The sequence below is a fragment of the Phyllobates terribilis genome, unplaced genomic scaffold, assembly GCF_046119375.1.
Source record: "Phyllobates terribilis strain yellow unplaced genomic scaffold, ASM4611937v1 Scaffold_2__4_contigs__length_985480577, whole genome shotgun sequence".
Classification (NCBI taxonomy): domain Eukaryota; kingdom Metazoa; phylum Chordata; class Amphibia; order Anura; family Dendrobatidae; genus Phyllobates; species Phyllobates terribilis.
The window spans coordinates 944,709,606-944,853,784 of NW_027362762.1; the positions used below are offsets into that span (position 1 = coordinate 944,709,606).

The 144,179-nt window shown below is 45.4% G+C and overlaps 1 protein-coding gene across 1 annotated transcript; it reads left to right on the forward strand.

The window, feature by feature from the left end:
• The first annotated feature begins 39,026 nt into the window (after positions 1 to 39,026).
• On the forward strand, positions 39,027 to 102,938 carry LOC141238891 (uncharacterized). The gene is made up of 16 exons (XM_073668488.1): positions 39,027 to 39,226; positions 43,687 to 59,268; positions 59,787 to 60,041; positions 63,067 to 63,179; positions 72,200 to 72,419; positions 76,378 to 76,518; positions 76,641 to 76,784; positions 77,220 to 77,360; positions 78,857 to 78,997; positions 87,820 to 87,960; positions 88,313 to 88,453; positions 92,979 to 93,119; positions 96,943 to 97,023; positions 98,642 to 98,754; positions 98,937 to 99,138; positions 101,959 to 102,938. Exons 1-16 carry the CDS (start codon positions 39,181 to 39,183, stop codon positions 102,156 to 102,158), a joined length of 17,802 nt encoding a protein of 5,933 aa, XP_073524589.1. The 5' UTR covers positions 39,027 to 39,180; the 3' UTR covers positions 102,159 to 102,938.
• The last annotated feature ends 41,241 nt before the right edge of the window (positions 102,939 to 144,179 follow it).

A 144,179-nucleotide genomic window follows, 5' to 3' on the forward strand; every position in this document is an offset into this window, starting at 1 on the left:
ATGCCCCCACAGCACCCCCAAGGTGCCCCAGCACAAAGTTTAATGCCTCACATTATGATACCTAGGATATATACATACATCTTATGATGGACCCACGGTGTATTCCTTCATGTCATATGAGTGTCTCCTGCCTTACACAGTATGATGCCACTACAGTGCCTCCCAAAAACAGTCTGATGCCCCTTACATTACATACACAACAAATAGTATGATGGCCACAAACTGCATCCTATACACAGTGCATCCCCCCACACGGTGTCATACCCCCAGTGCATTACTCCTCACAGTATAATGCCTCCAAACTGCCCCTTGCACATTGAGATGCCCCACACACATATTGCTCCACAGTGTCTCCCACACGTAGTATGATGCCTCCCACACAGTATGATGCCCCCACAGTATGATGTCTTCAGGTGACCCCTGTATAGTATGATGCTCCCAATGGATCCCCCCACACAGTATGATGTCTTCAGGTGACTCCTGTATAGTATGATGCTCCCAATGGATCCCCCCACACAGTATGATGTCTTCAGGTGACTCCTGTATAGTATGATGCTCCCAATGGATCCCCCCACACAGTATGATGCCCCTGAAGTGACCCCATTATGATTACTCACAGCTCCCCACACCCATAATATTCCACAGTGCCCCCCACATACACAGTCTGATGCCTCAGAGTGCCCCCACAATATGATGACCAAGGTGTCCCCTACACAGAAGGTATACTACCCCCACAGTATGATGCCCTATAGTGCCCCACTACACATGGCATGATGCCCTAATGTGCCTCCCACTCACAATATGATGCCCCACCTGAAATTACACGATAGCTGTCGTAAGTCCTCCACTTTCTAATGAGAATGAAAGGACTCTTATCAATCCGTCCCAGTATATGCAAAAAAGCTGATAAGTGAGCTATAGACAACAGTGGCTAATGAGAAGACTGCAAAACTTCAAAATGTTTTTAAGTGAATAGTCACAGGAGAAAAGACCACCGAAGACCCCGATTTTAATAATAAAAACTTTTAGATCTTGCGTTTCCTTCAGTCGGCTGTACAGTCTCCATAAACATCACATCACCCTCGAACATCGTTAATATTTTACTGGCTGCGTACACAAAAACTCTTTGTATCACGCACAATGAACATGTGCGACCCATTGTCACGTCACGGCTTCATCTGCCTTCCTCGCACTATGTCGGCATCTTTTCTCGGTCAATCTGCGTGGTGGCATTGTGAGCTTGACGTCTTCAATGTATTTATGTTTTGATGTTGGGAAATTCCAGTTTGGGGTCAGTGGCGACAAAAGGGAAAGAAATTGACATTCGTTTCTAAAGCAAACAGGTGTGGGCCCGAAAGAATTTGTAACATACTTTTCTTAGCCCGCTCCTATGTGATGTAAAGTTATTGTCTCAAGCAGGGGTTCGCTATCTTATGAGAAGCGATGACAGCTGGAGGAGGTTCCCCCCTATCTACTGCGCCTGAGAGGAGCGTAACCAAGAAAATCTAAATTCCAAACAATGTAAAAAAGAATTCAAGAATGCAACACAGCGACAACTAAATGTCGAAATGTAGACCATGACAGCGCTATCTCTATACCATCAACTGTAAACCTCGACTTACAGAATAGTACTGACAGATTTATAGCCTAGAACAACAATGATCACCAGCTAGAGATACATTTTCTCGACTTTGACCATCTTGATGTTTTTGGCTTCTTTTAAGCCTCATTCAGACATCAGGCTGAAACATGGTCCATGTCTAGAGATAAGCAAACCGGACACCTAGTGTTTGGTGCTGAACTCTGTCCTGGAGAGAGTTCGGGTCCCCATTGCCTTCAATTGGGTTTGGGTTCTGGTTAAAGTTCAGGTAGAGTTCTGGTACCCGAACCAAACTTTGGCATAAACTTCCACAGGTCCGCTCATCCCTATCTATGTCCATGAAGCTGTCAAGTTCTGGTCAGGAGACCCGCAACCAGTCTGTACTGTCTCACAGACATCTGATTGAGGCTTTAGTCCCAAATCAGTAGAAAATGTTTTCATACAGTCAGTAAAGGTCCAATATAGAGTCCAGATAATACCAGCAATGCCCAGATAAATAGTGTATACAGTCATCAGACAAACAAAGCTTCAAGAAAAATAATGATGTCCATTGTCCTTACGATTCAACTTGAGGTTTTTGCAAGTGAAATTGCTATGTTCCTAGAAATTCAGTGTTTGGTTTTGTGCAGATATAATTTTTAGGAATAGATCTTCTCTAAAAAAAAAATGCCATAAAAGTTGCCTAAAAATGCTTGAAAAGAGCCCTCCTGTTCATTTCAGTGTTTGAAAAAAATGTTTCCACTTTAGGTTTGGAAAAAAACGCATGTCAGAAAAAAAAAAAAGATGTCACCTCTTTGAAAAGGTTCCCGATAGAATACTCTCCAAATTAATCATTGTACAATCAGAACGCTCCAGAAAAGAAAAAAAAAAAAAACTTTTCCCAAACTACTTTCAGAAATGCTCCACAGGAATAATAATAGTAATCTGTATTTTTATATAGTGCTAACATATTCTGCAGCACTTTACATACATTATTGTTGCTGTCCCCATCGGGGCTCACAATCTAGATTCCCTATCAGTATGTCTTTGGAGTGTGGGAGGAAACAGGAGGAAACACACACGCAAACATGGGGGGGAACATACAAACTCCTTGCAGATGTTGTCCTTGGTGGGATTTGGACCCAGGACCCCAGTGCTGCAAGGCTGCAGTGCTAACCACTGAGCCACTGTGTGCTAACCGCTGCGCCACTGTGCCAACTCCTCCCATAAAGCATTGTTAATTTGAAGCCATTGGCCACTGTTCACAAAATGAGTTTGCGTTTTATTTTATTTTTTTTGGAGTTGCAGAAAGAAACTCAACATTTTTGCAACGATTTTTCAAAATACATATTAAACCCATTGTGTGAACACACCTATAGATCTCTCAGCTGATATCAGAGTATCTAAGGCTTCATTCTTTTACCTGTCCTCTCCGTGCTTTTCACAGATAGACCACGTACACATTATAGTCTAGGGGACTGTTCACATGTCCGTTTTTTTATAACTAGTTTCCCTGCAAAGATAAACAGAGACATGTCAGTTTTTGATCCAATTTGCATATCAAAGTCGCCCATTAAAGTGAACGGTTCCGTCAATAAAACAAATATCACTCAGCTGCCATCCGAGTGCTGTTCATTTTTCTACAGTTTTTTTATGGATGGACAAAGCTTGGATTTTAGAATTTTTTTTTTGCACATGAGAAAAAAACGGATGCCAAACTGATGGTCAAATAGGACGCAAGGAATAGAGAAATCAAAACCGGCTCACTGTTGAAAAATAATGCTTTTATAGATGAAAAAAAAACAGACTTCTGAATGATTCCTTAGAGATTAAGAAAAAGTTTATGACGTTTTGCAATCATAAAGAATAATAATTTTATTTATCTAGTGTCAATAGACTCCGCAGCACTTTATGATCCTGTAGTCAGCTGGTTACAAATACAGAACTAAATAATTGCATTATTTCCTAAAACTAAAAATCATGATTAAAATTTCTCAAGTGTAACAAAACAAATAAAGTTGAACAAAGTTGAAAATAAAACACAGGCTCATAAAAATAAATACCATACAATTTTTTTTTTCCAGAAAATCAACATTAATTGATTAAAATTAAGCAAACCTAAAAACTAGTAGAATACATCATAGAAGTTATTAATATTGCATAATAATAAATAGATGAATTGCTTTTTTTTTTTTGCATTAGTCCCCCAAAAGTTTAATGCCAAAATATATGTGCCTAAGGGCTCACTCACACTAGCGTATAACACAGCCATACTATGTTCTATTGGATAGCACTCGGGCCAATTTTATACTATGGGGCAGGGCTGATAAGAGTTTTTTTTTCTCACGCCGATTTGGCATGAGAAGAAGTGGGATGCCACGCATCGATTCAAGTATATGGGTGTGTGGAAATCATCAGACTGCACTTGGATGACATCCGAGTGCAGTCCGATTTTCGTGGACTCACAGTATGAAGAAGATGGAGAAATGTTTGAGGAGTGTCATTAGCATAATTGACCCGATTCTTTCGGATGAGAAGACATTTGAAGATACAAGACTGATACTTACAGGAGACGTCAGACTGGGCACAAAATAAGGCATTTTACTTCTATACAGGGCAGAACGAGCACTGACCTATGTGTCTGTACTGTGTGTAAAGTGTGTTACAGGTGCTTTTTTTATTTGTGTATTTTGTTTGCTTTTTTATCACCCAACCATAAATGCTAAAGAAAAGTGGAGCAAACACTTGATGGAAGAATGTGAAAAGTCAATACACTTTACTTACCTATTAACATCTCCCAAATGTCTACCCTCTAGCAATATTAATAATGTCATCCTCCTCTTGGTGAAATTCATGCCATGGTATTAGAGTTGAGCAAACCCTTGCAGGGCCCTGGTTCAGCGGCTACGTCAGTCATCCGCGACAGCCAGAGAAGAGCACTGCGAGCTTCTAACAACCTGGTTGCCTTTTCTGAATAGTAAGATCCCCAAATACATGACGTTGTGACTGCTTTGTACAGTGGAATTGGGACTATGTGCAATGGTGAATATGGTGAATTAACGTGACCACTGATAGCCTGTAACCTTATAGCTTCTAGCCGCGAGGGGTTGGTCTACAGCATGGATGTCAAACTCAAACACACAGAGGGCCAAAGTGAAAATCTTGGACAAAGTCGCAGGCCAACCAGTATACAGTATAATCGGCCCCACATAGTGCTCCATACAGAATAATGGGCCTCATATAGTCCTCCATACAGAATAATAGGCCTCACATAGTTCTCCATACAGAATAATGGGCCCCACATAGTCCTCTATACAGTATAATGGCCCCCACAATGTCCTCCAAACAGAATAATGGGCCCCACATAGTCCTCCATACAGAATAATGAGCCCCACATAGTCCTCCAAACAGAATAATGGGCCCCACATAGTCCTCCATACAGAAAACGGGCCTCACATAGTCCTCCATACAGAATAATGGGCCTCACATAGTCCTCCATACAGTATAATGGGCCTCACATAGTCCTCCATACAGTATAATGGGCACCACATAGTCCCCCATACAGTATAATGGACCCCACATAGTCTTCCATGCAGAATAATGGACCCCACATAGTCCTCCATACAGAATAATGGACCCCACATAGTACTCCATACAGAATAACGAGCCTCACATAGTCCTCCATACAGAATGGGCCCCACATAGTCCTCCATACAGAATAATGGGCCTCACACAGTCCTCCATACAGTATAATGGGCCCCGCATAGTGCTCCATACAGAATAATGGACTTCACATAGTCCTCCATACAGTATAATGGGATTCACATAGTCCTCTATACAGTATAATGGGCCCCACATACTCCTCCATACAGTATAATGGGCCCCACATAGTCTTCCATGCAGAATAATGGACTTCACATAGTCCTCCATACAGTATAATGTGATTCACATAGTTCTCCATACAGTATAATGGGCCCCATATAGTCCTCCATACAGTATAATGGGCCCCACATAGTCTTCCATGCAGAATAATGGACTTCACATAGTCCTCCATACAGTATAATGTGATTCACATAGTTCTCCATACAGTATAATGTGATTCACATAGTCCTCCATACAGTATAATGTGATTCACATAGGCTTCCATACAGTATTATGGGCCCCACATAGTCCTCCATACAGTATAATGGGCCCCACATAGTCTTCCATGCAGAATAATGGGCCCCACATAGGGGTGGCAGTTCTGGTGTCGCAGGCCAAATATAACCACCCTTCAGGCCAGATTTTTTTTGGCCCACGGACCAGAGTTTGACATGTGTGGTCTACAGATATACTATTTGGACTACTGCTGAATGAGATCAGCTTTAGTGGTTAGTTCTGGAGTGTCCAGTGGTGGTGTGAAAAGTAGTCAAAATGGTGAGGGAACATATGGTGGGTTGAGCATGTTGGATCAGACCTTGATGACTGATCTGAGAATGAAACCTGTGGGCTGGTGGATAACAACAGTGAAATCTAGTTGCCCTTTAGGTGTAGGTCCAATCCAAAGATATCTACACTTGCAGTGAGGCGCCACCTGGGCCGTGGGGTACTTGGTGCCGGTCATTGCTAGGGGAGATGTCACAGTGGCGGTGACCCAGTCCGTGACCCAGGGCGGTCAGTAAAAAGGGGAATTTTGTAGTTTTTATGTATAAAGTTTGTGACACCACCTGTGGTATGCGGCTATAGGAGCCGCCGCTGCGGAGCAGGTCCTCTGATGCTGGTGTTTAATGCAGCCGAGTTGGTTTGGCTCTCCACAGGTAGAGCTTAGCTCCAGGGCAGCGTAGAGATGTTGTAAATGTTATAGGTGATGCTGAGCGTTGTAGTGCAGGGGTGATGGTGCGGCAGCAATAACGGACAGAGGCAGTGGGGTGCAGTCTTCAGGGTTTTTACTCACGGTTGTTGCAATCCAAGTTACAGGTACCAGTGTAACTTCCCTCTTCGTGCTGCTTTTACTCAGGGAGGGGTTCAGCCAACCCTCAGATATCACCGGAGTACTTAGCGGGACCCCCTTCTGTGTGTTCTCTCTCTCTGGCCGTCTTCCTACACCTCACACCTAGTGTCCCAATCCGTTACCCGCGGGCCTTGTCGGGCGACGTCTGTCCCGTCCCCTGGGTCTTCTATCGCTGTCTTCTTGGTGAGACTGATATGGACTGTTGGCTGCAGGACTTAAAATACTGCAGTCTCCGGTTTCTAGTTGAGTCATAAAGTACTCCGCTAGTTGAGGGTACGGTTCCCTTTGTGCGGCCTGACCCCTCCACCTCCTGGTAGATTCAGGCATACGGGTGGCCTTCAGCACTGCCCGCACCCCTGGGGTCCCTTCCTCATTTCTCCTGGAGCCTTTCTCCTGCTCCTCTCTCTCTCTCCAGTTCTGGGCCTCTCACCAGACCCTCCTCCTGAGCAGAGCTCCTGCAGAGCTCCTGCTCCCTTCAACTCCACTGACGGACTGAACTGAACAAACTTCCCAAGATGGTTCCCTCTTTTATATCACTTCCTTTCCTGTGCTCCCCTGAACTACGTCATCCACCCACACCCACTACATAGTTCCTCCCTTCAGCTAGGGACCAGGGACTGTGCTCTCCCTTAGGAGCAATCTCGCCGTAACCCCACTACGGGTATGTGTTGGATGCAGGTGTTAGGGTCCCGGGCTGTACTCCTTCCTTACCTGAGAGTGAGATACCACACCTCTGGGTGAGATGCAGTACCTCTGTGGCGACCGAACCCTCAGGGGCGCCACAGCAGCATTCAAAGTCAAGAGCTTGCTGGAAATACTTGCCTGAGTTACTTTACTTTTTTTTTTTTCGATCTTAGCTTTGCTTTTTGACTCCTGCGTTTAGCCCTTAAGTCTATGTTCACACATTGCGTTTTTTCAGCGTTTTTTGATGCATTTTTTATACAAATTTTAAGTTGAGTTTTACAGTACCAGCAAAGTTTATGAGATTCCATAAATCTCATGTACATAGCTTGGTTTTTATTTGAACAGTATTTTGTGATTTGCATGTTTTTTTGCAAAATAGAGCATGTCACTTCTTTCAGCGTTTTTTCACCCATTGGAAGCAATGGGTGATGAAGAAAATGCTGAAAATACGCACCAAAAACATAGGTGTCAGGTTATTCAGTGTTTTTTCAGCATTTTTTGTGCCAAAACCAGAATGAGATTTTTCTCCCCACTGAACTCTATGTACATGCATAAAGAGACAAAAGGACAGTGAAAAAAAAGCACCAAAAACAAACAAAAAAGCAAGAAAAAACTAAACAAACCTCCTGGCAAGGGATCAGGTTTTGCTGCAGAAAAAAAACGCTGAAAAAACACAATGTGTGAACATGGCCTAAAAGGGTTGCCAGGCTTGGGGTTCAAGTCTGCAGTCACCCTAAGTGACTATAGACTTGTGAATACTCACAGCATGCAGGATTTTACAGTGCCGAAGCTGGGAGCATTCGGACCGTAAGTATGTGATTTGCATACATGTGGTCACATAAAAACTAGACATGTACAAGGGAATTGAGTGAGGCTGGGCACGTCTAGTCAGACTGTGGCCGGAAGTATGCAAATCGCATACTTGTGGTTATATGAACACCCGGTCCTGGTGCCAGCACCAGTCACATAGAGTGAGTACAGACTTGAGCCCCAAGCTTGAACAACCCCTTTAAGGCCTTCATACAAAAATCATCCAAACCCACCAATATAAGCGGGATCAACCGATGTGTATGGGGTAGAGTTAATGCAAATCAATTCTCAGGACACTGGCCAGCGGCCGGGTCAGTAATCTGTGGCCGTCGGATGGCAGCCCTGTGAAACACCTTCTATCTTCCAGCATCAGTGACTTTTTTTTTGATCAGATGATCTGACACAACGTCACATGAGCGTAATGCCGCAATGATTACATTGTGCCAGGCTGGCTAGTAAAAAGAAGAGCCACGGATGCTGGGAGATAAGAGGCAGTTCTCAGGGCTCCTGTCTGATGGCCACAGATTACAGACATGGCTGTTGGTCCGGGTATTGTTCACACCAACTCTCATGTATGGACCACCCATGACAGATGATGTCAGGGAAGAGTAGGATGGGCACATTGGTATTCCAATAGTCAAACATTTTGTTCTCCAGCAGATAAGCCTTTACCAGAACAGTGTAGAGAACACAGGAGCGTCGGCCAAGCCAAGAGTTTCTGATTATGGAGGAGTCGGGGGAGATCATTTGGCTGGCGGCTGTCTAGTGTGTATGTGGGGCTTTAGCCAATCTTCAGCTTATCTTTTGGCTTTTCTCATCCGGGGGGTGTTTGGGTAATGCTCCTGACCTCATTCATATGTTCTCCCCAGCTATTGCTCTAGACATTTCTAGAATGTTACGTGCCACCGATTTGTGACTAAATTGGGGACCACAAACTGGTAATGGAGCTTGGGAAGTCCATTCCTCATGGCTTATGGATGAAGACTGAATAGATTTCTTAAACTTCAGTTTATCCATGACCAACCTAATCTACCATCTGTATTTGACTGAGCACATAAATATGTTGGGAAATTTTTGAATGTCAATTAGGGTAGGTAATACCAATTTGGAATATCCATAGATTTAGACCCAAATATTAGGCCCCTTCCTTTTGCTGGTAATGGATATTATTACTGTTATGTTGTTTTGGAATGGACATGCTGAAAATGATATCACTTATATTTTTTTTGGCATTTCAAAAATGTACTACATATTTCATACCAGAATTACATTCTTTTTTTAAGAACTCTTTTAAGGAAAAGCCAGAGGGGAGTACACAATAAAAAATATACAACATGGAGCCATACTAGTTTGCATATAACCTTGGACTTTTCTGAGAATGAAGATAAACCTGTAAACAGGATGAACCCATGATTATAATTATGTAAGATCCGCTCTGGGGCATAGCTTAGTTTAGATAAGTATTTACCTGAAACTCTAAAAAAAAAAAAAAAGGGCCTTTAAGGACCAAATTACTAAGATTGCCTAAGATTTATTCAAGCTGACATTAGTTATTACAACTATTAATAACCTTGTCAAAGACAATAGGGTCAGGTCCTGGATACTTTGATAGGATGTTGATAGTCCTGGTGATTCCTCAAAATACTCCTTTGCTCTATCTGTCCAACACGAGAAGTTTGGAGCCAAAAGCAGTGACTGAAGCTCCCATAGGTGTGGTGAAAAGGGGAAACCTAGGTCCATCATATCACTGATGATGACTTATGTAATTGTGGCGCCCCTGAGGGTTCAGTCGCCACAGAGGTACTGCACCTCACCCAGAGGTGTGGTATCCCACTCTCAGTTAAGGATAGAGTGCTGCCCGAGACCCTAACACCTGCATCCAACACTACACTGCTCCAGGCCAGCAGGAGGGGAAAGACGCAATGTATGTTTTCTGCTGAGCCCTGACCCTTGGCTGGGGTGGGGGGAACCCAAAGGTAGGAGGAACCAGTAGTGGGTGTGGGTGGAGGAAGTAGTTAGGGGGAGCACTTTGGTAGGAGTATAAAATAGGGAAGCCATCTTAGGGTGGCAGATAGATCAGTGAGAGGACAGTTCAGAAGAACAGTCTGGGAGCAGAGTCTCAGTAGGAGCTCTGCTCCACAAGTAGGGGCCTAGTCTTAGAGGCCCAGGAGGGGAGCAGAGGAGTAGGCTCCATTCTAAGAAGGGATCCTAGGGGGTACGGCGAGTGCAGGAAGGCACCCGTACGCTCCACATCTGTCAGAACACAGAGGGATCGTAGGCCGCAAGAAGGGGACCGGCCCCTGGCCCAGTCGTGTACTTCAAGTCCCAGCCGGAAAAACCGGAGGCTTCTGGCTTATATAGTCGGTTGCCAAAGCCGCATTCTAATCCCCAGGAGGGTCAAGCAGGACCGGGATCCGACGCACAGGAGGGACTTCAGAGCACCCGAGCGGGATTGAGAGTGGGCAGCGCAGGGCAGGAGGGAGTAATACCCAGCGTGAAGTCGGTCTAGCTAGTAACACGTGAAAGTGGGATTCTGCCAGGTACCCCTGATCTACCTGAGGAAGTGCTGAACCCCTACCTGGTGAACGCAGCGCAACGTGGGAGGCTGACACCTGTACAGTGCACCAGTGGAACCCTCATAAGAACTGTGAGTAAAAACTCGGATGACTGCACTGCACTGCCTCCGTCCATTCTTTGATCTGCGCCATCGTTCCCTCCCTGCACTACAACACCCAGCGCAACCCACACCACCTTACACTGCCCTGGAGCTTGCTTTACCTGTGGAGAGCCACACCATCCCTGCTGCCGCAACACCAGCTCCAGAGGACTGCTCCGCAGCGGCGGCTCCCTCTAGAAGCAATCCACAGGTGACGTCACGAAAAATCCCAAAAACCCCATATACAAATAACCCCCCTTTTACTGACCGCCCTGGGTCACGGACCGGGCCAGCCACTGTGATAACCCCCGGCAACCAGAGGCCCGGCTGCCGAGTACCCCACGGCCCTGGGGGCGCGTCATCATGTTCTCACTCTTAATATGATCGCTGATCCTGAGAATGAAGTACCACTGACCTAAAGATTGGCAGTCTACCGAAGCACATAGTCAATAGCTTACAGCTTATCGACAGGTCTGTTCAGCTAAAACTTACTTATATGACTAGCTTTGTAGATCCTTATATATAGAGCAACCATTTTTGCTGTGCCAGCCTGATGCCCCTCAATTTTGGCCTTCAGGTAGCTACATGAGTAGTTGAAATTAACTTCTACTCTTAGAAGACTTGATGTCAATTTTTCAAGTTTTGCAGATTTTGAGAATTTTGAGACCTTTAAAATAACTATACAGAAAACATGTTGACTAAGTCCACACTGTGTGGGATTTATTGTAAAAAACTTCCCAGCAAATGTTTTTACCAAGTATGAGAATCTGGACTTGGTTGAGGTTGGAGTGGATTGAATGGAGTAGTAACAAACACCACCTGTAGTAAGTCTACTACTACACAGGTGTCACCTTGAGAAAATTGTCTGCCCATTGTACCCTAAGTGCGTAGACTAGACACCACTGTCATAAATCTCATCTGCATGAGTGTTTCCTGAAGATGAAAAGACCAAAGTTATATGTGAAAAAAAACATGTTATTCTTGCCTATTATCACTCTAAGAGACAAATGGAACAATAACGGGGTGGGTTTAGAGGTCTCATGATTGTCATGTGGAATATGAAAAATGCATGTAATTCATCACAGGTGCTTTCATGTCTCCATACACAGGATACATTGCAGTTGTTATTTGTGGTGGTAGTTTACAGGTACAGTATGTCAAAGTTTAGAAAGACAAAAAAATAATCAAGTGTTTAGTGCTCCTATTGAAGTGATGATATCCAATCTATGGTCTAATCTTTCAGGACATACTCTGACCTTCAGCCCTTTCTGACTCCACTCTGGTCTGGTCCTCCACGATCTCATCCACAGACCAATCTTACCACACTTCAGTTCAGTAATCCTAACTCTGACCTGTGGCCCAATGTGACCATGTTCTAGTTAGATCCTCCTGACTTTGACTCTTGGCCCCACCTGACCTTAATCCAGTCCAGTTCACCTGGCTCTGACCATCCAGCTCAGTCTGGCTATGTACCAGTCCCATCCTCTTGGCTTTGACCCATGATCTTTTCTGGCCATGCTCCAGGTCTGTCCTTCTGGCTCTGACCCACAGTTATGTCTGATCTCTCTCCAGTTTGGTCCTCTATATTATAACCCACTACTTTGCTTACCCATTCTACAGTCATCCTGGCTTTGACCCATTGCTATTTATGACCTTCAAGCCTGATCCTTGGCTCCTTGCCTATCTACCCTCCAGTTACTTTAATGTCTGCTACATCTGGTTGCCAACTTGGGACTATCCTGGGCACCACAACCTAGGGATCAACCTTCTATAAAAAGTATACCTCTTTGTGGAGGTTAAGGGCAAAGACCAATGGATCCCTTAGTATCTACGCCTCAATTTAATATGTGCCAAACAAGTTGCAGCCTTGATCATAAACTTTCTTGCACAGAGATGTAACAGGGCGGTCTACCGGTGCACTAAGGCAATTGATATTGGTCAATCTGATGACTGAAAACATATTCCTATGCCCAGGAAACTCCATATACACATAAAACAACTACTTTTGCTGAGCTAGCTGGGTGACTGCTATACAGATATATTTTGAGGCAATTGTCAAGTTGTGCCGGTTTTAAGAATTTTGAAACCTCAGAAGGGTTGTACAGAAAGACTGTTAAAATGTCAAAAGTATTTGGGATTTATTTTAAAAAAATTCCCACCAAATGTTTCTCCCGAGCATAAGAATCTGGACTTCGTTGAAGTTGCTGTGACCTGAATGGAGTAGTAACAATCACCACTTGTAGTAAGTCTACTCATGCACAGGTGGGACATTGAGAAAATTGTATGGCCATTGTACCCTATGTACGTAGACTAGACACCACTGTCATAAATCTCATCTGCATGAGTGTTTCCTGAAGATGAAAAGACCAAAGTTTTATGTGAAAAAAACATGTTATTCTTGCCTATTATCACTCAAAGTGACAAGCGGAACAATAATGGGGAGGTGGTAGAGGTCTCATGATTGTCACCTGGAATATGAAAAATGCATGTAATTCATCACAGGTGCTTTCACTTCTCCATATGCATGATAAATTACTGTTGTTATTTGTAATGTTAGTTTACATGTATGTCAAAGTTTAGAAAGACTAGACAATTTAGTAGGACTCATCCTGTTCAGTGGTGCTATTGAAGTGATATCCAATCTATAGTCTAAACTTTCAGGACATATTAGGATCTCTGACCCTCAGCCCCGTCTGACCTCACTCCGGTCTGGTCCTGAGCTCTCATCCACAGCCCAATTTCACCAGTTTAGTCCTCCTTGCTGTGACATGTGGCCTAATCTGACCATGCTCTAGTCAGATATTCTTGACTTTGACCCTTGGCCTCATCTGACGTTACGCCAGTGTAGCTGACCTAGCTTACTCCCAGCTCAGTATGCCTATGTACCGGTCCAGTCTTCTTGGCTTTGACCCATGGTCTTTTCTTGCCATAGTCCTGTTCTGTCCTTCTGGCTCTGACCCACATTTCTGTCTGACCACACTTCAATCTGATAATCTAGATTAGAACTCATTGCTCTGTTTAACCATTCTCCAGTCCTCCTGGCTTTGAGCTATTGCTCTTCCAGCTTGATTCTTGGTTCCTTCCGTGTCTATTCTCCAGTTCCTCTCATGGCTGCCACATGTGGTTGCCAACCTGGGACTATTCTGGGCACCAAATTTTAAGGGATCAACTTGCAACGAAAAAAAAAAACACCTTATGGGAGTTAAGGGTAAAAATCAAGGGATCCCTTAATATCCGTACCCCTAATTAGCACGTGCCAAACAAGTAACATGGTGGTCTACTGGTGCACTTAAGAAATGGATTATTGGGCAATCTGTAGACTGAAAACATATTCCTATGTCCAAGTAAGTAAATATACCTATAACACAACCCCCTTGGCTGTGCTAGCCAGGTGACTCCTACACAGATATTTTTTGAGCTTAGTATGACCTCACTTGTCAAGCTGTGCCGATTTTGAGAATTTTCGAGACCTTTGAAAGACTGTTGACTAAGTCCTCTGTGTCCAATATAATGACTCACCTGTAGACTTTTCCCCACATGACATAGACATTTTTAGCATGAGGAATTTCTTTCTACGAGTTGAACTCTGGCCAAACTATTGGGGACTTATTTGCATTTTATGCATGTTCCTTTTCAACCACCATCACTGGTTGAATATTTAGTTCCATCATACCCATGCCAACTGATAAAAAGTATGTTATCACGGTAGACAGTCAATGCCAAATAACCTTTGCCTATACATCATGTACTGAAACAGAATCACGTTGACATCTGGTATCTCAATCTTGCGGACATAACCAACATCGCTTAAGGCAATATCTACTGACTGCCTAACATAATTTGAACAATGTGATGGGCCTTTGCATTATTACAAACTAATGATACTGGATTTAGCTTCCTCATCCCAAGATAACGAATGCAAATAAAACAGGGGGAGGGGATAGAAGAACATATGCTGCTCTATTCTTTTAGGCTGAGGTGGGACTCCAAAACGAGGTCATAAGCATCTTAGAAAAGTAATGTTTGTAGGGTAAGTTGTTAAGGTGGTGGGTTGAACAGTGATGGATGGCATGAGGAAGGGGATGTGTATGTGAATGTGAGGAGGTGATAAGTGTGATAGAAAGATATCATGACTATGAGAGTGTATAGGATGGAGGTCAATAACATGCTGAGAAAAATCCTTGAGGTGAAGGAAGTAATAAAGTGGTGGAGCAAAGCCCTAGCTATGAGAGGAGGTGATTAGGATGGTAGAGAGAAGTTTTGGCTATGAGAATATATAGGAAATGATTAGAGTGATAAGGAGAAATCCTTGGGATAAAACTATGGAAGATGTGAATAGAGTCATGAGAAGTTCTGGCTATAAGAGTTTGAGAAAGTGATGATTATAGTGGAGAGATGTCCTGGTGGGTATGAGAATGTGAGAAGGTGATGAGAGTGCTGAAGAGAAGTCTTCGGCAAAGGGTATAGAGGAGCTAGTTAGAGTAGCAGGGAGAAGTCCTGGGTATGAGACAAAGGAGGAGTTGATTAGAGTTGTGAGAAGAAGTTCTGGCCATGAAAGAGTGAGAAGGTGATGAAAATGGTGGAGAGATGTCCTGGGTATGAGAATGTGAGGTGATGAGAGTGATGAAGAAACGTCCTGGGACAGCACAGAGCAGCTGGTTAGACTGGTGGGGAGTCGTGAGAAGAAGTTCTGGCCATGAGAGAGTGAGAATGTGATGAAAATGGTGGACAGATGTCCTAGGTATAAGAATATGAAGTGATGAAGATAAGTCCTGAGGGAGCATAGAGCAGCTAGTTAGAGTGGTGGGGAAAAGTCCTGGGTATGAAACAATGGAGGAGGTTATTAGAGTTGTGAGAAGACGTTCTGACCATGAGGGAGTGAGAAGGTGATGAAGATGGTGGAGAGGTGTCCTGGGTATGAGAAAGTGAAAAGGTGATGTGAGTGGTGGGGAGAAGTCCTGAGTATGAGACTATGGAGGAAGTGATTATAGTCTTGGGAAGAAGTCGTGGCTAGGAGAACATGAGAATATAAGTAGAGTAGTGTAGATATGTCCTGATTATAAATCCAGCACTGCCTGCTACTAATTTAGGATATAGTCAATTTGTTCATATGCCAGCACCAGTGATAATGACAGCCCCATTTTCAGTCATTCAATAATCCTCAAATTATGGGCTTTGTCACAAGCAGGAATGTAAAGCATTTCCATGTGAAGTGTTAAACCTCATGGCGCTCATAGTGAGGAGAGTAATCAGTCATCACTATGCTGATAAGAAGCATACAAACTCGACAGTAGTCCAAGACGTGACGCCTTTAAAATATTGTATTGCCCCGGGGTATATCTTAAACAAAGAGTTACCAACTTGTTGGTCTTGTACTTTTGATGATGGTAACCTTAGACGTAAGTTCTTCACTTTTGCGTTTATTGGCTCCATGTTTCCATCTGATGGTATTCTCCAGAAAAAAAATACAGGTAGAGATGAGTGAAGCTTTTCAGAAGACCTTGGTCTAGCGTCCACGTCAGTAGTCCATTGCTGCTGGACTGAAGCTCTGTGAACCTCTTACTAGCTTCTGGAATACTCAGTGCCTCTTTTGAGTTTTAGGTCCAGCATGACGTCAACTTTGAGGCGTAAAGAAGTATGACCTCGTGCTGGGCCTACTAATCAGAAGAGTCGCCGGTAATGTCGGCAGATATGAGGCTCTTCACAAGGCTCACGTGTGACGACCACGGACAACTGATGTGACTACTGGACTAGGGTGCTGCAAATCGATTTGTTCCTTTCTATAGGTCTTCTATGATGTAAGATTACGGACCGCAATGAGGTAAAAAATATGGTACCACATGTTGCAATGTATTATTTACAGACTGAAATTTTCGGGTTCCCCCACTAGCCACGCACGCTTGCCATTCTGTGTATGATTTTTTTTTTTATATAATATATTGATGAAAAACTCTTACTTTTTGGGGGTGGACGAGGGATTCGAATAAAAAAGCAATTCCTCTTTTTATTCTGCATGCCAGAATGATTGAAAAAAAATTTCAGTCTCTCTGCCCTTATCCATATGTATGTCACTTGACAAATGGTAAGGTTTTAATATTAGAGTTAGGACTGTCCCATAAGGGTTACCGTGACGTGGTGGGATGGCTTTTACATTATTTTGATCAAAATGATGTTAACTAAATACCCTTTATTATTTATCATTATTTTTGCACTATGCGATTTATCCATTTACTTCCAGTTATTTGGGTATTTTGCTTGTTTTTAGGTTTTTCTCTGTCTAGTAGCCTTGTGTGAACAAGCATTTACATTTTGCATGCACATCAATTTACGTTTCAGTTCAGACTCCCAGGTTTTTTCTATGCCAGAATGATTGTAGAGATACCAAATTTTTTAATACCTTTTGCAAAATAATTAAACTTAAAAAAAAAAGTTTTTTGTCTCTGGATTTGAAGATACTTTTTTTTTATTGTTGATGGAGCTCTATAAGGAGTTGTATTTTTTTTATTTTTATTTTTGTTCAACATGTAGGTTTCATTAGTAACATTTTTGGTTGCATCGGACTTATTATTACTTTGACAAACAAAACGACACAATTTGGTCACGGACTTCATATCTCATTTATCATATATATTGTTACAGTCATTTTATTTTTTGGACCCATGAGAATACTTTTTGTACAGTGGTAAAGTGGAAAAAGTTTTTTCTTTCTTTTTGTTTTCAAGTTTTTTGTTTTCAAGTTTTAATGATCTTTTAGGGCTCGCTCACACGGCCATATGCTCTTTCATGCGAGAGAATCCGAGCGATTATGCTAATGACACTCGGAATAACTGCACGGATGTTGTTTTATTGGGGCATTGAGGTTTTTTTAGTTTTAGAAAGTACAATATCTTACCTGTAAAATAAAACATGAAAAGAGTGAACAAGTTCAAAAATACATTATTAATATTAAGAAAGTGTCCATGTCCATCGAGCTGACAATGATTACAGCTTCCATAGGAGGCATCACTCGGCTTTCCCAGACAAAAGCAGCAGGTGCATAAATATCTCTTAGTTTGCTACAGTGTATCTGTCTAAAGACATCAAATGTACCAACTGTACATATATAATTATATACAGGAGATGCCCAGGTTATAGCAGCTGTACATATATAATTATATACAGGAGATGCCTAGGTTATACCAGCTGTACATATATAATTATATACAGGAGATGCCCAGGTTATAGCAGCTGTACATATATAATTATATACAGGAGATGCCCAGGTTATACCAGTTGTACATATATAATTATATACAGGAGATGCCCAGGTTCTACCAGCTGTATATATAAAATTATATACAGGAGATGCCCAAGTTATACCAGCTGTACATATATAACTATATATAGGAGATGCCCAGGTTATACCAGCTGTACATATATAATTATATACAGGAGATGCCCAGGTTATACCAGCTGTAGACATATAATTATATACAGAAGATGCCCAGGTTATACCAGCTGTACATATATAATTATATACAGGAGATGCCCAGGTTATACCAGCTGTAGACATATAATTATATACAGAAGATGCCCAGGTTATACTAGCTGTAGATATATAATTATATACAGAAGATGCCCAGGTTATGCCAGCTGTACATATATAATTATATACAGGAGATGGCCAGGTTATACCAGCTATACATATATGATTATATACAGGAGATGCCAAGGTTATACCAGTTGTACATATATAATTATATACAGGAGATGCCCAGGTTATACCAGCTATACATATATGATTATATACAGGAGATGCCAAGGTTATACCAGTTGAACATATATAATTATATACAGGAGATGCCCAGGTTATACCAGCTGTACATATATAAGTATATATAGGACATACCCAGGTTATTACAGCTGTATATATATAATTATATACAGAAGATACCCAGGTTATATCAGCTGTATGTAACAAACCTGGTGGCGTCCTTGCATAGTGGTCCATCTCCCACTGTGCAAGAGCGTGCACTTGATCTCCAGTCCAGTCTGCTAGCCTGGCTTCCCTCCACGCTGTCTGCTTGCCTCTGTTTCTGCTGCTTAAGGGCAGCGCCCGATCACTTCCTGCTTCTTGTACCTGCTGCAGGCACACCCCTTGTGTGTCCTCAGCCTATTGCTGTCTGTCATCTGGTATTTAACCCAGCTCCTCCCAAGAAACCCTGCCTGAGAATTGTGTTCTGTCAGTTGGCTTCTGGTCACTGATGCCAGGTCCCGTTTATGTTTCCTGCCTTCGGTATCAGTTCCCGTGTCTGAACTGTGTCCTGTCTGTATTATCTTCTAGCCTGTTGTCTTCTGCCTATCCTGGAGGCTGTATTTCCAGGCCTGTGTGAACACGCTCCTAGCCTGTTCTTTCCGCCTTCTAGGGGCCGCATACCTAGATCCGTTCCTGTATCTTGCCTGTTCCTGCCTGAACACGCTCCTAGCCTGTTCGTTCCGCCTTCTAGGGGCCACATACCTAGACCCGCTCCTGTATCTTGCTGCTGTGTCTGTTCTTGTCTGAATACTCTGCTAGCCTGTTTCCTGTTTTTCTCTATGTCCGTACCTTCCCTTTTTCTGCAGCGTCTGAACTCGTACCTAACTCCTGCTCGCTGTCACTGTACTTCCGTTTGTGAGTTTGTGGTCCACTCGCTACTTCACTGCAAGTACCCTGTGGGTATCTGGTTCTGCCTTTCCCTTCCTGTCTGTTCCGTGTGAACAGAGCCCTGTCTCTCCTGCTCTGCCTTGCTCACCGCTCCGGCGGTTCTAGCCTGCTCTGCCTTGCTCACTGCTCCGGCAGTCCTGCTCCGCTCTGACCCTTTGCTCACTGCTCCGGCAGTCCTGCTCCGCTCTGACCCTTTGCTCGCTGCTCCAGCAGTCTCGCTCTGCTCTGACCCTTAGCTTGCTGCTCCGGCAGTCTCGCTCCGCTCTGACCCTTTGCTCGCTGCTCCGGCAGTCTCGCTCTGCTCTGACCCTTTGCTCGCTGCTCCGGCAGTCTCGCTCTGCTCTGACCCTTTACTCGCTGCTCCGGCAGTCTCGCTCAGCTCTGACCCTTTGCTCGCTGCTACGGCAGTCTCGCTCCGCTCTGACCCTTTGCTCGCTGCTCCGGCAGTCTCGCTCTGCTCTGACCCTTTGCTCGCTGCTTCGGCAGTCTCGCTCTGCTCCGATGCTTTGCTCGCTGCTCCGACCCTTTGCTCGCTGCTTCGGCAGTCACGTCCTGCTCCTCTCTCGCTCACCGCTCCAAGCGGCCTTGTCCTGCTCTTCTCTCGCTCACCGTACCAGGCGGTCTCGTCTTGTTCTGCTCTTGCTCGCCGCTCTGGGCGGCCTCACTCTGCTGTTTGTCCACCGCGTCTGCGGTTCTGTTCCTGAGTCCCAGTCTGTACTGGGTCCTATCCACTCGGTGCTCCAACCTGTCGTACCTGCCAGTACCTCCCTGCCTGCATACCATTCGTGCTTACCAGCATCTGTGGCACCCCAGGGGTCTGGTTACCACAGTAATAGAAATATTATGTCTGAGAGCAAGTGGGAGGTTTCTCTGGTCAGGAGCCCTAAGCATGCAACACCGCCCGCCCAGACCTGGAAGGGGAGGAATCTGCCCTTATAAACTGGGTCTGGGGCGGGATTAAGTCAGTCAGAGCCTGGAGACAGTTCCAGACACAGGGAAAGTGTCAGCAAGGAGCTCTGTAGGAGCAGGAGCGAGTGCCAGGGGCTGGAAGCTAGATAGCTCGCCCTGGCTGAAGACATTAAGACCGGACACGGAGTCCGAGGCTGTGGGGACATCCAGGTCCAGCAGCAGAATCCAACCGGCAGGGGATTCCATGTCCTCTGGCCAGAGATGCCCGGAGGCACGGTCACAAGCAAGGGACCAGGACCGCCATCGTGAAGCGGAGGCTAACAGAAGGCCCCAAGTCGCCGGCCGTACGGGTGAGCACCACACGGTATACTCAGGGACGTGGGCTACTTCTACCCGCACACAGCAAGGTAGCCAGGAAAGAGTACAGATAGACGGGGAGGCCTACAACTCCACTGGGCCAGGGGAGATCCTGCTGGCTCTCAGACTGACCAGGCCTCTACTGCTAGCCAGTACTCCCGGGAGGGTCTGCTTTATAACATCAGTAAAGACCCTGAACTGCACTGCACGGACTCTGAGTTATTCCTGCTGCGCTCGTGCACCATCACTCCCATCATCCACACTAACTGCCCTGAGGCTATACTCCTCCCGTGGGGAGTCATCCCGTTCTTAGCTGCACATACAACACCGGCCTCAGCGGTCTGCCTTGCCGCACTGACCGCAATCCACGGGTGGCGTAGTCGGACTATTATCTCACTAATAAGACTGCCACTGAATTGACCACCCTGGGCACGGACCGGGTCAGCGCCACGGAGACTACAACCCCCAGCGATCCGGCTCCGGGTATTCCCTGCACAACACAGGCCCAGGGGGCGCGTCAACTTTGGCGTAGTCGGCAGGATCCAAACCAACCCGCCCCAACGGGTATTGCGTGCCTGAAAAAAAAAAGACTTTTGCACTTACCTGAGAGAAGTTTCCCGCCGTCCGGAGTCGATTCCCGCCATCGGACACCATCTTGGGTCGTTTCCCGCCATCTTCTGCCGTCTTCCTGCCATCCGCAGCCGCTTCCCGCCATCGGACGCCATCTTCGGGACACCGTGCGGGAAGAAGAGGGGCGTGGACGCCGAAAGCGCGCGAGATCCGAAGCTCCGCCCCACGCGCTGACACTGCGCAAGGTCCTGGAAGGGAGAGGGAACGACGCTGACGTCACAGGAGCGCGACGCAAGGTCCTCAACCCCGACGATCGACTGCGGAGCCGCGGCCTACGGAAGAAGAGCATCGCAAGGTAGGCCACGGTCCACTAGGGGGGAAGGAGGATGTCGGATACTGAGGGGAGCTCCACCGCCACACCGACCGCCAGCGCAACCGCTGCTGCGGTCATGCAAATCACCGTGCCCTTTATCCCGGGGGCAACCTGGCTACCCCAGTACTCAGGGGAGTCACATACCCTAAGTGACTTTAGGGAAAGACTGGATAGCCTCTTCCAGGTATACCCCCTCACGGAAGAGCAAAAAGTGAGCATCCTGGTGGCCCAGTTAATCGGGGCAACCCAAAGGGAGGTAAAGTTCTGGCCACCTAGGAAGAAGAGGACTGTCAGAGAAATACTAGCCCGGTTGAAAGACACATTTGATAACCGAACCTCAGCCGAAATAAAGCTCAGATTTTACGGGTGCAAACAACTGGCACATGAAAGTATAAGAGACTATGCTCTAAACCTACAAGAGGCCCTGAGAGCCATTAAGCAGACAGACTCTGACAGCATGGGGAATGAAGACTAGCTGTTGACCGAACAATTTATTGAGGGTCTACTGTGCAATGCCCACCGAACTCAGTTGTGGGCAATGGCCTTACAGGACCCTGACCTGGACTTTGCACAGTTCAAGGACAGAGCCATCCGGGTGCTCCGAGAACCGGCACCAGGTGGCGTTGTGACCCACAGGCGCCCTGCTATCACTTATCACCAGGACGAGGCGCCCTTGTCTGCAGGGCCTGTGGGAGCTGATGCACAGGCTTTGAACAATAACCCGGCTACAGACCTGCACCATCAGGTCCAAGAGCTGACTAAGAGCGTTGCCGCGCTAACCAGAACTGTGCAGTCTTTACAGGTCTCTTCTCCAGAAAAGATCCAGCTGGCATCTGGACCGGAGGACGTCCCGTGGTGCCGACTGAGGAGGACCCCACCGGCCAGAGGAAGACCCAGCGACCGATACAACGAGGACGGACAACCCATCTGCCGCCGCTGCAATCAACCCGGACATATGGCAAGGTACTGTCATTTAAACGGGCACAACCTGGGGAAGAGGGCCAACCCCCAGGCATAAGATCATCAGGCCCATCGAACTGGCGTGATAAATACATAGGGGGACGTCCGGTCTTGCCTGTGGTACTGGATGGCATTCCTATGAGTGCCCTACTAGACACTAGGTCACAGGTGACTACCATCCCGTACGTGCTCTTCAAGCAGTACTGGAATGACTCGGACATAACCCGCTACCCAGATGACGACCTGAGCATTATCGCCAGCAATGGTCAGCCCGTGCCACAGATAGGATTTAAAGAGGTGACCATCAAGGTCAGTAAAGTTGAACTGCCGGCACAAGGACTGATCATTGTGGACATTGACCGTCGCGAGAGTTACCCAAAAATAACCCTAGGTACTAACGTAATCGAAAACTGTCTTGCAGAGGTGATTCTTATTTTTCAACAGGTTGCCAGAACGCCAGTTCCAGCCAGCAGCATGTCCTCCAAAAAGAGATCCGGGCACTGATGAAACGGCAACAGGTGGAACTACCTGGTGGTGAGATTGGTAGCGTGAGAATGTGTGACCCGTTCCCTATTGCCATGCCCCCGAAAAGTGAGATGATGATTTTGTGCCGGGCAGCTATTGGTCTAAGAGGTAGAGACTACCAAGCAATGGTAGAACCCGTCTACTCAGACAGTAGGCCCACCATTTTGACAGCACAGGGGGTGGTCGATGTACGCCATGGGAGGGTGCCCGTCCGCATCATAAATATCGGGGAGAGAGAAGTATACCTGCCCCGGTATGCCACGCTAGCCAAATTGTTCACCATCAACCAGAACTCTGTACAGGCCATGGAACCCTTGCCTCCATCTCAACCAGAGGAAGGTAACGGCTCTAAGAAACCAATGGAGGACTGGTGTCAGCAACTGCATTTGGGTACTGACTCCACTCCCTCACACTAAAAACAGGGAGTCTATCGGGTGGTTCAAGAGTACGAGAGAGTGTTTAGTAAACACCCGCTGGACTTCGGGCGAGTAAAAGGGGTAGAACATCATATCCCCACGGGAGACCATCCTCCCATAAAGGAGAGATACCGACCCGTACCCCCTGCACACTATCAACACGCCAAGGGGATGCTAAAAGACATGAAGGAGGCTGGGGTAATTAGGGACAGCTGTAGCCCCAGGGCAGCTCCACTAGTCCTAGTGAAAAAGAAAGACAACACCATGAGAATGTGTGTAGACTACAGGAAGGTCAACCGTATCACACACAAAGATGCGTACCCGTTACCAAGGATAGAAAAGTCCTTAGCTGCATTAAAATCTGCTAACTTCTTCTCTACTTTGGATCTCACTAGCGGGTACTGGCAGGTTCCTGTAGCAGAGGCGGACCGGGAGAAGACCGCATTCAACACCCCGATGGGACTCAGCGAATTTAACTGTATGCTGTTCGGGCTCTGCAACGCACCAGGAACCTTCCAACGGTTGATGGAATGCTGTCTGGGACACCGGAACTTCGAGACGGTCCTATTATACCTGGACGATGTCATCGTCTATTCCAAGACCTATGAGGACCATCTGGAACACCTGGCAGAAGTGTTTGAAGCCCTGGCAAACTATGGCCTAAAGGTAAAACCCTCAAAGTGTCATCTACTGAAGCCAAAGGTACAGTACCTGGGACACGTGGTGAGTGCTGACGGAGTGGCCCCCGACCCTGACAAGAGCACCGTGATTAAGGACTGGCCAAGACCATCCAGCATAAAGGAAGTGCGGCAGTTCCTCGGGTTGGTAGGCTACTACCGAAGATTCATTCCCGGTTTTACCAAGGACCTCCTGATAGGCCAGTCCAGGAAGGCCAAAAACCAGAAGCCACCCTTCAGATGGGAAAAGCTGGAAGAGGAGTCATTCCGCCAGCTGAAGATGGCCCTCACAGGGGATGAAATCCTGGCGTACTCTGATTACAGATAGCCCTTTATCCTCCACACGGACGCAAGCAACATCGGGCTAGGAGCCGTACTGTCCCAGATCCAGCAGGGGAGAGAACGGGTAATTGCTTACGCCAGCCGAAAACTGCGACCCACGGAAAGAAACCCTGAGAATTACAGCTCGTTCAAGCTAGAGTTCCTGGCAGTGGTGTGGGCGGTAACCGAACGTTTTAAGCATTTCCTTGCCTCTTCCAGGTTCACCGTGTACATGGACAACAACCCGTTGACACACCTGGACACTGCAAGACTGGGTGCCCTGGAGCAGAGATGGATGGCCCGCCTGTCCAATTATGAGTTCACGATCAAATACCGGGCAGGACGCTCCAATACCAACGTGGACGCCCTGTCCAGGATGCCAAACCTACCAGACAGAGGGGAAGATCCAGAAGAACTGGAAGAGGTCGAACTCCCTGCATTCCACCGTCATGGGATTACCCAGTATTCCCACCGTGTGAGGGGCCAGCGATCCGCTACGTTCAACCCCTTACCCCACTACAACTGGGCGGAGACGCAAGACAGTGACCCCGCAGTCCGTCTGGTGAAGGAGATGCTGACCCAGGCTGACGCCCGCCTGGACCCAGACGCTCCGGAAGAGACCAAGCAACTGTGGACGGAAAAAAGCAGACTGTTTCTCTACAAGGAGAAGTTGTGCCGCAGAATGGTCAATTCCTGGACACATGAACTGATCTGGCAGGTTGTGGTACCGAGACGGGACGCAGCTATGGTGCTGGAGGCCTACCACAATGGGGCAGGGCACTTCGGATGGAAGAAGCTGGAGTTCCTGCTGCGTGAACGGTTCTACTGGATAGGCATGAGAGGAGCCATTGAGAGATGGTGTAGAGACTGTGGCCCGTGCAATCTAAGAAGGAGGGACCGTGCCAGCCAGAGGACTCCCCTGCAGCCCATCCTCACCAGGCAGCCGCTGGAACTGGTCACTCTGGACCATGTTAAATTGGCTCCAAGCAGAAGCGGGTATGTCTACGCCCTAACCATCGTGGATCACTACTCCCAGTTCCTGGTGGTGGTCCCTGTCAAAGACTTGACGGCTCAGACAGCAGCCAGAGCCTTCCAGCTGCACTTCTGCCGCCCACACGGGTACCCGGACCAAGTGCTGACAGACCAAGGACCAGCCTTCGAAGCGGAGGTCTTCCAGGAGTTCTGCAACCCGTATGGCTGCAAGAAGATAAGAACAACGCCCTATCACCCCCAAACCAATGGACTCTGCGAGAAGATGAACCAGGTGGTGATAGATCTGCTAAAAACATTGCCCCTGGAAGAATGCAGTCTGTGACCTGAGAAACTGCCCGATCTGGTGGACCTGTATAACCACATCCCGGTAGGTTCCACCAACTGTACCCCGGCTTACCTAATGCGAGCAAGACCTGGTAAGCTGCCTGTTGACCTGGATATGGGAGTCCTGACACCCGAGGACACCTCGCCAGAGGCAGACTGGGATACAGAACGGCAGCAGCAGTACCGGAAAGTACTTTCCCCGGTCCTGGACACAAGTAAACAACGCTATCGTGGTGCCCGTCCTCACCTTTCTCCAGCCAGCCCCTCAAGTGCCTACAGAAGACCAGGTAGAGCTGGAAGAGCAGCCGGCCCAGGAGGCAGAAGAGTCCACACCAGCAGCGCAGGAGGATCAACCCTCTGCTAGTAGTGAGCCTGCCGTGCCCCTAGTGAGCCAAAGAGTACGCAGACAGCTGCCCAGCTTACCCATAACACCTCCTACACCCTGTAGTGCAGGACCAGTTAGTGAGCTTCGTAGGTCCACTAGAGTCACTAAAGGTCAGATGCCCGCTCGCTGGAGAATATAAAGTAATGCACTGTAAATTTACCTGTTTCTTGAAAATGTTTATGGTTTTTGTTGTTGCCTGTTATTAATTATGTTTCTCAGTTACCCTGCAGATTTCTATGGACTAACAGGTTATGGACGCTGGATAACCGGAACAATTCTTGTAGATAGTTGCACATTGTGCCTCTTGCGAAGACGGCCGCGGAAGAGAAAACCTGTCTGGCGTGGCCTCCTTGCGGCCCAAAGTAGCTAGCTTCAGCCTTGCAGCCACGCCCAAGGCCAACGCAAGGGGTTTTCTTTGGACTGGGTCAGCGCCACGGAGACTACAACCCCCAGCGATCCGGCTCCGGGTATTCCCTGCACAACACAGGCCCAGGGGGCGCGTCACATCCACCCGTCTGTATTCCAGCCGTGTCTGCCTATACTCATCAGTCGGTGTGCCAGCCTAACCTGCCTGTTCCAGTATTCCCCTGTGTGGGTCAACAGCCGTGTCCGGGGTCTGACCTGGAGTAGCACCTGGTCCCTCTGCCCAGTTCCTCCCTGGTGCACTGGCGTCGTGCGACCTTGGTCGGATCGGGCAGATACTTAGTTACGCCCCTCCAGGCACTCTTCGGTTCATGGCACAGTGGAATCACTACATACACACGCACACGCCACTCAGCCCGGGCGTGTGCATTACACTGTACATATATAATTATATACAGGAGATGCCCATGTTATACCAGCTGTACTTATATAATTATATGCAGGAGATGCCCAGGTTATATCAGCTGTACATATATAATTATATACAGAAGATACCCAGGTTATATCAGCTGCACATATATAATTACATACAGGAGATGCCCAGGTTATACCAGCTGTATATATATATAATTATATACAGGAGATACCCAGGTTATACCAGCTGTACATATATAATTATATACAGAAGATAGCCAGGTTATACCAGCTGTACATATATAATTATATTTAGAAGATGCCCAGGTTATACTAGCTGTACATACATAATTATATGCAGGAGATGCCCAAGTTATACCAGCTGTACATATATAATTATATACAGAAGATGACCAGGTTATACCAGCTGTACATATATAAGTATATATAGGACATACCCAGGTTATTACAGCTGTATATATATAATTATATACAGGAGATACCCAGGTTATACCAGCTGTACATATATAATTATATACAGAAGATGACCAGGTTATACCAGCTGTACATATATAAGTATATATAGGAGATACCCAGGTTATTACAGCTGTACATGTATAATTACTAGCTATTGAACCCGTTCTACGCCCGGGTGGCAAGCATTTTTATTGGTATATGGTCTCCAATGCTGGTATGTGCTGCCCCCATCCTGGTATTTGTGCTGCCCCCATCCTGTCCCCACCATCCTATCCTGGTATGCGTGGCACCCCTCATCCCTATCCTGGTATGCATGGCACCCCTCACCCCTAATCCTGGTATGCATGGCACCCCTGACCCCCAATCCTGGTATGCATGGCACCCCTCACCCCCAGTCATGGTATGCATGGCACCCCTCACCCCCACTCCTGGTATGCATGGCACCCCTCAACCCCAATCCTGGAAGGCATGGCACCCCTCATGCCCAATCCTGGTATGCATGGCACCCCTCACCCCCAATCCTGGTATGGATGGCACCCCTTACCCCCAATCCTGGCATGCATGGCACCCCTCAACTCCAATCCTGGAAGGCATGGCACCCCTCATCCCCAATCCTGGTATGCATGGCACCCCTCAACCCCAATTCTGGAAGGCATGGCACCCCTTACCCCCTATCCTGGTATGCATTGCACCCCTCAACCCCAATCCTGGAAGGCATGGCACCCCTCATCCCCAATCCTGGTATGCATGGCACCCCTCAACCCCAATCCTGGAAGGCATGGTACCCCTCATCCCCAATCCTGGTATGCATGGCACCCCTCACCCCCAATCTTTTTATGCGTTGCACACCCTCATCCCCAATCCTGGTATGTGTGGTACTCCTCATCCCTATCCTGATATGTGTGGTACTCCTCATCCCTATCCTGGTAAGCATGGTACCCCATCCGTCATCCCTATCCTGGTATGTATGGTATCCCTCATCCTGGTATGCATGGGCCCCTCACCCACATCCTGGTATGCATGGCACCCCTCACCCCCATCCTGGTATGCATGGCACTCCTCATCCCCAATCCTGGTATGCATGGCACCCCTCATCCGCAATCCCAGTATGCATGGCACCCCTCATCCCCAATCCCGGTATGCATGGCACCCCTCATCCCCAATCCTGGTATGCATGGCACCCCTGATCCCCAATCCTGGTATGCATGGCACCCCTCATCCCCAATCCTGGTATGCGTGGCTCCCTCATCCCCAATCCTGGTATGCATGGTACCCTTCATCCCCAATCCTGGTATGCATGGCTCCCACATCCCCAATCCTGGCATGCATGGCTCCCTCATCCCCAATCCTGGTATGCATGGCTCCCTCATCCCCAATCCTGGTATGCATGGCACCCCTCATCCCCAAACCTGATATGCATGGCTCCCTCATCCCCAATCCTGGTATGCATGGCACCCCTGATCCCCAATCCTGGTATGCATGGCTTCCTCATCCCCAATCCTGGTATACATGGTACCCCTCATCCCCAATCCTGGTATGCATGGCACCCCTCATCCCCAATCCTGGTATGCATGGCACCCCTCATCTCCAATCTTGGTATGCATGGCTCCCTCATCCCCAATCCTGGTATGCATGGCTCCCTCATCCCCAATCCTGGTATGAATTGTACCCCTCATCCCCAATCCTGGTATGCATGGCACCCCTCATCCCCAATCCTGGTATGCATGGCACCCCTCATCCCCAATCTTGGCATGCATGGCTCCCTCATTCCCAATCCTGGTATGCATGGCTCCGTCATCCCCAATCCTGGTATGTATGGCTCCCTCATCCCCATCCTGGTATGCATGGCACTCCTCATCCCTATCCTGGTATGCATGGCACTCTTCATCCCCAATCCTATTATACATGGTACCCCTCATCCCTATCCTGGTATGCATGGTACCCCTCATCCTGGTATGCATGGCACCCCTCATCCCTATTCTGGTATGTATGGTACCCCTCATCCTGGTATGCATGGCACCCCTCATCCCAATTCTGGTATGTAAGGCCTCCTCATCCCAGAAACCTGGTATGCATGGCACCCAATTCCTCATCCTAGTATGTATGGCACCCCTCATCCTTATCCTGGTATGCATGGTATCCCTCATCCCTATTATGGTATGCATGGCACCCCATCCCTCATCCTGGTATGCATGATGCCCCGCATTCCTATCCTGGTAATTATGGTACCCCTCACCCCCCAATTCTGGTATGCATGGTACCCCTCACCCCCCAATCATGGTATGCATGGTTCCCTCACCCCCCAATCCTGGTATGCATGGTCTCCTCATCCCCCAATAAAGGTATGTGTGGTACCCCTCAATATGGTATGCATGGTCCCCTCACCCCCCAATCCTTGTATGTGTGGCACCCCTCATCCCCAATCCTGGTATGCATGGCACCCCTCATCCCCAATCCTGGTATGCATGACTCCGTCATCCCCAATCCTGGTATGTATGGCTCCCTCACCCCCGTTCTGGTATGCATGGCACTCCTCATCCCTATCCTGGTATGCATGGCACTCCTCATTCCTATCCTGGTATGCATGGGCCCCTCATCCCCAATCCTGGTATACATGGTACCCTTCATCCCTATCCTGGTATGTATGGTACCCCTCATCCTGGTATGCATGGCACCCCTCATCCCTATTCTGGTATGTATGGTATCCCTCATCCTGGTATGCATGGCACCCCTCATCCCAATTCTGGTATGTATGGCCTTCTCATCCCAGAAACCTGGTATGCATGACACCCAATCCCTCATCCTAGTATGTATGGCACCCCTCATTCTTATCCTGGTATGCATGGTACCCCGCATCCATCCCTATTCTGGTAGGCATGGTACCCCTCATCCTGGTATGCAAGGCACCCCATCCCTCATCCTGGTATGCATGGTGCCCTGCATTCCTATCCTGGTATGTATGGTACCCCTCATCCCTATTCTGGTATGCATGGCACCCCTCAACACTCAATCCTGGTATGCATGGTCCCCTCACCCCCCAATCCTGGTATGCATGGTCCCCTCATCCCCCAATAATGGTATGTGTGGTACCCCTCATCCCCCAATCCTGGTATGTGAGGCCCCCTGGCCCTCCAATCCTGGTATGTGTGGCCCCCTCACCCCCCAATCCTGGTATGTGTGGCCCCCTCATCCCTTTCACGCTGTACACACATACAAAAAAATAAACACTTATACTCCCCTTTCTTCCTTGTGCTCTAGCGCTGCTGCGTCCTGTTCTGCTGGAGGCCGGAGGAGGAGTGTAGCGCCGGAGTACGCACATGCCCATACCGCGCTGTCCAGTGCCATTTTGCTGGAGACACACTGCAAATGTTTCTTCAGTAAAATGGCGCCGGATAGAGCTATGCGCATGCGCCGATCCGACGCCTCACTCCTGCCCCGGTCTCCGGCGAAGAGAGGCGCCGTGGCAACGCTCCTCCCGGTCAGGTAAGTATGTAAGTATGGTGCCGGAGATCGCGGCATGCGTTCAGTGTCTACACTCCTCTTACCTGTAACGGCTCCAGACTGCACGTCGCACATGCGCAGTCTATCGAGGCTTCAGAAAGAGACACGCATCCCCGGTTATGTTATAGATATAGACAAGATACCCAGGCCATACAGCGGTAAATATGTAATTATATACAGAAGATGCCCGGGCTATACCAGCTGTACATATATAATTATATACAGAAGATGCCCAGGTTATACCAACTGTACATATATAATTATATGCAGGAGATGTCAAGATTATACCAGCTGTACATATATAATTATATACAGGAGATGCCCAGGTTATACCAGCTGCACATATATAATTATATACAGGAGATGCCAAGGTTATACCAGCTGTTCATATACAATTATATACAGGAGATACCCAGGTTTGCATAAATTTTGTGCATAATTTTGAGTGCCGAGTATTCTGATACAAATACTCATAGTGTGAATGGTGCACGAGTAAAGGTTCCACCCTGAGTGCCGTATACAGTGGGGAAAAAAAGTATTTAGTCAGTCACCAATTGTGGAAGTTCTCCCACTTAAAAAGATGAGAGAGGTCTGTAATTGATATCATAGGTAGACCTCAACTATGAGAGACAAAATGAGAAAACAAATCTTGAAAATCAAATTGTCTTATTTGGAAAAAAAAAAATTTCAAATTTTGGTGGAAAATAAGTATTTGGTCACCAACAAACAAGCAAGATTTCTGGCTCTCACAGACCTGTAACTTCTTCAAGAGGCTCCTCTGTCCTCCGCTCATTACCTCTAGTACTGGCATCTGTTTGAACTTGTTATCAGTATAAAAGACACCTGTCCGCAACCTCAAACGGTCACACTCTAAACTCCACTATGATGAAGACCAAAGAGCTGTCAAAGGATACCAGAAACAAAATTGTAGCCTTGCACCAGGCTGAATCTGCAATAGGCAAGCAGCTTGGTGTGAAGAAATCTGTAACATCCCTGGCGGCGTGCTGGCATGGCTTACCACCTCCCACCATGCAAGACCGCCATCTTACCTATCAATCCAGGCTGCACACTTTGCTCCAGTACCTGCTGTGTCTCTTGTCTGATTGCTTAGGGTGGCGGCGCGGTTACTGCCTGATTCTTATAGTTACTGTGTGCACACTCCTAATGCCTCCCCAGCCTATTGCTGTGAGTCACTGGATATTTAAACCCCCTCCACCCAGTAGGGGGTGCCTGAGCAACACTTTTCTTCAGTGTGTTCCTTGCAACTGAGTTGCCAGGTCCTGTCCTGTATCTTGTCTGTTCCGCCCCTGGGGGCTGTATACCCAGGCCTGTTACCTGTATCTGTGACTTCTAGTCTGTTTCCGCCACCCTGGGGGCTGAGTTCCCAGGCTCGTTCCTGTATATTGTCCCTGGTTCAGTTTCTGTCTGAACTGTGTCTTAGCCCGTTTGTCTCTATGTCCGAACTTTCCCTTTTCCTGCAGTGTCTGAACCTGCACCTAACTCCAACTTGTTGTCTCTGAACTTCTGTTTGTGAGTTTTGTGTACACTCTCTACTTCATTGTAAGTACCTTGTGTTTATCTGGTTCTGCTTGTTCACCGCACCGGCAGTTTCACTCTGCTCCACTCTGCTTGTTCACCGCATCTGCGGTTTCGCTCTTCTCTGCTTGTTCACCGCACCTGCAGTTTCGCTCTGCTCTGCTTGTTCACCGCACCTGCGGTTTCGCTCTGCTCTGCTTGTTCGCCGCACCTGCGGGTTTTGCTCTGCTCTGCTTGTTTACCGCACCTGCGGGTTTGGCTCTGCTCTGCTTGTCTACCGCACCTGCGGGTTTTGATCTGCTCTGCTTGTCTACCGCACCTGCGGGTTTTGCTGTGCTCTGCTTGTCTACCGCACCTGTGGGTTTTGCTCTGCTCTGCTTGTCTACCGCACCTGCGGGTTTTGCTCTGCTCTGCTTGTCTATCACACCTGCGGGTTTTGCTCTGCTCTGCTTGTCTACCGCACCTGCGGTTTTGCTCTGCTCTGCTTGTCTACCGCACCTGCGGGTTTTGCTCTGCTCTGCTTGTCTACCGCACCTGCGGGTTTTGCTCTCCTCTGCTTGTCTACCGCACCTGCAGGTTTTGCTCTGCTCTGCTTGTCTACTGCACCTGCAGCTCCGTTCCTGTATGCCAGTCTGTACTGGTCCCTATCCTGCCTGCGTTCCTACCTGCCAGTGCCCACCTGTCTGCATACCAGCCGCGCCTGCCAATACACACCTGTCTATATGCTAGTCTAACTTGCCTGTTCCTGCATTCCCCAGTTTGGGTCAACAGCTGTGACTGGGGTCTGACCTGGAGTAGCACCTGGTCCCTCTGCTCGGTTCCTCCCTGGTTCACGGAGTCGACTGAGCCGCCGTGCGACCTTGGTCGGACCGGGTTGATACTTAGTCACGCCCCTCCAGGTACTCCTCGGTTCATGGTCCAGTGGGATCACTAACCACGCTCACGCCAGTCAGTCCAGGAGTGAGTGTAACAAAATTAACTATGGGAGCAATAATTAGAAAATGGAAGACATACAAGACCACTGATAATCTCCCTCGATCTGGGACTCCACACAAGATCTCACCCCGTGGGGTCAAAATGATCTCAAGAACGGTGAGCAAAAATCCCAAAACCACACAGGGGGACCTAGTGAATGACCTGCAGAGAGCTGGGACCCACGTTACCATCAGTAACACACTACGCCGCCAGGGACTCAGATCCTGCAGTGCCAGACGTGTCCCCCTGCTTAAGCCATTACATGTCTGGGCATGTCTGAAGTTTGCTAGAGAGAATTTGGATGATCCAGAAGAGTACGGGGAGAATGTCATATGGTCAGATGAAACCAAAGTAGAACTGTTTGGTAGAAACACAACTTGGCGTGTTTGGAGGAGAAAAAATGCTGAGTTGCATCCAAAGAACACCATACCTTCTGTGAAGCATGGGGGTGGCAACATCATGCTTTGGGGCTGTTTCTGTGCCAAGGGACCAGGACGACTGATCCATGTGCATGAAAGAACGAATGGGGCCATGTATCATGAGATTTTGAGTACAAACCTCCTTCCATCAGCAAGGGCATTGAAGATGAAACGTGGCTGGGTGTTTCAGCATGACAATGATCCCAAGCACACCGCCATGTCAACGAAGGAGTGGCTTCGTAAGAAGCATTTCAAGGTCCTGGAGTGGCCTTGCCAGTCTCCAGATCCAAACCCTATAGAAAACCTTTGGAAGGAGTTGAAAGTCCGTGTTGCCCAGCGACAGCCCCAAAACATCACTGCTTTAGAGGAGATCTGCATGGAGGAATGGGCCAACATACCAGCAACAGTGTGTGCCAACCTTGTGAAGAATTACAGAAAACGTTTGACCTCTGTTATTGCCAACAAAGGTTATATAAGAAAGTATTGAGATGAACTTTTGGAATTGACCAAATACTTATTTTCCACCAAAATTTAATAAAAAATTCTTTCCAAATCAGACAATGTGATTTTCAGTATTTGTTTTCTCATTTTGTCTCTCATAGTTGAGGTCTACCTATGATGTCAATTACAGGCCTCTCTCAACTTTTTAAGTGGGAGAACTTGCACAATTGGTGGCTGACTAAATACTTTTTTTCCCCACTGTACTTATCTGGTTATATACATGAGATGCCCAGGTTACATCAGCTGTACATATATAATTATATAAAGAAAAAGGAACTGCCCAAGGAGCTCAGAGACAGAATTGTGGGAAGGCACAGATCTGGCCAAGCTTATAAAAGAATTTCTGCAGTACTCAAGGTTCCTTAGAGCACAGTGGCCTCCATAATCCTTAAATGGAAGAAGTTTGGGACCACCAGAAGTCTTCCTAGACCTGGCCGTCCAGCCAAACTGAGCAATCGTGGGAGAAGAGCCTTGGAGAGAGAGGTAAAGAAGAACCCCAAGATCACTGTGGCTGAGCTCCAGAGATGCAGGAGGGAGATGGGAGAAAGATCCACAAAGTCAACTATCACTGCAGCCCTCCATCAGTTGGGCCTTTATGGCAGAGTGGCCCGATGGAAGCCTCTCCTCAGTGCAAGACTTATAAAAGCCCACATAGAGTTTGCTCAAAACACATGAAGGACTCCCAGACTATGAGAAATAAGATTCTCTGGTATGATGAGATGAAGATAGAACTTTTTGGTGATAATTCTAAGCAGTATGTGTGGAGAAAACCAGGCACTGCTCATCACATGCCCAAAACAATCACAACAGTGAAACATGGTGGTGGCAGCATCATGCAATGGGGGTGTTTTTCAGCATTCAACATGAATGCGGCCAAGTACAGAGATATCCTGGATGAAAACCTCTTCCAGAGTGCTCTGGACCTCTGACTTGGCTGAAGGTTCACCTTCCAACAAGACAATGACCCTAAGCACACAGGTAAAATAACAAAGGAGTGGCTTCAGAACAACTCTGTGACCATTCTTGACTGGCCCAGCCAGAGCCCTGACCTAAACCCAATTGAGCATCTCTGGAGAGACCTGAAAATGGCTGTCCACCAACGTTCACCATCCAACCTGACGGAACTGGAGAGGATCTGCAAGGAAGAATGGCAGAGGACCCCCAAATCCAGGTGTGAAAAACTTGTTGCATCATTCCCAAGAAGACTCATGGCTGTACTAGCTCAAAAGGGGGCTTCTACTCAATACTGAGCAAAGGGTCTGAATACTTATGACCAAGTGATATTTCAGGGTTTTTTTTTTAATAAATTTGCAAAAAATTCTACATTTCTGTTTTTTTCAGTCAGGATGGGGTGCAGAGTGTACTTTAATGAAAAACAAAATGAACTTTTTAGAATTTACCAAATGGCTGCAGTGAAACAAAGAGTGAAAAATTTAAAGGGGTCTGAATACTTTCCGTACCCACTGTATATAATTATATACAGGAGATGCCCAGGTTATACCAGCTGTAGATATATAATTATATACAGGAGATGCCTAGGTTATACCAGCTGTGCATATATATTTACAGGAGATGCCCAGGTTATGCCAGCTGTACATATATAATTATATACAGAAGATGCCCAAGTTATACCAGCTGTACATGTATAATTATATAAGGAAGATGCCCAGGTTATAACAGCTGTACATATATAATTATATTCAGAAGATATCCAGGTTATAGCAGCTGTACATATATAATTATTTACAGGAGATGCCCAGGTTATGCCACCTGTACATGTATAATTATATACGGAAGATGCCCAGGTTATAACAGCTGTACATGTATAATTATATACGGAAGATGCCCAGGTTATAACAGCTGTACATATATAATTATATTCAGAAGATATCCAGGTTATAGCAGCTGTACATATATAATTATATACAGGAGATGCCCAGGTTATACCAACTGTACATATATAATTATATGCAGGAGATGAACAGGTTATACCAGCTGTATATATATAATTATATTCAGGCGATGCCCAGGTTATGCCAGCTGTACATATATATTTATATTCAGTAGATGCCTAGGTTATGCCAGCTTGTTATACCCCTAAAGCGCCTCCCCGCCTCAAATGGGTTAGATAACGAGCTCTGATGACCACTTGCACTAGAATTGTTACCATTTTCACCCAAAAATGGCAGCAAAAGTAAAAAAAAGTGGTGTACTCTCAGGATGTGACTTGACCGATGGTACAATTTCAAAGTTAGATATAAAATCAATATTTTTTTGCTGATCACTTACACAATATGGGGGAAAAATAGAAATATTCATCCCTGATGTCTTATATTTTTAATGTCAAACCTAAGGAGAGTCAAGGAAACTAATGTAGCTTAACTATAATGGGGCTCTTTGGTTTCAATTAAGGTGTCCAGCATTTGGCTGATACCCTAATGGAAAATTAATAGGTATCCATTATAGATAAAGGGATACGTTTGATAGGTTTTGTATCCGTCATGGGACAAATATAGCTTGCACAAAACTGATGGTGGTTCTGGTAGTGTATTCATGCACTGTCTCCACAACCACCTTTAGTACATAAATACATCACCAGAACCACCATCAATACATGAATACATCATCAGAAACACAAGTACCCACTCATGCCCCTCCCCGCACCTTCCCTCATTTCATGTCCCCCTTACCAGCCCATGTCATGGCCCCCCTGCACAGCCCCTCATCTTATAGCCCCCCTGCACAGTCCCTAATCTCATGCCCCTCCATCACAGTCCCTCATCTCATGCCCCCCGCACAGCCCCTCATCTCATAGACCCCATGCACAGCCCCTCATCTCATGCCCCCCCCACAGCCCTTCATCTCATGGACACCCCGCACAGCCCCTCATCTCATGCCCCATCTGCACAGCCCCTCTTGTTGTGGCTCCCTCTGCACAGCCCCTCATCCATTGCTACCTTGGAACAGCCCGACATCTTATGGCCCCCCCGCACAGCCCCTTATCCCATGCCTTCCTGGCACAACCCCTCATCTTATGGTCCCCTTGCACAGCCCCTCATCTAATTGCCTCCCTGCACAGCCCCTCATCTCATGGCCCCTCTGCACAGCCCCTCAACTCTTGGCCCCCTTGCACAGCCCATCTTATGCCCCCCTGTACAGACCCTCATCTCATGCCCCCAGTACAGCCCCACATCTCATGCCTCCCCTGCACAGCCCCTCAGCTAATGGCCTCCCTGCACAGCCCCTCATCTCATGGCCCCTCTGCACAGCCCCTCAACTCTTGGCCCCCTTGCACAGCCCATCTTATGCCCCCCTGTACAGCCCCTCATCTCATGCCCCCAGCACAGCCCCACATCTCATGCCTCCCCTGCACAGCCCCTCATCTCATGGCCCCTCTGCACATCCCCTCATCTCATGGCCCCCCAAACAGCCCCTTATTTTATGGCCCCTCCCGCAGAGCCCCTCATGTCATGGCCCCCTGCACAGCCCCTTATCTCATGCTCCCTCTGCACAGCCCCTCATCTCATGCTCCCTCTGCACAGCCCCTCATCTCATGCCCGCCTGCACAGCCTCTCAAGTCATACCCCCCCGCATCTTATGACTCCACTGCACAGCCTCTCATCTCATCCCTCCCTGCATGGCCCACATGCACAGCCCCTCAATTTATGCCCCCCCCCCCCCCCGCACAGCCCCTAATCTTATGGCCCCCTCCTGCACAGCCTTTCATTTCTTAGCTTCCTTGCACAGTCCCTAATCTTATGCCCCCCCCCCTGCACTGCCCTTAATTTTATCTTCCCCTGCACAGCATGTACAAATAATATAAGAATTGAAAAAAAAAACTTATACTCACCTAATCCAGGCTCCCCATCCACTGTCTCCTCTGCGCAGCAGTGGTCGCTTGATGGCGTGATGATATCACTGCATCGTGCCATCAGACGCCCCCCTGCGTGCGCCTTCTCCAACAAGGTGCAGACCAGAAGTAGCCTGTGTCTTGTTGGAGGTCGATTCCAGCGGAGCAGGGGGCTGATGACAGCTCCTCTGCCCCTGTGCCGGCGGCAGCACATCAATTATATTTGCATCTTACTGACGCGAATACAACTGAGTGCAGGGGGATAGCGACAGCCGGGGCGCAGGCAGAGGGGTGAGCGGTGTGAGTGACTGACACTGCTCCCCTGTTTGCCTGTACCCCAGCCGTCAGTGTGCTGAATGTCTGCGGCCAAAGGAAGGCGCCGGGGGTGGCCGGAGGCATTCAGCAATCTTTTCCAAGGTAGGCAAGAGGTAGCTCTGCAGGCAGGTGCCTATCCTACCTACCCCTTGTGCCAACTATACATATATAATTATATACAGAAGATGCCCAGATTATACCAGTATGGTCCATATCACCTATAGGGTGTAGTATGTAGTAACAGCAGTAGCCGGTGCAGGGAGCATCCTGTATGTGCCATTGTAATTACTCACTAGGAAGTTCTTGGTGACAATGTGACTTATCTATACCTGGATGCCCGGGCTCTCACACCTCCACAGGGCAACCGTCCAATTTCGTAAGAGGAAGACAAATAGACAATAAACATCTGATAGAAACGCGTCGCTGTAGGATATTTATAACCTGATTGTACCGTCAGTGGCCAAACACAGGTATTACCGAGGACAGGTTCCTCCTGAGAGATTTCCTGCTCCGTGCGCTCAGTGGTGGCCTCACCCACCTGTAACAGAGGCTTCATAACCCCACACTGCAGCGCTGGAGCAGACAGTGCCCTCCCCGAGATACACACACTGCCTGCCATGGGAGCCAGGATCTATTTATTGCTTATTATTGCCCTCAGCTCGCGTAAGTTATATCTCACACTTTTATACATCTATTTCATTTAGATTCATTTTTTAATAATTTATTTATCCATTATTATTATTATTATTATTATTAAGAAAATAGATAATTGTCTACAATATTACTTATGGTCACATTTTAACATTTTATTACATGTCTGAATATCATTTTTAATATGCCACCTGAAAAAGTAAATGTCCTTTTGGCAACAGATTTTTTTAGCTAGTATATATATATATATATATATATATATATATATATATATAATGGAACTGAAATGAGTGTTCATACTCAGGTTTATGATTTACGTAAGTGAAAGAAAAACTAACGATAATTAAAAGTTTAATATAAGGATGTTCATATAGGATTATTATTATTATTATTATTATTATTGATATTTTATTTTTAATTATTACTATTTTTTGGTAATATTAACAATTTTTTTTTTATTTCAAGTAATATCATTTTTTTTGAATTTCAAGTATATCTATGCCTGAAATAAAAAAAAATATATATAACTATAAAATAAACAATTAACTGTTAATTATAATTCATTGTTATTATACTTATTCTTTGCATTATTATTGCTATTATTTTTTTAGACCTACAAAATTACAATATTATTGAAAATAATAATAATAATACAATGTACTATTGATAAAAGATGAAAAAAGCATAAATGCCTAGAATGATTTCAAAATGATGAAAAAAAATATAATAGTCAGTGTGTTATCTTTGTCCTATTATTTTACTATTTTGCAATCTATTAAAACCTTTATTTGAAGTCTTGATATATATTTATATTATTATTTATTATAATTTAAAGATGTATTATTTATTATATAGTTATTATATATAATATTATATATAATAAATCTGTTATTTATTTCTTATACTTGCTATCTAATATAATTGTATTATTATAAAATAATAATAATAAAATAATATATTATAATATAATAATAACAATTATTAATAATTCTAAAAATGTAGTTTTAGAGCTTTTGAATACCTAATACATGTGTCCTGATTAAGAAGGAAGTTTATGGGTTGAGGTTTACTGGTTAGGAATGGAGAAGAGTATCGGGATGTGTTCACATGTAGTCACATGTTTGCGGTGCAGAATTTTACATTATCTTACAAGTGGACAGGTGTTTTCAAAACTTCTACCACACCCAGCGGGAAAAAAAAATCACTGCAGAAATATGAGCACGCTATAGATTTCCCAATCCACCGCATGCTCAATATATTGCGGGAAAAAATGGATTTGCAGAAAATATCTAGACTTCTAGATTTGAGAGATTTTTATTGACCCCCAATAATGGGAATGTTACCTTATTGGTCGACACATGAGTTGATCGCGAGGTCTACTCCATTTCTTACCTGTATTAAAGAAGATATATGGGGGGAGATAATTATTTTTCCTGCTGTTATTGAAATAGAAAAGATTATTATTGGCTTTGATGCAATAGTTTGGAAATATCAACTCATCACATTTTGTCCGATTAGATCTCCCAATAAGGCAGTAGGATAATAGAAAAATTCAGAAAGGAGCCGTCAGGTCATCGCTGTTTAATTTCAAAAATAGCGCCACTCCGGTCCATAGGTTGTGTCTGGTATTGCAGGTATTCACTTAAAAGGGTATTCCCAATTTAAGATATAATCTATCCACTTGTTGGGAATAACCCTATAAATGGGGCAGCCCTCATAGGGTGTGCAGGCTGCCTTGCCGAGACGATTCCTTGAAGCATTTCTCGGAAAACATTACTCACAGGGTAGATTTTATACGTATTATGTGCAAATAAAAATGCTTTTACTTGGCAGCACGTAATGGTCAATATTGGTGATAGTCATCTTCTGTGTCGTAAACTTGTGAAAGTAGATACTGAATATGAGTATAAGGAATCTACAGTTAAATATTAATCCTAAAGAAGGATCTGATGCATAAGGTGTAAATGTTTGCAGTGAGGACATAGCCAGGGACAGCTCAGATATCAGTGAGGCCAGAGCTAAGATGTATCAGAAGCTTGAAGTGAGACTGCAAAAATCGTGCAGAATAGTCACAGCCGACCTGTTTTTCACGTATTTGGAAGATGTTACAACGTCCGGTTCTTGTTTTTAACAGCACTGAAGAGGAAAATAATTGTGTTGAAATTCCAGAACTCTAACAGTATAATTACAGGATAACCCCTTAACTAATTTAAGTTACTTTTGTCTTACTTTTTTGCTTCTATTTTTTTTTTTTTTTTTACAAAGAAATGACTGTAAAATGATAATCCTTTATGTATGGTGCTGTTAAGTATATGAGGCCATAGGAGATAGAGATTAATAATAGTTATTATTATAGCGCCATTTATTCCATGGCGGTTTACATGTGAATGACGTAGCTAAATATATAAAACGGACATATCCTGTTTTGAGAACGGAGCTCCATCTTATGCTAATGATACCTTGCGCAGTTCTGTCTGTTTCCTTCTTGGTGGTATCTTTATTTATTAACATAAATCAGTAATAAATCTGTATATTAAAACAACTGTAATATACCTAAATAGAAAGAAGGATCATCTTTCTCACCTTGCATCAACCTGTAGCTCCCTGTTTCCTGCCTGCAGGCTCTCTGTAAAATTTCGTGAGACTCTGCAGTAGCGAAAAAAAAACTGTCTAGATTTGTACACTAAATAGTAGAAAAAGAGGAAGGGAGAGGAGGGGGATGAAGCTGCAGCTTCAGTCTCACAGTGTATCTCTGAGACTGCATGCTGTGAGAGGGGAGAAGGATCAGCACAGGGAATTTGTGACACTGATAAGAGCCTGTCCACTCTGCAGTCATGTAGGTGAAAAGGAAAAGACCAAAGCTATGAAGTCTATGCACAAGATACCTATCTTGTGTCTACAATTTCCTAAGAAGGGATTGAGTATGCTGTAACCTGAAAATTCAGAAGTTTGGTATGTGCACAAAGGGCAAATGTCCTATTGCGATTAAGAAATGTCTTCTGATTTTGCATTTGGTTCTTTGATAATCTGAGATGACTGTACAGTTTAATGCGGTTTTATGCAGTTTTACCTGTTTGTATTGGTTTATTACCTCTCAATTGTGTTATCTTCCCCTCTCGCAAAGCACAAAGCAAACACATGACACAATCCAAATATAAAATATGAAGTTAGGGAGGGCAGGGTCAGGATGAATGTGTCTCTCTTCTTTGTGTTTCTCAATATAGGAGAGTTCCGTGTGATGAAAATGTCAATGTTCTATTTTTTTTGCTTGTTTGAGAAGAGCTTTGTGTGTTAGTCCTTTGTGTTTTACCAGAGCCGTGTCCTCTACTTTCGGTGTGCTCAGTGTGCTCTCATAGGTTTTGAAGAGGCTGCCCGGAAGAACTTACGGAAAGTGCTTAGGATGATACTACTAAAAAGCCTATGATCCGTTCTTCTTTTTCTAAGAATGTACAATATTAATGATCAATTACATGGGAGATTTCATTTTTTTAAAAAAAAATCTGATTAAAATTAGACACTAGGCTCAGTGGGATTGTCCCCAACCTTTCTTAGGTCTCCAACTTAAATTAAACTAGCTGTAAACTGAAGGCAGGATACAAGTGAAGAACTAGGACCTATTTTGTCTTTTAAAGGTATTATCCAATATAGAAAACCCATTTGAAACTCCATAATAGTGATACTGGAGTCCTGATGTTTATGATCTTCACCTTTTGAGTAGAGGGGAGAGCAATTATAAACACCACCAATGTCTGGAGGACCTATCCTGTCCAGGATTATACAGTAACCCAAAGATCTGAATGGACACTGTGTAATATTTGAGTTCCTCTGTGGTGGCGCTGCAGGGAAATTGAACACTTACCACCACGTTTCCCTAGATTACAGCTGATTACTAGGGGTTTTGGGTTGACAGTTTTCTATCAGCTTAATGTCATAAAACCTTTTCAAAACATAGGGATTCTCCAAAATGGAGAAGCCATTTCCCCCTTTGGAGATGTTTCGGAATAACATGGCACATTGAAGATCACTTGTAGATATTCACATTATTCAGCTAAAAATCCAATTACTCCTACACACAGCATCCAATTTCACAGCAAGCCAGTTAACTAATGTGTGTTTTTGGATTGTCGAAAACATAAACTTGCACAAGCATGGGAAAAACTTAAAGGCTCCATGCAAGGTTTCCTAGAGAGATTCAAATGTGTAACGTAATTGCTACAAAACAAATTCTAACAACTGGACCTCTATGCTGTCCTTTTTTAGTGATGGTCCATCTGATTAAGTAGTTTAAGTGAGGGGATCCTTTATTACCTAGGGTCAGGCACTATGAAAATGGGTGTGAATGTCAAGGACAAAATAATACTACAAGCTGATGAGTAATCATAGTAATCAATATCATTTGTTAAAATGCATACTTTAATTACTAATAAAGTTTGTCAAAGTTTGATTTGTTTATGATGTTATATGTTTTACAGTTGTTACAAATCAAGGAGACTCTACATGTGTTACAAGTACCACAGCTACGTCAACTACTACATGCTCAACTGATGATACATCAACATCTTCAGCAACATCAAGTAACTCTGAATCTACATCAGTATCACATTCCCAAAGTTCTTCTGCAGCATCCACGGAAAACCCCACTAGTATGACACAACCAGCATCGGATACAACTTCTCAAGTTCTTATTTCTTCAACCACTACAGACAGTGTCTCTACAGACTTCTCAACTTCTGAAACATCTTCAGCGACATCAAGTAACGCTGAATCTACATCAGGATCATCTTCTTTAAGTTCTTCTGCAGCATCCACTGAAAACCCCACTAGTGTGACACAAACAGAATCGGCTGCAACCACTGCTGAACCTATAACCTCTCAAGTTCTTAGTTCTTCAACCACTACAGACATTGTCTCCACAGACATCTCAACCTCTGAAACATCTTCAGCGACATCAAGAAACTCTGAATCTACATCAGTATCATCTTCTTTAAGTTCTTCTGCAGCATCCACAGAAAACCCCACTAGTGTGGCACAACCAGAATCAGATACAACCACTGCTGAACCTACAACCTCTCAAGTTCTTATTTCTTCAACCACTACAGACATTGTCTCCACAGACTTCTCAACTTCTGAAACATCTTCAGCAACATCAAGTAACTCTGAATCTACATCAGTATCACTTTCTTTAAGTTCTTCTGTAGCATCCACAGAAAACCCCACTAGTGTGACACAACCAGAATCATCTAAAACCACTGCTGAACCTACAACCTCTCAAGTTTTTATTTCTTCAACCACTACAGACAGTGTCTCTACAGACTTCTCAACCTCTGAAACATCTTCAGCAACATCAAGTAACTCTGAATCTACATCAGTATCATCTTCTTTTAGTTCTTCTGCAGCATCCACAGAAAACCCCACTAGTGTGACACAAACAGAATTGGCTACAACCACTGCTGAACCTACAACCTCTCAAGTTCTTATTTCTTCAACCACTACAGACAATGTCTCCACAGACTTCTCAACCTCTGAATCATCTTCAGTACCATCAAGTAATTCTGAATCTACATCAGTTTCTCCTTCCCTAAGTTATTCAGCAGCATCCACGGAAAACCCCACTAGTGTGACGCAATCAGAATCCGCTACAACCACTGCTGAACCTACAACCTCTCAAGATCTTAGTTCTTCAACCACTACAGAAAGTGTCTCCACAGACATCTCAACCTCTGAAACAGCTTCAGCGATATCAAGTAACTCTGAATCTACATCACTATCACCTTCTTTAAGTCCTTCTGCAGCACCCACGGAAAAGCCCACTAGTGTGACACAACTAGAATCGGCTACAACCACTGCTGAACCTGCAACCTCTCAAGTTCTTATTTCTTCAACCACTACAGACAGTGTATCCACAGACATCTCAACCTCTGAAACATCTTCAGCAACATCAAGTAACTCTGAATCTACATCAGTTTCACCTTCCCTAAGTTCTTCTGCAGCATCCACAGAAAACCCCAATAGTGTGACACAACCAGAAACGGCTACAACCACTGCTGAACCTACAACCTCTCAATTTCTTATTTCTTCAAACACTACAGACAGTGTCTTCACCGACATCTCAACCTCTGAAACATCTTCAGCAACATCAAGTAACTCTGAATCTACATCAGTATCATCTTCTTTTAGTTCTTCTGCAGCATCCACAGAAAACCCCACTAGTGTGACACAACCAGAATCAGCTACAACCACTGCTGAACCTACAACCTCTCAAGTTCTTATTTCTTCAACCACTACAGACAATGTCTCCACAGACTTCTCAACCTCTGAATCATCTTCAGTACCATCAAGTAATTCTGAGTCTACATCAGTTTCTCCTTCCCTAAGTTATTCTGCAGCATCCACGGAAAACCCCACTACTGTGACACAACCAGAAACGGCTACAACCACTGCTGAACCTACAACCTCTCAATTTCTTATTTCTTCCACCACTACAGACAATGTCTCCACAGACTTCTCAACTTCTGAAACATCTTCAGCAACATCAAGTAACTCTGAATCTACATCAGTTTCAACTTCCGTAAGTTTTTCCGCAGCATCCACGGAAAACCCAACTAGTGTGACACAACCAGAATCAGCTACAACCACTGCTGAACCTACAACCTCTCAAGTTCTTATTTCTTCAACCACTACAGACAATGTCTCCACAGACTTCTCAACCTCTGAATCATCTTCAGTACCATCAAGTAATTCTGAATCTACATCAGTTTCTCCTTCCCTAAGTTATTCTGCAGCATCCACGGAAAACCCCACTAGTGTGACACAACCAGAATCTGCTACAACCACTGCTGAACCTACAACCTCTCAAGATCTTAGTTCTTCAACCACTACAGAAAGTGTCTCCACAGACATCTCAACCTCTGAAACAGCTTCAGGGATATCAAGTAACTCTGAATCTACATCACTATCACCTTCTTTAAGTCCTTCTGCAGCACCCACGGAAAAGCCCACTAGTGTGACACAACTAGAATCGGCTACAACCACTGCTGAACCTGCAACCTCTCAAGTTCTTATTTCTTCAACCACTACAGACAGTGTATCCACCGACATCTCAACCTCTGAAACATCTTCAGCAACATCAAGTAACTCTGAATCTACATCAGTATCATCTTCTTTTAGTTCTTCTGCAGCATCCACAGAAAACCCCACTAGTGTGACACAACCAGAATCGGCTACAACCACTGCTGAACTTACAACATCTCAAGCTCTTATTTCTTCAACCACTACAGACAGCGTCTCCACTGACATCTCAACTTCTGAAACATCTTCAGCAACATCAAGTAACTCTGAATCTACATCAGTATCATCTTCTTTAAGTTCTTCGGCATCATCCACGGAAAACCCAACTAGTGTGACACAACCAGAATCGGCTGCAACCACTGCTGAACCTATAACCTCTCAAGTTCTTGTTTCTTCAACCACTACAGACAATGTCTCCACAGACTTCTCAACGTCTGAAACATCTTTAGCAACATCAAGTAACTCTGAATCTACATCAGTATCATCTTCTTTAAGTTCTTCTGCAGCATCCACGGAAAACCCCACTAGTGTGACACAACCAGAATCGACTACACCCACTGCTGAACCTACAACCTCTCAAGTTCTATTTTCTTCAACCACTACAGACAGTGTCTCCACAGACTTTTCAACCTCTGAAACATCTTCAGCAACATCAAGTAACTCTGAATCTACATCAGTTTCACCTTCCCTAAGTTCTTCTGCTGCATCCACGGAAAACCCCACTAGTGTGACACAACCAGAATCGGCTACAAGCACTGCTGTACCTTCAACCTCTCAAGTTCTTATTTCTTCAACCACTACAGACAATGTCTCTACAGACTTCTCAACCTCTGAATCATCTTCAGCACCATCAAATAATTCTGAATCTACATCAGTTTCTCCTTCCCTAAGTTCTTCTGCAGCATCCACGGAAAACCCCACTAGTGTGACACAACCAGAATCCGCTACAACCACTGCTGAACCTACAACCTCTCAAGTTATTATTTCTTCAATCACTTCATACAGTGTCTCCACAGACTTCTCAAGCTCTGTAACATCTTCAGCAACATCAAATAACTCTGAATCTACATCAGTATCACCTTCTTTAAGTTCTTCTGCAGCATCCACGGAAAACCCAACTAGTGTGACACAACCAGAATTGGCTATATCCACTGCTGAACTTACAACCTCTCAAGTTCTTATTTCTTCAACCACTACAGACAGTGTCTCTACAGACTTCTCAACTTCTGAAACATCTTCAGCAGCATCAAGTAACTCTGAATCTACATCACTATCACCTTCTTCAAGTTCTTCTGCAGCCTCCACTGATAACCCCACTAGTGTGACACAACCAGAATCGGCTACAACCACTGCTGAACCTACAACGTCTCAAGTTCTTGTTTCTTCAACCACTACAGACAATGTCTCTACAGACTTCTCAATCTCTGAATCATCTTCAGCAACATCAAGTAATTCTGAATCTACATCAGTTTCTCCTTCCCTAAGTTCTTCTGCAACATCCACGGAAAACCCCACTAGTGTGACACAACCAGAATCGTCTACAACCACGGCTGGACCTACAACCTCTCAAGTTATTATTTCTTCAACCACTACAGACAGTGTCTCCACAGACATCTCAACCTCTGAAATATTTTCAGCAACATCAAGTAACTCTGAATCTACATCAGTATCATCTTCTTTAAGTTCTTCAGCAGCATCCATGGAAAACCCAACTAGTGTGACACAACCAGAATCGGCTACAACCACTGCTGAACCTACAACCTCTCAAGCTTTTATTTCTTCAACCACTACAGACAATGTCTCCACAGACTTCTCAACTTCTGAAACATCTTTAGCAACATCAAGTAACTCTGAATCTACATCAGTATCATCTTATTTTAGTTCTTCTGCAGCATCCATGGAAAACCCCACTACTGTGACACAACCAGAATCGGCTACAACCACTGCTGAACCTATAACCTCTCAAGTTCTTGTTTCTTCAACCACTACAGACAATGTCTCTACAGACTTCTCAACGTCTGAAACATCTTTAGCAACATCAAGTAACTCTCAATCTACATCAGTATCATCTTCTTTAAGTTCTTCTGCAGCATCCACAGAAAACCCCACTAGTGTGACACAACCAGAATCGTCTCCACCCACTGCTGAACCTACAACCTCTCATGCTATTATTTCTTCAACCACTACAGACAGTGCCTCTACAGAATTCTCAACCTCTGAAACATCTTCAGGAACATCAAGTAACTCTGAATCTACATCACTATCACCTTCTTTAAGTTCTTCTGCAGCATCCACTGAAAACCCCACTAGTGTGACACAACCAGAATCGGCTACAACCACTGCTGAACCTACAACGTCTCAAGTTCTTGTTTTTTCAACCACTACAGACAATGTCTCTACAGACTTCTCAACCTCTGAATCATCTTCAGCAACATCAAGTAATTCTGAATCTACATCAGTTTCTCCTTCCCTAAGTTATTCTGCAGCATCCACGGAAAACCCAACTAGTGTGACACAACCAGAATCCGCTACAACCACTGCTCAACCTACAACCTCTCAAGTTATTATTTCTTCAACCACTACAGACAGTGTCTCCACAGACTTCTCAACCTCTGAAACATCTTCAGCAACATCAAGTAATTCTGAATCTACATCACTATCACCTTCTTTAAGTTCTTCTGCATCATCCACGGAAAACCCCACTAGTGTAACACAACCAGAATCGGCTACAACCACTGCAGAACCTACAACCTCTCAAGTTCTTATTTCTTCAACCACTACAGCCATTGTCTCTATAGACTTCTCAACTTCTGAAACATCTTCAGTAACATCAAGTAACTCTGAATCTACATCAGTATCATCTTCTTTAAGTTCTTCTGCCGCATCCACAGAAAACCCCACTAGTGTGACGCAACCAGAATCGGCTACAACCGCTGCTGAACCTACATCCTCTCAAGTTCTTATTTCTTCAACTACTACAGACAGTGTCTCCACAGACTTCTCAAGCTCTGTAACATCTTCAGCAACATCAAATAACTCTGAATCTACATCAGTATCACCTTCTTTAAGTTCTTCTGCAGCATCCACGGAATACCCAACTAGTGTGACACAACCAGAATCGGCTACATCCACTGCTGAACCTACAACCTCTCAAGTTCTTATTTCTTCAACCACTACAGACAATGTCTCTACAGACTTCTCAACTTCTGAAACATCTTCAGCAGCATCAAGTAACTCTGAATCTACATCACTATCACCTTCTTTAAGTTCTTCTGCAGCATCCACTGAAAACCCCACTAGTGTGACACAACCAGAATCGGCTACAACCACTGGTGAACCTACAACGTCTCAAGTTCTTGTTTCTTCAACCACTACAGACAATGTCTCCACAGACACCTCAACCTCTGAAACATCTTCAGCAACATCAAGTAACTCTGAATCTACATCAGTATCATCTTCTTTAAGTTCTTCAGCAGCATCCACGGAAAACCCAACTAGTGGGACACAACCAGAATCAGCTACAACCACTGCTGAACCTACAACCTCTCAAGCTTTTATTTCTTCAACCACTACAGACAATGTCTCCACAGACTTCTCCACTTCTGAAACATCTTTAGCAACATCAAGTAACTCTGAATCTACATCAGTATCATCTTCTTTAAGTTCTTCTGCAGCATCCACAGAAAACCCCACTAGTGTGACACAAACAGAATCGACTACAACCACTGCTGAACCTACAACCTCTCAAGTTCTATTTTCTTCAACCACTACAGACAGTGTCTCCACAGACTTTTCAACCTCTGAAACATCTTCAGCAACATCAAGTAACTCTGAATCTACATCAGTTTCACCTTCCCTAAGTTCTTCTGCTGTATCCACGGAAAACCCAGCTAGTGTGACACAACCAGAATCGGCTACAACCACTGCTGAACCTACAACCTCTAAAGTTCTTGTTTCTTCAACCACTACAGACAATGTCTCTACAGACTTCTCAACGTCTGAAACATCTTTAGCAACATCAAGTAACTCTGAATCTACATCACTATCACCTTCTTTAAGTTCTTCTGCATCATCCACGGAAAACCCCACTAGTGTGACACAACCAGAATCGGCTACAACAACTGCTGAACCTACAACCTCTCAAGTTCTTATTTCTTCAACCACTACAGCCATTGTCTCTACAGACTTCTCAACTTCTGAAACATCTTCAGTAACATCAAGTAACTCTGAATCTACATCAGTATCATCTTCTTTAAGTTCTTCTGCAGCATCCACGGAAAACCCCACTAGTGTGACACAACCAGAATTGACTACAACCACTGCTGAACCTGCAACCTCTCAAGTTCTATTTTATTCAACCACTACAGACAGTGTCTCCACAGACTTTTCAACCTCTGAAACATCTTCAGCAACATCAAGTAACTCTCAATCTACATCAGTTTCACCTTCCCTAAGTTCTTCTGCAGCATCCACGGAAAACCCAGCTAGTGTGACACAACCAGAATCGGCTACAAGCACTGCTGAACCTACAACCTCCCAAGTTCTTATTTCTTCAACTACTACAGACAGTGTCTCCACAGACTTTTCAAGCTCTGTAACATCTTCAGCAACATCAAATAACTCTGAATCTACATCAGTATCACCTTCTTTAAGTTCTTCTGCAGCATCCACGGAAAACCCAACTAGTGTGACACAACCAGAATTGGCTACATCCACTGCTGAACCTACAACGTCTGAAGTTCTTATTTCTTCAACCACTACAGACAATGTCTCTACAGACTTCTCAACCTCTGAATCATCTTCAGCAACATCAAGTAATTCTGAATCTACATCAGTTTCTCCTTCCCTAAGTTCTGCTGCAGCATCCACGGAAAACACCACTAGTGTGACACAACCAGAATCCGCTACAACCACTGCTGAACCTACAACCTCTCAAGTTATTATTTCTTCAACCATTACAGCCATTGTCTCTACAGACTTCTCAACTTCTGAAACATCTTCAGTAACATCAAGTAACTCTGAATCTACATCACTATCACCTTCTTTAAGTTCTTCTGCATCATCCACAGACAACCCCACTAGTGTGACGCAACCAGAATCGGCTACAACCCCTGCTGAACCTACATCCTCTCAAGTTCTTATTTCTTCAACAACTACAGACAGTGTCTCCACAGACTTCTCAAGCTCTGTAACATCTTCAGCAACATCAAATAACTCTGAATCTACATCAGTATCACCTTCTTTAAGTTCTTCTGCAGCATCCACGGAAAACCCAACTAGTGTGACACAACCAGAATCGGCTACATCCACTGCTGAACCTACAACCTCTCAAGTTCTTATTTCTTCAACCACTACAGACAGTGTCTCTACAGACTTCTCAACTTCTGAAACATCTTCAGCAGCATCAAGTAACTCTGAATCTACATCACTATCACCTTCTTTAAGTTCTTCTGCAGCATCCACTGAAAACCCCACTAGTGTGACACAACCAGAATCGGCTACAACCACTGGTGAACCTACAACGTCTCAAGTTCTTGTTTCTTCAACCACTACAGACAATGTCTCCACAGACATCTCAACCTCTGAAACATCTTCAGCAACATCAAGTAACTCTGAATCTACATCAGTATCATCTTCTTTAAGTTCTTCAGCAGCATCCACGGAAAACCCAACTAGTGTGACACAACCAGAATCAGCTACAACCACTGCTGAACCTACAACCTCTCAAGCTTTTATTTCTTCAACCACTACAGACAATGTCTCCACAGACTTCTCCACTTCTGAAACATCTTTAGCAACATCAAGTAACTCTGAATCTACATCAGTATCATCTTCTTTAAGTTCTTCTGCAGCATCCACAGAAAACCCCACTAGTGTGACACAACCAGAATCGACTACAACCACTGCTGAACCTACAACCTCTCAAGTTCTATTTTCTTCAACCACTACAGACAGTGTCTCCACAGACTTTTCAACCTCTGAAACATCTTCAGCAACATCAAGTAACTCTGAATCTACATCAGTTTCACTTTCCCTAAGTTCTTCTGCTGTATCCACGGAAAACCCAGCTAGTGTGACACAACCAGAATCGGCTACAAGCACTGCTGTACCTACAACCTCTCAAGTTCTTATTTCTTCAACCACTACAGACAATGTCTCCACAGACTTCTCAACCTCTGAATCATCTTCAGCACCATCAAGTAATTCTGAATCTACATCAGTTTCTCCTTCCCTAAGTTCTTCTGCAGCATCCACGGAAAACCCCACTAGTGTGACACAACCAGAATCCGCTACAACCACTGCTGAACCTACAACCTCTAAAGTTCTTGTTTCTTCAACCACTACAGACAATGTCTCTACAGACTTCTCAACGTCTGAAACATCTTTAGCAACATCAAGTAACTCTGAATCTACATCACTATCACCTTCTTTAAGTTCTTCTGCATCATCCAAGGAAAACCCCACTAGTGTGACACAACCAGAATTGGCTACAACAACTGCTGAACCTACAACCTCTCAAGTTCTTATTTCTTCAACCACTACAGCCATTGTCTCTACAGACTTCTCAACTTCTGAAACATCTTCAGTAACATCAAGTAACTCTGAATCTACATCAGTATCATCTTCTTTAAGTTCTTCTGCAGCATCCACGGAAAACCCCACTAGTGTGACACAACCAGAATCGACTACAACCACTGCTGAACCTGCAACCTCTCAAGTTCTATTTTCTTCAACCACTACAGACAGTGTCTCCACAGACTTTTCAACCTCTGAAACATCTTCAGCAACATCAAGTAACTCTCAATCTACATCAGTTTCACCTTCCCTAAGTTCTTCTGCAGCATCCACGGAAAACCCAGCTAGTGTGACACAACCAGAATCGGCTACAAGCACTGCTGAACCTACAACCTCCCAAGTTCTTATTTCTTCAACTACTACAGACAGTGTCTCCACAGACTTTTCAAGCTCTGTAACATCTTCAGCAACATCAAATAACTCTGAATCTACATCAGGATCATCTTCTTTAAGTTCTTCTGCAGCATCCACGGAAAACCCAACTAGTGTGACACAACCAGAATTGGCTACATCCACTGCTGAACCTACAACGTCTGAAGTTCTTATTTCTTCAACCACTACAGACAATGTCTCTACAGACTTCTCAACCTCTGAATCATCTTCAGCAACATCAAGTAATTCTGAATCTACATCAGTTTCTCCTTCCCTAAGTTCTGCTGCAGCATCCACGGAAAACACCACTAGTGTGACACAACCAGAATCCGCTACAACCACTGCTGAACCTACAACCTCTCAAGTTATTATTTCTTCAACCACTACAGACAGTGTCTCCACAGACTTCTCAACCTCTGAAACATCTTCAGCAACATCAAGTAATTCTGAATCTACATCACTATCACCTTCTTTAAGTTCTTCTGCATCATCCACGGAAAACCCCACTAGTGTGACACAACCAGAATCGGCTACAACCACTGCTGAACCTACAACCTCTCAAGTTCTTATTTCTTCAACCATTACAGCCATTGTCTCTACAGACTTCTCAACTTCTGAAACATCTTCAGTAACATCAAGTAACTCTGAATCTACATCACTATCACCTTCTTTAAGTTCTTCTGCAGCATCCACAGACAACCCCACTAGTGTGACGCAACCAGAATCGGCTACAACCCCTGCTGAACCTACATCCTCTCAAGTTCTTATTTCTTCAACAACTACAGACAGTGTCTCCACAGACTTCTCAAGCTCTGTAACATCTTCAGCAACATCAAATAACTCTGAATCTACATCAGTATCACCTTCTTTAAGTTCTTCTGCAGCATCCACGGAAAACCCAACTAGTGTGACACAACCAGAATCGGCTACATCCACTGCTGAACCTACAACCTCTCAAGTTCTTATTTCTTCAACCACTACAGACAGTGTCTCTACAGACTTCTCAACTTCTGAAACATCTTCAGCAGCATCAAGTAACTCTGAATCTACATCACTATCACCTTCTTTAAGTTCTTTTGCAGCATCCACTGAAAACCCCACTAGTGTGACACAACCAGAATCGGCTACAACCACTGCTGAACCTACAACGTCTCAAGTTCTTATTTCTTCAACCACTACAGACAATGTCTCTACAGACTTCTCAACCTCTGAATCATCTTCAGCAACATCAAGTAATTCTGAATCTACATCAGTTTCTCCTTCCCTAAGTTCTTCTGCAGCATCCACGGAAAACCCCACTAGTGTGACACAACCAGAATCAGCTACAACCACTGCTGAACCTACAACCTCTGAAGTTCTTATTTCTTCAACCACTAGAGACAGTGTCTCCACAGACTTCTTAACCCCTGAAATATCTTCAGCAACATCAAGTAACTCGGAATCTACATCACCATCACCTTCTTTAAGTTCTTCTGCAGCATCCATGGAAAACCCCACTAGTGTGACACAAGCAGAATCGGCTACAACCTCTGCTGAACCTATAACCTCTCAAATTCTTATTTCTGAAACCACTACAGGTAGTGTCTTCACAGACTTTTCAACCTCTGAATCATCTTCAGCAACATCAAGTAACTTTGAATCTACATCATTATCACCTTCTTTAAGTTCTTCTGCAGCATCCACAGATTACCCAACTAGTATGACACAACCAGAATCGGGTACAACTGCTGCTGAGCCTATAACCTCTCAAGTTCTTATTTCTTCAACCACTACAGATAGTCTCTCCACACACTTCTTAAACTCTGAAACATCTTCAGCTGCATCAAGTAACTCTGAATCTACATCAGTATCACTTTCTTTAAGTTCTTCTGCAGTATCCACAGAAAACCCCACTAGTGTGACACAACCAGAATCATCTACAACCTCTTCTGAACCTATAACCTCTCAAGTTCTTATTTCTGCAACTACTACAGACATTGTCTTCACAGATTTCTCAAGCTCTAAAACATCTTCAGCAACATCAAGTAACTCTGAATCTACATCAGAATCACCTTCTTTAAGTTCTTCTGCAGCATCCACAGAAAACCCCACCAGTGTGACACAACCAGATTCGGCTTCAACCACTGCTGATTCTACAACCTCTCAAGTTATTGTTTCTTCAACCACTACAGACAGTGTCTCCACAGACTTCTCAACCTCTGAAATATCTTCAGCAACATCAAGTAAATCTGAATCTACATCAGTATCACCTTCTTTAAGTTCTTCTGCAGCATCCACAGAAAACCCCACTAGTGTGACACAACCAGAATCAGATACAACCACTGCTGAAACTGTAACCTCCAAAGATCTTATTTCTTTAATGACTACAGACAGTGTCTCCACATATTTCTCATCCACTGAAACATCTACAGCAACATCAAATAACTTACAGTTATCAACCATACCATCCACTGGCAGTATCACCACAGACTTTTCCACCTCTGAAACATCTTCTCTGGCATCAAGTAACTTTGAGACTATATCACTGTCAACTTCTCAAAGTTCGTCAGCCATATCTACCAAGATCCCAACCAGTGTGACACAATCAGAACATGAAACTTCTCCAGATCTTGTATCTTTAGCCACCTTGGAAAATTTGTCCACAGACATCTCAATCTCAGTAACATCAAGTAACTTTGAATCCACATCAATATCACCTTCTCTAAGTTCTGCAGGAACATCCTCTGAAATACCCACCAGTGTCACACAATCAGAATCTATATCAACCATTGCTAAATCTGTAACTTCTGCTGCTTTTGATTCTTCAGCAATCACAGAAAGTATGTCCTCAGTTTTCTCAACAGCTGAAACATTTTCAGTAACATCAAGTAATGTAGAATCCTCATCTTTATCAACTTCTCTAATTCTTTCAGCCACATCTACTGAAATTCCCACCAGTGTGACACAATCAGAATCTGCAACAACCACTGGGAAGCCTTTTACTTCTCCGGTTTTTGTGTCTTCACCCATTACAGACAGTTTCTATACAGTTTTCTCAACCCCTGAAACATCTTCAGTGACATCAACCAATTTATTATCTTCAGCTACATTTACTGAAACCTCTACTGCTGTAACATCATCCCCAAGCTCTTCATTGACTTCTGAAGCATTTACTTTGAGTCCTACAGACACATCTCTTAAGACAAGTCCAGTTGTGACATCCACCATGGCAGCTTCTACTGGGTCAAACCAAGAATCCTCAGTAACAACTACAGAATCTTCTACATCTTCATATTTTGTGACTTCAGCAACCTCATCTTCATCATCATCTTCAAGTCCTTCAGAACCACCCACTGGGACAAGTTCAGTTACTGTTGCAACAAGTGGATTAATTGTTAGCTCATCGATAGATACAGTATACCCCACAGTACTTACAACTGAAGCAATCACAGAAACATTGTCTACAGAAGGTAGCACTGTAACATCTTCAATTGTCGAGACATCACCCAATACCGTGTTCTCTGAAACACCATCACCAAGCTCATCAATTAGTCCAACTGCATCCACATCATCATTTACAAGCCCTCAGAACATGCTTACTACTACAAGTTCACTGATAGCCTCAGTAGTAACATCCTTTCCGTCTACGACCACTGGAACAAACACAGATTTGTCTACTACAAGCTCCACAACATCTGGTGTGCCAACTTCTGAAGCCATGATTAGTCAATTATCAACCATTATGACTGAATCTACAACTACATTACTACCAAACACCATTTCAGAGACTTCAGGTGTCCCTACGTCTGCTTCTACAAGTAGTCTGACAACAGTTTGGCCCACAGCTTCAGAATCTTCGATATCAGAGTCGACAAATCTTCCAGAGAGCTCTTCTCTGAGTGCACAGACCAATGTGCAATCAACAGTATCACAAACCATCACAACTCGCCAAATTTCTACGAATGCAGTGCAAACTACTAGTACATATGAGACGACAGGTGTCCCGACTGCAAGCCTCACATCTTCCTCTACAATACCTCCAGTGGCTCTTGAATCTACTGCGAGCAGTTTTAGCACTTCTGCATCGGCTAACATGCCTACAACTATTTCAAACACTGTAGTTGACTCAACAGAGTCAAAACTGACGTCAACACCAGTCGTTACTTTTACTACCAACACAACAACAACTATAACATCATCTTTGAGCTCAACTACATCCACGACAGAAAATATTACTGGTACTAGTCTAAACACAGCTGGGATCAATTCTACAGAACCTTCTACAGCAAGTACCACATTAGATACTGCTGGAACCACTTCGACAACGACCTCTACTGCACCAACTCCTGTCACATCTGGTACTCCTTCTACGTTGACATCAACAACTTCTTTGGTTACAACAACAAGAGTAGGTGACAGCAGTATTAGTGTATACACAGCTGGGAATAATTCTACAGAAGCTTCTACAGCAAGTGCCACATTAGATACCGCAACAACCACTAATACCACCAGCACTTCTGTACCAAGTGTCACAAGTGTCAATTCAACATCAACAAGTATCCTTTCCACTTCTTCATCTATGGTAACATCAACAGCTTCTTTGACTACAACAGGAGCAGGTGACAGCAGTACTAGTGTAATCACAGCAGGGAACAATTCTACAGAAGCTTCTACAGCAAGTACCACATTAGATACTGCCACAACCACTACTACCACTACTACCACTGAACTACCAACTGGCACATCTATCAACTCAACAGAGACAAGCATCCTTTCAAGTTTTACATCTACATTAACAACAACATCCTCTTTAAGCTCAACTGGATCTTCAACAAACAATACCAGTACAGCTGGGATCAATTCAACAGAAGCTTCTACAGCAAGTACCACATTAGATACAACCACTTCTTCCACCAATACTACTACTGAACTAACTGGCACATCTGTCAGCTCTATAACTACAAGCACTGTTTCGAGTCCTACATCGACAGAAACGACCACCACCAGCAACACCACAACATCCTCTTCAAGATTGACTACACCAGCAACAGCAAATAATGCCAGTACTAGTGTAATCACAGCAGGGAACAATTCTACAGAAGCTTCTACAGCAAGTAGCACATTAGATACAGCCACAAGCACTTCTGTGCCAAGTGGCACAACAGTCAACCCAACATCCACAAGTATCCTTTCCACTTCTTTATCTACATTAACCTCAACAACATCAACGCCTTCTTTGGTTACAACAACAGGAGGAGGTGACAACACCAGTACTAGTGTAATCACAGCAGGGAACAATTCTACAGAAGCAAGTACCACATTAGATACTGCCAAGACCACTTCTACCACAGAACTACCAACTGGCACATCTGTCAATTCAACAGGGGCAAGCATCCTTCCAAGTTCTTCATCTACATTAACATCAAAAACACCCTCGTTAAGCTCAACTTTATCTCCCACATTGAATAATACCAGTACTATCCTAAGCACAGCTGGGATCAATTCAACAGAAGCTTCTACAGCAAGTACCACATTAACTGCAACCACTTTTACCACTACTACTACTGATCTAACAACTAGCACATCTGTCAAATACACAACTATAAGCACTGTTTCAAGTTCTACAGAAATGACCACCACAACACCCTCTTCAAGCTTAACCTCACCAGTAGCAACAAGTAAGGCCAATACTAGTTTAAGCACAGCTGGAAACAATTCTACAGAACCATCTACAACAAGTAGCCCAGCTGAGACATCTGTCAGTTCCACAACCACAAGTGTTCTTTCAAGTCCTGTCATACCTACTGCTCCAACAACAACAGCAACAATGCCATCAATGACCACATTGCCAGCAACATCAGCAACAAGCATAATACAATCAACAGCAACAACCACTACATCAACAAACACAACACCAACATCAGTAACAACCACAAAGCCAACAACAACAGCATCAACCACAAAGCCAACAACACCAACCACAAAGCCAACAACAAAAGCGCCAACTACAAAGCCAAAAACGACAACCACGAAAGCAACAACAACAAGTTCACTTTGTGGTAAGTTAATAATACTGTTCTTTTCTCTGTCCCAGTCTCATATAAATAGTAAAATAGATTTCAGCACTAGAGGTGTAAAGTGAAACTGAAAAAAAATAAATCTTTTTTTTACGATGAGGACCTATAGTTATGCCTGTGACTCGGCATCCCCTAACACTAAAATATCATAATTTATCACACTTTCATAATATATCTTTATAGCAGTCAGATTTGGAACTCTGATACAGGGTTCCACATCTCCTGCATAAGCCGAGTTAAGATAATCCACTGCAATTGGCCACCACAAGAGGGAGCTCACTGCATCCTTTTTTTTTATAGAGTTTAATGTGTAATCAGTATGCAGTTAGCTCTTTAGCTCCCTCTAGTGGTGGCTGAACTCTGATCACTATAAATATATATTATAAAATGTATCAGGAGAGGACAGAATCTTGGACTTAAAGGAACCATAATATTGTTCAGTGCTGAAGATTCAGTATAATATGCCTGTTGTGGACTAATGGCTCCATTTCTTTTTGCAGGTCGTGCCTATGTTTCTGTAGAACTACTCAACACCACCAGTGATTTGATTATCTTTAACCTTATCAAACAAAGGGCGCCAACCAACGCTGTCTACAGAGTGGTAGTGTCCAACAACAGCCAAGTCATAAAACAGATTGATACGTCAGACACAAAACAGAGCGTCACCGATCTTTTGCCTTCAACTCAGTATCAAATATCGGTGCAGCAGACTTTTTGCCCTCAGAAAGCAAATTATACCTTGGTGGTCTGGACAAGTAAGTGGCTGTTTTTTGGTAAACTGTTAAAATACACTTGTTTCCTTTAAAAACAAAACTTGCATACATTTTTGTGGTACACATAATAATTTTTATAACACTTTTCAAGGATTCATTTAATAATTTATTTTATAGCAGAAGTAGCTCCATTCATAGCTTAAAACACATTGCATAGGAATAGATACATGAACATTTTTTTTAGATACCTGTAGCCACCACTAGGGAGAGATAAAGACCTTACTGCACACAGGTTATCCATTGAACTTCATTAAAAAAGCAGTATGCAGTAAGCTCATAAGCTCCCTCTAGTGGTGGCTGTAGGTAACAGTTTTTTGTAATTTAGGTCTGTGTTTGCAGATTTTTCCATCTGATCATCTCACATATACAATACAGACCAAAAGTTTGGACACACCTTCTTATTTTAAGATTTTTCTGTATTTTCATGACTTTGAAAATTGTACATTCACACTGAAGGCATCAAAACTATGAATTAACACATGTGGAATTATATACTTAACAAAAAAGTGTGAAACAACTGAAAATATGTCTTATATTCTAGGTTCTTCAAAGTAACCACCTTTTGCTTTGATGACTGCTTTGCACACTCTTGGCATTCTCTTGATGAGCTTCAAGAGGTAGTCATCGGAAATGGTTTTCACTTCACAGGTGTGCCCTGTCAGGTTTAATAAGTGGGATTTCTTGCCTTATAAATGGGGTTGGGACCATCAGTTGTGTTGTGCAGAAGTCTGGTGGATACACAGCTGATAGTCCTACTGAATAGACTGTTAGAATTTGTATTATGGCAAGAAAAAAGCAGCTAAGTAAAGAAAAATGAGTGGCCATCATTACTTTAAGAAATGAAGGTCAGTCAGTGCGAAAAATTGGGAAAACTTTGAAAGTGTCCCCAAGTGCAGTTGCAAAAACCATCAAGCGCTACAAAGAAACTGGCTCACATGAGGACCGCCCCAGAAAAGGAAGACCAAGAGTCACCTCTGCTTCTGAGGATAAGTTTATCCGAGTCACCAGCCTCAGAAATCGCAGGTTAACAGCAGCTCAGATTAGAGACCAGGTCAATGCCACACAGAGTTCTAGCAGCAGACACATCTCTACAACAACTGTTAAGAGGAGACTTTGTGCAGCAGGCCTTCATGGTAAAATAGCTGCTAGGAAACCACTGCTAAGGACAGGCAACAAGCAGACGAGACTTGTTTGGGCTAAAGAACACAAGGAATGGACATTAGACCAGTGGAAATCTGTGCTTTGGTCTGATGAGTCCAAATTTGAGATCTTTGGTTCCAACCACAGTGTCTTTGTGTGACGCAGAAAAGGTGAACGATGGACTCTACATGCCTGGTTCTCACCGTGAAGCATGGAGGAGGTGTGATGGTGTGGGGGGGCTTTGCTGGTGACACTGGGCACAGGCAAAAGGGCCAACAAGTGCTAAACATCTCTGGGAACTCCTTCAAGATTGTTGGAAGACCATTTCCGGTGACTACCTCTTGAAGCTCATCAAGAGAATGTCAAGAGTGTGCAAAGCAGTCATCAAAGCAAAAGGTGGCTACTTTGAAGAACCTAGAATATAAGACATATTTTCAGTTGTTTCACACTTTTTTGTTAAGTATATAATTCCACATGTGTTAATTCATAGTTTTGATGACTTCAGTGTGAATGTACAATTTTCATAGTCATGAAAATACAGAAAAGTCTTTAAATGAGAAGGTGTGTCCAAACTTTTGTCCTGTACTGTATATCTACGTGAAGATCATTATTGCCAGATTTCTTCCATAAACAGTGTCACACACCTTGCAATAGGTCGAGAATAGAGTTGAGCAGATATTCTGAAATCTGATTTTTAGAGAGGGAGGGAAATGAAGGGATTAAAAAAATACAAAGAAACTTATACGCACCTCTCCATGGCCCTCCCTGAACCTGTCCCATAGCAGCCGGTCCTTGGATCGGCTCTTCTGTCTTCTATCTTCCTTCCGCCTGGATCATCTGTTCACTAGATCCCACGTCATAACATGGATCGCGTTGCATATCATTAATGTGGGGCCTAGTGAATGGAAGATTTGGCCAGAAGGAAAATAGAAGAACGAAGGTAGAAGGTGGAAGAACTAGACATATTTTACATTTTGCTGGATTCTCCAGGGAAAAAAATTGGATTCGGGTAAATTTTAATTTTGGGGATTTTTGGGAAAAATTTGAGGTCAATTTGTTTCACTCATCTCTAGTTGTGACCAATATTAAAGCTCCATTGAAGTGAACGGAGCTAGGGTACAATACCACACACAGCCTATAGCCAGGTGTGGCGCTATTTTTGAATCGTGACCAACGCTTTTTCGTTTGCCGCTGGTGTTAACAGTTGAATAAATATTTTTCTTACTGTTTTTCCATGATGTAAGTATTTACCTTGTATCTAATCCCCACCAGCGGGAATGAATATGTTCCTTGCCTTGTTTAAAGACTACTTAGATAGACATCATTCAGGAACTGACACTTCATTCGGCATTTCCTGAAGTCTTGTGGATATTGTGACAAGATACCTAAGAAGACGTTACCTGTGAATCACCGGCTGCGGTGTAAATATAAAAATACATAGAAATAAGTACAAAAAGTAACATAAAACAAACACAAAGTTGAAGCAATGGTGCGATGTTCTGCAGGCGCGGGGGACCATAGTGTGACCGGTCCAGCCGCTGATTGATGACAGTCAGCCATTTTCCACTACTTGACATTGCCCTCTCCATACACAGACACACTTGCTTGTTTGGATTTCCCACTGCAATATATGACCCATGTCATCGCCCGCGGCCCACGCACTTGGCCTCCGCACGGAAAGCGCAGCCGGGCGTGATGTATGGATGGTGCAGGGTGAAATGTGCACATCTTCACGTGTCTTGTCTTAGTACATGAGATGCAGCATATATCAGGCCGATAAGGCATTATAATGACCCGTACATTATAACCGCGACTCCGCGCTTTACCGTGACTGATGTACCTGTTATCACCTGTTCTGCCTCATCAGCTGCCAGAATATTTACTGCAACAGTCAAGGTGATAAATCAGGACTACAACGAGGACTACGCCGACAAAAACAGCCAAGCCTTCAAGAAGTTTGAGAAAGACTTCATTAATGAGGTGAGAAAAGGCAGGTGGTGACTGCATCAGAGACAGATGATAGATAATAGATAGATGATAGATGATAGATAATAGATAATAGATAGATGATAGATGATAGATAATAGATAGATGATAGATAATAGATAGATAATAGATAGATAATAGATAATAGATAGATAATAGATAGATGATAGATAGATAATAGATAGATAACAGATAGATGATAGATAATAGATAGATGATAGATAATAGATAGATAGATGATAGATAGATAATAGATAATAGATAGATAATAGATGATAGATAGATGATAGATAATAGATAGTAGATAGATAATAGATAGATAGATAGATAATAGATAGATAATAGATAGATAGATGATAGATAATGGATAGATAATAGATAGATAATAGCTCTTGAAGCTCATCAAGAGAATGCCAAGAATGTGCAAAGCAGTCATCAAAGCAAAAGACTATATGTGGGGGAGGGGGACTTGGCTATATACTGTGTGCTATATATGGGGGAGGGGGGACTTGGCTATATACTGTGTGCTATATGTGGGAGAGGGGAACTTGGCTATATACTGTGTGCTATATGTGGGGATAGGGTACCTGGGTATATACTGTATGCTATATGTGGGGGAGGGGGACTTGGCTATATACTGTGTGCTATATGTGGGGGAGGGGGACTTGGCTATATACTGTGTGCTATATGTGGGGGAGGGGGACTTGGCTATATACTGTGTGCTATATGTAGGGGAGGGGGACTTGGTTATATACTGTGTGCTATATGTGGGGGAGGGGGACTTGGCTATATACTGTGTGCTATATGTAGGGGAGGGGGACTTGGCTATATACTGTGTGCTATATGTGGGGAAGGGGGACTTGGCTATATACTGTGTGCTATATGTGGGGGAGGGGACTTGGCTACATACTGTGTGCTATATGTGGGGGAGGGGGACTTGGCTATATACTGTGTGCTATATGTGGGGGAGGGGGACTTGGCTATATACTGTGTGCTATATGTGGGGGAGGGGGACTTGGCTATATACCGTGTGCTATATGTAGGGGAGGGGGACTTGGCTATATACTGTGTGCTATATGTGGGGATAGGGTACCTGGGTATATACTGTGTGCTATATGTGGGGGAGGGGGACTTGGCTATATACTGTGTGCTATATGTGGGGATAGGGTACCTGGGTATATACTGTGTGCTATATGTGGGGGAGGGGGACTTGGCTATATACTGAGTGCTATATGTGGGGATAGGGTACCTGGGTATATACTGTATGCTATATGTAGGGGAGGGGGACTTGGCTATATACTGTGTGCTATATGTGGGGGAGGGGGACTTGGCTATATACTGTGTGCTATATGTGGGGGAGGGGGACTTGGCTATATACTGTGTGCTATATGTGGGGGAGGGGGACTTGGCTATATACTGTGTGCTATATGTGGGGATAGGGTACCTGGGTATATACTGTGTGCTATATGTAGGGGAGGGGGACTTGGCTATATACTGTGTGCTATATGTAGGGGAGGGGGACTTGGCTATATACTGTGTGCTATATGTGGGGGAGGGGGACTTGGCTATATACTGTGTGCTATATGTAGGGGAGGGGGACTTGGCTATATACTGTGTGCTATATGTGGGGGAGGGGGACTTGGCTATATACTGTGTGCTATATGTGGGGCAGGGGGACTTGGCTATATACTGTGTGCTATATGTGGGGGAGGTGGACTTGGCTATATACTGTGTGCTATATGTGGGGATAGGGTACCTGGGTATATACTGTGTGCTATATGTAGGGGAGGGGGACTTGGCTATATACTGTGTGCTATATGTAGGGGAGGGGGACTTGGCTATATACTGTGTGCTATATGTGGGGCAGGGGGACTTGGTATATACTGTGTGCTATATGTGGGGATAGGGTACCTGGGTATATACTGTGTGCTATATGTGGGGGAGGTGGACTTGGCTATATACTGTGTGCTATATGTGGGGATAGGGTACCTGGGTATATACTGTGTGCTATATGTAGGGGAGGGGGACTTGGCTATATACTGTGTGCTATATGTAGGGGAGGGGGACTTGGCTATATACTGTGTGCTATATGTAGGGGAGGGGGACTTGGCTATATACTGTGTGCTATATGTGGGGCAGGGGGACTTGGCTATATACTGTATGCTATATGTGGGGGAGGGGGACTTGGCTATATACTGTGTGCTATATGTGGGGCAGGGGGACTTGGCTATATACTGTGTGCTATATGTGGGGGAGGTGGACTTGGCTATATACTGTGTGCTATATGTGGGGGAGGGGGACTTGGCTATATACTGTGTGCTATATGTGGGGATAGGGTACCTGGGTATATACTGTGTGCTATATGTGGGGGAGGGGGACTTGGCTATATACTGTGTGCTATATGTAGGGGAGGGGGACTTGGCTATATACTGTGTGCTATATGTAGGGGAGGGGGACTTGGCTATATACTGTGTGCTATATGTGGGGCAGGGGGACTTGGCTATATACTGTATGCTATATGTGGGGGAGGGGGACTTGGCTATATACTGTGAGCTATATGTGGGGCAGGGGGACTTGGCTATATACTGTGTGCTATATGTGGGGGAGGTGGACTTGGCTATATACTGTGTGCTATATGTGGGGGAGGGGGACTTGGCTATATACTGTGTGCTATATGTGGGGATAGGGTACCTGGGTATATACTGTGTGCTATATGTGGGGGAGGGGGACTTGGCTATATACTGTGTGCTATATGTGGGGGAGGGGGAACTTGGCTATATACTGTGTGCTATATGTGGGGATAGGGTACCTGGGTATATACTGTGTGCTATATGTGGGGGAGGGGGACTTGGCTATATACTGTGTGCTATATGTGGGGGAGGGGGGACTTGGCTATATACTGTGTGCTATATGTGGGGCAGGGGGACTTGGCTATATACTGTGTGCTATATGTGGGGGAGGGGGACTTGGCTATATACTGTGTGCTATATGTGGGGCAGGGGGACTTGGCTATATACTGTGTGCTATATGTAGGGGAGGGGGACTTGGCTATATACTGTGTGCTATATGTGGGGCAGGGGGACTTGGCTATATACTGTGTGCTATATGTGGGGGAGGGGGACTTGGCTATATACCATGTGCTATATGTAGGGGAGGGGGACTTGGCTATATACTGTGTGCTATATGTGGGGGAGAGGGACTTGGCTATATACTGTGTGCTATATGTGGGGGAGGGGGACTTGGCTATATACTGTGTGCTATATATGGGGGAGGGGGGACTTGACTATATACTGTGTGCTATATGTGGGGATAGGGTACCTGGGTATATACTGTATGCTATATGTGGGGGAGGGGGACTTGGCTATATACTGTGCGCTATATGTGGGGATAGGGTACCTGGGTATATACTGTGTGCTATATGTGGGGGAGGGGGACTTGGCTATATACTGTGTGCTATATGTGGGGGAGGGGGACTTGGCTATATACTGTGTGCTATATGTAGGGGAGGGGGACTTGGCTATATACTGTGTGCTATATGTGGGGGAGGGGGACTTGGCTATATACTGTGTGCTATATGTAGGGGAGGGGGACTTGGCTATATACTGTGTGCTATATGTGGGGAAGGGGGACTTGGCTATATACTGTGTGCTATATGTGGGGGAGGGGACTTGGCTACATACTGTGTGCTATATGTGGGGGAAGGGGACTTGGCTATATACTGTGTGCTATATGTGGGGGAGGGGGACTTGGCTATATACTGTGTGCTATATGTGGGGGAGGGGGACTTGGCTATATACCGTGTGCTATATGTAGGGGAGGGGGACTTGGCTATATACTGTGTGCTATATGTGGGGATAGGGTACCTGGGTATATACTGTGTGCTATATGTGGGGGAGGGGGACTTGGCTATATACTGAGTGCTATATGTGGGGATAGGGTACCTGGGTATATACTGTATGCTATATGTAGGGGAGGGGGACTTGGCTATATACTGTGTGCTATATGTGGGGGAGGGGGACTTGGCTATATACTGTGTGCTATATGTGGGGGAGGGGGACTTGGCTATATACTGTGTGCTATATGTGGGGGAGGGGGACTTGGCTATATACTGTGTGCTATATGTGGGGATAGGGTACCTGGGTATATACTGTGTGCTATATGTAGGGGAGGGGGACTTGGCTATATACTGTGTGCTATATGTAGGGGAGGGGGACTTGGCTATATACTGTGTGCTATATGTGGGGGAGGGGGACTTGGCTATATACTGTGTGCTATATGTGGGGGAGGGGGACTTGGCTATATACTGTGTGCTATATGTGGGGGAGGGGGACTTGGCTATATACTGTGTGCTATATGTGGGGGAGGGGGACTTGGCTATATACTGTGTGCTATATGTGGGGCAGGGGGACTTGGCTATATACTGTGTGCTATATGTGGGGGAGGTGGACTTGGCTATATACTGTGTGCTATATGTGGGGGAGGGGGACTTGGCTATATACTGTGTGCTATATGTGGGGATAGGGTACCTGGGTATATACTGTGTGCTATATGTAGGGGAGGGGGACTTGGCTATATACTGTGTGCTATATGTAGGGGAGGGGGACTTGGCTATATACTGTGTGCTATATGTGGGGCAGGGGGACTTGGCTATATACTGTATGCTATATGTGGGGGAGGGGGACTTGGCTATATACTGTGTGCTATATGTGGGGCAGGGGGACTTGGCTATATACTGTGTGCTATATGTGGGGGAGGTGGACTTGGCTATATACTGTGTGCTATATGTGGGGGAGGGGGACTTGGCTATATACTGTGTGCTATATGTGGGGATAGGGTACCTGGGTATATACTGTGTGCTATATGTGGGGGAGGGGGACTTGGCTATATACTGTGTGCTATATGTGGGGGAGAGGGACTTGGCTATATACTGTGTGCTATATGTGGGGGAGGGGGACTTGGCTATATACTGTGTGCTATATGTGGGGGAGGGGGACTTGGCTATATACTGTGTGCTATATGTGGGGAAGGTGGACTTGGCTATATATTGTGTGTTATATGTGGGGATAGGGTACCTGGGTATATACTGTGTGCTATATGTAGGGGAGGGGGACTTGGCTATATACTGTGTGCTATATGTGGGGAAGGTGGACTTGGCTATATATTGTGTGTTATATGTGGGGATAGGGTACCTGGGTATATACTGTGTGCTATATGTGGGGGAGGGGGACTTGGCTATATACTGTGTGCTATATGTGGGGGAGGGGGACTTGGCTATATACTGTGTGCTATATGTGGGGATAGGGTACCTGGGTATATACTGTGTGCTATATGTAGGGGAGGGGGACTTGGCTATATACTGTGTGCTATATGTAGGGGAGGGGGACTTGGCTATATACTGTGTGCTATATGTGGGGATAGGGTACCTGGGTATATACTGTGTGCTATATGTAGGGGAGGGGGACTTGGCTATATACTGTGTGCTATATGTGGGGGAGGGGGACTTGGCTATATACTGTGTGCTATATGTGGGGATAGGTTACCTGGGTATATACTGTGTGCTATATGTAGGGGAGGGGGACTTGGCTATATACTGTGTGCTATATGTGGGGGAGGGGGACTTGGCTATATACTGTGTGCTATATGTGGGGATAGGGTACCTGGGTATATACTGTGTGCTATATGTGGGGGAGGGGGACTTGGCTATATACTGTGTGCTATATGTGGGGGAGAGGGACTTGGCTATATACTGTGTGCTATATGTGGGGGAGGGGGACTTGGCTATATACTGTGTGCTATATGTGGGGGAGGGGGACTTGGCTATATACTGTGTGCTATATGTGGGGAAGGTGGACTTGGCTATATATTGTGTGTTATATGTGGGGATAGGGTACCTGGGTATATACTGTGTGCTATATGTAGGGGAGGGGGACTTGGCTATATACTGTGTGCTGTATGTGGGGAAGGTGGACTTGGCTATATATTGTGTGTTATATGTGGGGATAGGGTACCTGGGTATATACTGTGTGCTATATGTGGGGGAGGGGGACTTGGCTATATACTGTGTGCTATATGTGGGGCAGGGGGACTTGGCTATATACTGTGTGCTATATGTGGGGATAGGGTACCTGGGTATATACTGTGTGCTATATGTAGGGGAGGGGGACTTGGCTATATACTGTGTGCTATATGTAGGGGAGGGGGACTTGGCTATATACTGTGTGCTATATGTGGGGATAGGGTACCTGGGTATATACTGTGTGCTATATGTAGGGGAGGGGGACTTGGCTATATACTGTGTGCTATATGTAGGGGAGGGGGACTTGGCTATATACTGTGTGCTATATGTGGGGCAGGGGGACTTGGCTATATACTGTGTGCTATATGTGGGGGAGGGGGACTTGGCTATATACTGTGTGCTATATGTGGGGGAGGGGGACTTGGCTATATACTGTGTGCTATATGTGGGGGAGGGGGACTTGGCTATATACTGTGTGCTATATGTGGGGGAGGGGGACTTGGCTATATACTGTGTGCTATATGTAGGGCAGGGGGACTTGGCTATATACTGTGTGCTATATGTGGGGGAGGTGGACTTGGCTATATACTGTGTGCTATATGTGGGGGAGGGGGACTTGGCTATATACTGTGTGCTATATGTGGGGATAGGGTACCTGGGTATATACTGTGTGCTATATGTAGGGGAGGGGGACTTGGCTATATACTGTGTGCTATATGTAGGGGAGGGGGACTTGGCTATATACTGTGTGCTATATGTGGGGCAGGGGGACTTGGCTATATACTGTGTGCTATATGTGGGGGAGGTGGACTTGGCTATATACTGTGTGCTATATGTGGGGGAGGGGGACTTGGCTATATACTGTGTGCTATATGTGGGGATAGGGTACCTGGGTATATACTGTGTGCTATATGTGGGGGAGGGGGACTTGGCTATATACTGTGTGCTATATGTGGGGGAGAGGGACTTGGCTATATACTGTGTGCTATATGTGGGGGAGGGGGACTTGGCTATATACTGTGTGCTATATGTGGGGAAGGTGGACTTGGCTATATATTGTGTGTTATATGTGGGGATAGGGTACCTGGGTATATACTGTGTGCTATATGTAGGGGAGGGGGACTTGGCTATATACTGTGTGCTATATGTGGGGATAGGTTACCTGGGTATATACTGTGTGCTATATGTAGGGGAGGGGGACTTGGCTATATACTGTGTGCTATATGTAGGGGAGGGGGACTTGGCTATATATTGTGTGTTATATGTGGGGATAGGTTACCTGGCTATATACTGTGTGCTATATGTGGGGGAGAGGGACTTGGCTATATACTTTGTGCTATATGTGGGGGAGGGGGACTTGGCTATATACTGTGTGCTATATGTGGGGCAGGGGGACTTGGCTATATACTGTGTGCTATATGTGGGGGAGGGGGACTTGGCTATATACTGTGTGCTATATGTAGGGGAGGGGGACTTGGCTATATACTGTGTGCTATATGTGGGGGAGGGGGACTTGGCTATATACTGTGTGCTATATGTGGGGCAGGGGGACTTGGCTATATACTGTGTGCTATATGTGGGGATAGGGTACCTGGGTATATACTGTGTGCTATATGTGGGGGAGGAGGACTTGGCTATATACTGTGTGCTATAAATGGGGGAGGGGGACTTTGGTATATACTGTATGCTATATGTGGGGATAGGGAACCTGGGTATATACTGTGTGCTATATGTAGGGGAGGGGGACTTGGCTATGTACTGTGTGCTATATGTGGGGGAGGGGGACTTGGCTATATACTGTGTGCTATATGTGGGGATAGGGTACCTGGGTATATACTGTGTGCTATATGTGGGGGAGGAGGACTTGGCTATATACTGTGTGCTATAAATGGGGGAGGGGGACTTTGGTATATACTGTGTGCTATATGTGGGGGAGGGGGACTTGGCTATATACTGTGTGCTATATGTGGGGATAGGGTACCTGGGTATATACTGTGTGCTAAATGTAGGGGAGGGGGACTTGGCTATATACTGTATGCTATATGTGGGGATAGGGTATCTGGGTATATACTGTGTGCTATATGTAGGGGAGGGGGACTTGGCTATATACTGTGTGCTATATGTGGGGATAGGGTACCTGGGCAGGGGAATTTGGCTATATACTCTATGCTATACAGTACAGACCAAAAGTTTGGACACACCTCATTTAGGAGAATGCCAAGAGTGTGCAAAGCAGTCATCAAAGCAAAAGGTGGCTACTTTGAAGAACCTAGAATATAAGACATATTTTCAGTTGTTTCACACTTTTTTGTTAAGTATATAATTCCACATGTGGTAATTCATAGTTTTGATGCCTTCAGTGTGAATGTACAATTTTCATAGTCATGAAAATACAGAAAAATCTTTAAATGAGAAGGTGTGTCCAAACTTTTGGTCTGTACTGTATATATAGACACAGAGACATGCCCACCAGTAACAGATCCGCTTCTAGCGCCCTCCTCTAAATATCTACAGTGACATGTAGAAGTTTTGGCACCCCTGGTCAAAATGACTGTTATTGGGGTGCCTGCACTTTTACATGTATATGAAGACTTATTGCAGAACCTTCTTATCTTCATGTCAGACATTTGCGGGAGGCTCCAGCCGCTGACACATGCACCAATCATGTAGATGTGAGTTAACGCAGTAATTCAGCTTTTACAATTGTTCCTTATGAAGACAAATATTTACTGATATGATTCAGCCGTGAGATGATGACGGGTTAGGTACACTTACTTTCCTGTGAATGTGGCTACTCTGGATCTAAGTATGCGGTACAAATAACCTAAAGGGTACAGAAGCGTTATATACACATTCTATTTATCCTCCGTAATCTGGATTAGTCTAAACTATACTGCAGAGCTGAACTCACAATTCTGCACTGAAAGCAGGATTTATACCTTGGGCCGATTATCACACGTGCTAATATTCAGTCTCACATTTATCTTCTAATATGCAGTTACTAAAATTCCTAAGCGCTCTTTGGACTGACCTGATCAACTCTGGTCGAATGAGAGTTGAGTTGAAGAGCCTGACAAAAGGCAGCGTCGTTGCGGATTACGACCTGATCACCAACGTCGCGGACAATATCACGGTGCAAAATGTGACGAGAGATTTCACTGATGCCCTTAATCAAAGCACTGTCATGATAATAAATGCATCAACCGCCGTGTATAACGGTACGTAGAGATATTGTGCCAGGTGGGAAGTTACAGCCCAAAGCCGGAGGCTGCACTACTGAGAGATTGTCCTGCTCTGATTTCAGTCAGGAGTAAAGTTGTCATAGAGAATATTGGTAAATTCCAGTTAGTTCCCACATCAATATCTCCCCCTTACCTGACGTCATAGTGGCAGATACTTCTAGATAAGAAAAATAAATGTTGTCATCGGAATCTGGCAGTAGTTCAGCATTAGATATTGGGCCTGTACCAAGCAGTCATTGTTAAATACACTTTTTGCATTAAGGTTTACACAAATCATGACTCAAGATGAGACGGCTACTACATAATGGGTTATTGATCTCTTTGCCCCCTCTGTACAAAAATATAACTGCTATAATACTGCCCCCTATGTACAAAAATATAACTACTATAATACTCCCCCTATGTACAAAAATATAACTACTATAATACTCCCCCTATGTACAAAAATATAACTACTATAATACTCCCCCTATGTACAAAAATATAACTACTATAATACTGCTCCTATGTACAAGAATATAACTACTATAATACTGCCTATATGTACAAGAATATAACTACTATAATACTGCCCCCTATGTACAAGAATATAACTACTATAATACTGCCCCTATGTACAAGAATATAACTACTATAATGCTGCCCCTATGTACAAGAATATAACTACTATAATACTGCCCCTATGTGCAAGAATATAACTACTGTAATACTGCCCCTATGTACAAGAATATAACTACTGTAATACTGCCCCCTATGTACAAGAATATAACTACTGTAATACTGCCCCTATGTACAAAAATATAACTACTATAATACTGCTCCTATGTACAAGAATATAACTACTATAATACTGCCCCCTATGTACAAGAATATAACTACTGTAATACTGCCCCTATGTACAAGAATATAACTACTATAATACTGTCCCTATGTACAAGAATATAACTACTATAATACTGCCCCCTATGTACAAGAATATAACTAATATAATACTGCTCCTATGTACAAGAATATAACTACTATAATACTGCCCCCTATTTACAAGAATATAACTACTATAATACTGCCCCTATGTACAAGAATATAACTACTATAATACTGCTCCTATGTACAAGAATATAACTACTATAATACTGCCCCCTATTTACAAGAATATAACTACTATAATACTGCCCCTATGTACAAGAATATAACTACTATAATACTGCTCCTATGTACAAGAATATAACTACTATAATACTGCTCCCTATGTACAAGACTATAACTACTACAATACTGCTCCCTATGTACAAGAATATAACTACTTTAATACTGCCCCTATGTACAAGAATATAACTACTATAATACTGCTCCTATGTACAAGAATATAACTACTATAATACTGCCCCCTATGTACAAGAATATAACTACTATAATACTGCCCCCAATGTACAAGAATATAACTACTATAATACTGCTCCTATGTACAAGAATATAACTACTATAATACTGCCCCTATGTACAAGAATATAATTACTATTATACTGCTCCTATGTACAAGAATATAACTACTATAATACTGCCCCCTATGTATAAGAATATAACTACTATAATACTGCCCCCTATGTACAAGAATATAACAACTATAATACTGCCCCCTATGTACAAGAATATAAATACTATAATACTGCTCCTATGTACAAGAATATAACTACTATAATACTGCCCCTATGTACAAGAATATAATTACTATTATACTGCTCCTATGTACAAGAATATAACTACTATAATACTGCCCCCTATGTATAAGAATATAACTACTATAATACTGCCCCCTATGTACAAGAATATAACAACTATAATACTGCCCCCTATGTACAAGAATATAACTACTATAATACTGCCCCCTATGTACAAGAATATAACTACTATAATACTGCCCCTATGTACAAGAATATAGCTACTATAATACTGCCCCTATATACAAGAATATAACTATTATAATACTGACCCCTATGTACAAGAATATAACTACTATAATACTGCCCCTATGTACAAGAATATAACTACTATAATACTGCCCCCTATGTACAAGAATATAACAACTATAATACTGCCCCCTATGTACAAGAATATAACAACTATAATACTGCCCCCTATGTGCAAGAATATAACTACTATAATACTGCTCCTATATACAAGAATATAACTACTATAATACTGCCCCTATGTACAAGAATATAACTACTATAATACTGCCCCTATGTACAAGAATATAACTACTATAATACTGCTCCCTATGTACAAGAATATAACTACTATAATACTGTCCCTATGTACAAGAATATAACTACTATAATACTGCCCCTATTTACAAGAATATAACTACTATAACACTGCCCCCTATGTACAAGAATATAACTACTATAATACTGCTCCTATGTACAGGAATATAACTACTATAATACTGCTCCCTATGTACAAGAATATAACTACTATAATACTGCCCCCTATGTACAAGAATATAACTACTATAATACTGCCCCCTATGTACAAGAATATAACAACTATAATACTGCCCCCTATGTACAAGAATATAACTACTATAATACTGCCCCTATGTACAAGAATATAACTACTATAATACTGCCTCTATATACAAGAATATAACTATTATAATACTGCCCCCTATGTACAAGAATATAACTACTATAATACTGCTCCTATGTACAGGAATATAACTACTATTATACTGCTCCTATGTACAAGAATATAACTACTATTATACTGCTCCTGTGTACAAGAATATAACTACTATAATACTGCCCCCTATGTACAAGAATATAACTACTATAATACTGCCCCCTATGTACAAGAATATAACTACTATAATACTGCCCCCTATGTACAAGAATATAACAACTATAATACTGCCCCCTATGTACAAGAATATAACAACTATAATACTGCCCCCTATGTACAAGAATTTAACTACTATAATACTGCCTTCTATGTACAAGAATATAACTACTATAATACTGCCCCTATGTACAAGAATATAACTACTATAATACTGCCCCCTATGTGCAAGAATATAACAACTATAATACTGCCCCCTATATACAAGAATATAACTACTATAATACTGCCCCCTATGTACAATAATATAACTACTATAATACTGCCCCCTATGTACAAGAATATAACTACTATAATACTGCTCCTATGTACAAGAATATAACTACTATAATACTGCCCCCTATGTACAAGAATATAACAACTATAATACTGCCCCCTATATACAAGAATATAACTACTATAATACTGCCCCCTATGTACAATAATATAACTACTATAATACTGCCCCCTATGTACAAGAATATAACTACTATAATACTGCTCCTATGTACAAGAATATAACTACTATAATACTGCCCCCTATGTACAAGAATATAACAACTATAATACTGCCCCCTATATACAAGAATATAACTACTATAATACTGCCCCCTATGTACAAGAATATAACTACTATAATACTGCCCCTATGTACAAGAATATAACTACTATAATACTGCCCCTATGTACAAGAATATAACTACTATAATACTGCCCCTATGTACAAGAATATAACTAATATAATACTGCTCCTATGTACAAGAATATAACTACTATAATACTGCTCCCTATGTACAAGAATATAACTACTATAATACTGCCCCTATGTACAAGAATATAACTACTATAATACTGCTCCTATGTACAAGAATATAACTACTATAATACTGCTCCCTATGTTCAATAATATAACAACTATAATACTGCTTTCTAAGTACAGGAATATAACTGATATAATACTGCCCCCTATAGATAATAATATGTATTTCTGGCTTATCAATATTCTTCTATACATTTATGCTTTGTTTATGTATAAATGTATGTGCTTTATTTGCAGCTCTGGACAGCTGTTCATCTGGGCAGAATGGATGCTCTGGGAATGCGACCTGCACACCATATGACGGCTTATACACTTGTGCATGCTCTTCTGGATTTGTTGACACCAGTCCTGGTGTCCCAGGGATCACATGTGTAGCAGGTATGGCAGAGTCTCGGCACCGCTGATGTATTTTAGTTTTAGATTCACTGACCGAATGAGTTTACTCTTTCTTTTTAATTTCACGTTTGTTTTTATTTTATGCCCTGTTTGTGGAAATATAGACGAATGTGGCACAGCAAGCAATACAAGCAGCAACAACTGCTCACAGCTGGCGACCTGCGCCAACAATGATGGCAGCTTTCAATGTCAGTGTATACCAGGGACCGAAGATCTCAACCCTTCCATTCCCGGGCGGGACTGTGTAGGTGAGTACAGACACTACACAGGACAAAATATATACAGTATTTGTTTTTCAAACCCTCCTCTGTGATGGTAGGAAATGGAGAATAGTAGGTGATGCCGCTTGGGTGGAGTTAACCTTTAAAGGAGTTATCTGGGGTTTTAAAGTAAGACAATGTGTTCAAAAAACAACAAAAAACAAAACAAAACAATACTCATTTTTTATTTCCTCCGCCTCTCCAGAGTTAGTGAGAGACAGGTGCTAATCTGACCCTGTCACTGCCATCATCTGTACTCCAGTTCTGATATCAATGCAGATGAAGGCATGTGACTAGACTGTGAAAAAGCCGGGGTTTGGAAACCATGATATGAGCAGGGTTATGACAGCATCTTATTTTAATGTAATATGGCTGTTTTGTTTTTTTATTTCACATTGATTCATATTTTATGTGCATGTGCAGATATAGACGAGTGTGCCACGGCAAGCGCCAACAACTGCTCCCAGCTGGCGACCTGCACCAACACTGTTGGCAGCTATGAATGTCAGTGCAAACAAGGAACCGAAGATCTCAACCCCTCCATCCCCGGGCGGGACTGTGTAGGTGAGTACAGACACTACAGGGCAAAATATATATAGTATAGTATTTGCTGTTTCAAATCTTCCTTTGATGGTAGGAGATTAAGAATAGAAGCTGCTTGTGTGGAGTTACCCATTAAAGGGGTAATTTGGGTTTTAAAAAACAGACAAACAATGTGTTAGGCCGGTTTCACCCGTCTGGATATTTCCGGTACTGGAAAAACCAGTACCAGAAATATCTGTGTCCGTATACACCTGTGTGGCATATGTGTGGCAACCGTGTGCCACATCAGGATCACACGTACTGATATCTGGGAATTAGCGGTACAGTTAGTGCTGTTCCCAAGTGCCGGGTGCTGAATGCTGCCATCATCATTGTCCCCTGCTTGCACTGTGATCAGCACCAGCAGGGGACAATGTTGAGAGTAGTATTCTGCTCCTGCTGTCTCCAACTGTAAAAATAAGAATAAAATAAAAAAAAACACACGTACCAGAAATACTGACATGTCAAAGAGTCCTTAAAAAGGCAAAAAAAAACAACTAAAAAGACAAAATAGAATATTCAACTTTTATTTCGCCTGCCTCTCCAGTGGTGGCTCCTGGGGTTCTTGAATGTCTTTCTTTACATCCTGTATGATCATGTCATGCCCTTCCATGTGACCACTGCAGCCAATCATTGACCTCAGTAGTATTGCTTGTATGTACAGCATGAAACCATTGATTGGCTGCTCTGGTCACCTGTATGTGTGTGATGTTATAAGCATAGGACAAATATGGCCGGGACCCCTGGAGTGTCAGCGCAGTAGAGGCAGGGACATTTAACAGGTATTGGTTGCTTCTTTGTCTATCAAATTACCTGATAAAATCCAATCTTAAAGTGTAAGTTAACTTTTTTATATTTATATATATATATATATATATATATATATATATATATATATATAAAATTTAGTCCAGTATGGAAAGTTATGAAACTTTGCAAATCACTTTATTTGGGGATTTGTTTTCATTGCTATTTGCCTGACTTTAGTTGGACTGATAAAAGAAAGTACTCATTTGGAGTACAGATGATGGCAGTTACAGTGTTAGCACCTGTCTCCTCCTCTGAGTATTCTGCTTATCAGAACAATCTCCTGCAGCCGCTTATTCCCAGAGTTAGTGAGACACAGGTGCTAATCAGATCCTGTCACTGCCATCATCTGTACTCCAGGCCTGATATCAATGTAGACGAAGACAGGCGAATAGACTGAGGAAAAGCCGGGATTTCGAAACCACGTACATGCAATTATTTTTTTTTACAGGAATGAAGAACATTTTCTAATAAAGTGCCTTGCAAAGTTTCAGAACTTTACACACATGAAAAAATTATAAAACATAACAGTTTAGTTACTCTTTAAAGGGAAACACTATTCTTGGAATATCCATATTGTGATACAGGCAGGAATATAACAATATCAAATTTTTATTATAATATGGCATTTTTTTATTTCACATTGGTTATTATTTTATGTTCATGTGCAGATATAGACGAGTGCGCCTCGGCAAGCGCCAACAACTGCTCCCAGCTGGCGACCTGCACCAACACTGTGGGCAGCTATCAATGTCAGTGCAAACCCGGATACCAAGATCTCAACCCCTCCAGCCCCGGGCGGGACTGTGTAGGTGAGTACAGACACTACAGGACACAATATTCACCGTATTGGTAGGAGATGTAATGATAGGAGATCGATAATAGTAGGTGATGCCGCTTGGGTGGAGTTACCCTTTAAAGGGTTAAAATCTGGGTTCTAAAAGGCAGCAGACAAGGTGTTAAAAACAGCAAAAAAAAACAAACAAAAGAAAAATACAAGAACAATATTCAACTTTTATTTCTCCTTCGTGTCCAGTGGTGGCTCCTGGAGTTATTGATGGAGTTTGTTTATATCCCTGCATGATGATGTCACGTCCTTCCATGTGACCACTGCAGCCAATCACTGACCTCAGTGATCTTACTTGTATGTACAGCCAGGGTCGGACTGGGGTGTCTGGGGCCCACAGGGAGAACTGACTCTAGGGGCCCACCTACAGCCATATGCAAATATCTGTTATCCGCTATCCCTGTTATAGTGGAGCATTGACTGGCGGCTCCTGCACATCTACTGTGCACCACTATAACGGGGATGTACAATTACGGTAGTTTGCATTAAAGGGCTTCTTTGGTTAAAACAAATTATCACCGATCCATGGGATCCACAGGATCGGTGATCACTTATTGATCGTTTGGGTCCGAACATTGGAAAAGGCGCCTATCAGAAGAATGGGGAAGTTTCATCCCTGACAGGACACTTATCCCCATTCTAAAATGCAGCTTCCAAAAAAGAGCAGCGCTCACAGTCACTGAGGGAATGACTGGATGAGTGGTCGCATCTCACACGAGCTCCAGTCTAATGGGGAGAAAAGCTCCACATTCTGCCGATTGTGTCCCAGCAGTCAGACCCCCACCAATCAATATCATCACTGATCCTGTGGAGAGGTGATTACTTGTTTTCACCAGAGAACCCCTGTAAGTGCATCTCTGCCGCTCTGGTCCAAGTATTTAATCTCTAAGGCTGCGGCCCCACTATCAGTATTTGGTCAGTAATTTTTCTCAGGAGTGGGAGCCTAAACCAGGTGAGGAACAATCAGAGAAAAGGTATAATAGAAACAAGTCACCAATTCTGTATTTATCACCCACTCCTGGTTTTGGCAGCTACTCCTGAGAAAAAATACTGACCGAATACTGATGGTGGGGCTGTGGCCTAATGGAAAAAAATCTTTTCCTAGTTAATATCAGCAAGAACAAAATGACTGCCATACACAACACAGTCCACTATATCAACACCAATAATACCACATACAAAAGGGACAAATATCGCCACACCATGACTAGATCACATATTACCACCACATAGTGACCGAATAATACTACATACAAGGAACAAATACGGCCACACCATGACCAGACCACATATTACCACCCCAAAGTGACCAAATACTACAATACTGATCATGAATACAAACCACAATACTAACAACACTGTTATTACCACCAGTGACATTATACACAGGAGCTCTGTATATAGTGTCAGTGTACAGGTAATACAGGGATCACCAGTGACATTATACACAGGAGCTCTGTATATAGTGTCAGTGTACAGGTAATACAGGGATCACCAGTGACATTATACACAGGAGCTCTGTATATAGTGTACAGTGTACAGGTAATACAGTGACCACCAGTGACATTATACACTGGAGCTCAGTATATAGTGTCAGTGTACAGGTAATACAGGGTTCACCAGTGACATTATACACAGGAGCTCTGTATAGAGTGTCAGTGTACAGGTAATACAGTGATCACCAGTGACATTATACACTGGAGCTCTGTATTTAGTGTACAGGTATTACAGTGGTCACCAGTGACATTATACACAGGAGCTCTGTATATAGTGTACAGGTAATACAGTGGTCACCAGTGACATTATACACAGGAGCTCTGTACATAGTGTATAGTGCACAGGTAATACAGTGGTCACCAGTGACATTATACACAGGAGCTCTGTATATAGTGTACAGATAATACAGTGGTCACCAGTGACATTATACACAGGAGCTCTGTATATAGTGTACAGGTAATACAGTGGTCACCAGTGACATTATACACAGGAGCTCTGTATATATTGCACAGGTAATACAGTGGTCACAAGTGACATTATACACAGAAGCTCTGTATATAGTGTATACATAATATAGTGATCACCAGTGACATACACAGGAGTTCTGTATATACTATATACACACACGTGGTCAGAATTGTTGGTACCCCTCGTTTAATGAAAGAAAAACCCACAATGGTCACAGAAATAACTTGAATCTGACAAAAGTAATAATAAATAAAAAATCTATGAAAATGAACAAATGAAAGTCAGACATTGCTTTTCTGCTTCCACTGAATTTAAAAAAAAAATTAAACTCATGAAATCGGCCTGGACAGAAATGATGGTACCCCTGAAAATAATGTGACAAAAGGGACATGTTAAATAAAGTTGTGTCCACTAATTAGCATCACAGGTGTCTACAATCTTGTAATCAGTCAGTGGGCCTGTATATAGGGCTACAGATACTCACTGTGCCTGTATATAGGGTTACAGATATTCACTGTGCCTGTATATAGGGTTACAGATACTCACTGTGTTTGTATATAGGGCTACAGATACTCACTGTGCTTGTATATAGGGCTACAGATACTCACTGTGTTGTTTGGTGACATGGTGTGTACCACACTCAACATGGACCAGAAGAAGCAAAGGAAAGAGCTGTCTCAGGAGATTAGAAAGAAAATTATAGAAAAGCATGTTAAAAGGTAAAGGTTATAAGACCATCTCCAAGCAGCTTGATGTTTCTGTGACTACAGGTGCACATATTATTCAGAAATTTAAGATCCATGGGACTGTAGCCAACCTTCCTGGACGTGGGTGCAGGAGGAAAATTGATGACAAATCAAAGAGACGGATAATATGAATGGTAACAAAAGAGCCCAGAATAACTTCTAAAGAGATTAAAGGTGAACTTCAAGCTCAAGGAACATCAGTGTCAGATCGTACTATCCACCGTGAACTTCATGTAAGACGACCAAGGAGAACACCATTGTTGAAAAAAAAAATAGTAAAAAAGCCAGACTGGAATTTGCCAAACTACATGTTGACAAGCCACAAAGCTTCTGGGAGAATGTACTATGGACAGATGAGACAAAAATTGAAGTTTTTGGCAAGGCACATCAGCTCTATGTTCACAGATGGAAAAATGAAGCATATCAAGAAAAGAACACTGTCCCTACTGTGAAACATGGTGGAGGCTCTGTTATGTTCTGGGGCTGCTTTGCTGCACCTGGCACAGGGTGTCTTGAATCTGTGCAGGGTACAATGAAATCTCAAGACTATCAAGGGATTCTAGAGAGAAATGTGCTGCCCAGTGTCAGAAAGCTTGGTCTCAGTCGCAGGTCTAGCAACAGGATAATGACCCAAAACACACACAGCTAAAAACACCCAAGAATGGCTAAGAGGAAAACATTGGACTATTCTGAAGTGGCTTCTATGAGCCCTGACCTAAATCCTATGGAGCATCTTTGGAAAGAGCTGAAACATTCTGGAAAAGGCAACCTTCACACACGAGACAACTGGAGCAGTTTGCTCATGAGGAGTCGGCCAAAATACCTGTCGAGAGGCGCAGAAGTCTCATTGACAGTTACAGGAATCGTTTGATTGCAGTGATCGCCTCAAAAGGTTCAACAAAATATTAAGTTAAGAAGAACCATCATTTCTGTCCAGGCCGATTTCATGAGGTTAATTTTTTTTTAAATTCTGTGGAAGCAGAAAATCAATGTCTGACTTTCATCTCTTCATTTTCAAAAATTTGTAATTTATCAGATTGAAGTTATTTCTGTGACCATTGTGGGTTTTTCTTTCATTAAACGAGGAGTACCAACAATTTTGACCACGTGTGTAGTGTAAGTGTACATGTAATACACTGACTCACCAGTGATGTCTCTAGGTGAAGTCCTTCATCTTCGCTTTTCTTCTTCATCTGGCACAGACAGCCATCACTTCTTCCAGCCAGGAATCATCTCTGCAGAAAATAACACACAGTTATTAATAACTGATCTCTTCTAGAGAATATTCCCACTTTCCCCCCCCCGACCTCTACACTACACCAGTTGAAGAAAAAAAGCAACATAGTGCCGTCCTGCACAGTAACAGGACCTCTCTTTTGTCCCATCCCATGGAAAACAATTTCCTAAAAAGTAAATTATATTACAGAAGTAATAATGTAATAATAACTGGAATCTAAAGTAATAATGTTCCCCACTGGTCACCATAAACTAATAAAGTATGTTCCTCAATCTGGCTCCCAAACAGTAATTAAGTCCCTTGTCTAGCCAGGCACCCCCATATGTCCCTTCTGGCCACCATTTGTCTAGTGTGACCCCTCCATATATTTATCCTAGCACATGTGTATCGAGCCTGCCCCCTCCCATATACCCATCCTAGCCCCCCCATGTGCCAGTCTGCCCCCCCACATATCCATCCTTGCCTCCATGTTTCCAGCCTGCGCCCCCATATGTCCCCCCCATATATCCTCCATGTGTCCAGCCTGCCCTCTACATATTCATCCTGGCCTCCATGTGTCCAGCCTCTCCCCTCATATATCCATACTGCCCTTACCCCCTGCATATATCCATCCTGACACGCCCCATATATCCAGCGTGCCCCTCCATATATTTATGCTAGCCCATGTGTATCGAGCCCGTCCCCCCCCACATATTCATCCTAGCCCCCCATGTGTCCAGCCTGTCCCCCCCCATATATCCATCCTGGCCTCCATGTGTTCAGCCTGCCCCCCCTCCCCCATATATCCATCCTGGCCTCCATAAGTCCAGCTTGCCCCCCCCCATATATCCATCCTGGCCTCCATATATCCATCTTGCCCCCCCATATATCCATCCTGCCCCCCCATATATCCATCCTGCCCCCCATATATCCATCCTGGCCTCCATGTGTCCAGCCTGCCCCCCATATACCCATCCTGCCCACCCCCCTTTGCCTGGGTCCACCTTGGTTCCCCCTTGTGTGTCCTGCCAGGGCTCCCCCTTGTGTGTCCAGCCAGGGCTCCCCTCCCTTGCGTGTCCAGCCAGGGCTCCCCCCTTGTGTGTCCAGCCAAGGCTCCCCCCCTTGCGTGTCCAGCCAGGGCCCCCCCCCTTGCGTGTCCAGCCAGGGTTCCCCCCTCGTGTGTCCAGCTTGGCCCCCCTCGTGTGTCCGTCCAGCTGGGCCCCCCCTCGTGTGTCCGTCCAGCTGGGCCCCCCCTCGTGTGTCCGTCCAGCTGGGCCCCCCCTCGTGTGTCCGTCCAGCTGGGCCCCCCCTCGTGTGTCCGTCCAGCTGGGCCCCCCCTCGTGTGTCCGTCCAGCTGGGCCCCCCCTCGTGTGTCTGTCCAGCTGGGCCCCCCCTCGTGTGTCCGTCCAGCTGGGCCCCCCCTCGTGTGTCTGTCCAGCTGGGCCCCCCCTCGTGTGTCTGTCCAGCTGGGCCCCCCCTTGTGTGTCTGTCCAGCTGGGCCCCCCCTTGTGTGTCTGTCCAGCTGGGCCCCCCCCTTGTGTGTCTGTCCAACTTGGCCCCCCCTTGTGTGTCTGTCCAGCTGGGCCCCCCCTTGTGTGTCTGTCCAGCTGGGCCCCCCCCTTGTGTGTCTGTCCAACTTGGCCCCCCCTTGTGTGTCTGTCCAGCTGGGCCCCCCCTTGTGTGTCTGTCCAGCTGGGCCCCCCCTTGTGTGTCTGTCCAGCTGGGCCCCCCCGCTTGTGTGTCTGTCCAGCTGGGCCCCCCCTTGTGTGTCTGTCCAACTTGGCCCCCCCTTGTGTGTCTGTCCAGCTGGGCCCCCCCCCTTGTGTGTCTGTCCAACTTGGCCCCCCCTTGTGTGTCTGTCCAGCTGGGCCCCCCCCTTGTGTGTCTGTCCAACTTGGCCCCTCCCCTTGTGTGTCTGTCCAACTTGGCCCCCCCTTGTGTGTCTGTCCAGCTGGGCCCCCCCTTGTGTGTCTGTCCAGCTGGGCCCCCCCTTGTGTGTCTGTCCAGCTGGGCCCCCCCCTTGTGTGTCTGTCCAACTTGGCCCCTCCCCTTGTGTGTCTGTCCAACTTGGCCCCCCCTTGTGTGTCTGTCCAGCTGGGCCCCCCCTTGTGTGTCTGTCCAGCTGGGCCCCCCCCTTGTGGGTCTGTCCAGCTGGGCCCCCCCTTGTGTGTCCTGCTGGCCCCCGCCTTGTGTGTCCAGACCATTACACACACACACACACACACACACACCTCTTACCTTCCTGCGATCCCGTGCGGTGTCCTCCTTCTCCTGAGTTGCGCGCCTCCTTCACAGCAGGCGCATGACGAAGACGTCATAAGCCGGCCGGCGAAGGGAGACACGCAGCTTCAGCTGCTTCACTGGGACGTGCGCCGCGGTGGTTCAGGTAATGAACGCTGCGTGCGCGCGTCCCTGCATACACTGTGCCTGCGCTTTTAAAGGGCCCGTGCCCCTTAAAACCGCAGGGTTTTTTTTTGTTCTCTTCTCCCCCCTCTACTCTGCAGCAGGGGGCGGGGCCCACCGGGAAATTTCCCGGTATCCCGCCAGCCCAGACCGACCCTGTGTACAGCATAAGACCACTGATTGGCTTCCGTGGTCACCTGTATGTGTGTGATGTTATAAGCGTGGGACAAATCTGTCAGGGACCCCGAAACATTAGTGCAGCGGAGTCAGGGAAATTTATCAGGTATTGGTTGTTTTTTGTTTTTTTTTGTTTATCAGTTTATTGCTAATTTCTTTTAAAAATCCAGGACCACCCTTTTAACAGCCAGTCTTACAGCGTAACTAAACTTTCATTTTTTTTTTTTATAATTTTCTTCAGCAAAAACAATTATGACATTTTTCAAACAACACTTTTTTAGGAACTTGTCTTCATTCCTATTTGCCTGTTTTTACATAGTTACATAGTTAGTAAAGCCGAATAAAGACTTGCGTCCATCAAGTTCGACCTGTTAGTTCTGTAATTGCTAAAGTTGATCCAGAGGAGGGCAAAAACCCCAAATGATTTGGCCAATCTTCACCTGAGGAAAAATTCCCTCCCGACTCTGAAACCAGCAGTCAGAATAAATCCCTGTATCAACCTACTATTTTATTTTATTTTTAAGTATATGCAGAAATCTGCCTGGTATCTAGAAATGCATCCAGTCCCCGCTTGAACTGGTGTAGTGAATCCGACATTACCGTCTCCTCACTCAGTGAATTCCATATTCTCACTGCTCTTACCGTAAAGAACCCCTTCCTATGCTGGTGCTGAAACCTTTTCTCTTCCAGTCTTAGTGAGTGCCCTCTTGTTACCGTAATATCCCTCCTTTTGAACAAATCCCTGGCAAGGTCTCTATACTGTCCCCTAACATATTTGTACACATTTATTATGTCCCCCCTCAACCTTCTCTTTTCCAGGCTGAATAGTCCTAGTTTTGCCAACCTCTCTGGGTATTGCAGTCCCTCCATTCCCTTTATTAATTTTGTTGCCCTCCTTTGTACCTTTTCAAGCTCATTTATATCCTTTCTATATATTGGGGCCCATAACTGAGCACAGTATTCCAAGTGTGGTCTGACCAGTGCTTTGTGCAGTGGAAGAACAATGTTCTCATCCTTTGCAGCTATACCTCTTCTGATACATCCCATTACCCTGTTTGCCCTTACAGCAGCGGCCTGACTTTGGGCACTCCAATTTAGTTTGCTATCAATCAAGATGCCCAAGTCCTTCTCCATCTCTGAATTCCCCAATGATTTCCCATTCAGTGAGTACTGGTGACTTCCATTTTTCCTTCCCATATGTATGACCTTACATTTCTCCTCGTTAAACCTCATTTGCCATTTAATGCTCCACCTACCCAGCTTATCCAAATCCCTCTGTAGGTCTGCACTGTCCTCTTTTGTATTAATTGTTTTACATAACTTTGTGTCATCTGCAAATATTGATATTTTACTATTTATCCCGTTGACTATGTCGTTAATAAAGATATTAAATAACATTGGGCCTAGTACAGACCCCTGTGGTTTAGCTGCATTGATAGCAAACCATTTGGAGTACAGATGATGGCAGTGACAGTGTTAGCACCTGTCTCCTCCTCTGAGTATTCTGCTTATCAGAACAATCTCCTGCAGCCGCTTATCCCCAGAGTTAGTGAGACACGAGTGCTAATCTGACCCTGTGGCTATGTGCCCAACGATGCAGAAATGAAGCGGAAAATTTCCGCTTCATTTCTACATGGCCTTGCCCGGAAAAACGCGTGCAGAATTTGACACGCGTTTTTCACGCGTTTTTGAAGCGTTTTGCACCTGCGGAATTGCCTTGCGTTTTTCTACTGCATTGAGAAGACAATTCCGCATGCGTAAACGCACAAATAATGGACATGCTGCGGAATTTTCCGCACATCAAAAACGCTGCGGAAAATTCCGCAGCATGGGCATTGAAAGTGCGGATTGACATTGGAGACCATGGGGGAAAGATTACCAAGCGTTTTACAAGCGTTTACGCTGCACAAATTACACAGCAAAAAGGATTGAAAAATGCACCGTGGGCACGGACCCTGTGACTGCCATCATCTGTACTCCAGGTCTGATATCAATGTAGATGAAGGTAGGCGAATAAACTGTGGAAAAGCCGAGGTTTGGAAGTCACATACATGGAATTTTTTATTTTATTTTTTTTACAGGAATGAAGAACATTTTCTAAAAAAGTGATTAGCAAAGTTTCAGAAAAAAATAAAAGTTTAATTACTCTTTAAAGGGAAACTCTGTTCTTGGAATTTCCATATTGTGATACAGGCAGGGTTTTGATAATATGTAATTTTTATTTTAGTATGGCAGTTTTTTTTTATTTCACATTGGTTATTATTTTATGTTCATGTGCAGATATAGACGAGTGCGCCTCGGCAAGCGCCAACAACTGCTCCCAGCTGGCGACCTGCACCAACACTGTTGGCAGCTATCAATGTCAGTGCAAACCCGGATACCAAGATCTCAACCCCTCCAGCCCCGGGCGGGACTGTGTAGGTGAGTACAGACACTACAGGACAAAATATATACAGTATTTGCTCCTTCAAATCCTCCTCTGTGATGGTAGGAGATCGAGAATAGTAGGTGATGCCGCTTGGGTGGAGTTACCCTTTAAAGGGGTTGGATTTTAAAAAGAAGGCAATGTGTTAAAAAGAGCAAAAAAACCCCATAAGGATAAAACAAAACTCAACTTTTATTTCCCCCGGCTCTCCAGAATTAGTGAGACTCAGGTGCTAATCTGACCCTGTCACTGCCATCATCAATACAGATGAAGGCAGACGACTTATTTTTATTTTAGTTTGGCAGATCTTTTATTTCAGATTGGTTATCATTTTATGTTCATGTGCAGATATAGACGAGTGCGCCTCGGCTAGCGCCAACAACTGCTCCCAGCTGGCGACCTGCACCAACAATGATGGCAGTTATCAATGTCAGTGCAAAGCAGGATACCAAGATGTCAACTCCTCCAGCCCTGGGCGGGACTGTGTAGGTGAGTACAGACGCTACAGGACACAATATATGCAGTAGTTGCTTTTTCAAATCCTCCTCTGTGATGGTAGGAGACAGAGAATAGTAGGTGATGCTGATTGGGTGGAGTTACCCTTTAAAGGGTCAATCTGGGTTTTAAAAAGCAGACAATGTGTTAAAAAGAGCACAAAAAAAAAACAAAACAAAATTTCAAATAAACTTTTATTCCCCCCCACCTTTCCAGTTGTGGGTCCTGAGGTTCTTGGGAATCTTTGTTTACATCCTTGCTTGAACATCATTGCTTGATCATGTCACGTCCTTTCATGTGACCACTGCAGCCAATCATTGACCTCCGTGGTAATGCTTGTGACGCGCCCCTGGGCCTGTGTCGCGCTGCGTTGCGCACGCGGGAGCTTACCCGGAGCCGGATCTCTTGAGGGTTGTAGTCTCGTGGCGGTGACCCGGTCCGTGCCCAGGGAGTCAAACTGAGCGGCGATGTAACAGCGGTAGATGCAGGACGACTACGCCACCCGTTGAATGCAGCTATGGAGCTGCCGCTGCAGGACAGTCCGCTGAGGCCGGTGGATGGATGGTGCAGCGTAGATGGTATAACCCCCAACGGGAGGGGTATGGCCTCAGGGCAGCAGATGTGGATGATGGGGGTAGCAGGAACCACTCAGAGACGGTGCGGTGTAATTCAGGGTCTTTACTGGTAACAACGATAGACCCTCCCGGAGTACTTGCTAGTGAACGGGGCCTGGTCAGTCCTTGAGCAGATGGGATCTCCCCTGGCCAGGCGGAGTTGTAGGCCTCCCAAACTGACTGTACTCTTCTGGCTACCTTGCTAGAAGCGGATATAAGTAGCCCACGTCCCTGAGTGTACCGTGTGGTGCTCACCCGTATGGCCGGTGACTCGGGGCCGTCTAATGGCTTCCGCTCCACGATGGCGGTGCTGGTCCCACGCGTGTGACCGTGCCTTCGGGTTTCTGGGCCTGAGGACCTGAAATCCCCTGCCGGTCGGCTTCTGCTGTTGGGTAAGAGTTAGTCCCCACAGCCTCGGACGCCGGGTCCGGTAAGAAAGCTTCTCAGTCAGGGCGAGCTCTGCAGCTGCCAGCCCCTGACTCGTAGTAATATTGCTCCCACTGAGCTTCTGCTGTTTCTTCCTATGCTGCTTCTCTGTCTCTACTCTCCTTGACTGACTAACCCTGCCTCAGCCCAGGGTTTATACAGGGGAAGTTCTTCCCCTCCCAAGACTGGGCAGGAGGTGTGGCATGCACAGGATCCCTGACCAAAGGACCTCCCACCTGCTCTCAGACATAACATTACATTACTGTGGAAAACCAGACCCCTGGGGTGCCACATTCCCCCCTAGTGAAATTTAGTACTCCGGGACTAAACATATTTTAGAAAAACATAACAAGATATAACAACAATAACAGTACAATAAGAAGAAACACATAAAGGTGGTCACGGCATGTCCGCAACCGGGTGCAGTCTTTGAAGGAAACAAAGGTGTCCATTTCACCAAAACAGGGAGACGTAACCAGGTAGGGGTCTGTCCTGCCCCGAGTCCTTAACAGTCTTTTAGTCCATCCTGGGTTACGCTCCACTAACTGTACAAAGGATTCCCGGTAAATCCACCAAGGACTCCTATAAATTACAAGAAACACATAATTATTTACAGGATATGGCCGCTCTCAGTCCTCGGCCAGTGGGGATAAGGATTGGCTGCTCACAGTCCTCAGCCTGGTAAGGGATAGGGGATGGCTGCTCACAGTCCTCAGCCTGTTAAGGGATAGGGGATGGCTGCTCACAGTCCTCAGCCTGGTAAGGGATAGGGACACACAGGGAACAATTCACTAATCCCAACGGGGACCATATTTTAATTAGCAGCAGTCCTTGTACCCTAACGGGTAACTATGTACAGCTCTTTATTCACGCTACTTCCCTTCAGTAGCTATGTCCTCTTTGTGCTCCCTCCTGAGGGTAGTCCTCAGACCCGTCCGGGTCCTCTTGGCTTTCCTCGTATTGGTAGTACTGCAGCTCCTCCTCGGTTAGCTGGGTTAGTATCTCTGCGACAGTCCTCCTCCCAGGTGGCCAGGACTTTACCCCCCTTTGGGCTGCCCCGGTTAGTTGGGCCACCAGGATGCTCACTTTTTGCTCCTCTGTGAGGGGGTACACCTGGAAGAGGCTATCCAGCTTTTCTTTAAAGTCATTCAGGGTATGTGACTCCCCTGAGTACTGGGGTAGCCAGGCCGCTCCCGGGATATAGGGCATGGTGAAAGGCATGACTGCAGCAGCGGTGGCGCTGGCGGGGGTTGAAGCGGTGAAGCTCTCCTCCGTATCCGACATCCTTCTCCCCCCTAGTGGACCGTGGCCTACCTTGCGATGATCCTCTTCCGTAGGCCGCGGCTCCGCAGTGGATCGTCAGGGTTGAGGACCTTCCGTCGCGCTCCTGTGACGTCGGCGTCTGCTGGGCTCCTTCCAGGACCTTACGCAACGTCCGGACGTGAGGCGGGGCTTCAGTTCTCGCGCGCTTTCGGAGTCCACGCCCCTCTTCTTCCCGCGCGGCGTCCTCAAGATGGCGTCCAATGGCGGGAAAACTCCACGTGTGGCGGGAAGAAGGCTGAAGATGGCGCCGGATGGCGGGAAAACTCCACCGATGGCGGGAAGGAAGCAGAAGATGGCGCTGGATGGCGGGAATCTTCACCACAGGTAAGTTTGAACAGTCTTTTTCAGGCACGCAGTACCCGGTGGTTGCGGGCACGAAATCCTGCCGACTACGCCAAAAGTTGACGCACCCCTGGGCCTGTGTCGCGCAGCGTTGCGCACGCGGGAGCTTACCCGGAGCCGGATCTGTTGAGGGTTGTAGTCTCGTGGCGGTGACCCGGTCCGTGCCCAGGGAGTCAAACTGAGCGGCGATGTAACAGCGGAAGATGCAGGATGACTACGCCATCCGTTGAATGCAGCTATGGAGCTGCCGCTGCAGGACAGTCCGCTGAGGCCGGTGGATGGATGGTGCAGCGTAGATGGTATAACCCCCAACGGGAGGGGTATGGCCTCAGGGCAGCAGATGTGGATGATGGGGGTAGCAGGAACCACTCAGAGACGGTGCGGTGTAATTCAGGGTCTTTACTGGTAACAACGATAGACCCTCCCGGAGTACTTGCTAGTGAACGGGGCCTGGTCAGTCCTTGAGCAGATGGGATCTCCCCTGGCCAGGCGGAGTTGTAGGCCTCCCAAACTGACTGTACTCTTCTGGCTACCTTGCTAGAAGCGGATATAAGTAGCCCACGTCCCTGAGTGTACCGTGTGGTGCTCACCCGTATGGCCGGTGACTCGGGGCCTTCTAATGGCTTCCGCTCCACGATGGCGGTGCTGGTCCCACGCGTGTGACCGTGCCTTCGGGTTTCTGGGCCTGAGGACCTGAAATCCCCTGCCGGTCGGCTTCTGCTGCTGGGTAAGAGTTAGTCCCCACAGCCTCGGACGCCGGGTCCGGTAAGAAAGCTTCTCAGTCAGGGCGAGCTCTGCAGCTGCCAGCCCCTGACTCGTAGTAATATTGCTCCCACTGAGCTTCTGCTGTTTCTTCCTATGCTGCTTCTCTGTCTCTACTCTCCTTGACTGACTAACCCTGCCTCAGCCCAGGGTTTATACAGGGGAAGTTCTTCCCCTCCCAAGACTGGGCAGGAGGTGTGGCATGCACAGGATCCCTGACCAAAGGACCTCCCACCTGCTCTCAGACATAACATTACATTACTGTGGAAAACCAGACCCCTGGAGTGCCACACTTGTATGAACAAAAATGAGATCACTGATTGGCTGCTCTGGTGTGTGTGTGATGTTAAGCGTAGGACAAATCTGGCAGGGACCCCCGGAGGCAGGGAGATTTAATAGATATTGGTTTCTCTTTTGTCTATCAAATTACCTGTTCATTTTAAAAAAAAAAAAACAGGACCACCCCTTTAATAACTATTCTTAAAGCATTAATTAATTTCATGCTATAATTTTGCCCAGTGTGGAAAGTTATGATACTTTGTACATAACACTTTATTTGCCTGCCTTTAGTTGCATTGATTTCAGAACGTACTGATTTGGAGTACTAATGCTGGCAGTGGAAGGATCAGCACCTGTATCCTCCTCTGATCTGTATCTGTAGGAGATTGTTCTGCCTATCAGAATAATCTCCTGTAGCCGCTTGTCCCCAGAGTTAGAGACATAGGTGCTGATCTGACCCTGTCACTGCCATCAGCTGTACTCCAGGTCTGATATCAATGTAGCTGAAGGTAGGCAAATAGACTAGGGAAAAGCTGGGGTTTGGAAGACACTTGCATGCGAATTTATAAAGAACATTTCCTAATAAAGTGATTTGCAAAGTTTCATAACTTTCTATGCTGTACAGAATTATAAAAATCAATAAAAGTTTAGTTATTCTTTAAAGGGAAACGCCATTCTTGGAGCTTCCCCATTGTGATATCAGCTGGGTTATGACAATATCTCATTTTTTATTTTTTATTTCACATTGTTTTATATTTTATGTTCATGTGCAGATATAGATGAGTGCGCCCTACCAGAATCTAACTTGTGCTCAAATCTGGCGGCCTGCATCAACACTAATGGAAGCTATCAATGTCAGTGCTACCCAGGAATTCAGGATCTCACCCCTTCCAATGCCGGACGGGACTGTTTCGGTGAGTGCAGATCGCCATCTCTGTATTTTCATTGCTTCGGGCTTCATACGGGGGAACCTGTTCTGCAGAACGAACCAGTACAGATCAGAAAACGTTCATTTCTGCATTTACCCTCCCGTCCTTAATATCTCAAATTTGGAATATGCCCCTTCCCCTATAGACAATTGATAGAAAAGAGCCGAGGTCACCCAGCTTTCCACAACCCCTGAATGACAAACTATCCTCTTATGCAGATTTGCTATACAGGAGTTTGGGAAAGTTGGGTCGACAACCCGCGTAGCTGTGCTAATGGTGGCTATATTGGTTGTCAGCCAAGAGCTCAATAAAATCTCTCATTATATAAATGGGTGTAAAGTAGCCAAAAACAGTAAAAAAAAAGGGGTTATATCACCACTATGCTCACCGGTAAGGTCTGTCATGGCAGACAATCATGGTCAGCCGCTGTATTATACCGCCGGATAAAGGGGCGCCATGCAAGACTCCAAAAATGGCCAGAGACCGGAGAAGATATAACATTTATCATAAAGCTGAATATATACAGCACCGTGGAAGCACCATGGAATCAATGGTGCTCTAAAAATATATAATAATAATAATAATACTAATAATAATAATACTAATAATAATAATAATACAAATAAATAATATATATATATATATATATATATACATATAAAAAAAAAAAATAATAATAATAATAAAATAATAATATATATTAAAACATATTATTTTACAATTTTAGGCTGATTTTCAACAATTTACATATTATTAAAAAAAAAGAAAAAAATATATTACTTAAAAAATTTACCAGCCTTTATTTTTTCCATTTTTGAGGAATATGATATAGGTCTCTCCATAGGACTTAAAAAAAGCATCATAAAAAGCATGTTGTAAAGGAAACGACAAAAACGCAACCAAAAATGACTGTTAAAAAAACCAAAACAACTAAAAACACAGAAAATAATACAAAAAAAAATAATGTAAGTGAAGGAAGCCTTAATAAAAAAACTATAAAAAAAAATTGTAAGTGAAGGAGGAGACCTTAGTGTATGTTCCCACTACCCATATATAGTGCATTTTTTGCATGTGGAAAATCCGCTGCGTATTCCTGTGGCCGCCATATTAATAAGATACTTCTAAATTGTACAAGCTGACCTATCAGTCAAGCTCCCTCCCCAACATGTTTCACCTTTAATCCGGCTTTATCAGGGGTACAGGGGCTTATAACTAAGCAAAGGGTGAAATTTGCAGAAAATTCACATCATTGCCACATATTCAACGTCAAAATTCCACTCCAGAAAGGTCCCGTGGGAACGTAACCTATAGTTTTTAACAAACAGCCCGGATACTACCCAGGATGTATGCAATGATTAGTGGTAATTATGGGTCTGCCTTGCCCTTTGACCTCTCTGGGAATTGTTAGACTATTTTAAGCTGCATGATTATTAGCGGATTATCTGATTTACTGTAGTAAATGAACAGACAATAATCATTCATATGAAAGGTGAGGCACTCCATGTTTATGACATTTTTTTTCTGTATTCTTTGGGGTTATGAAAATGGAGGCTTTTGTGAACGAAAAAAACACTAGGCCTCATGAGGTAGAGGTGTTGCCTATAGCAACCAATCAAATCTCAGTTTTCATTTTATAACATGGGCTGGGGAAATGAAAGCTGGAATCTGATTGGTTCTTATAGGCCAATGTGGAGGCCTTACAAGTTTTCTGTCACCGAGAATCCCACAAAACGCGTCATGGAAACTGAGTCTCTAACATGAGCTTTAAAAATATATATAATTAGATACTTCCCCTTTTAGTAAACCCGGGTTCAATGCTGCCCAGCTGCCATGTGCCGCTTGTAATGCTGATGTCCACTCACATGTGAAAGTACGGCGCAAACAGGGCCACAGCTGCTTCTGCACCTCTTTTATCTACACCCCTTGATTATATCACTGTAATAATGATGATATAGCTGCTTATTTCTCACTTTTTTTTTCTTTTAACCTAATTCACACCATTTTCTTTGTAATCATATTTGCGATCATCTTAACAATTTTCTTTATTTTTGGGTGTCGTTTAAGCAGAAGAAATGATGCCGACAGACTTTTACAAATAATGCATTTTTTTTCTGCCCAAACTACACTTCAAAGATGTCAGAAATGGAAAATTCTGCATTTTTAAAAAAATCGGCTCAAATTTTAAAATTCTGACGAATTCACGAAACGTGCAACATTTACTTGCGTGAGGCAGAAAATGAATAAAATTAGGCAGAAAAATTACATTTTTACCTTTATAATTATTATCATTATTATATATATATATTATATATATTATATATATAATATATATATGTATATTATATATATATAATATATATTAGTATATTATACTATATTATTATTTTATAACAATTACATTATTATCTTTTTAGCAAAAAATAATGAATCAGTCCCATAGATTATGAGATAATAGGAGCATGAGGAGGGCGGATTGTCGGGACTCAGTCGTTACATAGATATTTCATGGCGGGCTGGATTTCATATACAGCGTTTAGGTGCCAGGTAGGAGCTTCTGGCATGGGCCGCACGGCCCAGAGACCCTCCTACACCCGGCTTTGATCTGAACTTATTCACTTATCCTTATAATAAAAGGTTTTCTTCTCGTGAAGCTGAGTCAATATTATTTTTGTGTGAGAGTCTATTAGCAGTAAGACGATGACAAACATTCCCACAGCACATCCCGGAAGAACCCCCATATTAAAATCACATGTACAATGCTCGGATTAAAGGGGAATCTACAGCTTCTAGAGGTCCCATCTCACCCCATAGCATATCGTTACATACCCTTTATTGAGGTCATTTTATGCTTTTCAATTACACATATGTATAATGTGTTTCAACTTGTAACGTGCATATGTGCATAATGTCTATATGCATGTGTGTGTATATATATACATATATATATATATATACTGTATATATATAAATAGGTGTGTGTTTTCTATGTATATGTGTACTATTTATTTGCATGTGTAATATGCATATTTTATGTGTGCAATGTGCATACGTGTGCATAATGTGAATATACATATGTAATTTGTACATTTGTGTGTAATGTATGCATGTACAGTATATATGCATGTTGTGTATATGTGCATATTTTATATATTCTGTTGTATAGGTGTGTTCTTTAAATATGCCAGTGCAATGTGTATATGTGTACGTAATGCGTAAATGCATGTGTAAAGTGAACATGTGTGTAATGCACATATAGGTGTTTACTATGTGTATGTGTATACCATGTGTACATGTGTGCATAATGTATATATGCTTTGTTGTCAGTGGATATTACTTCCATTATCCAGCTTTCCCAGAATCCTGAATGCATAGATGAATATATATCTATCTATATATATATATATATATATATATATATATATATATGTATATATTTATATATATATATATAATATAACATTTGTGAAATATCTAAACAATTTGTTTGCCATTGATTAGTCGTTAGTAATTTGGTAGTTTTCTCCAGATCAGATAATTTCCCATTCACAAATCTATGAAATTAGTTGTCGCCCAACTTTCCTTGGACCCGGTAAATGAACATGCAGAATAAAAATTCTTTAAATCTCTTTGTAAAGTTGGCGCCGGCCTGCCGGGATTATACGCCAGTCATTATATGTGATGTATTGTGCTCGGCACTGTGTGGACAAGACAGACTTGTTCTTCCAGCTTATACAAATGTCACTAAGCGAAGTACTGACAGACCTGATTATATCGATGACAACTGTCAATCATGTCATTTATCTTCCAGACCCTGTCATCTGTTATAGCGATTCAACGCTCTGCTCGGCATCTACCTGCAGCTTTACCTCCAAAGTCAATATATGTGCCAGTAAGTATCGGCTACACCTATTTTTATTTGTGTAGCGGTGCCCAGGTTGTCAATGTTATAACAGGATGTTTTCTATGTAAACCTACTTTATTACCTTTACTTACTAACCGCAAAAGAAACAGTTCCCTGACAATTTCAGCTCTGCTACATCTGCATTTATCATACTTTTAGTTACCTTCTTAATATTTTCCCATGCCCGCCTATTGCACCCAGCCCCCGGAGCATGTCCCATGCTAATTGCACCATTGCAGCTTCTCCTTAAACTTTGATAGGATACTTTACTGATGACCACAACTACAGGGAACCTGTCCTGTATAAGTACAAGGTCCCGGGGGTCTTACAGACAAGTGGGGCTGACCATCACCACCACTCTTCAAAGAGTTGCACTAGAAATTCCCAAGGACGATCACTTCCCATCCCTTCTACATTCTAAAATGTATTGGGGTTGACCGAATTTGATGCAAATTTAATTGTCCAGAAAATGGTTAGAAAGAATCTTAAGGGACGTCCACATGAGCGATGATTCTCTCTTCCGAGAGAATGGGATTGATTATGGTAATGACACTCGGCTCAGGTTTGATCCGAGTGTCAGTTTACTGTGATCCGATTCATAGGTGCGGAGAAGACAGAGAACTTAATTTCTCCATCTTCTCTGTAGTCTGTGTCCGCGGATGTCGGTCTGCACTCGGATGTCATCCGAGAGCAGTCCTATGTATTACACCCACCCACAGACTTGATCTGCAAAAAAATTGGATTCTGGTGAATTCAATTTTTATTTTTAAATCTCAAATTTGCCACAAATTGATTCTCTCGTCTCTAAGAGGTATTACTAGGTAAATGATGTGTAAGTAGAGGAAGGGTCCTTTAGGCTCTTCGCTTTGGGCAACCCCTACTTATTAGAAGGCTTCACTGACACTTGACAGTAAGGGAAGACTCAGGCTGATAGGGATCACAACGCAGTGCTCGGACTGGCCGGCGGCTTTCTAGATCCTAGCGTGACAGTAGCATAGAAATTCAAAGGGTCGGGAGAGCCGCCGGCCAGTCCGAGCACTGCGTTGTGATCCCTGTCCAAGTTTTACGTCCGTCTGACTCTTCCCTTACTGTTCAAGTTCCCTGCAGTGCCACCATGACGTATTAGCCTAGATTTACACATCCATGAGTGTTACCATCCCAGAGAAACAATCCAATTTCGTTATCCTAGTTGCTTCCGTTCTTTTTCCTCTGACTTGTTTTGTTTTTGTCCATTGACTCTTAACAATGGATTAGTTTAAAACGGATGAAACTCTGGAGTAGAAAGCCCGTCTTCTCTGCATCATCGGTTTTACACAGATCCCCAACAGATGAGAATAGGACGAGCTCTGGGTCTCACAGACTGGAATCATAAATCACTTTTAAAAGCTGATGTGTTGATGGATTAATGAAGCTCCATGGGTCAACATGCTGCCCGAGAAAAAACGGCTCCCATAGATGAGCATGGCGCAAACGATGAAGATCCCGAGCACATGACCCACCTATAATAACAGAGAATATATTACCAGGGTGTACAAGAAGAAGATTTCTAAACCCCTTTAAGTGTCCCACACCATCATCGCTAATGATCCTTCCCTACGTTCCACAGGTAAACAGGCATTCCCAACCGTCATCCTGATGAAGAACTATACCTTTTCCAAAGACTACTATAATCCAGCCAGCGAAGCCCATAGAAATCTCTCCATACTGTTCACCCGCAACGTAAGTAATGGCGACAACCAGCATGGCCCCAAAAGACTCATTACAGCTGGGGGCCCTGTAGGAGATTTTGCATTGGCATGCGTCATTGTGTCATCCATATGGACTAAGGCGAATATTGGGATCTCGTGGTCTAGACTGTGGTTTCCCCTTATGCGGACTGACGTTTTATTTTCCCTTTGCAGCTAACAAATTTCATGAAAGCGGCGCTGAATGAGAGCAGCTTCGAGATTGTCATAGTGGGCTTCCGCAGTGGCAGCATTGTCGCCCACTTTGTGTCCATCCTAAATTCATCTTCGCCAATTAGCGCGACTGTACTGGAAAATGCTCTGAGAAATGGTTCCCAAGAAATCTTCTCTACGGACGTCTCAGTCAATGTAAAGTCACGTAAGTAATGTTTATACTTCATATGATATCAGATTAGCAATCTAGCTGCATGTGACCACCACTAGGGGGAGCTCACTGCATATGGATTTATACAGCCACCACTAGGGGGAGCTCACTGCATATGGATTTATACAGCCACCACTAGGGGGAGCTCACTGCATATGGATTTATACAGCCACCACTAGGGGGAGCTCACTGCATATGGATTTATACAGCCACCACTAGGGGGAGCTCACTGCATATGGATTTATACAGCCACCACTAGGGGAAGCTCACTGCATATAGATCTATACAGCCACCACAAGGAGGAGCTCACTACATATGGATCTATACAGCCACCACTAGGGGGAGTTCACTGCATATGGATTTATACAGCCACCACTAGGGGGAGCTCACTGCATATGGATTTATACAGCCACCGCTAGGGGGAGCTCACTGCATATGGATTTATACAGCCACCACTAAAGGGAGCTCACTACATACAGATTTATACAGCCACCACTAGGGGAAGCTCACTGCATATGGATCTATACAGCCACCACAAGGAGGAGCTCACTACATATGGATCTATACAGCCACCACTAGGGGGAGTTCACTGCATATGGATTTATACAGCCACCACTAGGGGGAGCTCACTGCATATGGATTTATACAGCCACCACTAGGGGGAGCTCACTGCATATGGATTTATACAGCCACCACTAGGGGGAGTTCACTGCATATGGATTTATACAGTCACCACTAGGGGGAGCTCACTGCATATGGATTTATACAGCCACCGCTAGGGGGAGCTCACTGCATATGGATTTATACAGCCACCACTAGAGGGAGCTCACTACATACAGATTTATACAGCCACCACTAGGGGAAGCTCACTGCATATGGATCTATACAGCCACCACAAGGAGGAGCTCACTACATATGGATCTATACAGCCACCACTAGGGGGAGCTCACTGCATATGGATTTATACAGCCACCACTAGGGGGAGCTCACTGCATATGGATTTATACAGCCACCACTAGGGGGAGCTCACTGCATATGGATTTATACAGCCACCACTAGGGGGAGCTCACTGCATATGGATTTATACAGCCACCACTAGGGGAAGCTCACTGCATATGGATTTATACAGCCACCACTAGGGGGAGCTCACTGCATATGGATTTATACAGCCACCACTAGGGGGAGCTCACTGCATATGGATTTATACAGCCACCACTAGGGGGAGCTCACTGCATATGGATTTATACAGCCACCACTAGGGGAAGCTCACTGCATATGGATTTATACAGCCACCACTAGGGGGAGCTCACTGCATATGGATCTATACAGCCACCGCTAGGGGAAGCTCACTGCATATGGATTTATACAGCCACCACTAGGGGGAGCTCACTGCATATGGATCTATACAGCCACCACAAGGAGGAGCTCGCTACATATGGATTTATACAGCCACCACTAGGGGGAGCTCACTGCATATGGATTTATACAGGTAGTAAAGAACGGTATATACCGGCATGCAGCCATCACTAGGGGGAGCTCACTGCATATGGATTTATATAGGCACCACTAGGGGGAGCTCACTGCATATGGATTTATACAGCCACCACTAGGGGGAGCTCACTGCATATGGATTTATACAGCCACCACTAGGGGGAGCTCACTGCATATAGATTTATACAGCCACCACTAGGGGAGCTCACTACATACAGATTTATACATCCATCACTAGGGGGAGCTCACTGCATATGGATCTATACAGCCACCACAAGGAGGAGCTCACTACATATGGATTTATACAGCCACCACTAGGGGGAGCTCACTGCATATGGATTTATACAGCCACCACTAGGGGGAGCTCACTGCATATGGATTTATACAGCCACCGCTAGGGGGAGCTCACTGCATATGGATTTATACAGCCACCACTAGGGTGATCTCACTACATGCAGATTTATACATCCATCACTAGGGGGAGCTCACTGCATATGGATTTATACAGCCACCACTAGGGGGAGCTCACTGCATATGGATTTATACAGCCACCACTAGGGTGATCTCACTACATGCAGATTTATACATCCATCACTAGAGGGAGCTCACTGCATATGGATTTATACAGGTAGTAAAAAAACTATTAGTACTAAACAAATGTATATATCCGTGTGCAGCCACCAATAAGGGGAGCTCAGTACAAATAGATATATACAGGTAGTAAAGAACTGTATATGTATCAGTGTGCAGCCACCACTAGGGGGAGCTTACTGCATACAGGTTTATGCAAGTAGTAAAAAATTGTATATACCTGCATGCAGCCACCACTAGGGGGAGCTTACAGCACACGGTTATATATTATTATTTATTATGCTCGCTTATACAGCATCAAAATGAAAACATTTAATATTAATCTGTGATCATCGGCCATACTATTAATGATTCTACCATGGAGACAAGCAGCTAACAAACTAAGTTGGGGGCATCTTATCTCAATAAAACCATAGGAACACACAAATAAAATCCAATTGTCCTCACATCAGTTTCAAAATACCCCACAGATAAAACTCTGCCGGGCGCAACATGAAGTATTATTTCTAATATAACGACACAACAGCGCCACCTGGTGTCAATTACAGTTAAAACAGGGATTTGGGCTAAATTGATGCTTTTGATGGCCTTTTTTTTCTTTAAGTTAATAAAGGAAATTTAATAGCAAACTCCATACACAAGTATTATTATAAGAACCTAAAATAATCCATTAATGCTGCACATTACTGCACACAATTGATGATATTAACGCATCTTTATCTTTGATTACAGCGATAACCACAACCCCGGCCACGACGCCAAGTGAAGACAGCAGCTGGAGGACGGCCACCATCGTCATCGCCGTCCTGCTGGGGGTCTTCTTATTAATAGTGGTAGTGTTGTCCGCCTTGTGGATATACACCAAGCACAGAGCCGGGCAATACTCGCCCTCTACGGGGAACATCATAGCTTCCTCCTACAAACAGTTTTAGGGAAAACGGAACTTTAAGTCGTCAAATATATCTGGATTTACTCCGAGATAATATATAGTAATATTTCTTTTCATAATTCAGATGCTGGATTAAAGGGATTTACTGTATATAAGGAATATGGCAATGATAATACATGAAACCCTTCTATTTTTCTATGATCCTATAAAATATATATTGTATAATGGGGATAAACAGTTTCGGTGATATTTAATATAAGTTCCTGAAACCCCGATTATTAATTATAGTGATATATTTGGAACTATTTTTTTTGCACTATTTTTCTATTTGTGTCCTTATTATGGGGTCGTCGTAATCAGCCAATAATGTGCCAAATAATCAATACAGGGATCGATGAAAATCCTCGTATTGTCCTAAAGAACAAATGTCGCTCTCCTCGGTTTACATGATGATAATATAAGATATGTTGTATTTTTATTATATTAATATGCATTGATTGCATTTATATTATAAGGTATATGTTCTACATCTTACCCTGGTGGTGCCAAAAATCACAGCCCATAACTCCCATTCGTTTCCACGGTCGATTAATTCTCTATAGTTGGCCGGGATCAGCACTGGGATCGGTTGGGTGGCTTATATCAATGACGTGATTTTTTTTTAAGTAACCCTTAGGGGCCATATATGGTGTATGTATATGTGTATGATGTTATAAGGCCGTGTTTATACTGTGTAATGCAGAAAGAAATAATATGTATACTTTTTATTATTTATTATGATGCTATTTAAGCTGAAGACAATAAACAGATTATTTTTTATTAACGAGTAGTTTCTACCGACTTGTTTATTGGTAATCAGAGTGGAGGGGTGTGAGAGTGTTAGCAGGGAGGCCACAGAGGAGGATGTTGCAATAGTCGAGGCGGGAGATGATGAGGGCATGCACAAGCAGTTTAGTAGATTGAGGGTTGAGGAAAGGACGGATTCTGGAAATATTTTTGAGCTGGAGGCGACAGGAGGTGGCGAGAGCTTGGGTGTGGGGTTTGAAGGACAGGGCAGAGTCAAGGGTTACTCCGAGGCAGCGGATTGCCGTTACAGGGGAAAGTGTGATGTCATTTATTGTGATAGAAAGATCAGGTGGGAAAGCTATGCAAGATGGGGGAAAGATAATGAGTTCAGTTTTGTACACATTGAGCTTGAGATAGCGGGAGGAGAAGGAGGAGGATATGGCTGACAGACACGCTGGGATTCTGGACAGCAGAGAGGTGACGTCTGGGCCAGAGAGGTAGATCTGGGTGTCATCAGCATACAGATGGTACTGGAAGCCATGGGATTTTATGAGCTGTCCCAGGCCAAGGGTATAGATTGAGAAGGGGTCCTAGGACAGAAACCTGAGGGACTACAACAGAGAGGGGGCGGGGTGAGGAGGTAGCGTGGGAGTGGGAGACGCTAAATGTGCGGTTAGAAAGATATGAGGAGATCCAAGATAGGGCAACGTCTTTGACGCCAAATAAAGAGAGGATCTGTAGTAGGAGGCAGTGGTCAACTGTATCGAAAGCAGAGGACAGGTCAGGAAGATGGAGTACAGAGAATTGTCTGTTAGCTTTGGCTGTAAGTATGTCATTGGTGATTTTGGTAAGGGCAGTTTCGGTGGAATGGTGGGGGCGGAAGCCGGATTGTCAGTTGTCGAAGAGGGAGTTAGATGAGAAGTGGGAGGAAAGTTCAGGGTGAACGTGTTGCTCAAGGAGTTTGGAGGGAAATGGGAGCAGCGATATGGGGCGATGGCTGGAGAAGGCGGTTGGGTCGAGGGATGGCTTTTTGAGGATGGGCGTGATTGTGGCATGGTTGAAGGCAGCGAGGAAGGTACCAGAAGTTACTGATAGGTTGAAGAGATGGGTTAGGGATGGGATGAGTGTGGGGGTGAGGTTGGGGAGGAAGGAGAGATGATGATTTGGTTTCAGGGTGCTGGGGTTTGGGGATAGCGAAGGACAGTGAGGATTAGTGGGGCAAAGACAGTAAGGGCGTATATAAGTATAATGAATGTTAAGTGTGAATGAGGCAGAGAAACTAAGTACAATTAGTAATTCGTACCTTCTGGTCACTTTTAGACCCTTAAAAAGCGACAAAAGGGATCTATCGCAAATACGTATAACAGCGGGCTTAACGGACAGCTCTGGTGGACCCCCAGACCTTACCTCAAAATGGCAGCCAGACCAACTATTCACGAGCAGGAAAGTCTCTGCCCCCGCATACAAGATCTTTAGCCAATTTACAAACCCCCCAGGCAGACCGTACCTCAGAAGGACGGACCAGAGGTGATCGTGGTTAACCCGATCAAAAGCCTTCACCTGGTCTAATGACAGTAAATACCCCTTCCAGTGATCACGCACATAATTGCGCCCGTTCTTCTGGGGCGGGCGCCACATTCAGTGAAGAAATACAGTTCACATAAGGCACACAGTACCCGGTGGCAACGGGCACGAAATCCTGTTTGTGACGCCAGAAGATGACACACCCCCAGGGCAGTGGGGTACTCGGTGTCCAGGCCTATGGATGCTGAGGGGAATATGTCACAGTGGCTGGCCCGGTCCGTGGCCCAGGGCGGTCAACAAAAAGGGGATAGTTTATATGGGATTTGTAGTTTGATCGTGACGCCACCTGTGGTTTCTGGTAATTTGTACCAGCGCTGCTGCAGACCTCTGAGGCAGTTGATAGGCAGCTAGGATGTAACAGCTCCCCACAGGTGGAGCGGACCTCAGAGAAGTGCAGAGTTTGATGGTGGGTGGTGATGCTGGGGCTTGTGGTGCAGGAGGGATGGCGCAGCAGAAATAACTGACGGAGGCATTGGAGTGCAGTCATCCGAGTTTTACTCACAGTTCTTATTCAAGGTTCTCAGGTACACTGTACGGGTGTCCGCCTCCGCGTCGCACTGCATCTACCAGACCAGGGGTTCAGATCTTCCTCAGATGTGTCAGGAGCGCTTGACAGAACCCCGCTTCCTTTATGTACCTAACTAGACCGACTTCCCGCGCTGGGTCTTCTCCCTCCTGCCCTGCACTTCCCACACACAGTCCCGATTGGGTGCTCTGAGGTCCCTCTGGGCAACCTGGAGTTCCCGGACCTACTTGACCCTCACGGTGACTAGGATGAGACTGTGGCGACTGTACCACGGAAGTGCAGAAGCCTCCGGTTTTTCCAGCCGAGACCTGGAGTAACATGGCTAGTCCAGGGGCCGGTCCCCTTATTGCGGCCTGATCCCTCTGACACCTGGCAGATTCGGAGCGTACGGGTGCCGTCCTGCACTCACCGTAACCCCTAGGATCCCTTCTGTAGAACGGAGCCTTTCTCCTCTGCTCCCCTCCTGGGTCTCTATCACTAGGCCCCACTTGTGGAGCAGAGCTCCTGAAGAGACTCTGCTCCTCAGACTGCTCACTGACTATTCTGCCACCCTAAGATGGCTTCCCTTTAAATATACATCCTGTAAAAGTGCTCCCCTAAACTGCTTCCTCCACCCACACCCACTACTGGTTCCCCCTACCTTTGGTTCCCCCCACTCCAGCCAGGGACAGGGCTCAGTAGGAAACACAGTGCATCTTGCCCTTCCAGCCGGCCTGGAGCATTGTAGTGTTGAATGCGGGTGTTGGGGTTCTGGGCAGCACTCCCTCCTTACCTGAGAGAAGGAGACACCACACCTCTGGGTGAGGTGCAAATGTGACACCCCAGGGGTCTGGTTGCCACAGTAATAGAGATATTATGTCTGAGAGCAAGTGGGAGGTTTCTCTGGTCAGGAGCCCTAAGCATGCAACACTGCCCACCCAGACCTGGGAGGGGAGGAATCTGCCCTTATAAACTGGGTCTGGGGCGGGATTAAGTGAGTCAGAGCCTGGAGAGGGAAAGTGAAATCAGGAGCTCTGTAGGAGCAGAGGCAGAAGGCCAGGGGCTGTGAGCAGAGATATAGCTCACCCTGGCTGAAGTTACTAAAACCGGACACAGGAGTCCGAGGCTGTGGGGACTGATATATACCCAGCAGCAGAAACCAGCCGGCAGGGGATTCCAGGTCCTCTGGCCATAGAAGCCCGGAGGCTCAGTCACAAAGAAGGGACCAGCGCCGCCATCCAGGAGCGGAGGCTAACAGAAGGCCCCAAGTCACCAGCCATACGGGTGAGCACCACACGGTATACTCAGGGACGTGGGCTACTTGTAACCGCTGACAGCAAGGTAGCCAGGAAGAGTGCAGATAAACGGGGAGGCCTACAACTCCACCTGGCCAGGGGAACTCCTGCTTGCTCGCAGACTGACCAGGCCCCTTATACTAGCCAGTACTCCCGGGAGGGTCTGCCTTGTACCATCAGTAAAGACCCTGAACTGCACCTCACGTCTCTGTGATTCCTTGCTGCACCAGCACCATTAGCACTGGGACCCTCACACCATCACTCCCATCATCTCTCACATTAGCTGCCCTGAGGCAATACTTCTCCCGTGGGGAGTTATCCCATACTCGGCTGCGCAAACAACATCAGCCTCAGCGGTCGGCAGCGCAGCGGCGGTCCCCACTGACCGCAATCCACGGGTGGCGTAGTCGGACATTTGCTATACATTAAGACTGCCACTGGTTTGACCACCCTGGGCACGGACCGGGTCACCGCCACACAGAGACTACAACCCCCAGCATTCTACAACAGGCCCGGTTCCGGGTTCCCCTGCACAACACAGGCCCAGGGGGCGCGTCACAGTACCTCTGTGGCGACTGAACCCTCAGGGGCGCCACACTCCCCCCTGGTAAAACACAGCACGTCCGCGGGCTGGAACTGAGCAAAAACACGGTATTTAGACATACAAAGATTTTTAGAATGCATTCGCATATAAGATTATAAACAAAACATTTCTTCCCTCTATGGGAGGCACTTTTCTTTGAACGTTACAGGTTACCATTATTACAAACATTATAAAAATTTTCAGCTGACTACAGCACGATCAGCAGCCAGGTGTCCATTCCTTTTTCAACCAGGTGCAAAAGTAGCAGCATGAGGGACCCGTCTGAAAACCCTCAACGTAGGCCCTGGGCGTGGCTGCAGGGCTTAAGTGATCCTGGTGCTGGACCACGTCTTCGGCCATGCCAAACGGGTTTTTGTTCTGAGGTCTGCGGTTGCAATATAAAACCAATAGAGAGCACTTTAAGAAGTGCAAACTATATACAAAGTCAGTCCTTGGCTGCTCACAGTCCTCAGCCTGAAGTCTGTATACCCTTACAGGTAACCAAATGCACACAAAACAAACAAATTTTCTGTTGGTACTCTTACGGGCAACTTATTTACAGTGTTCAGTTCCACTTACTGGTACCTAGTAGTGGGGTCCCCGCTGGGGGGTACTTTTGATTTTTGGTGGCTGACCCAGCCGGGTCATCAGCCATTAACTGCGGGGGCATGTCCTCTTCCTCCTTGACCACGCGGTATACCTGGAGGGCATACCACCTGCGTTCCCCATGGTGTCTGGTATAGGTGACACGGTCTCCGGGGTACAAATTCCGGTCGGGATGGCCCTGCTCCAGTTGGGGCTCAACATCCCGCCGGTTGACAAAGATATCCCTGCTGAAGTTGGGATCGCGGATGAAGCCCCACCCCGCCTTTAAGTCGAACTTCACGACCAGTCCCTCTTCACGGGGACTAGGGTGTCTGCCTCCGCGTCACACTGCGTCTACCAGACCAGAGGTTCAGCTCTTCCTCAGATGTGTCAGGATCGCTTGACGGAACCCCGCTTCCTTTATGTACCTAACTAGACCGACTTCCCGCACTGGGTCTTCTCTCTCCTGCCTTGCGCTTCCCACACACAGTCCCGATCGGGTGCTCTGAAGTCCCTCTGGGCAACCTGGAGTTCCCGGACCTACTTGACCCTCACGGTGACTAGGATGAGACTGTGGCGACTGCACCATGGAAGTGCTGAAGCCTCCGGTTTTTCCAGCCGAGACCTGGAGTAACAGGTCTGGTTCAGGGGCCGGTCCCCTTCTTGCGGCCTGATCCCTCTGACGCCTGGCAGATTCGGGGCGTACGGGTGCCGTCCTGCACTCACCGTAACCCCTAGGATCCCTTCTGTAGAACGGAGCCTTTCTCCTCTGCTCCCCTCCTGGGCCTCTATCTATCACTATGCCCCACTTGTGGAGCAGAGCTCCTGAAGAGACTCTGCTCCTCAGACTGCTCACTGACTGTTCTCCACTGACTGCTCTGCCACCAAAAGATGGCTTCCCTTTTAATATACCTCCTGTAAAAGTGCTCCCCTAAACTGCTTCCTCCACCCACACCCACTACTGGTTCCCCCTACCTTTGGTTCCCCCCACTCCAGCCAGGGCAGGGACAGGGCTCAGCAGGAAACACAGTGCATCTTGCCCTTCCAGCCGGCCTGGAGTAGTGTAGTGTTGAATGCGGGTGTTGGGGTTCCGGGCAGCACTCCCTCCTTACCTGAGAGAAGGAGACACCACACCTCTGGGTGAGGTGCAGTATGTCTGTGGCGACTGAAACCCTTTGGGGCACCACAGTACCATATACTGAAAATTGGTTAAAAAAAATGAAACCTATAGGCAATCATAAGTGTGGGAACTGTTCCTTCTGCAGTCAGCACCTCACAATGAATCCTATTTCGATTGGTCCAATTATACACAAAGTCAACCAGTTTATCTCTTGCAAAACACAATCCGTTATTTACGTGATTTTTTGGTCCCTGCAAAAGATTTTATATTGGAAAGAACATAAGGCCCTTATAGATAAGATTTAGGGAACATTGCAGATCAATAGTCACAGGGTAAAGGCTCTATTAGGCTCATTGAGCACATGAAAAAAGCACACTAATCTGATCCCAAAGCCTTGTGCTTTGCAGGATTAGAACAGGTGGAGCTACCAAGTAGAGGTGGAAATTTGAATAATTTGCTACTAAGAAGAAAGACTAGGTGGATTTTGCAATTAAAAGCCCAAGGTGTTAGTGGTCTAAGTGATAAGGTAGAAATGACCACGTTTTTAGAATTTTTTATAATGTCTAATGGTTTTTAATTTTAGTTATATTGTGGATGTGACATAGGGAATAGAGGTGTGTTTTCTATTTAAGAACCATCCCCCCATGTGTAGTTTCTATTTGGACCCATTGAAGCATCAGCTTGGTGTGAAACGGCCGTCGCCTGAAGGACCCCGCTTCCCCGGTTCCATGTTTTAAAATTGTGTGTAAAGAATAAATGATCTTCATATTTAATCGCTTGCTCGAGTGCCGCCTTCTATCTACTAACAGGATATCAAAGGTACCTCCCGAAATCCCTCTCAAAAACCAAAGATGGGTGCCTATCGTACTGACACCTCTTGAGTAAGGACTTCACTCTAGAGATCCCCTCATGGTCATCTCCAGTCAACCAGTCAAGACGAGATGTTTGAATTTCCTCCTCAGTTCCTGATATAGGCTGTACCTGCTCAGGCTCTTGAGGCTCGAGAGCTGGGGGAAGAAACTCGCAACCCGTTCTTTGAACATCTTCCACCACTCTGACTTATCGCTACAGAGATCCAAAAGCGGTACCTGGCTCTGAAGAAAGTCCTCAAAGGATTGTCTTATCTCCACTTCTTCCAAGAGGGACGAATTCAGCTTCCATTGTCCTTTTCCCATTTGAGGGGTTTCTGCAACATTCAGAGAAAAAGAAATCAGACAGTGATCGGAGAACTCCACCCCAACAACGGACACTGCTGAAGAGATGGCTTCCTCCTTCAAAAAAATCCTGTCTATCCTAGACCTGCGGCTACCTCTATGAAAGGTGAAACCACAGTGACCTGGGGTGTGCCGGATGTGGACATCCACTAGGCGAGCGTCACTAGCTATGCTATTAAGAGTATTATTATCATAAGCCAGCCGGTCAATGGAGCCTCCCCTATCACGAAGCTTTGTTACGGTATTAAAGTCACCTCCAAAGACCACCTGCCGGCTCGTAAAAAGATAGGGCTTAATCTTCAGGAAGAGACTTTTACGGTCCCACTTTGACTGTGGACCATAGATGTTAATGAGCTGAAGCTCCTGTCCCCTCATGAAGACGTCTAAGACCAGGCACCTCCCCATGTCTACCTCGATAACTCTCCGGCATTCAACCGATGCAGTCTTAAAAAGGACCGCTACCCCGCTACACAGCTCGGCCACAAGAGACCTATACGAGGGCCCGCGCCTCCACTCGTTCTCCTCTCCGACTTGCATATGGCCCCCATATCCGTAAGTCTGGTCTCCTGCAAAAACAAAATTTCAGCCTCAAATCGGGTGAGAAAATCAAAGGCCACAAATCTAACCGCATCAGACTTTATACTAGCGACATTAATGGACGCCAGAGTCAACGGGGTGGGTGCCGCCATCATGAGTGATCAAGTTAGATGGCCTTTTCCTTCACCTCACCCATTTTCCTAGCCTGCTCATCTCCGGATGACGAAGCCTCTTCTTTTCAGAGAGAACGAGGTATCTATCCCTCCCACCTCTTTCTCATCTCCGGACCCAGGGTTGGCCCCACTTCCAGAGGAAGACACCGCCTCCGGAGAAGGGACCCCGCCCCCTCCCAAAGATCCCCCGATGTTATCTCCGGAACCTCACCCCCGACCCCCATGTCAGCAGGGTCGTCAAGGGCTTGGAACCGGTTGGAGAGGGGGATCAGAGGAGAGTCGGTGGGACCTTCCCTAGGCACCTTGGTCAGGGAAGGAGAAGATTTTCAACCTCTCTTCTTTTTTCTCCTTTTTTTTTACTTTTGGCACTCTTGATACCCTTGTCACCCATTTCTTTCAGCTGTTCCCCTCCATCCTCATCAAAACTTTCATATTGGGAGGCATCTGAGAGATCAGCCACCTCATCTCTCTCCATCCGTCTGATCTCCTCATTCACAGCTTCCTTCCCCAGGGCCTCAGTGACCTGGGCTGTCGCCTCTGAGGAGGGGGCAGCCATCACACCAGTTTCCCGAGGCTCCTCTTGCCACCTGCCCTCCTGACGCCTCGCCTGCCGCTGATGGTAAGAGGGGCCCCTAGCCCTGCCATTCCTCACCGGCCCCTCAGCTCCTCCCCCGCTGCCACCTCCAACCTCAGCACAAGTTGCACCGCCAGGAGCCTCCTTGAGGCTCCCCTCTGCCCGGCCAGCCATGGCATTAGAGAAGGAACTAGGGCAGCGGCTGAACTGGTGGCATAGATCACCACACAGGTAACATCGAATGACTCCACAGGATGCGGCGAGGTGACCCACCTCGCCACACAAGGCACATTTCGGCACCTTGCAGCCTGCGCTGAAGTGGCGAGGATCATCGCACCTGTGGCAGACTTTTGGCTGCCCCTGGTAGAAGACCAGAATCCGATCCCTTCCCAGGAAAGCCAAGGAAGGGATGTGGGTGACAGTGCCCCCTGAATGCTTCAACTTTACCATGAAGGTTCAGCCCCCTGACCAGATGCCAAAATCATCCCGGTTCTTCTTAGGGACCTCCACAACCTCACCGTACCGGCTCAACCAGGTCATTATGTCGATGCCAGAAAGAGACTCGTTACACGTTAAAATCGTCACTTTCTTCAGCCCACTTTGGCGAGAAATTACCTCCAAGGCAAACCCTTGTCAGCCGGGCTCCTCTTTTACCAGGTCATAATTCGACCAAAAGAGCTCCAAGCCCTCCGGGCGAACAAAGCTGATATCAATAGTGGAGGTCCCAAAAGGATGTATTAGAGCAAAGATGTCAATAGCCCTGAAATACAACTTCATGAGGAGCTTCACCAGATTTGTCCTGGATGGACACACCTCATCGCCTCTCCAGAGAAGATGAACCACATTCCTAGGGGAGACCCCCTGCCCGGCTGTCGGGAGGGACAACATGGTCCCCCCCCTTCATTTTTTCTTGGAAGGCGGCTAGACCAAACTTATCTAGCCAGTAGGACAACTCCACCTCTCTTCCCTCTACTTTGATCATCCGCTCCCCTTTTTAGAGGACCTCCAGGAAACGGCGGCGAAAAGCATCATTCCCTGGGACCGGAGATGAGTAAGACCCCTCTAGAACCCCACCGACAGCAGCTGCATAACTATTGGTGCCTGCAGGCGAGGGGGGCGATGGACCAGCCCCTAAATTCCCTGAACCCTCAACCTCACAGTCAACCATTTCCACCTCTCTTACCTCAGCTTCGCCATTCCCACTAGTAGGAGTCCCCGCGTTGGCACCAATCACACCAACCACTCCTCCAGCAAAAAACATTGACACCATTCACACCCCCCATTCCCACAGCAGAAACTGCCCCTCCAACACCTGACCCTACACCATTGTCACAGACACCATTCACACCACTTTCACTCATTTTTCCACTTCCAGTCCTATTTACATTTTACCTTTTGCACTGCTTTCTGCTGGGGGGGGGGTTATTTGTAATGCAGCTGCTCCTTTCAAGGGAATCTGTCACCATTTTGGAGTTATCAGACCTCTACTATGGCCATACAAGGTGTAGAAAAGTGAATCTATACATACCTGTATGGCCCTTAGTAGAGGTTTGATTACAGAGAAAAGCGCTTTAACCAATTCTATTTTGTACAGGCTTGGTGTCCGGGGGACGGGAAGAAATCCCCGCCTATGTGCTTATTATTCCCCCAAATCCCCGCCTATGTGTGTTGCTACACGCACGCCACTAGGTTCAGATAGGGGCGAGACAGGTTACATGAATTCTTTGGAATCCTGGGGGAACCGTTACTCAGGGTGTCCATAGACCGTGTGCTGCACCTTCTCTCAGGCACACAGGGGCATTGACCCTCAGACACAGACACGTAGGTTGTTTCACTTGCTGACCAGACACACTTGACAAGAGTCCTCATAAACGGTAGAACAGTAGCATTTATTAAGAAGCCGCACAGCGAGTGCAAGTTAAGTCTTATGAGCAACAGACAGGCTCCAGTGGCAAACAATATAGTTTCCTTAGCAGCACAGCAGTTCACAGTCTTCCCAGTAGTACAGGACAGCACAGTTCTAATGCAAAGGCACATTAATGAACACAGCATTCTTTACAGCACAGTGAGATGGAAGAGAGGGGAGGGTTTGCTGAGGGAGATAATCCCTGTGACACCATTTATTACAGTCCTTATCTTTCTGCTTGACAATACTCTGCACCTCTAGTTCAGAAACTCTACCTGACCTGTGCTTAGCTTCACTTCTGAATTGAATCCTTTTTACTTGCAGGGGCACTTCTGTGAGATACAGAATACACACACCACCTTTCTCTTCAGCTCCAGCCAGACAGTAAACAACTTCTCCACAATCCCCCTGGGGTTCTGCTAAAACACTCCCCTTCTCCTGTGACTGTGTTAACCCCTCTAGTTGCTGGATGCTTCTGGAGCACAACACTTACTGTCTCCTACTTTACTTCTAATAGTTGCTGAATGCTTTTAAAGCAACAGCACTACTTCTGAATGTCACAGTGTATTTATCATATTCCCCCCTCCCATGCACGTCACAGGGCCCTGTGACGTGCACTGTGGTCCCTGACTTCCCAGGCTGCGCTGCAGGTTTCTATTTCGCAGGCGCCGGGGAGTCACTGTCACTTCCCGGCGCCTGCGCAATAGAACCGTACAGCGCAGAGCGCAGGCATACAGGGCTGGGGTTAAGCAAAGCGCGCTCTATGTTAGCTCTATGTGAGCGGCGCTTTGCGCATGCCTGGGAAGTGAGGGAGCACAGTGCACGTCACAGGACCCTGTGACGTTCAGGGGAGGGGGGAATAGGATAATTAAGCATATAGGTGGAGATCTGGGGGAATAGTAAGCACATAGGCGGGGATTTCTTCCTGTGCCCTGGATGCCAAGCCTGTACAAGATAGAATTGATTAAAGCTCTTTTCTCTGCAATCAGACCTCTACTATGGGTCATACAGGTAAGTATAGATTTACTTTTCTATGGTATGGCCATAGTAAAGGTCTGATAACTCCAAAGTGGTGACAGATTCCCTTTAAGGGCGATGCTGCAGGGTTCAACTACTACACCCTGCTTCTCAGCAGAGCATGTGCTGGCAGCTGCTGCTGCAGACCGTTGCTCCAGCCTCTCCTGCAGACCATCTCCACGGTCCTGTGTGCACTTCACCACCGTGTCCCCCGCAGATACAGGAGGTGACACACACGCAGAGGACCCCAGTGGCGCGACCCCCTCCGACGAGGGTGCGGTCCGGGCTGGCATTACCGCAGCCATTACAGCTTGACCAGAGATGATAACCGGTGCCGGGGTCCCTGACTTTGACCCAGCATCCGATCTGCATGTAGGGGACTCTGACACCACAGCACACGCCACCGATGATGCGGCCCTGGCTGACAGCGCAGCGCCAACACCGCGGGGAGCGGCGACCGCCGGCAAGGTACCCACCGTCTCCATCCCCCAAGCGTCAGCGGGTGCAGCAGTCGCCGGGCCATCCTCCCCTGTCACTGAGGACTGGGCCTGGACACCTCCACAGATCTTATTACCGTCCGCCACAGGGCCACACTCCAGACCACGCACATTGTCCGGCTCTGCAACCATATGCCCACTCTCGCCCCGCCTGCTACCGCCAGCAGAGACGGCGACCTGCGCCCTATGTCTCGCACCGGACCCACTGCAGGGCCCGGGCCGGGGTGGGTAACGGGCTCCACACAGCGGGACCCTGGGGTCCCAGGAAGGGGGACTAAAACCAACCTCTCCTCCGATGTTTTCTTCCTTTTTTTCTGTTTCTTTTCCCCCTCCTGGTTGCCTCGTCCCCGCAGACCTCATCCCCAAACTTCAGGTGGACATAATTTACTGGGGATTCCAGCTGACGGATCCGCTGCAAGACGAGGCAACCACCCACTACTGCTGTTATCACTGCTGCTATCATCCGCATCACCCCCATCATCCTCTGAAATACTATTGTCTGATGGGAGTGGGACCTGCACTGGATCTATCCCGATGTGTGTGGCCTGGAGATCACTTACCAAGCCCCCAGGTGGGTACGGCGCCTCCTCCATCTCCACATGGTCCATCTACTCCTCCTGGGTCAGACGCCAAGAAGAGACCCCTCTGGCTCCTTTCAAGTAAGCCATGTTGTGGAACCGGTCCTCATTTTCCATATTTTTCCGAAAAGGCCCGCTGTTGTCTAATATGGCTGCTCTCCGGGCTTCCATGCCCTCAATGCATATCCCCAGGCTGGATATCCTGGCTGTTAGGGCAGACTTGTCCGTGCGAGAGGCTCTGTCTGTAGCCTGCCTCGCCTCCTTCATCTCCTCCCAGAGCCTTCTCCGTGTTTTCCCAGCCTCCTTATACTCACAGAGGTACAGATGGATGCGGGAGCCATAGCTGGTAAGCGGCTCTCGTGCGGCCCTAGTGCCCCAATCCTCCTACACCGCCGCTGCCGCACCTCTGCGAGTACTCTGCTCACCTCCGGGAGGAGACAGCGCTGTGGCCCTTGCCTCAGCCTTAGGGGCTTTGCAGCCCTCCTGGGTCCTCCATGCTTTGGGCCTTGCTGGATCTGGTGACCCTCTGTGCCCGTAGCAATGAGCTCCCACCCCTCGCCGGCTTAGACCGAGGGATCGGAGACGGGGACTCAGTCCCACAGTTTATCCACTAAACCCCTATCGTTCCTGGGTCAGAGAGGGGGGGATTCATAGATGCAAAAAAAACCTGGTGGCTCCTATAGAGCAAACGTAACAACACAGCTTCTTCCACAGACTACAGGCTCCTAGTGGTGGCTCTATGAATCTGTATGTAGTGAGCTCCTCCTAGTGGTGGCTCTATGAATCTGTATGTAGTGAGCTCCCCCTAGTGGTGGCTGTATAAATCTGTATGTAGTGAGCTCCCTCTAGTGGTGGCTGTATAAATCTGTATGTAGTGAGCTCCCCCTAGTGGTGGCTGTATGAATCTGCATGTAATGAGCTCCCCCTAGTGGTGGCTGTATAAATCTGTATGTAGTGAGCTCCCCTTAGTGGTGGCTGTATAAATCTATATGTAGTGAGCTCTCTGTAGTGGTGTTTGTATAAATCTGCATGTAGTGAGCTCCCCCTAGTGGTGGCTGTATGAATCTGTATGTAGTGAGCTCCCTCTAGTGGCGGCTGTATAAATCTGTATGTAGTGAGCTCCACTTAGTGGTGGCTGTATAAATCTGTATGTAATGAGCTCCCTCTAGTGGTGGCTGTATAAATCTGTATGTAGTGAGCTCCACTTAGTGGTGGCTGTATAAATCTGTATGTAGTGAGCTCCCTCTAGTGTTGGCTGTATAAATCTATATGTAGTGAGCTCCCTCTAGTGGTGGCTGTATAAATCTATATGTAGTGAGCTCCCTCTAGTGGTGTTTGTATAAATCTGTATGTAGTGAGCTCCCTCTAGTGTTGGCTGTATAAATCTATATGTAGTGAGCTCCCTCTAGTGGTGTTTGTATAAATCTGTATGTAGTGAGCTCCCCCTAGTGGTGGCTGTATAAATCTGTATGTAGTGAGCTCCCTCTAGTGGTGGCTGTATAAATCTGTATGTAGTGAGCTTCCTCTAGTGGTGGCATGTATAAATCTGTATGTAGTGAGCTCCCTCTAGTGGTGGCTGTATAAATCTATATGTAGTGAGCTCCGTCTAGTGGTGGCTGTATAAATCTGTATGTAGTGAGCTCCCTATAGTGATGGCTGTATAAATCTATATGTAGTGAGCTCCCTCTACAGGTGGCTGTATAAATCTATATGTAGTGAGCTCCCTCTACTGGTGGCTGTATAAATCTGTATGTAGTGAGCTCCCTCTAGTGGTGTTTGTATGAATCTGTATGTAGTGAGCTCCCCTTAGTGGTGTTTGTATAAATCTGTATGTAGTGAGCTCCTTCTAGTGGTGGCTGTATAAATCTGTATGTAGTGAGCTCCCTCTAGTGGTGGGTGTATAAATCTGTATGTAGTGAGCTCCCTCTAGTGGTGGCTGTATAAATCTGTATGTAGTGATCTCCCTCTAGTGGTGGCTGTATAAATCTATATGTAGTGAGCTCCTGTGACGCCTCTACTCAGAAAGCCCGTGTTTTACCCTGGGTGTTGGGGGACTTGGAGTCGGGCCCTGCGTCGCGTGGTATGGCGCGTAATGAACAGTCCGGAGGCCATAGGGATGAATTTCCAAGGCTTGACTCACAGTTCTCTTTAAGCAGCGCAAGGCTTCTCCCTGCTCCTCGCGGAGTCTTGCGGCCACCAGGGACGGGGGTCCGACTACCTCCGAGGAAGTCCAGTGTGAGGTAGCATCCCTACACCAGAGTGCTCCTGCACTACAGACTTTACCCTTTCCCGTCTGTGCGTGTGTAGATAGGCCGGGTCTCCCTCTGAGCTCCTCTCAGGTGTAGGGCTCGGGTGGCAATTCCTCTCCATCCAAAGCCCGGCGGGATCCTCAGGGCCTAACTGGGCTTTCCCGTCCTGGACATAGAGTACGAGGTCGGGTGTCGGGGGCCGGTACCCCTCTAGCAGCCGGAATCCCTCTGAATAGATCAGGTAGAAGAGGACAGGTGGCGTGCTCCGCTCCGTCTGCATCCTCCCCGGGACCCATTTGCTAGGGAGCCACACTCTAAAGCTCCCGGGCCTTCTTGATCCTGGTCCTTGGCCGGGTTGAGACATTCCTTGTCTGCAACCTCCCTCTCGTCCCAAAGGTCGGGGTACAGGGGCTGTGTCCCATACCGGTGCAGGCCCACACAGGATCTGCGCTCCCGGAGGGAAGTCACATCACACACAGTAGTTTGACAGCACAGTGACAGCCGACAGACTAGCAAAGGCTAGAATGATGAACCAGAGAAGAACCAAGATCAAAGATGGCATACTATTAAATATGAAATTAGAAGTGTCACTAACTAACTGTTCCTCCACCCACACCCACTAACTGGTTCCTACCACTTTGTGTTCCCCAGTCTCCCTGTAACCAGGGGAGCAGCACTAGTGCATACTAGCTCCCTCTAGTGGAGATGTGGTGTTGGATGCAAGAGGCTAGGTCACTACCATCGCACCGGACTTACTTCAGAGGAGGAACACTACACTCCATTGGAGAAGTGCAGCATTCCTGTGGTGGCCAAACCCTCAGGGGCGCCACATTCCCCCCTGGTAAAACACAGCACGTCCGCGGGCTGCAAAGGAAGTAACACCCAGGAAAATTTCTTCTTATATCAACAAGTAAAACTATCATCCCTTTATGGGAGGCACATTTCTTGTAACGTTGCATAACAAAGTACACAATATAAAAATACAAAAATATAAAAGTGCAAAATCATAAAAGTGCTAAATTATAAAAGTGCTAATGTAGCACCCTGAGGATTCGGCTGCTACAGGGGTATTGCACCTCAACCCAGAGGTGTGATATTCCACTCCCGGGTAAGGATGGAGTGTGGAACTGAGCTCGGTAGGCTGCATGCACTACACACATCCCATTTCCGAGGAGCAGACCGACGGTACTCCCACTTAGAAATGTGCAGGTACGACCGAGTCTGTTCCTGGCTGGAGTGGGAGGGGGGTGGTACATCCCAAGTAGTGTAGGGGCAGATAGGGGGAGCAGCCTGGGTAAAGATAGGAGCTCATTGGGTGCTGGTCACCTGAGCTCACACATAGAGGGTGTATATAAGGTGGGCACCATCAAAGAACAGGGTCAGTCTGTCGGAGTAAGAAGCAGAGGAGCAGAGCAGCCCAAGAGAGAGAGAGAGAGGAGAAAGAAAGAGAGACCCAGAGGGGGAAGCAGAAGAGAGGACTCTAAGACCCCAAATCCAATCCACGGGTGAAGAGTCGGCATCAGGGTACCGGAACCCAAGCTGGTGGGGGCAAAAACACACCCCAGCCAGAGACCGGAGGCCGTGGGCAGCGTCTGCCACGGCCACCCACCACATCCACCACGAAGGCATACCACGTGGAGGGTCAGGGAACCCAAGGCCAAGGGTCTCCCAACAGAAGGCCCGAGGGAGCTGGACCTGGGTGGATCAATAGTGGGGACGGCCAGAGAAAGGACAGAAGGAGAGCTCAGGGTCACGCTCCGGACTCGCTTGGGGGTTGGCTGGATCCAGGACCTGGTGGATGCAGCACGGCTCGGGAGGTCACTTGAAGCTGGAGTGACCGGAACATCAGCAGTGAGTAAACACCCTAAACTGCACAACCCGACTCTGTCTTCATTTAACACCTATGCTGCACCACCACAACCCCCATCCTCTGCACCTGACCCCCTGAGGCTATACCCCACCCGTTGGGGGTTATACCATCACAAGCTGCACCTACACCATCAGCCTCAGCGGACCCTGCTGCAGCGGCGGCCATAGTGACCGCAATACAACGGGTGGCGTAGTCGACAATAAAGAACTTAATAACATCTGTAGGACTGCCACATACAACTGAGTTTGACACCCTGGGCACGGACCGGGTCACAGCCACTCGGAAGACTACAACCCCCATCTGATCCGGCTCCGGATATTCCCCCTAAAAGAATATGGCCCAGGGGGCGCGTCAACTTTGGCGTAGTCGGCAGGATCACGTGCCCACAACAACCGGGTACTGCGTGCCTGAAGAAAAGAACGAGTTTACCTCAGAAAGAAGTCTCCTGCCGGTTCCGGAGGGTCCCCGCCATCGGACTCCATCACAGATCGATTCCCGCCGGTTGTCCGCCATTAACAGCGTTTTCCCGCCATCTGCAGAGTTTCCCGCCACTGGGAAGCGATTCCCGCCATTTCCAAAGGTTTCCCGCCTTGGAAGAGCGGACGCCATTATGGGCGTGCCAGAGGGTGGCGAGAGGCCACCTCCCATCGTGGGCCAGGACCGAAAATGGCGCCAAAAGTGGAAACCGCCCCCACCAACAGAGACTGTGATGCTAGAGGTGTCTGTCAGCGTGAAAGAACTGCCCCTGGAGCTGACAATCACCAAGTGGCCCCGGGACCGCCCTCGAAGTGGGAGGAGACGAAAGAAGAGAACAAAGATGGGTGCCGCCTGGAGCAGTCTAGAGCGAGCGCACCCGGAGGCAAGAAGCCTGGAGAAGAGTATCGGAGGAGCTTACCCGGAGATGGCGAGAAAGCAGAGCAGCACCGGCCCGTTGGCCAGGAGCCTGCTAGAAACCGAGGAGGGAGAGCAGAGCAGCACCGGCCCGCTGGCCAGGAGCCTGCTGGAGACAACAGTAGGAGAACAGAGCAGCACCGACCCGTTGGTCAGGAGCCTGCTGGAAACAACGACCCCACTAGGCCTAGTGGAGGTCCTAGCACAGCTCCCCCGAGACCGGGAGTGTGCGCAGACCGCTCTGGAGGGCCTCGCAAGGAGGATGGCCCGGGTGCAGCGAGAGACGTTGGCGGAGTGGAGCCGTGAGATGGCCCAGCAGACCGAGACTCATCAGCGGAGCACGCCACCCGAGACGAGGAAACAGACCGCCTCTGAGGATGGCGCGGGAGGACTGAAGGCCGGAGACGGCGCCGAGAAGGGAGCCGAACGAGTGGAGGCAGGTAAAGGGGACGTCTATACCCCAAACCGGGAAACCGCGTACCTGCCCCAGCTCCCCGTCGCAGAGCCCGAAGTCTATCCTGCCGTGCCCGTCGCTGCAACGTCACCGCCGCAGACTAGGCCTCAAACGGGAGCCGCGACCCCTGTGACGTCACACGCCTCGACCCCGAGCGTGACCAAGCAGGAAGTACCACCAGCCTGGTCGCAAGGCCTAGTACCCCCGGGCGCCGCAATACCAACAGCGCCCCCTACCTCCGCGGAGCCCCCGGCCTGGTCGCAGGGCCAAGTAGCCCAGGGCGCCGCCGTCCTTACGGTGCCCTTCACCTTCCAGATACCCCAGGCCTGGCCGCAAGGCCCGGGCAACCCGGGCGCTAACACCACCGCGCCCATAAGACCAAGAGTGCCGCATCTGGGAGAGGACCTGTACGCCCAGCACACGTGCCCGGATGGGCAGCCATTTATATGGCCACCGGAGTTCCACCATCCCCGACTCCGGAGAGAGAGACCCCTGGATGAACCCCTGATCCCGGCTCCAAAGCCCGTAAAGAGGATCTCGGCCCCCGCTAGCGGAAGCGCAGTTTGAGTGGGACCCCACCGGAGAAGACCTCATGGGGTTCACTCAAGAGACTCGGGCAGCTGCAGCGGAGCGTGCTGAGTGCTGCCGCCAACAGCTCGAGGACTTCGAGAGGGAGCGGAGAGAGAGGCGGGTCCGGGAACAGCAAGCTCAAATAAGGCGCGCGGAGCAGAAGAGCCGGGCCAGGAGAGACCCCCGTGCAGCGCATAGTCCCCGCACCACCGGGACTGTGATAAAGTTTAACTTGCAGCATGGGTGGGGCTTCATCCGAGACCACCACACCCTAGGCGACGTCTTCGTGACCAGGAGAGACGTTGAGTCCCACCTACCGGAGGGACACAGAGGTCGTGACCTTTACATCGGGGACGAGGTCACCTTCACCCGGCACAAGTGTGCCAAAGGTCCCTACGCCCTCCATGTGCATCGCCTGACGGAGGAAGAGCTGCGGTGTGAGGAGGAAGAACAAGAGGACCCGGACGGGTCTGAAACTAGAGCCAAAGGTAACCAAAAAGCAAGAGCAGGAGGACGCCGTCGCTAAGGACAGCGAAGCAGAAGCTGTATATAGTTGCCCGTCGGGGCACAGTAAACTGAAACTGAAACTGAAACTGTTGCTGTTGCTATCATAGTCCCCGTTGGGACCAGCAAGTGTGAACTGTTACCCGTTTTTCCCTTTAATCCCACTGACCGAGGACTGAGAGCGGTCATTCCTCCCTAATACCTGGCCGAGGACTGAGAGCGGCCACTATCCCTGTATATAGTTGCGCGTCCTAAAGCGCCCCCTACCGGTTTTATAGGAAAACCAGTTTTCCAGAGAGACTGTCGCACTTTACCCGGTCACACGTTGCACAGTGACCGGAGGAGGAGCCAGAGGCGACGAGAATGTTTTATATGCTAATATATATATATTGTTTTATATGTTTTATATGTTATGCAAAAAAAAAAAAAATTTGTATGTTTTGGTGTTATGTCTTACAGCCCGAGGACGTGCTGTGATTTACCAGGGGGGAATGTAGCACCCTGAGGATTCGGCTGCTACAGGGGTATTGCACCTCAACCCAGAGGTGTGATATTCCACTCCCGGGTAAGGATGGAGTGTGGAACTGAGCTCGGTAGGCTGCATGCACTACACACATCCCATTTCCGAGGAGCAGACCGACGGTACTCCCACTTAGAAATGTGCAGGTACGACCGAGTCTGTTCCTGGCTGGAGTGGGAGGGGGGTGGTACATCCCAAGTAGTGTAGGGGCAGATAGGGGGAGCAGCCTGGGTAAAGATAGGAGCTCATTGGGTGCTGGTCACCTGAGCTCACACATAGAGGGTGTATATAAGGTGGGCACCATCAAAGAACAGGGTCAGTCTGTCGGAGTAAGAAGCAGAGGAGCAGAGCAGCCCAAGAGAGAGAGAGAGAGGAGAAAGAAAGAGAGACCCAGAGGGGGAAGCAGAAGAGAGGACTCTAAGACCCCAAATCCAATCCACGGGTGAAGAGTCGGCATCAGGGTACCGGAACCCAAGCTGGTGGGGGCAAAAACACACCCCAGCCAGAGACCGGAGGCCGTGGGCAGCGTCTGCCACGGCCACCCACCACATCCACCACGAAGGCATACCACGTGGAGGGTCAGGGAACCCAAGGCCAAGGGTCTCCCAACAGAAGGCCCGAGGGAGCTGGACCTGGGTGGATCAATAGTGGGGACGGCCAGAGAAAGGACAGAAGGAGAGCTCAGGGTCACGCTCCGGACTCGCTTGGGGGTTGGCTGGATCCAGGACCTGGTGGATGCAGCACGGCTCGGGAGGTCACTTGAAGCTGGAGTGACCGGAACATCAGCAGTGAGTAAACACCCTAAACTGCACAACCCGACTCTGTCTTCATTTAACACCTATGCTGCACCACCACAACCCCCATCCTCTGCACCTGACCCCCTGAGGCTATACCCCACCCGTTGGGGGTTATACCATCACAAGCTGCACCTACACCATCAGCCTCAGTGGACCCTGCTGCAGCGGCGGCCATAGTGACCGCAATACAACGGGTGGCGTAGTCGACAATAAAGAACTTAATAACATCTGTAGGACTGCCACATACAACTGAGTTTGACACCCTGGGCACGGACCGGGTCACAGCCACTCGGAAGACTACAACCCCCATCTGATCCGGCTCCGGATATTCCCCCTAAAAGAATATGGCCCAGGGGGCGCGTCACTAGCATTTTTCCAGAGACATTTTGGCAAACAGACAGTTTAAGGTGCAAAGACGCAGAGTCAGTTGAGGTAGAAATGTCCGCGGTTTTGTATAAAACCAATAGGAAGCACCTAAATAGATGCAAACTATATACAAAGGGGAAAAGAGTCTGTCTGCTGCAAGTCCGCAGGGACACGTGTCTCTAGAAACCGAATAAAATCAAACATAATAGAAAATTCAACTTTCAAACTTTGTAAACAAAACTGCAACAACAGCCGGGGGCTGCGTTAAACTTGGGGCTCGCGAGGAGGGAAGGGCTCATTCCTCCCGACAGAGGCTAGCCGGTCACCTGAGGCTGAGGACGGGGTGGCGTCACTCCCAGACACTTTGCGGACGTCCAGGGCATACCACCCACGCTCCCCCTGGTGGCGAGTGAAAGTCACAGCATCACCCGGGAAGAGGTTCCAGCCGGGGTGTCCCTTCTTAAGGCGCGGCTCGACGTCCCGCCGGCTGACGAACACATCGTCCTGGAACATGGGACTCCGGATAAACCCCCACCCCGCCTCATGGTGAAATCGAACAATCTGGCCTTCATACCGGGGACTGGGACGAGTGGCCTCCTCCTGACGCGCCCGAGTCTTCGCAGCCTTGGTCCTGACCTCGAGGCGCTCGCAGCGCTGCTCCCGCTGATGTTGCTCCCGTGCTAACTGAAAGATCTGATCGCTGCACCACTGGCTCCTTCTGTGCGCTTCAGATCGGGTCTCCCGAGGGAAGCCCATTAGGTTGCCGCCCTGGTTTTCCCAGGCCCACTCCTCGGCCTCGGGCCAGGTCACCGCTGGTGCAGGTATCGGGGTAAGGACGGGTTGCTGCGAGTCCTCAATCGACGCGGACCAGTCCGGGTTGGAGCCGGTAGTCTCCTCCGCAGCTCCAGGCACCTCAGTTTCTGAGCTTGGGTGGCAGCGCAGGTCCCCACCGATGGCTGCCGATTGCAGCTCAGGAGCTAGCGCTTGCTCCCAGGTGACCGCGTGGGGGACTATGTACTCCGCCATGAGGTCCAGTATAGTCTCTGCTGGCTCTGCAGCCGGGGCAGGGGTTGCAGACTCACCCTCCGCTAGGTCACTCTCGACTTCGACCTCCGAGTCGACTAGTCCTGGAACCTCCACTCCTCGGCGGCGGTCTCGGATACACTGCAGCATCTCCGCTTTCCACGCTGCCGTTACCGCCTCCTGGGCCTCCTTCTGTCTCCTTGCAAGTCCCGGAGCTTCCATGTGGAGAAATTCAATATCTCCCGGAGTTAACACGCTGCCGCCTTGCTCTCTGCTGGGTGAAGGGCCTGAACCGGGTTCAGTGGTTGCGTGGTCTTGCTCCCCAGAGGCATCCATGACTGCCTCCGTTGACTGCCAAGCTCCGACTGCATGGCCGCACCTTGTTGCTTTTCTTCTTCTTCCTCCTCTTTCGGGGCGGTTCCTGGGCGGAATGCTGACAGGCCCGCCTTCGTTCAGCCCATCCAGTTTGACGGGCATTACCCCGCGGACAGTCTCTGATGGAATGGGCAGTCTACATTTTTGGCGCCAAGCGGGAGCCCAGCCCACGATAGGAGGTGTACAAAGACAGTCTTTTCACAGCATCATGGTGCCTGTTCTTCTTGGGCGGGCGCCATTTTAAGTGTAAAACAACAGTCCAAGGTGTAAGGCACACAGTACCCAATAGCAATGGGCACTTTTCTCCGTTGCTGCGGGCACGATATCCTGCCGACTACGCCAGGTTGTGACGCCTCTACTCAGAAAGCCCGTGTTTTACCCTGGGTGTTGGGGGACTCGGAGTCGGGCCCTGCATCGCGTGGTATGGCACGTAATGAACAGTCCGGAGGCCATAGGGATGAATTTCCAAGGCTTTACTCACAGTTCTCTTTAAGCAGCACAAGGCTTCTCCCTGCTCCTCGCGAAGTCCTGCAGCCACCAGGGACAGGGGTCCGACTACCTCCGAGGAAGTCCAGTGTGAGGTAGCATCCCTACACCAGAGTGTTCCTGCACTACAGACTTCACCCATTCCCGTCTGTGCGTGTGTAGATAGGCCGGGTCTCCCTCTGAGCTCCTCTCAGTTGTAGGGCTCGGGTGGCAATTCCTCTCCATCCAAAGCCCGGCGGGATCCTCAGGGCCTAACCGGGCTTTCCCGTCCTGGACATAGAGTACGAGGTCGGGTGTCGGGGGCCGGTACCCCTCTTGCAGCCGGAATCCCTCTGAATAGATCAGGTAGAAGAGGACAGGTGGCGTGCTCCGCTCCATCTGCATCCTCCCTGGGACCCATTTGCTAGGGAGCCACACTCTAAAGCTCCCGGGCCTTCTTGATCCTGGTCCTTGGCCGGGTTGAGACATTCCTTGTCTGCAACCTCCCTCTCGTCCCAAAGGTCGGGGTACGAGGGCTGTGTCCCATACCGGAGCAGGCCCACACAGGATCTGCGCTCCCGGAGGGAAGTCACATCACACACAGTAGTTTGACAGCACAGTGACAGCCGACAGACTAGCAAAGGCTAGAATGATGAACCAGAGAAGAACCAAGATCAAAGATGGCATACTATTAAATATGAAATTAGAAGTGTCACTAACTAACTGTTCCTCCACCCTCACCCACTAACTGGTTCCTACCACTTTGTGTTCCCCAGTCTCCCTGTAACCAGGGGAGCAGCACTAGTGCATACTAGCTCCCTCTAGTGGAGATGTGGTGTTGGATGCAAGAGGCTAGGTCACTACCATCGCACCGGACTTACCTCAGAGGAGGAACACCACACTCCACTAAAGAAGTGCAACATTCCTGTGGCGGCCAAACCCTCAGGGGCGCCACACTCCCTCTAGTGGTGGCTGTATAAATCTATATGTAGTGATCTCCCTCTAGTGGTGGCTGTATAAATCTATATGTAGTGAGCTCCCTCTAGTGGTGGCTGTATAAATCTATATGTAGTGAGCTCCCTCTAGTGGTGGCTGTATAAATCTATATGTAGTGAGCTCCACCTAGTGGTAGCTGTGTAATTTTGTATGTGGTGAGCTCCACCTACTGGTTGCTGCAGGTATCTGTAATAACATATGTCACAGTAAGTAGCGGAGGCAATTTATCTCTACTGACTAACAGGTATTAAAGAATAGGAAGTGAGTTTCCGCTATATTATAGCAATGCTTTTAGCCATGTTCTGTACCGAGAGTCACCATTTTTTTCAGAAACAAATAACATACCTCCCAACTTTGAATGACAAGAAAGAGGGACACACAATGCAGCGACGTAGCAGGCGGTGGCAATTTTCTACTCCAATCTCGCCCAGTCCTTTGTGTGCACCCGACAGAGCATTAGTGTTCTCACAGAGCACTGTACTCCTTTCATGGCACCAAAAGTGCCCCCCATACAGTAGGATTTCCCCGACAGTACATTCCCACTAAACACATTATTATGTTTCCCATACACATTATGATGCCCCCCACACTCAGTATAAGGCCCCCACAATATATTCATCCACATAGTCTGAAGCCTCCTTCAGACTACACCTAAAGAGCCCCCCACTCACTCAGATCCCCCCACAGCTCTGCTACATAGATATACAGCATAATTCTGCTACACCAACACACACACTACCCTGCCACACCAAACACACAGAACTCTGCTATACCAACCCCACCACAGACACAACTGCTTCACTAAAACATATACACACCACTGCTACACCAAAACACACAAATGTACTACACCAAAACGCACACAATTCTACTACACCAAAACACACACATACACAAAACTCACACACATACACCAAAACATACATCTGCAACACCAAAACACACACAACTGAGCTACAAAACATACATCTCTGCTACACCAAAACACACACAATTCTACTACACTAAAACACACACACACCACTGCTACACCAAAAAAATACACACAACTCTGCCACATCAAAGCACACACAAAATTTGGTACACCAAAACACATTCAAATCTACTACACCGAAACACACACACACAACTGCTACACCAAAACTTATACACACCACTGCTACACCAAAACACAAAACTGTACTATACTAAAACACACACCAACTCTTTTACACCAAAACACAAACACACACAATTCAGCTACATCAAAACACACACAACTCTGCTACATCAAAACACACGCAACTCTGCTACATCAAAACACACACAACTCTGCTACATCAAAACACACGCAACTCTGCTACATCAAAACACACACAACTCTGCTACATCAAAACACACACAACTCTGCTACATCAAAACACACATCTGCAACACCAAAACACACACAACTCTGCTACATCAAAACACACACAACTCTGCTACATCAAAACACACACAACTCTGCTACATCAAAACACACACAACTCTGCTAAATCAAAACACACGCAACTCTGCTACATCAAAACACACACAACTCTGCTACATCAAAACACGCAACTCTGCTACATCAAAACACACATCTGCAGCACCAAAACACACACAACTCTGCTACATCAAAACACACACAACTCTGCTACATCAAAACACACACAACTCTGCTACATCAAAACACACAACTCTGCTACATCAAAACACACGCAACTCTGCTACATCAAAACACACACAACTCTGCTACATCAAAACACACGCAACTCTGCTACATCAAAACACACACAACTCTGCTACATCAAAACACACACAACTCTGCTACATCAAATCACACATCTGCAACACCAAAACACACACAACTCTGCTACATCAAAACACACACAACTCTGCTACATCAAAACACACACAACTCTGCTACATCAAAACACACATCTGCAACACCAAAACACACACAACTCTGCTACATCAAAACACACACAACTCTGCTACATCAAAACACACACAACTCTGCTACATCAAAACACACACAACTCTGCTACATCAAAACACACGCAACTCTGCTACATCAAAACACACACAACTCTGCTACATCAAAACACACACAACTCTGCTACATCAAAACACACGCAACTCTGCTACATCAAAACACACATCTGCAACACCAAAACACACACAACTCTGCTACATCAAAACACACACAACTCTGCTACATCAAAACACACACAACTCTGCTACATCAAAACACACACAACTCTGCTACATCAAAACACACAACTCTGCTACATCAAAACACACACTACTCTGCTACATCAAAACACACACAACTCTGCTACATCAAAACACACGCAACTCTGCTACATCAAAACACACATCTGCAACACCAAAACACACACAACTCTGCTACATCAAAACACACACAACTCTGCTACATCAAAACACACACAACTCTGCTACATCAAAACACACACAACTCTGCTACATCAAAACACACAACTCTGCTACATCAAAACACACACTACTCTGCTACATCAAAACACACATCTGCAACACCAAAACACACACAGCTCTGCTACATCAAAACACACACAACTCTGCTACATCAAAACACACACAACTCTGCTACATCAAAACACACACAACTCTGCTACATCAAAACACACACAACCCTGCTACATCAAAACACACACAACTCTGCTACATCAAAACACACACAACTCTGCTACATCAAAACACACAACTCTGCTACATCAAAACACACAAATCTGCTACATCAAAACACACACAGCTCTGCTACATCAAAACACACACAACTCTGCTACATCAAAACACACACAACTCTGCTACATCAAAACACACAACTCTGCTACATCAAAACACACAAATCTGCTACATCAAAACACACACAGCTCTGCTACATCAAAACACACACAACTCTGCTACATCAAAACACACAACTCTGCTACATCAAAACACACAACTCTGCTACATCAAAACACACGCAACTCTGCTACATCAAAACACACATCTGCAACACCAAAACACACACAACTCTGCTACATCAAAACACACACAACTCTGCTACATCAAAACACACACAACTCTGCTACATCAAAACACACACAACTCTGCTACATCAAAACACACAACTCTGCTACATCAAAACACACACTACTCTGCTACATCAAAACACACACAACTCTGCTACATCAAAACACACACAACTCTGCTACATCAAAACACACACAACTCTGCTACATCAAAACACACACAACTCTGCTACATCAAAACACACACAACTCTGCTACATCAAAACACACACAACTCTGCTACATCAAAACACACACAACTCTGCTACATCAAAACACACACAACTCTGCTACATCAAAACACACACAACCCTGCTACATCAAAACACACACAACTCTGCTACATCAAAACACACACAACTCTGCTACATCAAAACACACGCAACTCTGCTACATCAAAACACACACAACTCTGCTACATCAAAACACACACAACTCTGCTACATCAAAACACACATCTGCAACACCAAAACACACACAACTCTGCTACATCAAAACACACACAACTCTGCTACATCAAAACACACACAACTCTGCTACATCAAAACACACACAACTCTGCTACATCAAAACACACGCAACTCTGCTACATCAAAACACACACAACTCTGCTACATCAAAACACACACAACTCTGCTACATCAAAACACACATCTGCAACACCAAAACACACACAACTCTGCTACATCAAAACACACACAACTCTGCTACATCAAAACACACACAACTCTGCTACATGAAAACACACACAACTCTGCTACATCAAAACACACGCAACTCTGCTACATCAAAACACACACAACTCTGCTACATCAAAACACACATCTGCAACACCAAAACACACACAACTCTGCTACATCAAAACACACACAACTCTGCTACATCAAAACACACACAACTCTGCTACATCAAAACACACACAACTCTGCTACATCAAAACACACGCAACTCTGCTACATCAAAACACACACAACTCTGCTACATCAAAACACACACAACTCTGCTACATCAAAACACACATCTGCAACACCAAAACACACACAACTCTGCTACATCAAAACACACACAACTCTGCTACATCAAAACACACACAACTCTGCTACATCAAAACACACGCAACTCTGCTACATCAAAACACACATCTGCAACACCAAAACACACACAACTCTGCTACATCAAAACACACACAACTCTGCTACATCAAAATACACACAACTCTGCTACATCAAAACACACACAACTCTGCTACATCAAAACACACAACTCTGCTACATCAAAACACACACTACTCTGCTACATCAAAACACACACAACTCTGCTACATCAAAACACACGCAACTCTGCTACATCAAAACACACATCTGCAACACCAAAACACACACAACTCTGCTACATCAAAACACACACAACTCTGCTACATCAAAACACACACAACTCTGCTACATCAAAACACACACAACTCTGCTACATCAAAACACACAACTCTGCTACATCAAAACACACACTACTCTGCTACATCAAAACACACATCTGCAACACCAAAACACACACAGCTCTGCTACATCAAAACACACACAACTCTGCTACATCAAAACACACACAACTCTGCTACATCAAAACACACACAACTCTGCTACATCAAAACACACACAACCCTGCTACATCAAAACACACACAACTCTGCTACATCAAAACACACACAACTCTGCTACATCAAAACACACAACTCTGCTACATCAAAACACACAAATCTGCTACATCAAAACACACACAGCTCTGCTACATCAAAACACACACAACTCTGCTACATCAAAACACACACAACTCTGCTACATCAAAACACACAACTCTGCTACATCAAAACACACAAATCTGCTACATCAAAACACACACAGCTCTGCTACATCAAAACACACACAACTCTGCTACATCAAAACACACAACTCTGCTACATCAAAACACACAACTCTGCTACATCAAAACACACACTACTCTGCTACATCAAAACACACATCTGCAACACCAAAACACACACAGCTCTGCTACATCAAAACACACACAACTCTGCTACATCAAAACACACACAACTCTGCTACATCAAAACACACACAACTCTGCTACATCAAAACACACACAACTCTGCTACATGAAAACACACACAACCCTGCTACATCAAAACACACACAACTCTGCTACATCAAAACACACACAACTCTGCTACATCAAAACACACACAACTCTGCTACATCAAAACACACGCAACTCTGCTACATCAAAACACACACAACTCTGCTACATCAAAACACACACAACTCTGCTACATCAAAACACACATCTGCAACACCAAAACACACACAACTCTGCTACATCAAAACACACACAACTCTGCTACATCAAAACACACACAACTCTGCTACATCAAAACACACACAACTCTGCTACATCAAAACACACGCAACTCTGCTACATCAAAACACACACAACTCTGCTACATCAAAACACACACAACTCTGCTACATCAAAACACACACAACTCTGCTACATCAAAACACACGCAACTCTGCTACATCAAAACACAACATCAAAACACACGCAACTCTGCTACATCCCCGGTAAAAATTGAAAACCTAAATCCCCGGCTAAAAATCTGAAAACACACTCTGCTACATCAAAACACACACACTCTGCTACATCAAACACACACAACTCTGCTACATCAAAACACACACAACTCTGCTACATCAAAACACACAACTCTGCTACATCAAAACACACAAACTCTGCTACATCAAAACACACACAACTCTGCTACATCAAACACACATCTGCTACATCAAAACACACACAACTCTGCTACATCAAAACACACACAACTCTGCTACATCAAAACACACACAACTCTGCTACATCAAAAACACACACAACTCTGCTACATCAAAACACACACAACTCTGCTACATCAAAACACACACAACTCTGCTACATCAAAACACACACAACTCTGCTACATCAAAACACACACAACTCTGCTACATCAAAACACACACAACTCTGCTACATCAAAACACACACAACTCTGCTACATCAAAACACACACAACTCTGCTACATCAAAACACACACAACTCTGCTACATCAAAACACACACAACTCTGCTACATCAAAACACACACAACTCTGCTACATCAAAACACACATCTGCAACCTGCTACATCAAAAACACACACAACTCTGCTACATCAAAACACACACAACTCTGCTACATCAAAACACACACAACTCTGCTACATCAAAACACACCACAACTCTGCTACATCAAAACACACACAACTCTGCTACATCAAAACACACACAACTCTGCTACATCAAAACACACATCTGCAACACAAAACACACACAACTCTGCTACATCAAAACACACACAACTCTGCTACATCAAAACACACACAACTCTGCTACATCAAAACACACACAACTCTGCTACATCAAAACACACGCAACTCTGCTACATCAAAACACACACAACTCTGCTACATCAAAACACACACACCTCTGCAACACCAAAACACACCAACTCTGCAACATCAAAACACACACAACTCTGCTACATCAAAACACACACAACTCTGCTACATCAAAACACACACAACTCTGCTACATCAAAACACACACAACTCTGCTACATCAAAACACACACAACTCTGCTACATCAAAACACACACAACTCTGCTACATCCAAAAACACATCTGCAACACCAAAACTCACCCACAACTCTGCTACATCAAAACACACACAACTCTGCTACATCAAAACACACACAACTCTGCTACATCAAAACACACACAACCTCTGCTACATCAAAACACACACAACTCTGCTACATCAAAACACACACAACTCTGCTACATCAAAACACACACAACTCTGCTACATCAAAACACACATCTGCAACATCAAAACACACACAACTCTGCTACATCAAAACACACACAACTCTGCTACATCAAAACACACACAACTCTGCTACATCAAAACACACACAACTCTGCTACATCAAAACACACAACTCTGCTACACACAAAACACACACAACTCTGCACATCAAAACACACACAACTCTGCTACATCAAAACACACACAACTCTGCTACATCAAAACACACACAACTCTGCTACATCAAAAACACACAACTCTGCTACATCAAACACACACAACTCTGCTACATCAAAACACACACAACTCTGCTACATCAAAACACACACACTCTGCTACATCAAAACACACAACTCTGCTACATCAAAACCACACAACTCTGCTACATCAAAACACACACAACTCTGCTACATCAAAACACACACAACTCTGCTACATCAAAACACACAACTCTGCTACATCAAAACACACACAACTCTGCTACATCAAAAACACAGCTACTCTGCTACATCAAAACACACATCTGCAACACCAAAACACACACAAGCTCTGCTACATCAAAACACACACAACTCTGCTACATCAAAACACACACAACTCTGCTACATCAAAACACACACAACTCTGCTACATCAAAACACACACAACCCTGCTACATCAAAACACACACAACTCTGCTACATCAAAACACACACAACTCTGCTACATCAAAACACACAACTCTGCTACATCAAAACACACAAATCTGCTACATCAAAACACACACAGCTCTGCTACATCAAAACACACACAACTCTGCTACATCAAAACACACACAACTCTGCTACATCAAAACACACAACTCTGCTACATCAAAACACACAAATCTGCTACATCAAAACACACACAGCTCTGCTACATCAAAACACACACAACTCTGCTACATCAAAACACACAACTCTGCTACATCAAAACACACAACTCTGCTACATCAAAACACACACTACTCTGCTACATCAAAACACACATCTGCAACACCAAAACACACACAGCTCTGCTACATCAAAACACACACAACTCTGCTACATCAAAACACACACAACTCTGCTACATCAAAACACACACAACTCTGCTACATCAAAACACACACAACTCTGCTACATCAAAACACACACAACCCTGCTACATCAAAACACACACAACTCTGCTACATCAAAACACACACAACCCTGCTACATCAAAAACACACACAACTCTGCTACATCAAAACACACGCAACTCTGCTACATCAAAACACACACAACTCTGCTACATCAAAACACACACAACTCTGCTACATCAAAACACACATCTGCTACACCAAAACACACACAACTCTGCTACATCAAAACACACACAACTCTGCTACATCAAAACACACACAACTCTGCTACATCAAAACACACACAACTCTGCTACATCAAAACACACACAACTCTGCTACATCAAAACACACACAACTCTGCTACATCAAAACACACACAACTCTGCTACATCAAAACACACACAACTCTGCTACATCAAAACACACACAACTCTGCTACATCAAAACACACACAACTCTGCTACATCAAAACACACACAACTCTGCTACATCAAAACACACACAACTATGCTACATCAAAACACACATCTGCTACATCAAAACACACACAACTCTGCTACATCAAAACACACACAACTCTGCTACATCAAAACACACACAACTCTGCTACATCAAAACACACGCAACTCTGCTACATCAAAACACACACAACTCTGCTACATCAAAACACACCAACTCTGCTACATCAAAACACACACACCTCTGCAACATCAAAACACACACAACTCTGCTACATCAAAACACACACAACTCTGCTACATCAAAACACACACAACTCTGCTACATCAAAACACACAACTCTGCTACATCAAAACACACGCAACTCTGCTACATCAAAACACACACAACTCTGCTACATCAAAACACACGCAACTCTGCTACATCAAAACACACACAACTCTGCTACATCAAAACACACACAACTCTGCTACATCAAAACACACGCAACTCTGCTACATCAAAACACACATCTGCAACACCAAAACACACACAACTCTGCTACATCAAAACACACACAACTCTGCTACATCAAAACACACACAACTCTGCTACATCAAAACACACACAACTCTGCTACATCAAAACACACCAACTCTGCTACATCAAAACACACACAACTCTGCTACATCAAAACACACACAACTCTGCTACATCAAAACACACGCAACTCTGCTACATCAAAACACACATCTGCAACACCAAAACACACACAACTCTGCTACAACAAAACACACACAACTCTGCTACATCAAAACACACACAACTCTGCTACATCAAAACACACACAACTCTGCTACATCAAAACACACAACTCTGCTACATCAAAACACACACTACTCTGCTACATCAAAACACACATCTGCAACACCAAAACACACACAGCTCTGCTACATCAAAACACACACAACTCTGCTACATCAAAACACACACAACTCTGCTACATCAAAACACACACAACTCTGCTACATCAAAACACACACAACTCTGCTACATCAAAACACACACAACTCTGCTACATCAAAACACACACAACTCTGCTACATCAAAGCACACAACTCTGCTACATCAAAACACACAAATCTGCTACATCAAAACACACACAGCTCTGCTACATCAAAACACACACAACTCTGCTACATCAAAACACACACAACTCTGCTACATCAAAACACACACAACTCTGCTACATCAAAACACACAACTCTGCTACATCAAAACACACAACTCTGCTACATCAAAACACACACTACTCTGCTACATCAAAACACACATCTGCAACACCAAAACACACACAGCTCTGCTACATCAAAACACACAAAACTCTGCTACATCAAAACACACACAACTCTGCTACATCAAAACACACACAACTCTGCTACATCAAAACACACACAACTCTGCTACATCAAAACACACACAACTCTGCTACATCAAAACACACACAACTCTGCTACATCAAAACACACACAACGCTAATAACTCTGCTACATCAAAACACACACAACTCTGCTACATCAAAACACACGCAACTCTGCTACATCAAAACACACACAACTCTGCTACATCAAAACACACACAACTCTGCTACATCAAAACACACGCAACTCTGCTACATCAAAACACACATCTGCAACACCAAAACACACACAACTCTGCTACATCAAAACACACACAACTCTGCTACATCAAAACACACACAACTCTGCTACATCAAAACACACACAACTCTGCTACATCAAAACACACAACTCTGCTACATCAAAACACACAAATCTGCTACATCAAAACACACACAGCTCTGCTACATCAAAACACACACAACTCTGCTACATCAAAACACACAACTCTGCTACATTAAAACACACACAACTCTGCTACATCAAAACACACAACTCTGCTACATCAAAACACACAACTCTGCTACATCAAAACACACACTACTCTGCTACATCAAAACACACATCTGCAACACCAAAACACACACAGCTCTGCTACATCAAAACACACACAACTCTGCTACATCAAAACACACACAACTCTGCTACATCAAAACACACACAACTTTGCTACATCAAAACACACACAACCCTGCTACATCAAAACACACACCAACTCTTTTACACCAAAACACAAACACACACAATTCTGCTACATCAAAACACACACAACTCTGCTACATCAAAACACACACACAACTCTGCTATATCAAAACACACGCAACTCTGCTACATCAAAACACACACAACTCTGCTACATCAAAACACACGCAACTCTGCTACATCAAAACACACACAACTCTGCTACATCAAAACACACATCTGCAACACCAAAACACACACAACTCTGCTACATCAAAACACACACAACTCTGCTACATCAAAACACACGCAACTCTGCTACATCAAAACACACACAACTCTGCTACATCAAAACACACACAACTCTGCTACATCAAAACACACGCAACTCTGCTACATCAAAACACACATCTGCAACACCAAAACACACACAACTCTGCTACATCAAAACACACACAACTCTGCTACATCAAAACACACACAACTCTGCTACATCAAAACACACACAACTCTGCTACATCAAAACACACAACTTTGCTACATCAAAACACACTACTCTGCTACATCAAAACACACATCTGCAACACCAAAACACACACAGCTCTGCTACATCAAAACACACACAACTCTGCTACATCAAAACACACACAACTCTGCTACATCAAAACACACACAACTATGCTACATCAAAACACACACAACTCTGCTACATCAAAACACACACAACTCTGCTACATCAAAACACACGCAACTCTGCTACATCAAAACACACACAACTCTGCTACATCAAAACACACGCAACTCTGCTACATCAAAACACACATCTGCAACACCAAAACACACACAACTCTGCTACATCAAAACACACACAACTCTGCTACATCAAAACACACACAACTCTGCTACATGAAAACACACAACTCTGCTACATCAAAACACACGCAACTCTGCTACATCAAAACACACACAACTCTGCTACATCAAAACACACGCAACTCTGCTACATCAAAACACACACAACTCTGCTACATCAAAACACACACAACTCTGCTACATCAAAACACACATCTGCAACACCAAAACACACACAACTCTGCTACATCAAAACACACACAACTCTGCTACATCAAAACACACACAACTCTGCTACATCAAAACACACGCAACTCTGCTACATCAAAACACACACAACTCTGCTACATCAAAACACACACAACTCTGCTACATCAAAACACACGCAACTCTGCTACATCAAAACACACATCTGCAACACCAAAACACACACAACTCTGCTACATCAAAACACACACAACTCTGCTACATCAAAACACACACAACTCTGCTACATCAAAACACACACAACTCTGCTACATCAAAACACACAACTCTGCTACATCAAAACACACACTACTCTGCTACATCAAAACACACATCTGCAACACCAAAACACACACAGCTCTGCTACATCAAAACACACACAACTCTGCTACATCAAAACACACACAACTCTGCTACATCAAAACACACACAACTCTGCTACATCAAAACACACACAACCCTGCTACATCAAAACACACACAACTCTGCTACATCAAAACACACACAACTCTGCTACATCAAAACACACAACTCTGCTACATCAAAACACACAAATCTGCTACATCAAAACACACACAGCTCTGCTACATCAAAACACACACAACTCTGCTACATCAAAACACACAACTCTGCTACATTAAAACACACACAACTCTGCTACATCAAAACACACAACTCTGCTACATCAAAACACACAACTCTGCTACATCAAAACACACACTACTCTGCTACATCAAAACACACATCTGCAACACCAAAACACACACAGCTCTGCTACATCAAAACACACACAACTCTGCTACATCAAAACACACACAACTCTGCTACATCAAAACACACACAACTCTGCTACATCAAAACACACACAACTCTGCTACATCAAAACACACACAACCCTGCTACATCAAAACACACACAACTCTGCTACATCAAAACACACACAACTCTGCTACATCAAAACACGCACAACTCTGCTACATCAAAACACACGCAACTCTGCTACATCAAAACACACACAACTCTGCTACATCAAAACACACACAACTCTGCTACATCAAAACACACGCAACTCTGCTACATCAAAACACACATCTGCAACACCAAAACACACACAACTCTGCTACATCAAAACACACACAACTCTGCTACATCAAAACACACACAACTCTGCTACATCAAAACACACACAACTCTGCTACATCAAAACACACAACTCTGCTACATCAAAACACACAAATCTGCTACATCAAAACACGCACAGCTCTGCTACATCAAAACACACACAACTCTGCTACATCAAAACACACAACTCTGCTACATTAAAACACACACAACTCTGCTACATCAAAACACACAACTCTGCTACATCAAAACACACAACTCTGCTACATCAAAACACACACTACTCTGCTACATCAAAACACACATCTGCAACACCAAAACACACACAGCTCTGCTACATCAAAACACACACAACTCTGCTACATCAAAACACACACAACTCTGCTACATCAAAACACACACAACTTTGCTACATCAAAACACACACAACCCTGCTACATCAAAACACACACCAACTCTTTTACACCAAAACACAAACACACACAATTCAGCTACATCAAAACACACACAAGTCTGCTACATCAAAACACACACAACTCTGCTACATCAAAACACACACACAACTCTGCTATATCAAAACACACGCAACTCTGCTACATCAAAACACACACAACTCTGCTACATCAAAACACACGCAACTCTGCTACATCAAAACACACACAACTCTGCTACATCAAAACACACACAACTCTGCTACATCAAAACACACATCTGCAACACCAAAACACACACAACTCTGCTACATCAAAACACACACAACTCTGCTACATCAAAACACACGCAACTCTGCTACATCAAAACACACACAACTCTGCTACATCAAAACACACACAACTCTGCTACATCAAAACACACGCAACTCTGCTACATCAAAACACACATCTGCAACACCAAAACACACACAACTCTGCTACATCAAAACACACACAACTCTGCTACATCAAAACACACACAACTCTGCTACATCAAAACACACACAACTCTGCTACATCAAAACACACAACTCTGCTACATCAAAACACACACAACTCTGCTACATCAAAACACACATCTGCAACACCAAAACACACACAGATCTGCTACATCAAAACACACACAACTCTGCTACATCAAAACACACACAACTCTGCTACATCAAAACACACACAACTCTGCTACATCAAAACACACACAGCCCTGCTACATCAAAACACACACAACTCTGCTACATCAAAACACACACAACTCTGCTACATCAAAACACACAACTCTGCTACATCAAAACACACATCTGCAACACCAAAACACACACAACTCTGCTACATCAAAACACACACAACTCTGCTACATCAAAACACACGCAACTCTGCTACATCAAAACACACACAACTCTGCTACATCAAAACACACACAACTCTGCTACATCAAAACACACGCAACTCTGCTACATCAAAACACACATCTGCAACACCAAAACACACACAACTCTGCTACATCAAAACACACACAACTCTGCTACATCAAAACACACACAACTCTGCTACATCAAAACACACACAACTCTGCTACATCAAAACACACAACTCTGCTACATCAAAACACACAAATCTGCTACATCAAAACACACACAGCTCTGCTACATCAAAACACACACAACTCTGCTACATCAAAACACACAACTCTGCTACATTAAAACACACACAACTCTGCTACATCAAAACACACAACTCTGCTACATCAAAACACACAACTCTGCTACATCAAAACACACACTACTCTGCTACATCAAAACACACATCTGCAACACCAAAACACACACAGCTCTGCTACATCAAAACACACACAACTCTGCTACATCAAAACACACACAACTCTGCTACATCAAAACACACACAACTTTGCTACATCAAAACACACACAACCCTGCTACATCAAAACACACACCAACTCTTTTACACCAAAACACAAACACACACAATTCAGCTACATCAAAACACACACAAGTCTGCTACATCAAAACACACACAACTCTGCTACATCAAAACACACACACAACTCTGCTATATCAAAACACACGCAACTCTGCTACATCAAAACACACACAACTCTGCTACATCAAAACACACGCAACTCTGCTACATCAAAACACACACAACTCTGCTACATCAAAACACACACAACTCTGCTACATCAAAACACACATCTGCAACACCAAAACACACACAACTCTGCTACATCAAAACACACACAACTCTGCTACATCAAAACACACGCAACTCTGCTACATCAAAACACACACAACTCTGCTACATCAAAACACACACAACTCTGCTACATCAAAACACACGCAACTCTGCTACATCAAAACACACATCTGCAACACCAAAACACACACAACTCTGCTACATCAAAACACACACAACTCTGCTACATCAAAACACACACCACTCTGCTACATCAAAACACACACAACTCTGCTACATCAAAACACACAACTCTGCTACATCAAAACACACACAACTCTGCTACATCAAAACACACATCTGCAACACCAAAACACACACAGATCTGCTACATCAAAACACACACAACTCTGCTACATCAAAACACACACAACTCTGCTACATCAAAACACACACAACTCTGCTACATCAAAACACACACAGCCCTGCTACATCAAAACACACACAACTCTGCTACATCAAAACACACACAACTCTGCTACATCAAAACACACAACTCTGCTACATCAAAACACACATCTGCAACACCAAAACACACACAACTCTGCTACATCAAAACACACACAACTCTGCTACATCAAAACACACGCAACTCTGCTACATCAAAACACACAGAACTCTGCTACATCAAAACACACACAACTCTGCTACATCAAAACACACATCTGCAACACCAAAACACACACAACTCTGCTACATCAAAACACACACAACTCTGCTACATCAAAACACACACAACTCTGCTACATCAAAACACACACAACTCTGCTACATCAAAACACACAACTCTGCTACATCAAAACACACACTACTCTGCTACATCAAAACACACATCTGCAACACCAAAACACACACAGCTCTGCTACATCAAAACACACACAACTCTGCTACATCAAAACACACACAACTCTGCTACATCAAAACACACACAAATCTGCTACATCGAAACACACACAACCCTGCTACATCAAAACACACACAACTCTGCTACATCAAAACACACACAACTCTGCTACATCAAAACACACAACTCTGCTACATCAAAACACACAAATCTGCTACATCAAAACACACACAGCTCTGCTACATCAAAACACACACAATTCTGCTACATCAAAACACACACCACTCTGCTACATCAAAACACACACAACTCTGCTACATCAAAACACACAACTCTGCTACATCAAAACACACACAACTCTGCTACATCAAAACACACATCTGCAACACCAAAACACACACAGATCTGCTACATCAAAACACACACAACTCTGCTACATCAAAACACACACAACTCTGCTACATCAAAACACACACAACTCTGCTACATCAAAACACACACAGCCCTGCTACATCAAAACACACACAACTCTGCTACATCAAAACACACACAACTCTGCTACATCAAAACACACAACTCTGCTACATCAAAACACACATCTGCAACACCAAAACACACACAACTCTGCTACATCAAAACACACACAACTCTGCTACATCAAAACACACGCAACTCTGCTACATCAAAACACACACAACTCTGCTACATCAAAACACACACAACTCTGCTACATCAAAACACACATCTGCAACACCAAAACACACACAACTCTGCTACATCAAAACACACACAACTCTGCTACATCAAAACACACACAACTCTGCTACATCAAAACACACACAACTCTGCTACATCAAAACACACACAACTCTGCTACATCAAAACACACAACTCTGCTACATCAAAACACACAAATCTGCTACATCAAAACACACACAGCTCTGCTACATCAAAACACACACAACTCTGCTACATCAAAACACACACAACTCTGCTACATCAAAACACACATCTGCAACACCAAAACACACACAACTCTGCTACATCAAAACACACACAACTCTGCTACATCAAAACACACACAACTCTGCTACATCAAAACACACACAACTCTGCTACATCAAAACACACAACTCTGCTACATCAAAACACACAAATCTGCTACATCAAAACACACACAGCTCTGCTACATCAAAACACACACAACTCTGCTACATCAAAACACACAACTCTGCTACATTAAAACACACACAACTCTGCTACATCAAAACACACAACTCTGCTACATCAAAACACACAACTCTGCTACATCAAAACACACACTACTCTGCTACATCAAAACACACATCTGCAACACCAAAACACACACAGCTCTGCTACATCAAAACACACACAACTCTGCTACATCAAAACACACACAACTCTGCTACATCAAAACACACACAACTTTGCTACATCAAAACACACACAACCCTGCTACATCAAAACACACACCAACTCTTTTACACCAAAACACAAACACACACAATTCAGCTACATCAAAACACACACAAGTCTGCTACATCAAAACACACACAACTCTGCTACATCAAAACACACACACAACTCTGCTATATCAAAACACACGCAACTCTGCTACATCAAAACACACACAACTCTGCTACATCAAAACACACGCAACTCTGCTACATCAAAACACACACAACTCTGCTACATCAAAACACACACAACTCTGCTACATCAAAACACACATCTGCAACACCAAAACACACACAACTCTGCTACATCAAAACACACACAACTCTGCTACATCAAAACACACGCAACTCTGCTACATCAAAACACACACAACTCTGCTACATCAAAACACACACAACTCTGCTACATCAAAACACACGCAACTCTGCTACATCAAAACACACATCTGCAACACCAAAACACACACAACTCTGCTACATCAAAACACACACAACTCTGCTACATCAAAACACACACCACTCTGCTACATCAAAAC

Excerpts from the sequence above, each read along its gene's own strand:
- LOC141238891 (XM_073668488.1), top strand. The coding sequence starts at position 39,181 with ATGGGAGCCAGGATCTATTTATTGCTTATTATTGCCCTCAGCTCGC. Across the intron at positions 87,961-88,312 it reads CCCCGGGCGGGACTGTGTAG|ATATAGACGAGTGCGCCTCG; the intron begins GTGAGTACAGAC and ends GTTCATGTGCAG. Across the intron at positions 97,024-98,641 it reads CAAAGTCAATATATGTGCCA|GTAAACAGGCATTCCCAACC; the intron begins GTAAGTATCGGC and ends TACGTTCCACAG.